The sequence below is a fragment of the Mizuhopecten yessoensis genome, unplaced genomic scaffold (assembly GCF_002113885.1).
Source record: "Mizuhopecten yessoensis strain PY_sf001 unplaced genomic scaffold, ASM211388v2 scaffold8387, whole genome shotgun sequence".
Classification (NCBI taxonomy): Eukaryota; Metazoa; Mollusca; class Bivalvia; order Pectinida; family Pectinidae; genus Mizuhopecten; species Mizuhopecten yessoensis.
The window spans coordinates 694,700-821,265 of record NW_018407522.1 but is presented as its reverse complement, the minus strand read 5'-3'; the positions used below and the strand labels follow the sequence as shown (position 1 = coordinate 821,265).

General features: G+C 36.1%; 8 protein-coding genes across 21 annotated transcripts in view; 4 read left to right on the top strand and 4 right to left on the bottom strand.

The window, feature by feature from the left end:
- The window catches only part of LOC110455857 (tetratricopeptide repeat protein 25-like), a 14,594-nt gene extending 13,346 nt beyond the window's left edge, over nucleotides 1–1,248 (top strand). The window contains exon 12 of the mRNA XM_021506268.1: nucleotides 186–1,248. Coding sequence (XP_021361943.1) covers nucleotides 186–211 — 26 coding nt within the window. The 3' untranslated portion in view covers nucleotides 212–1,248. The remainder of the gene's footprint in view (nucleotides 1–185) is intronic.
- Nucleotides 1,249–5,377: 4,129 nt separating this feature from the next.
- LOC110455853 lies at nucleotides 5,378–33,537 on the top strand. 5 transcript variants are annotated; one of them, XM_021506264.1, is made up of 12 exons: nucleotides 9,730–10,066; nucleotides 13,840–13,943; nucleotides 16,950–17,081; nucleotides 26,405–26,564; nucleotides 26,967–27,022; nucleotides 27,360–27,663; nucleotides 28,398–28,886; nucleotides 29,338–29,545; nucleotides 30,232–30,318; nucleotides 30,786–30,982; nucleotides 31,396–31,464; nucleotides 32,207–33,530. In XM_021506264.1, exons 4-12 carry the CDS (start codon nucleotides 26,453–26,455, stop codon nucleotides 32,362–32,364), a joined length of 1,680 nt encoding a protein of 559 aa, XP_021361939.1. In that variant the 5' UTR covers nucleotides 9,730–10,066; nucleotides 13,840–13,943; nucleotides 16,950–17,081; nucleotides 26,405–26,452; the 3' UTR covers nucleotides 32,365–33,530. The 5 variants fall into 5 exon arrangements, with proteins under 5 accessions (XP_021361936.1, XP_021361939.1, XP_021361940.1 ...); XM_021506261.1 differs by lacking the exons at nucleotides 9,730–10,066; nucleotides 13,840–13,943 and adding an exon at nucleotides 5,378–6,019 and having other exon boundaries at nucleotides 32,207–33,537; XM_021506265.1 differs by lacking the exon at nucleotides 13,840–13,943 and having other exon boundaries at nucleotides 9,730–9,973.
- Nucleotides 33,538–34,620: 1,083 nt separating this feature from the next.
- On the top strand, nucleotides 34,621–39,743 carry LOC110455835 (tetratricopeptide repeat protein 25-like). The gene is made up of 6 exons (XM_021506236.1): nucleotides 34,621–35,110; nucleotides 35,562–35,769; nucleotides 36,456–36,542; nucleotides 37,011–37,207; nucleotides 37,621–37,689; nucleotides 38,432–39,743. Exons 1-6 carry the CDS (start codon nucleotides 34,633–34,635, stop codon nucleotides 38,587–38,589), a joined length of 1,197 nt encoding a protein of 398 aa, XP_021361911.1. The 5' UTR covers nucleotides 34,621–34,632; the 3' UTR covers nucleotides 38,590–39,743.
- A 1,973-nt stretch (nucleotides 39,744–41,716) lies between these two features.
- Nucleotides 41,717–59,728, bottom strand: LOC110455833 (disrupted in renal carcinoma protein 2 homolog). 8 transcript variants are annotated; one of them, XM_021506228.1, is made up of 14 exons: nucleotides 59,248–59,292; nucleotides 56,388–56,901; nucleotides 55,702–55,719; nucleotides 53,763–53,853; nucleotides 50,371–50,534; nucleotides 49,777–49,825; nucleotides 49,323–49,372; nucleotides 48,631–48,684; nucleotides 48,204–48,333; nucleotides 46,922–47,030; nucleotides 45,796–45,863; nucleotides 45,168–45,286; nucleotides 44,297–44,479; nucleotides 41,717–43,036 (listed from the first exon to the last, which is right to left on the bottom strand). In XM_021506228.1, exons 2-14 carry the CDS (start codon nucleotides 56,677–56,679, stop codon nucleotides 42,867–42,869), a joined length of 1,497 nt encoding a protein of 498 aa, XP_021361903.1. In that variant the 5' UTR covers nucleotides 56,680–56,901; nucleotides 59,248–59,292; the 3' UTR covers nucleotides 41,717–42,866. The 8 variants fall into 8 exon arrangements, with proteins under 8 accessions (XP_021361903.1, XP_021361904.1, XP_021361906.1 ...); XM_021506229.1 differs by lacking the exon at nucleotides 56,388–56,901 and having other exon boundaries at nucleotides 59,248–59,728; XM_021506231.1 differs by lacking the exons at nucleotides 55,702–55,719; nucleotides 56,388–56,901 and having other exon boundaries at nucleotides 59,248–59,728.
- A 4,233-nt stretch (nucleotides 59,729–63,961) lies between these two features.
- On the top strand, nucleotides 63,962–93,860 carry LOC110455822. Of its 3 annotated transcripts, none has more exons than XM_021506207.1 (12): nucleotides 63,962–64,246; nucleotides 68,663–68,857; nucleotides 77,715–77,827; nucleotides 79,737–79,890; nucleotides 80,814–81,125; nucleotides 84,423–84,533; nucleotides 85,638–85,838; nucleotides 86,527–86,631; nucleotides 88,207–88,293; nucleotides 88,809–88,937; nucleotides 89,239–89,314; nucleotides 89,454–93,860. In XM_021506207.1, exons 1-12 carry the CDS (start codon nucleotides 64,192–64,194, stop codon nucleotides 90,370–90,372), a joined length of 2,457 nt encoding a protein of 818 aa, XP_021361882.1. In that variant the 5' UTR covers nucleotides 63,962–64,191; the 3' UTR covers nucleotides 90,373–93,860. The 3 variants fall into 3 exon arrangements, with proteins under 3 accessions (XP_021361882.1, XP_021361883.1, XP_021361884.1); XM_021506208.1 differs by lacking the exon at nucleotides 80,814–81,125 and adding an exon at nucleotides 81,182–81,196 and having other exon boundaries at nucleotides 63,965–64,246; XM_021506209.1 differs by lacking the exons at nucleotides 63,962–64,246; nucleotides 77,715–77,827 and having other exon boundaries at nucleotides 68,718–68,857.
- A 44-nt stretch (nucleotides 93,861–93,904) lies between these two features.
- On the bottom strand, nucleotides 93,905–99,380 carry LOC110455823. The gene is made up of 3 exons (XM_021506210.1): nucleotides 99,228–99,380; nucleotides 95,900–96,001; nucleotides 93,905–95,041 (listed from the first exon to the last, which is right to left on the bottom strand). Exons 2-3 carry the CDS (start codon nucleotides 95,985–95,987, stop codon nucleotides 94,260–94,262), a joined length of 870 nt encoding a protein of 289 aa, XP_021361885.1. The 5' UTR covers nucleotides 95,988–96,001; nucleotides 99,228–99,380; the 3' UTR covers nucleotides 93,905–94,259.
- Nucleotides 99,381–110,971: 11,591 nt separating this feature from the next.
- On the bottom strand, nucleotides 110,972–114,529 carry LOC110455837. The gene is made up of 3 exons (XM_021506238.1): nucleotides 114,443–114,529; nucleotides 113,789–113,890; nucleotides 110,972–112,414 (listed from the first exon to the last, which is right to left on the bottom strand). The coding sequence occupies exons 2-3, from the start codon at nucleotides 113,874–113,876 to the stop codon at nucleotides 111,633–111,635; spliced, it is 870 nt and encodes a 289-aa protein (XP_021361913.1). The 5' UTR covers nucleotides 113,877–113,890; nucleotides 114,443–114,529; the 3' UTR covers nucleotides 110,972–111,632.
- Nucleotides 114,530–117,686: 3,157 nt separating this feature from the next.
- Nucleotides 117,687–125,303, bottom strand: LOC110455849. Its single transcript, XM_021506257.1, has 3 exons — nucleotides 125,223–125,303; nucleotides 118,773–118,874; nucleotides 117,687–118,468 (listed from the first exon to the last, which is right to left on the bottom strand). Exons 2-3 carry the CDS (start codon nucleotides 118,858–118,860, stop codon nucleotides 117,687–117,689), a joined length of 870 nt encoding a protein of 289 aa, XP_021361932.1. The 5' UTR covers nucleotides 118,861–118,874; nucleotides 125,223–125,303.
- Nucleotides 125,304–126,566: the final 1,263 nt, after the last annotated feature.

Here is a 126,566-nt window from a genome sequence, read left to right as displayed (position 1 = left end):
TTTTTTATGGCAAGTTTGAAGAGCCATTTTAATGGTCAATGCATACAGTAGTGATAGTGATCTAATTTCGAACATCACTTCTGGTTCATTGTAAAGATATTTTACTGTAAGTATAAATAGACAAGATGAGCTTTTTATCCTTGATAATAATTGAATTTATTTATAAATTCTTTTTTGATTTTCAGATGATGATAAGGGAGAAGGGGACTGATCAAAAAGCAGAACATCTAAAACATAACATCAAGCTGTAATAACAAACAGTTATAAATGACACAGAAAACATCCTGTAAATTAGATATAAGATGGAGAGTGAAAAAAAAATGGACTGGAATTGTAAAATGTTAAGATTTATTAGGCCTTACTGATGTCAATAGGCATGGACGCACTACCCTGCAAATGTTGTCAGACTTTAAAAACTATGTAACATTAACAGGAAACACCAAGTTATTTTGATTTACACATATTGTGTATAATATCAATAGAATGATTAAAACTTTACCATCAAAGTTAGAATTTTTTTGAGTTTTTCATTTGAAGATTATTTTCTGAGCAAGTCTTTCAAACTTGAATCTTCTTTTTAGGATATCAACATCAGTGTGCAAAAATATATAAATTTCAGTTTTTTGAGAAGGGAATTGATTTAAAGTAGAACAACACAATTTCATTTTTTAACATCTGTGCAAGTTAAGTATATCATTAATCAGAAATATCTGATGTGAGCCAAAGGAAAACTAGTCAGTTTGCTAACATGGTTCTCTCTTATTTTTGGAGGGGAGAGAGAGAGAATAATCAAGAAAATTTCATTGTTGATTTTATTTTTTAAACCATATTTTTATGATATAATTTTACCAATGTGCCAAATGGATAAGAATATCATGAAGTTGACTGTATACTGTATTTATACAGTAAAACCTTGTTATAATGACTTCGTGTGTATTATTTGCCATCTTACTTACCAATACCGCCAACATGGTATGTTAATATCCGATTCTTCTTTTTTTTTTTTTTATCAAATAATTAATGTCTTCCTGAATAAAATGCCAAACTCTTTTAAAATACCAATTTTTTAATGGGCAAATAGTGACACTGTATAATTAATGAGGTTTTACTGTACTGTCCTCAGTGATGTCATCTAACTGACATATTTATACAACAAATTTGACGTTTGGATTCATTTTTGTGACTGAATTAATTAAGAAGGACAATATCGAAAATGACATATTATAAATTAAATTTGTTTTAAGTTAAGGAATGGAGTTATTGTTTTTTTTGTCCTATGACCACAGCTGTTGTGGATCCTGACCCTGTTATTATATGATCCTCATAATCTGATGTCCTTGTCATTTGACCTTCAAATCGTATGCATCTTTAAAGAAAATTCACCTCGAAAAAGAGGTGTTTTTCAACATCAATATATTATATAAAGTTTAATAAAAAAAAAAACAAAAAAAAACTGATAACAATTTTGATTACAAAAATCCACTTTGATAAAGCACACATCCAATATCTGATGAAAAGGATCCACCTTTTACTTACATTGATAGATTAATCCATGTTCATGTGAGAATTACCCGACCCTACTAATACTAATCCACTCCTTCGTAATATAAATCGATCTTGACAACGAAGTTTAATAGAATCTTTCACCCCCTTGAGGGTGAGACAGGGTAATCTTACCCCGAGGGTTGAGATCACACTGTCTCACTACCAATTAGGGGGTGAGTTATTATTTTTCTCTTACCCTGTTTTCCCTTGTATTTTATATAGACGTTACACCAATGCAAGACAATGTTGATGTGATGCGACTGAATTGTCGACGTGACGTCATTGTATTGTTGCCGTGACGTCATGGTATTGTTACTATGACGTCATACATTTGTTGAGAACGTGCAAAGAACACGTGTAGCTTGTCTTAACCCTAGGATGAGATAAGAAAATCTCACCGGTAAAATGGTGGATATCCCTTCCAGGGTAAGAGAAAAGAAAATCTCACACCGGTAAAATGGTGGATATCCCTGTCCAGGGTAAGAGAAAAGAAAATCTCACACCGGTAAAATGGTGGATATCCCTGTCCAGGGTAAGAGAAAAGAAAATCTCACACCGGTAAAATGGTGGATATCCCTGTCCAGGGTAAGAGAAAAGAAAATCTCACACCGGTAAAATGGTGGATATCCCTGTCCAGGGTAAGAGAAAAGAAAATCTCACACCGGTAAAATGGTGGATATCCCTGTCCAGGGTAAGAGAAAAGAAAATCTCACACCGGTAAAATGGTGGATATCCCTGTCCAGGGTAAGAGAAAAGAAAATCTCACACCGGTAAAATGGTGGATATCCCTGTCCAGGGTAAGAGAAAAGAAAATCTCACACCGGTAAAATGGTGGATATCCCTGTCCAGGGTAAGAGAAAAGAAAATCTCACACCGGTAAAATGGTGGATATCCCTGTCCAGGGTAAGAGAAAAGAAAATCTCACACAGGTAAAATGGTGGATATCCCTGTCCAGGGTAAGAGAAAAAGTTGTCCCTTCCTAGTCTCACACATATATCTTCTCCTGTAAACATCAACTTAAATGCATGGACGCCCATGTCACATAGCTACCCCCTCCCCGCTTACGTTGCCCAAATCTACATCAATCCATTTCCTGGTTATATAATCAATCTCTTGGCTACAGTGATCCATCTTTCACTTCCAACAATCCATTTCGTGGTTCATCAGCTGCGCTTTCCTGGTTACAACAACCCGGCATCTCTTAGCTACAGACTCCGAACAATGTGCGGATAAATTATGATACAACTTACGCAAAAATCAAAATACCCGTAATAACGAAATGCATTGATAATAATGGAAACGAAGGACTCCGGACTAATCCAACTGTTAGGACGAGGTTCCACTATCTACAGGAGCAAGTGTCCAGACTAAGCAGGTTCTTATCGCCTTAGTGTCAGAACTAGGAATGGTTTCCTCGTGTCGACACTCGATGGTCTTCTTTGTACACAAAGCACACTGTCCGGACTAGCGAGGTTCTGCTGAACACATAAATATAATTGTTAAAACATGTATTGTACATGCTTCTATTTGATACATATTCCGATTTTTTTCAATGACATATACTTTTCCAAACTAATAAATGTTTCCTTGAATCACAAAAATAAAAGTGGACTATTAATGGCCCGAAGTAAATACGAAATGGATTTTTTAACACGAGTTACTTAATGGACTGATCGAAGTGTCCGGACTAACGATGTTCTGTTATACACACAAACCATGCAAAGTGTCCGGACTAAAAAGGTTACGTTATATACACAAACCAAGGTGTCCAGACTAACAAGGTTACGTTATACAAACAAAACAAAGTGTCAGACTAACGAGGTTCTGTTATACACACAAACCAAAGTGTCCTGACTAACAAGGTTGCATTATACACACAAACCAAAGTGTCAGACTAACAAAGTTATGTTATACACACAACACAATGTGTCCGGATTAACCAGGTTCTGTTATACACACAAACCGAAGTGTCTGACTAACAAGGTTATGTTATACACACAAACCAAAGTATCCAGACTAACAAGGTTCTATTATACACACTAACTAGAGTGTCAGACTAATGAGGTTCTCTTACACACAAAGAGTCCGGACTAACAAGGTTATGTTATACACACAAACCCAGGTGTCAGACTAACGAGGTTCTCTTACACACACAAACCAAAGTATCCGGATAATATCGGCTATTTTAAGTTATAGAACGGATGAAAAGTATATTGTAAAGTAAGTAAATATTTGGTTTTAGATTTTGTTTGTTTTGTTTTTTTACATCGATGTATCATGTTTAATAATATGCAATACATATATATACGAAAATGTTTATATCATATTTGATATCATATTTGATTATATTATAAATACCCTCAAGCTCCAATGGTTGAATTTCATTACTTTATTAACGGGATTGACCTTACTCATTGTAATGTATGTAAAGGGTTTCATTAATTCATTCTTTATTAACCAAAAGCCTTTAGGCTTATAGATAATCTTTATTAAGCAATAGGCATACATGCCTTTGTGCAGTATAACCAACATACATGATTGAATGGTAACGGTTACAAATGGTACATTTTCAGCTCATGGACATTGTGACGTAGCCGATTTATCATTTACATATATCTAAATAATATAGGTATCCACATGTACAGCGTCAGGTACAGGGACGCATGTTATTTAAGTTTAGGTCACAATAACAGTGATGTCTAGAGCCACCTGCACTGCATTATATATATATAATGTTTTATCATAAACCTGCATGAGGTCCCCTTAACAAAAGACATAAAGTTCTGTCAATGTCAACATTTTCGATTGAAGAGGGGCCGTAACTCTGCTTAAGAATGGAATCATGACCGACGTAGACTACAACAACCCAACAAGTGAGCCCCAGTCATCTGCCATACCAATTTTCTAAACATTAGAATATTAGAATAGACAGGAGAGTGACGTCACAGTATACATAAAACACTGTTCAATAATGTGTATATAACAATACTTAATTAACACATTACAGTTATGAAACACCATAATACATAAACCTTAAATTAACGCCTCTAAAATGCTAAATATAAATATTTACCTAGATTGGACAGCTCTCTAACATCATTTATACTAAGTAATTGTATTAATTTAAAAATGGAGGGTTTTCTGTGATAGTATTGGTTGATAATATTATCTATGCTACCGAAGTAAAAATGGTAGATAATATTAATTACCGACTTAATCAATCAAAATAATCAAACACGATATAATCTGTATAATTGATACGCGTAATTAAGTGAACTGCAGGGCGTGCGTGTGTAGTGTACATATAACCACAGCTGTTCAATCACGTGATTGTTTTGTTCTCGAAGTTTGCTATCTCGAACAATCAACAGATGATACCATTAAACCATACCTATATACGTATCACGTGTCACTATTAACAGGGATCCGATATCCCCGATACAGGCTAACATTAATCTCTAAACGACATGACGCAAAAACAAACGGACATATGACCCGCTATAAATTCAAGGCGATCATTGTGGGTCTAGATCATCACTTAATATAGACAATTTACTTGTTATTTACTGTCTTAAAACACACATTTTGAAAATTAGTTTATGTTTAATATAGGCTGATATGAAAAATAATTGAAATATAGGAAATTTTGACATTTTTCAATGGTGTTTTTTCAGGGTGTTCGATTGATTTTGGTTGACAATGCTGCGAGTAAGCAGGATTTGAAGAAAATAGGATAAAACTTTACAGGCATATACTGTTAAGCTTATTTGTCTTAGTGTATTCGGTACGGTTCTGTGTCTTACCATATCCTAGGGATTAATCCGTGACCGGACCCGGGGGATAAAAACAGTTAATGCGAGGTCCTAAGTCACGAGATTAAATAATATCTGGATTTGGAATATACTTCATATTTAAACACGAGTGTGGAATGTACACGGGTTTTGAATATTTATCAATTCTCTAGCATGGATTTAGAAGTTTTGTAAATTACATTTGAAAGGGTTAGTCATTGTGTTTAAAATACGAATTGTTGTGATAGTGATTTATGTTGGCGTCTAAGACGGCGTGATATATTTAAAAATGTAGTTTCTTGATTTATTTTTTTAAAACATAATAGGCAACTCTGTTGGGGAATACAAAAGAATTCAGAATGGATGACAATTGGAGACAGTGCTTTGGCTTACAGAGGGAATATCGGACGACGAAAAGATAAAAAAATATAACGATTTTCTTAAACGGCATTGAATTCAGTGAAATCGCGACAATTAGCCGATTTTGAGTGATTAGAAAAGGAAATTCAATTCCTGTGTTGGTTTCTCTAAGGAATTTTATGATGTCTAGATCGACAGAGGCAGCCGGAAGTGGCCAATTCAACCGGAGACGGAAGGAAGTGTTATCTGACTTATACCGACAGGATGGAGATGGTCTCCTGGAAAGGGACAAATACAGGGCGGCCCTGCAGCTGTATAATATGGTTAGTATATATATCCAAACGCCGAGAAAACCTTTATTCAACAAACACTTAAAGGTATATGTTTCCTTATATATACTGTACCAATACGATTTGTAGTTGATTAATCTCACTTTAACAACACTTTTACCTGGCGAAACTACTTCAACATACATGCGCATGATCTGTGTGTAGACAGTTCATATACTCAAATTCNGCCCCGGCCCCGGCCCCGGCCCCGGCCCCGGCCCCGGCCCCGGCCCCTCCCTTTTGGCGGCGGACTGACCTTTTCCCGGCCGGCCCAAAATGGTCTGATCGGCCGGGAATGGGAACATATTAACATTTTAAAATGCATCAAATAATGCACGGAGCTTGTATAAAAAAAAAAAATGGCGCTACGCCCCACACATCCCATACGGCATCCTAGCAAATATTGTGGGTTTCCGTTATCTGATATTTTTACTATATTTTCTTTATTTAAACAATATTTTTTGGCAACGCTACGCTCGTCTACTTTGTATCTTGACCCTAAAGTGTGTTTTTTTTATTTTACCACCTCCGCAAAACCTCAAGTTGCAACTTGGAATGCTCGGCGGAAATATACTAGCATAAGTTGCATAATTATATTATTAACCGCTCGTTATAGATGATCTGAAAATTAATACTTTTTATTGTAACCTTCCTAACCGCCCGGGCGATATTAGTCATATCATTATACAAGAACGATAAAGGTTTTTTTCGGCTGACAATATTATGTATAATCGACGAAACATATCCATTCAATTATTTTGGTATTATCTATACAATTTAAAGGAAACGCTTTTTATCTGATGGAAGCTGTAAACCTAACAATGCATTATTGAACTGATACCGTGTTTCGTGGATATATTTCACAGGCAATGCAACGCGGACATCAAAAGGTGCCGCACCATTGTTTTTAAAACAAATGCATTGTCCGTCGACACTCACAGTGATCAATAGTAATATATTTTTACAAATTCGAAATTATTTACATCTGGTATCAGGGCTTTCTAACTGTTTAGTTCAGCTATGGCTGTAGAAGCAAGTGGAGTGGATATTCTATCCACAAATCTATTTCCTGCCGACATGCTTGATATTGACAAAACCCTATGGAAAGCCCTGAAAGCTACAGGGAATGGCCCAAAAATAATGGTCAGAGCCAATGGCAATATTAAGAATGAAAATTTGTTTTTTAAAACCGAATATTATTTTCATAAATGCGAAACTAGATTATACTACGTGTCGAGTGACTTAACTTTTCTGGTCCCCACTTTTTAAACTGATCAAGAAATATTTTTCAAATTGCATTGACATTTTTGTGTATACACATAATATGTAGCTAGGCAACACACATATTTGACTGACCAGGGATGTTCTTTCCAGTACACAAAAATCCTTTGGGACATATTTAAAAGATGTTTTTTCTTCTTGTTAATTAAACATAATACAATCCTCAGAACACGCTTCTGAGACGTTCTAGAAAACACAATTTTTTGGGGGGAGATCCCCCCAACCCCCCTTGACGGGAGGAGGAAGGCCCCCTCCCGTACCCTCCCCCTCCTCGCGCTCGGGGTGCTGCCTTGGGCAGCACACCGTTGACTATTGAGAAAAATTTCTCGGCACCCCTTTTAGGAAATCCTGGATCCGCCACTGCTTTATGGTACGGTATAATTTTACGTTGCACATACATGTGATTGTGTCAGAGTTATCTCCCTTCCGAAGCCTAACGCGTCTTCATCAACACAATGGCAACTTATATTAACTACTACTAAAGTGTTACATACCCTTTCGAACAACGCTGAATGAGCGTAACTCGAATTGGAATAAATCAAATAATTCTCTCGACTCTCTCAACCAATAAGTCTTAGTTCGGACTATTTTTGGACATTTTTTATCGTACGTACACATGTACAAGTATATTGCAAAATATAACCATGATTTTCCAGCGTACAATATTTTATCGCCTGATATACATGTAAGGATACAATTAAAAACGAACTCATTTTGTTTGAATTTCGATTTATTGATGCCAGTCGATTTCAATAATACTACAGGAAAGCGTTGTTTAAATACAGCGTTAGCTATATTCTGCTACTAAAATTGGGTTCGATTTTTTTCTTTGACCGTAAAATGTCTGTATTACTCTCAGTAAATAAAGCACAATGCTTTGGATTTAAGATGTGTGTGCATGATTGGGTTAAAGGCTTTTGTTCACCAAGCCAAGTTTGAGTGTGATGGAATCAAAGTTGTATTTATCAGCATATGTGATGAAATCTAAGCTTTATTTAAGAGTTATGGTTGTTTTGTGAACGATTAAATCAGATGTTTGTTCAGTTAGCCACGGTTGGTGTGTGTTGTAAAACACACAACGGCTGGTCCGATAACGAAAAGAATACTTTAGATTACATTTAGAGTGCATGGAAAGGTGAAAGAGTGTTACGATATCGACCCTGTTACATACGAACAAACATGGCGACGATCGTCTCGATTTCTGGTTTATAAGTGGATGTCTTAGTCACTATACATGAGAGAATATATTTCCTGTTTATGAAGTTTTTTCGTCAGTATAGCAATTATGTACTCTAGGAACTATCTTGGTGTTTGAACAGGGTTCTTGAATATTAGGGGAATGTATCAGAATAGCTAGGAATTATCCACTTCCGGTAGGAAATGTCTCGGTGTTAGAACAAACTTCCTGTTTATAAGGGGATGTCTAGGAATTTAAATGATCGACTTCCAGCAGTCAGAACCGAGTGTTATCAGTACTGCAGCAATTTTGACGATATACGGAAGTGTTTAAACTAAGTGATGGACTTTTGAATATGTTGGAGATGTCAGGGTTCTCAGATGAAGCGAGGCATATAGAAGAAAAGGTTTCACTACCTAAAACGGAATAGATTAAATAATAAATGTGTCACATTATGACATGTGAATATTTTACCTCAAACTACATAATTGGTAGAAAAGTGATTCTTTTGGTCGAATCACTCGCTTGTTTAGGAGATTGACTGGGTGTTTTATTTTCTTAAGAAGATTGGCACCTGCACTCCATGGAGGATATTTTTTACCAGGAAAATATATACTTAAACATTAAGGATTTACAAGGGTAGTGGTAATTAATATTTCCTATATTAGAGCCGTCAACTATACATTAAACAGGGGTTTACGGTGGACTCTTCACAGGGTGATGCACGTCCCACTGCACGTTCCGTTAGAGACTTTCAGTTACGTAAGAACCGTAATATATTCCGCTACTTGTTTGTATATTAAGCGGCGACTGATGTGCCGGGCCCCTCGCAGAATCGTATTTTCCCTTTTTTGTTTTCTGTTCATCACAACACCTGGCCCCGAGATCATGAAATAATCTTAGACCTAGTTTTTTTAGCTGAGCCAATCACTTATGACCTCACTTTTCTCGACGTTATTTGTGATTGGCTTAGTCAAAGCTTAATATAAATTGAGACTAAAGATTGTTTCAGTATTCTGGGACCTGGGGATATGTTTTCTTTCCTCTCTTTCCTACAATTCCTTTCGGTATTATCTCCAAGAGCACTCGTCTTCGTGTGACCTGCAGCTAGTGGTACTTATAAAGTTTAGTTCAAATAAATATGTACGTTTGTGCAATAAATAAACTCTTGGCTGATATTAAAACTCATGGTGAGCGAAGGAACGAGACTTGAATATCTGTCTAGCGGACTAAGTGTATTTCTTCACACGTTTAGTGACACCTGTATATTAGCCGTACAAACACACCCATATGTATGGGGTTTGATAGAGGTGTGTTGACTCGTATACCTGTACATGTATACCTGTGGGACGGAACATTTGTATACCAATTTGTCAAACCGTGTACATTATGAACGGCTCAGTTCAGTTTAATTAATGTATCAACACTGGACTCTTTATTGTGGATATGATGTATCAATACTCGGCGCCCTACACCAATGTATCTAGGGCGTGAGTTTCATTCTTTATAAGTATATGTATATGTTAGTGACTAAGAAAGTGCTTTAAATCAACCCATGGATATGGCTACCGTCTGTTTATCAGGTATGTATATATCTATATATGAGAAACATATATATTGGGGATATTTGTGCGATATTGCAAGTTGGGTGGAAGATGTTGTGTGTCGGTAAGGTTTGAGTTGCATGGCAGGTGATGATTATATATTATATATGATGGCGAGAAGAAAGGGTATGACGGAGAGTGATGATGGAATGGCGCGAAGTGACCTCAGGGTGTAAAAACAGCTATACATGACGGTATTGACGGGGAGTAATGATCGGATGGCGCGAAGTGGCCTTAGAGTGTAAAAACAGCTATATAATGACGGTATTGACGGGGAGTAATGATCGGATGGCGCGAAGTGGCCGAAGAGTGCGAGAATACACTTAAGGGGTATGGACTGTACCTTGAAGGAGAGTGTAAAAACATGTATATATTGACGGTATGGCGGAAAGTGGCGTTTTAAGTGTAAATTGATGATTTAGGGGTGGGGGCGAGGGTGCGGAATGGGGATGTTGGGAGTCTGGTGAGTGTAGAAGTGGGAATGGTACCCGGGGGGCAGGGAAATGCGGGAACAAGTGTGGTAAGTGATGATGGCAGTACGGAGGGTGGGATTAAGCACTGTAGATGTGTACGGTAATGATCAGATGCCTAGAAGTTAAGTACGAGAGGGAATTGGCGATGGGAGAAAGCAGAGAGGATGTAAGTGGGAATTGAAGATGGGATAAATGGAAGTGGGAGTATTAGTGGGAGTTAACGATGGGGAGACGGGGAGTGGGATTATGAGTGGGTGTTAATGATAGGAAGACGGGGAGTGGGATTATGAGTGGGAGGTAATGATAGGAAGACGGGGAGTGGGAGGATTAGTGGGAGTTAATGATGGGAAGACGGGGCGTGGGATTATGAGTGGGAGGTAATGATAGGAAGACGGGGAGTGGGAGGATTAGTGGGAGTTAATGATGGGAAGACGGGGAGTGGGATTATGAGTTGGAGGTAATGATAAGTAGACGGGGAGTGGGATTATGAGTGGGAGGCAATGATAGGAAGATGGGGAGTGGGATTATGAGTAAGAATTTATGTTGAGATAAAGGGAAATGAAAAAAAGAATGACTGTGCTTGATACATGTACAATGGCGAATATACAATGTATATACAAAATATTCAGAAAAATGGAAAATGACAAAATATGAAATATTAGAGGTACTAACATCCTCGATATCCAGGGGTTACTCTCACTTTCGCTAAGTGAGCGTCACCCCTGGATATTAAGGTTGAGGTACTAAGTGTGGTGGTATATATCAAACTGTTGGCTTTGTTGTATCAGAGACCTTGATAAGAAGACGGGGAGTGGGATTATGAGTTGGAGGTAATGATAAGTAGACGGGGAGTGGGATTATGAGTGGGAGTTAATGATAAGAAGACGGGGAGTGGTATTATGAGTGGGAGTTAATGATAAGAAGACGGGGAGGGGGATTATGAGTGGGAGGTAATGATAGGAAGATGGGGGGTGGGATTATGAGTAAGAATTTATGATGAAATAAAGGGAAATGAAAAAAAGAATGAGTGTTCTTGATACATGTACAATGGCGAATATACAATGTATATACAAAATATTCAGAAAAATGGAAAATGACAAAATATGAAATATTAGAGGTACTAACATCCTCGATATCCAGGGGTTACTCTCACTTTCGCTAAGTGAGCGTCACCCCTGGATATTAAGGTTGAGGTACTAAGTGTGGTGGTATATATCAAACTGTTGGCTTTGTTGTATCAGAGACCTTGATAAGAAGACGGGGAGTGGGATTATGAGTGGGAGGTAATGATAAGATGACGGGGAGTGGGATTATGAGTGGGAGGTAATGATAAGATGACGGGGAGTGGGATTATGAGTGGGAGGTAAGGATGGGAAGACGGGGAGTGGGATTATGAGTGGGTGTTAATGATAGGAAGCCGGGGAGTGGGATTATGAGTGGGAGGTAATGATAGGAAGATGGGGGGTGGGATTATGAGTAAGAATTTATGATGAGATTGTGTACGGTAATGATCAGATGCCTAGAAGTTAAGTACGAGAGGGAATTGGCGATGGGAGAAAGCAGAGAGGATGTAAGTGGGAATTGAAGATGGGATAAATGGAAGTGGGAGTATTAGTGGGAGTTAACGATGGGGAGACGGGGAGTGGGATTATGAGTGGGAGCTAATGATAAGAAGACGGGGAGTGGGATTATGAGTGGGAGTGAAGGATGGGAAGACGGGGAGTGGGATTATGAGTGGGTGTTAATGATAGGAAGCCGGGGAGTGGGATTATGAGTGGGAGGTAATGATAGGAAGATGGGGAGTGGGATTATGAGTAAGAATTTATGATGAGATAAAGGGAAATGAAAAAAAGAATGAGTGTGCTTGATACATGTACAATGGCGAATATACAATGTATATACAAAATATTCAGAAAAATGGAAAATGACAAAATATGAAATATTAGAGGTACTAACATCCTCGATATCCAGGGGTTACTCTCACTTTCGCTAAGTGAGCGTCACCCCTGGATATTAAGGTTGAGGTACTAAGTGTGGTGGTATATAACAAACTGTTGGCTTTGTTGTATCAGAGACCTACGTGGGACAGTCGCCATGAACTGGCCGTAGGTCGGTGGTTTTTCTCCAGGAACTCCAGCTTTCCTCCACCACCAAAACCTGGCACGTCCTTAAATGATCTAGGGACAAAGATACACGTGTACCTGATAGGAATGTATCTCCCTGAGAAACTGATAAGGATATTGATTAGGTACTGTGTTTATATACCAACAACATTACGGATCCGTTTAACCCATATCGCCTGGTCCATCGTTCTGAGTGTTGGGTATAGTTTTAGCGGGGTCATATTTTCAACTAGACTAACAAATGGTGACCTATTTTGATAGGGAATCTGCCCTGCCAGGTACAATTTCAAAGAGAAGAAATTAAATCTTCACGAAATATTTCATATGGTATTTTGCACTTTTGGCAGGGAAAAAATACAAGAATTTTAATAATAAAGTGATTTATTCAATTCACATCACTAACATAAAGAATTCCATTTTTTTAAGCATACCCAATAGTATTTTTGGAGAAAATTTGAACTGTTATTTTGTTTTATGTTTTATGATTTTTTTAATATTTGTTGAAGTTGATGTTTAATTAAAATTAATATTTAAAAGTAGACAACGTAAATATATATCATCAGCTGATAGACTATTACAGGTATTTAATTAGGTTGATCCCCTATCAAAACCGGTCTGTACATTTTTCATGTTGGATGTACTTAATTAAATGATATCATTTTAAATAACCCAAACAAAGATTGGGGAAAATAGTATGATCTGTATGAATTCAGAATATTCTTTAATGTCTAAAGAATCGTTTGTTCTTTTTTCCCTTTTTTAAGTTTTCTTTTAGAAGAAAATAGACGTGGCTGTACGTTTGGTTATATATACAGGTACATTTCCCGTCTACAATTTAGACTAAAGCTGGAATAGTGTATAAGTAATGCAGACGACAAATTGAGTCATGCTGGATCGGACAGATAATCTTTATAAAGTTTTGTTAATTAATTCAACTTCAAAGCATGCTTAACTTAATTCAAGAATGACACCACATTACCGTCAATGCTATGAATTAAATCAAGTTTTGTTTATGATGAAATTCATAAATATTCATTCAAAACAACTGTGGTTAGTGAAAAAGGAGAGAGAAAAGAGATAAACAAAATAAATAACTGGTCGATTCTGCATATCAGGTTTTAGTTGTAAACTAACAATGCTTTGTGGATATTTCCAGTTGAACGATCAGATTTGGTAAATTTTGAATCCTATCAGTAATCCTAACATCCAGATCTGATCTGTGTGAAGCATTGTCACGGGTCACCTGACCAGCTTTGTCAGGTAAGCGCTGCACACGTATATTCACACAGGTAAGTTATAAGTATTTTTATTGAGAAATATTTGAAAAAATGAAAACCAGAAAAATATTGCACGTATGTAAAATTAATATATTTTGGTGATATAGTCATGTTTTAAAATATATAGCGGTACATGAATATATCGGTGCTTGATTGTGACTTTCGTCACCTCTGCATGTCGGGATATAGAAAAGTATATTATACAACTATATAGACTTCAGGTGAGGTCTATCCCTGATTTACAGACCTGGTCTGAATAATATTCACAGAGGCCGAAGGCCGACCAGGTCCATACATCATGAATAGACCTCACCTGAAGTTCACAATTGTTTTATTATATGACATTTTACAATGAGATTAATAATTTTTCAAGTCATAAACACATGGATGGCATGGACCATTTTGGAATCACAGAGTGAAGGACTTCAAATACAAAATAGCATACAAACAAATTTCATTTCAGATTCAATTCATGTGAAATTAAAATATTTAATTTCAAATAAATATTATTTGCACAATCGACATCATCAAAAAACGTCGCTCCGCAAATCAGGACTGGGAATTAGCACCAGTCATATAATAAACATGTATGTATACCTGCTGTTTCATGTACCAACTGCACGCTGTAAGACGCTACTAAAATGTGTGCCCCAATCCCCGGCATCATTGAGGGGTTTTGCTTTTGTGCCCCTACATGGATAGTACATGGTATTAGCGACCACAGTACATTTGCATCCATTCTCTCGACTTCTTTGATTCCTATATACTGTACCTTATATTTTAATTCGTAGTGCCTATCTTGGCAATATCGCACATTTGGCTTCAATTGAGAACTCTTACCCAGCGCCCAGGTGAGGAAGGCAATGGGTTCTGTGCCCAGGCAGGGACATACCGAAATCCTTAATGGTGAATACTATACTGTGTGCCTTTGAAATGGTATTGCAGTGAGGTAGCACTATAAAAGATGGTGTGAGATTCGCGCTAAGGCAAGGAGGCAAATACACCAACATACCGCCCCCAGCACAGACACGTTCAATATCGTAGGTGGCATACTTGAAAGTATGTCAAGGTATTTATCGAAAGAATTTTGGTTCGACCCCTGCAGATGGTTGAGGGTGGTTATATCTTTAAGGGAGGCACCCAACCCCTGTTTTTCATTCCATCTGCCTAGAGTCGAGAATAATAATATACATGGATATAGTTTGGGATATAGGTATAACTGTTTCTGTACTGTAGTATTTAAGTGGTATTGCACTACGGATGAGCCTTTTCGTAATACAGAAGCAGAACAATCAGAGCACCGCGTACACTTACACACTCATCATAACGCGGGTTCTCCGCATAAGTAGGGATTTTCGAAAATAGATCAGGACCGGTATTCATGAAACCGCCATCATGCTCAAACATAGATCCTGTGCTCAAACCAACTTTCTTGTAACTCGCTAAAATCATGTAAAACGATCAAATGTAATCATTAAAAACAGGATTCGGCTTTAACTCTCTTCAGTGTGTTTCTAAATCATTGATATTATAAGATTTTTTAATTAATTTATTACGGTAACAACAAATTCGACCCGAGCACAAAATCTCTGCTTGAGTATGAGACCAGTTTCATGTATACAAGCCCAGAACTTGGTCGTTTTGTACTTCTGTATACTAGCTTTTAATAAAGTGTGAATAGGGATCTTTGTTGAGACACTCTATAATGTTGACTTTAAAACCTCGTACATACATTAACAACGATAGGTTATAAGATCCGATCTGGGTGGATCATATATAAGCTGATAAAGTACCAAATATTCATGTTTAGCACACATCACTTCTATCGTTAATCTACCTGATATTGGTATTATACACAGGTGGATTTACCTTAATCCTGACCGTATTAACATCTCAAACTAGGCCGTATTTAACTCGTCAACCGGAGAATATACAGAAACATATAATCAATGTCCTAAAATAACAAAAGTTGGTCGTAACGTCCTATATAAAAATAACCAAAACATTTCGGTAATTTAAACTTATATTGGTATATCTTCTTGTTATGATTAAATGAAACAAATATAACAAGTAGCATATAGGACATACATTGTTTTATAAACGACCGGTTTATTAGCAAAATCAAGGGTTACCATCTTTCACCTTTCCTCGAGGAGTACACTTGTATATTTATTGGCTATTTATTTCCAAAACCATATAAAACATTTGGCTTTTCGTTAAGATCAGTTTAGTCGTATTCCATGAAAGGTCGAACAGGTTTGACTAAATGCGTTTATGCTGGCCCACAGCACAGGTGTAGGACGGAATCTTTATTGGATTTAGCGATTGCTTTATCTGTCACGGAGTGCCACCATTTCAAATTATAAGTTGCTTTTATTTGCTAAAGATTACTCTTTAAACGTTGATCACGGAGATATTTCTATGTAGCTATGTACAAAGAATATCTCCGTGTACTTATGCATGTACGTTTTAAGTCATGTGGCGTTTGCAGAACTTCTTTGATAGGAAAAATAACCGAAGCACTTTATATTTCTTAGTTACATGTGAATATAGCGGAAAAACAGAAGGGGAGACTATGATTGCATGTTATATATGTATTTTTATTAAAAAACCTGTAGATTCCATCCGCCATCACAGATCATGTATAAGTATTTCTCCAGTATCAATTTACACTTTACTTCCCGCCAAACTAACCAAGTATTACGCTGTGTAATTTTCTGTAGAGTTCTGCTCGACCATTTTCAAGCTAATTATGTCTGTGTGAACAATACACATGGGCGTCGTCTCTGTGTAAGCTTGTTCGATTTAAGGGGGATAACTCCTACGAACTTGCAGTGTTAGTATCATCGGCCACACAGGGACACGAGAATTGTGTTTTTTTTTGGTTTTTGGTGGTAATCAAGCCCAGTCAAGTAAACGAAGCATTTTGAAGCTGACAAGGAATCGTCGTTATGTCCGACAGTTACGAGTATATTTTGTTTGATTTCAGGCGTTACGTTGTGACCCGGCTGATGTGAAATCACTCATCAACAGATCAAAGTGTCATCTGAAACTAAACCAGATCAGGAAGGCTACAGACGACATTGATATAGCCCTCCATCTCGACAATTTGGACAAAGAGGTAAGGTTTCTCTGCCCCGTCATCATTCCGTCCTGCGGTACTTCGGTAAACCAGAGACATATGAAGCCATGCAGTATATACGTCTCTGAGTAAACCCATGTATCGTGTTCGGTTATGGTGTCATGTTACTGTGGCAAGGGTGTGATGTTTTAGTGAAAAGACAGTTATCATTTGTGGACATGATATTTACATATGACATAACTTGTCATCCATCTGCATTCACCAAACATGAAACCACGATTCATGCCGTAGAACACTGTGTATAGCCTCACAAGTGGGGTATTGGTCTTTGTGAGAGGCGTAGTGTTGACACCGAAGCGAGACGGATATCACTAACGCAAAGACATATACTTTCATTTTCTTCCAGAGATATCTTTGGTGGCCAAAGTGTCGTGGACGGGTAGGGGGATGTTTCTGTGTTATATCAATCTGATTTGCTCTGTGCAATTTCCTACTAAAGTTGCAAAGAATCACGGTGATTACGTTGATTTCGCTTCCTAAGCAAACAGTTCCCTTTACATGTTACTCTATTGCTTTGTGTAGAATGTGATTTCTGCATCTTGTAAAGAGGTGAATAGTTGCATCATATATATATACAAGTGTTGGTTTTATGTAAATCGTCCTTTGAAGCAGTAAAAATGTCAATATCATTGCGAAAATATATGTTGGTATTGGGGTTTAGGTTTAACAGAGTAATGCGGTTTCGGCAAATAGTCGATTCTTTAAATTAGGGTATGACAGCACTTCGATTATCATTCCTTATTCGTTTGGAGCAAAATAACAATTTAACCGAAATCTAATGCCTACCAAGGATATCCATGATACAGATGTCATTTTACTGCTTAATTTAAGAGTTGTTTTATGCAAAGGTATAAAATAGCAACAGTTGCATTATATAATGCAACTATTTACTTCTCCTGAAGATACGGGGCCTGTATTCATGAAATCGTTCTCATGCGCAAGCATAGATTCTGTGCTCAAACCAACTTTCTTGCAACTCGCTAAAATCATGTCAAACGATCAAAAATCAAATATAAACATTGAAAACAGTATTCGCCTTCAACTCTCGTTAAGGTTTTCCCAAATCATTGATCAAATAAGATTTTCTTAACAATTTGAAGACCGAACAAGAAATTTTAGCTTGAGCACAAAATCCATGCTTCAGCACGAGAACGGTTTCATGAATACAGGCCCTGGAATCATATTCCTAACCATAATAAAGGAAGACGCGAGGAAAATACTCGTATTTATAGCAAAATGAACGTAAGTACGAACAATATCCACACAGTACAGCACAAGTAAGATCGTTTATCACTAAAACATTCCCACAACCCGCGCTCAGTATTGTAGGTACCAAAGATATGTCTGGAAACATAAACAAGTATGTTTGCTTACCTCTGTCATTATCTGCACGCTTCGAAGTCAGAACCCCTGAACTTTCATCACCTTATCCCCACTTGTGTCACTATACACGGTGTAATCGTTAGTCCTAAATGAGTTGTCGGCATCATCTACTGAGCTAATAGTTTGGTTATTATTGTGACAGTCGTTTTTTTCGGTCCGTCTGAGATCGTACGAAAGAACCGTTCACGCACTATAGATTATATGGAATACACTATCCTATCTGGCTTCATGTTCAATGCATAGAGTTAATTCTTATCGGATGGGGACGTAAAATGGCGGTCCCGATTATGTCAATTAATTTTACGCTGTGAAGTTAGCAAAACAAATGTGAGTCATGTGTTAACATTCTTATCCTCCCTCCCCTCCTGAATTAAGCACAAGGAACTCCATACATCCTAGCTTATTTTGCATGGAATACTACTATAGGCTTTCACATTCAACAACTGGGTGAGGTCGTCTGCTTATGGTAAACACACCGGGAGTCTAAATTATCGATCTATCCACTAAAGATCTATATTTTTTTTCTTTCTCTTTTACCTACTTTCTTTTTCATCTGTGTCTCCTTTGGCAACTGTATTCATATGATAGAAATTTTTGAGAAGATTATCTTACCCTTGACAAAAAGACCCTTCCCCCGGCGCCCTGATTTACATGGGAGAAGACAAAAATATGACTGCAAGAAGATTTTTTAAATTTCATCTATCATTAATATACATAAATTATTTAGTTTTACTCCCCTGCCTGGATATTGGCAGACCGTCGGATCAATAACCATAATAACTCTTTTGAAAACTCATATTAGCATTATAAATCTCAGCAATGTTCTTTCTGTATATGGCTCTGTTAATATTTGCGAACTGAATATACATTATTGAGCTTATTGATTGCTGATTCTGCCGCCTAAACATTGCATTGACATATCGTATTCCTACCCTTTGTGGATAAACAATCTGCCACGAAACCACAAATAAATCTGACGCATTCAAGAGTAAACTCCAGAATAATAGGATATTATGTCGGATATTGAAATCGAAATACGTTTTAGGTCAATTTGATCTACAAAGATAAGTAAACGTCATACCACAATTGAATCGGGAGTATTCAAGTGCAAAATCTATTATGTTCTTTACCGAGATCATATTGGGGTTTAATATTGAAATAGAAAACCACTGGGTTGGGTAAACAAAATGGTCTACCAAAATAATCAAATATTACATGTCAATCAAATCGCAAGTGTTCAAGAGAAAACTCGATGAAAGAAACCATGTTTGATTAAAATTGAAATTGAAATCCTACATGAGTTAGGCTATTAATAATTCCATAATTAAAAGTCAGATTACACTAAAATCAAATTTTGAAGTACATGAACATGTAGAAAGGACATCAGGTTTCATAAAGATAACAATTCTGTCGTATCTCGGGTACATTAAACAGCTAAGATAATGTAACTGCACGCTAATGTTTCAATGCACACAATGGATTTTGTATCGTCGATATCTCTTTAGTTTAAACTTTGTTTTATGCACATAACATTATGTAATGCATAATACAAACATGATTGAACATAAATGAATTTGAGACAGAAACTGTCACCTTTCATCGTAATCAACATTAACAACTACAGCTTAGGGATAGTGACATGGCTAGGGATAAATTACAAGGGAAGTTAGAAGAGAGATGGGGAAATCCAGTGTAAAATATGGTACATGTACAAAATACGTTATATTCAGAAAATCAATACATCAGGTCAAGACAGATGCTTCTATTGCGTCATCGTTAGTACACTTTAAGGTTGATTTACAACGTACATATATTATACAAGTAAGATCGTACATAAACAAGCTGCATTATAATGCTGATATAAAATATAATCTGTGATGGTCCTTTCCTTCGCAGACAGTCGTTGTGATAGACTGTTCACATTCCATACGCTGTTACTGATCAATTGTTTGTCACATCCCGTGCTTTAATATTTCGTTCTCCTGTTCATTCTTTTCCTCCTGGTATATCTGTTTCTTTCCTTAATTAATGACACTTTAACACACCAAGAATGATATTACAAATGTAGATACAATTCATTGTATCCTATTAATAAATAATCGTTTTATTGTAGAATTCTAGTAAAAACTCAATTGAAACATTAACTTGGATTTTACAAATTTCATATACATTGTGTATTTGGAATTTGGATGAATACTCATCCATAAATTTAGTTTCGGACAAAAATGAGGAAAATCTACAACAATATTCCAACAAAGTATATTTGACAAAAACGTTCAAACTTTCTCTTATGCATTAGGAGAGGTATGTGCATTGCAATGGTACATTTGCATCAGATATGAAACTCAGTGGGTTTGATAAAATCGTTATTTTCTAGAATTGTTTTTGTTATTATTATTTATAAAAAGGCGAATGGTATACGTGCATATTGCCAACACCTGAGTATTTCACTTTAATCTCCATTTTGTGAATTTGAAAAAAAAACCTCTCTACAAAAGATACCAAAACTTGTTACAATTAAGGTCATATTGACTTGTTGTTGATACGTTAATAATGAAATAAAAACCAGCAAAATACACCTTCGTGACAACTTTATCTCCATCAAAATACACATATACCATTTGTTCAGACGTTCGATTAACTGCTTATTGCCGTGTTAATAGTCGAACGCCTATATTTCGGTAATTGACCATTAACATTAAATACTCACCTTTTAAAGACCACGACATGTCAGTGAGCCTTGAATTGTTACTTAAATGATTTGTCCTAGCCGTACCAAACAGTGTTTAACGTGTTTCGGAAGACCCCCGTAAACAGTCAAAGAAATGTAATTACCGCTATATTCATAAAACGACATAATAGCGCTACCCATTTTGTGTACTTCCTTAACAAGTTTTAACTATGCATGGAGAAATCCATTCCTATTTGGATCAATAATTGTATATCTGGTCTACGTGTGTACATGTGTGTATCGGAGTGGTAATGACGGGGCATTCTATACTCTTCATTCCTACTTTCCGTCTACGGCTCCCCAGGCTTAAATACTCGACAACAAAAGAACCCATGGTAAATGATCTACCGTAACATACCACGAAGAAGTTTGTGTTGTGTATGCATTATTTAAGAGTCAACTGTCGGAGACGTTGACAGATAACTATGTTACAGTATTTGTGCATTCATTTTACTTACCTCTGTCACAAGTCGGTGCAAAGCACACAGCATGGAAACTTGTGTTTGTGACAGAAATCCAAATCGATTTGTCGCGTTGGGCATAAACATTGGATATTAACCAGACGTTCGAGAAGGATACCTTGGGGGTGAAAGACGGCTTTACATACACATTGAATTTCAGCGGAAAATATCAGACATTTGCAATGAGCTGCGTTATTAAATATTTGTAACTTTTGATTACTTCTGAAATGGATACTTCAAAAACGAAATAAATCAAAGCTGACTATTGAAATGGACATTCTAAGAATGAAATGGACACGCTAGAGTTGTAGCAAACTGCTATTGAAGTGATAAGCGGCCTGACTGGAATACAAATGAACTCTGAACTAGAAATGGACCGGCTGATATGTCTCATGCGAAACACGAAGATAATTTAAAGAGCTAAACTGACAGAAGTATAACAAAAGTACTCTGTTTATATTACGATGTCTGAATTAACAATAGATTGGGTCGAACGCTATGCTACTTATGACTACGTAACACAAGGATTAAGTGAATATGATTATACTGATCCGGACGAAGAGGTGAGCTAATCATTAACCAAATCTTCCTTTTTTCTCTGATTATTTTTTTCTACTTTTATTTACATACAAGTCTTCCTCATCCCTTCATGACAAGATTATATGAAAAACAATTTTAGAATTTCTTTTTGTTTCTTTCTTTTTAAGGACCATACGAAACCTTAAGGTCATGACGTGGTAACATGACCTTGTAGTAGGCGACCATTATAACTATCATAACATGCTTAAAGACCCATTAAACCAGGATAAGTCATTAGAGCCAACCAGTGGTCGACAAAACAAATGCAGGATAAAAATATCAAACAAACGTAAGGGTAAAAGACAAACGTCAGCATGAATATTGAAAATAACTATGGTGACTCAAATTTTAGTGAAAGACCAACAGCTTTCATATAGTTTAAAATTGGAGAGACAGACAATTTCAGGAAAGATAGCAGCATGACAGAAAATAAAAAGATGCATATAACATTTACATGTATATGCCTCTGACGCAGCGCAATGTTTTCGCAGGGCCTATTCTATTCCCCGATCCCAAATGCATGGGATACATTAGAATGACGAAATACAGTTTGGTTTACAGATTCTTCTGGTTGTAAATGTTTGTATTTATTGTGCCATTAAAATACCAGGCCTTTTAAATGGGCTTACTTATTGAACTGAATTGTGTATCGTTGTTTAGTGTCACAATAACTTACCTAGTACGTACGGATACGTTTATAACCTTAATAACAATTTTAACAATATTACTTACATGACATGTACACCGAGTTTGAAATAGTTAAAGGAACGTTTATATTCCGAAACCGGATTCGATGGCAGTAACAACATGACAAGCCTTTATTTGAACTTATTTTTATACATTTACTCCAAGTTGTTAAACCTCTTTTCATGAAGATCTACGTAAAGTGAAGGTTATCTTTGTAAAAGCAATAACAGTTTTAACTTAATTGTACGACTAGGGTAACGAATTTTCCATCGAAGTCAAAGAAAACGTATGTCAATGTTAAACGTCTATAAGATAACTTGTAGATTTCCAGACGACAACTCATTAAGCTAACAAGGCATGCAAAATTATGTCTTTTATTTAACCTATGTAAAAGTATGTCCAGCTTAATTAGTTGAAAACAATCAAAAGTGTTATAAAAAATACAATTTTTGTTCAGGTTTATCTGTTTATGTTTATGAATAAAAAAACTTACAAGTTTAAATGTTAATCATTATAAACAATTCGTTATTGAAAATGTAGCTTATTGTATAATAAAGTTTACATAACCTGTCAGGTCAACCGCCATTAAACTATCTACCGGTAAATAGTTACTATTTACGGTTACATGTATGTATATAATCCAAGTTTATACAAGTATACTATAATCCTATATGTTATCGATTGTTGAGGCCTTTGGGTCACCATCCTACCACATGTAAATGTATTGACGCAACTGTCTTCAGAGGACAAACGAGGTTTTGTCAGGGTAGGGGAGAGACATGCACCAGATTTTACGATAAGTTTATATTTTAAAAATAGCTTGTAGGATGAGCAACATAAAGCGATTAAACAAAAAATCAACTGTATTTGTAAGTCCTGACATAATCGACTGAAGTTTGATAACCTCGTTAAATTACTGGGACAACATGACAAATGCCTCTTGTTGGTCATTGGAATTGGTTATCCTATCGGAGCACTGCATTGTACTTGTATGTGGACATTGTGGTTTATAGAGTCCATGTATATTTATTTCTAATTCTACCACATAACTAAGATATGCGTAGTCTTCGGTACAATGGTTTTATAAATAAAATTCATATTGATTACTTATTAAAATAATCAAATCTTAATTATTGAACCAAAACAGAACAGCGCTGCAAATGTCCCGTCACATTCAGCTATTTCAGAAGTCGAACAGAACTTGTCATGACTTTTTGAAGGATCAAAATTCGAGTCAAACAGATATATGGTCTGTAAATCCAAATAGTCAAAACTCATTTTGGAGAGTTTCAAGGATCTACTGAAAGCTCAGATACAGAAATCAATATATTGATTATTTTAAACATAAACGTCTAATATATTGATCTGGCTTCAATTAACATTCAGCACTTAAACAGTTTATTGTGTTATCAAAGGATTCAAAAGAATAATTATTGGATTAGCGTCGAGTACTAAATAGTATATAATCAATGTTTTCAACTTTGTGTGTAACCTTCATCTTTTCTGTTGAGCGAGGCAAGGCAGTGACAAACATTATTTATTAATCGCGAGAAGCATAACAATTTAGGCATTTTCTAAAGAAAGACACTATCGGGGTTAAGTGTTGTGGTTATTGATTTGTGCTAGACCTATAATACAAAGTGTATAATTCACATGTATGAGTTTTTCTGGAGTTGTATATTAAACGTTTACGATCAAGAGAAACTAAAATGTTACACGGATGTAAAAACCTTGAATCAGATATAGCATTGTAGAAAGAGTATGGAGAACGGTTTTGTTGTTTTATATATTTTCTTGAAATATTACATTACAGATATTCCTTAGCATAAACTTACTCGTTTATGTTAAATGAGAACGACACAGTTGACTGCTGATGAACTACTTTTCTAGCAAGGAATAATGAATATTTCAAAAATTGTATTCGAATCGAAGGTATTTCTATAGAAAATATTAAGTTTAGTTTACAAAATTGTGAGTACCTAATTATGTCTCCTTCGAAGTTAAAATACCACTACACGATAATGTCTCATACAGAGCTCCGGTGTTCAAATTTAATTTCACGCATTCATAAACAAAATCTATTTGATGACCTTCAGGTGGTGTGGCACCTTGGTTTTGGTTCAATTCCAGGAGAGAATGAACAGAAGGCAATGTTTAGACGTATAATGTTGAAATACAGAAATCGATTTCAAAAGTGTTACAAACCAATGTACATACATTTTTCAAGCAGTTTGATATCGTTGGTGATTAAACACTATGCAATTCCCTGGCCCTGTCTTTGATGTTTAGTTTGTTTAATGCAGAAATCAATTCCACACTATGTCATATTATAAAATGAGCATTCATTTTTCTTTTATGTTTAAGTACTTCGCAGTATCCGTACCTTTTAAGAAATAGACAGAATTGTTTGCTGTTTAATTATAGTAAACTATTGTATATTATATAATAAAGAGATTGCATCAAATAGGAATTGGCTTTGATATGTTTTGAAAGCTAATGTGTTGTACACAGTTGTGATGTATGTAGCGCTGTTGTGGATAGAAAGTCGATATGTTGTTTATGTAATGCTGCTACACACAGCCGAGGTGCTTTTTATGATTTACAGACACTTATCCAGAAAACTGAAGTATTGTTTATATATTATAGGCACATCTTGAAGAAAGCTGAAGTGTTGTTTATATGTTATTGGCACTTCTGTAGAAAGCTGAAGTGTTGTTTATATGTTACTGGCACTTCTGTAGAAAGCTGAAGTGTTGTTTATATGTCATTGACACTTCTGTAGAAAGCTGGAGTGTTGTTTATATGTTACTGGCACTTCTGTAGAAAGCTGGAGTGTTGTTTATATGTTATTGGCACTTCTGTAGAAAGCTGAAGTGTTGTTTATATGTTATTGGCACTTCTGTAGACAGCTGAAGTGTTGTTTATATGTTACTGGCAATTCTGTAGAAAGCTGGAGTGTTGTTTATATCATACTGGCACTTCTGTAGAAAGCTGAAGAGTTGTTTATATGTCATTGACACTTCTGTAGAAAGCTGAAGTGTTGTTTACATGTTACTGGCACTTCTGTAGAAAGCTGGAGTGTTGTTTATATAATACTGGCACTTCTGTAGAAAGCTGAAGTGTTGTTTATATGTTACTGGGACTTCTGTAGAAAGCTGGAGTGTTGTTTATATGTTACTGGCAATTCTGTAGAAAGCTGGAGTGTTGTTTATATGTTACTGGCACTTCTGTAGAAAGCTGAAGTGTTGTTTATATGTCATTGACACTTCTGTAGAAAGCTGAAGTGTTGTTTATATGTCATTGGCACTTCTGTAGAAAGCTGGAGTGTTGTTTATATGTTACTGGGACTTATCCAGAAAGCTGAGGTGTTGTTTATATAGTATTGCTAAATACAGCCGATGTGTTGTTTATGTTTCACAGGCACTTCTACAGAAAGCTGAAGTGTTGTTTACATCTTTCAGGCTCTTCTTCAGAAAGCTGAAGTGTTGTTTAAGACCCAGAGTTACGAAATGGCCCTCGTGTACTATAATAGAGGTCTAAAACACTACCCTAGGAGTGCGGCATTCCAGGAGGGCTCCAAGAAAGCCGACCACTTCATCACAAAGGGCAACCGTAAAAAAGGTACATTTGTATATATTGACTGCAGTGACCTGATGTACATGCATAAGGTAGGAAATACGTAACAATGAAATTTACATGGTTCAGTTTTGCTAATGATTTGAAAGTTAAGCATTGTATTAATTCTGAATATTCTCTTATCAATATTTTTATTCTTTGTCAAGATATAATTGCCTAAAGGCGTGAAATTGCTTTATTTGTTGACACGCAGAAGACAAAATCGATTCGATTTAATGTAATACATCCGGCAGGATTGATAACATTTGTGGCCATAGGCAGGTCAAAATTGATGTTATTTGTTGCAACAGATAGATGAGCATTAATTTAACTGGTTGTAATACGTGGGCCAGATGTTCCGGCATTTGTAGGCATTGTAACCAGATATTATGCTCCCTCTGATTACAGCGAAGAGAATGAAGTTGACCCATGCAGGAGATCTGACATATCTTGTCCACAAATCGGTAGGTGTAATTCACCACCTCAGAGATCATCAATGACAATTACGATTTCATTGTTTAACACTCATCAAAGATACACGGATTAGTGTTAGAGACGGGAACCTGCTTTTCTGGAGAGCGGTTAATTATTTCGGAAATCCTGTCCCACATTTTCTTTTAGCCAGAGAAGATCTATAAATTAACATCCTGAATCATATGCACTTTAAAAATAAATACTATTTTGCCATTTGATAAATTTAATATCTAAAATAAGATATATATATATTTTAATATAGGTTATGTATTGATATCATAAAATGGGACATCAGGATATCGTTTAGTTTCGTTTTGGTTGTTTCAGCCTGCAGGTAAACCATTTACATTTGAGAACAAAACGAAGAGTCCTACAAAACATTTACCGAAGCCAAGCGCGTCCTTTCGGGATCGTCCACTTTGTCAGCTTATCAGAATACACAAGACACCTACAGTCATCCTTCCTCGTGTGATGTCACTTCCGAATCTGTCCCACACGCCATCTACTTCCGTTGCCACCCTGAACGAGGAAGAAAAACGTCCGGAAAGTAAGATGGTGAAAACGACTCTGAAAGAACTCTACAAAGACAAAAAGTATCTGGAAAAGCTGTCAAGTAGCTCAGTCTTTCCAGGTAAGAATATACACGTGTCTTTTTGACTTTGCAATTACGGAAACATCCTACATATAGGCCTCTTGATATTAGAGTAGCACTGTTACAATAATGTATTACTCATAAAAATATACTATTATTTTTGAAAATAATTAGCATTGATTGATTAACCATGATCTTTCATAAGGTCTAGGGAAGCTTGCCTGTATGACTATTATATATATATAACTATAAAAAAAAAAAAAATACAGTAGGCTTATTTATAACAATGATAACTGTAAAACTTGATAATTTAATTATATGAAATAACATGTTCCGTCCTTTTCGTGGGGTCTTTCATCGACTTATCATATCTTTTTGCCGATACGCAAAAAGAGTATCACTCGGCCAATGATATTTCCTTTGATTCTAACGTCCCTTTCTCATACTATATCTTCTGTTTAAGTTGTGATGTATTTCATCGTCAACTCATAGGGCCTGCAACTGGTTCGCACTGAACTTAAACTTTCTATTGTAAATATACTTCACATCTATCAATAAATGATTAAGGTACAGAAGATACATATAACAAAATATTTTGGAACAAAAATTGATAAATCGATGTTGCTATTACCTAATAAGAAATGGGAATTGGTACAATTTACACACTCAGAGCCTCTGATATAGAAAAGTGATATCATGAAGGAGGTCGTAATCCGGGATATGAGTTTTGAATGCAAGACTCCAGTTTTAATCCTGTTGGTTGTTGTTTTCAGCTGTGGGGGGTATGGGAAGTCCTATACAAGACAAAGCAGAGGATGCTGTCAGCTTTCTGTACGATCGGTACCATTACTGGAATCGCCTTGGTCCACTTCCGCCTCCACCCCCTCTCCAGAAATCGCGAGCGAGTAGATTTAGTGGAAGTTCCTTGTCGGTAGATACACTCGGAACAGCTCGGACTGGTGATTCAAAGACAACATGGAAATCTGGAGACTCCGGAATGAGCTGGAAAACTAAGACAATCAAATCAAGGCTTGGACTCAACAAGCCTGATAAGGGAACGAAACCGAAGCCAGATCCGACATCACTGGAATTTAAGTTTGAAACTCATAATCCCAGCATGGATCTTGGTACACGACGAATGACAGAAATCGCAGAAGAAAATGAAGACTTGACCGATTCAAAGCAAACGGAGGAAGAAACCAAATCTATCAGCCATGCTGTGACGGATTATCTCAGAAAAGAATTAGATGTAATTCTATCACGTAAGTGTTGATGAAAGTAACATTAAGAAGATTTCGCGGATTAGGCGAAACCATGACAGCTCGGAGCACACGCCCAAGCGTTTTACAAAATCCTCAGCAATTTGTTATTAATATGTTATTAGAAAGCGTTTTGAAAAAGTATGGGCTTCCTTTCATATTTGCTGGTTCAATTAATTTCTAATGGATATGCAACAGGATAATAGATAAGTTTTTTTGTAGTGAAAATAGCTTCAGTAAACATTTGAGCGAGAAGTTGAATTTGTCATGTTAAGGAACATCATAACCAGAGTACAGCTTATAAGCTAACGAGATAGGACTTTGAAGCGCTCTGATGCTTATCAACATCGCAAATCAAATGAGACAATTATAAACACGAACAAGCTCATTTGCTTGTACAATAATGCACTTTGTTTATAAACTACCTGATAATATTATATTCTACTACATACAGTGTATGCACAAAGAAAATTTGCGGACACCGTCAAGAAATGCGAGTCTGGACTGGACCTTTTGGCGAAATATTCCGAGGCTAACGTTCCAGAGAAATCTGAACTGACTGGCTTGTTTAACAGTTACCTTGGAAACGTGGCGGTACAAGCTGGTGATTTCACACGGGCACTGAAACACCACACGATAGACCTGAAAATCGGCGAGAAATGGTAACGGTCATGCTATTGTGTTTGTTTATGTAGGTAAATAAATTATACTATAACATGAACTTAATTATTCATTAAATATGTTCAAGAAAAACAAACTATTATTTACCTCAGTATGAAAAAGAATTTAATTGGCGCCACTTTTAATTAAAACATTTATTCGTTCAGTTGCATAGTACGTATGTTACTGTAGCATTTCAAATTTCAACATTAAGAAAAGGTAATCAAGGTTTTCTTTTTAATTTATGTGTTATTTACACACACGATCAACTTTATGTTCTGCTGGTGGATTTTCTATCATGTTTCTATAAAGAATATGTAATTCTCTGCTTGTTTGTGGGAACAATGATAGCAAGGTTCAATTTAATGTAAACTGTAAACTGTATTTCGCGCTAAAATTTGATTGCGTTGATCGAAGTTTCTGTTAACTGTTTTTGAATACATACACTGTAAGTTGGCCAAATTTGTAATGTGCTCATCTGTTAATATGTACTCCGTAACGGATGTCAATTCATTTTATCTTGTAATACGTTTTTTCTAGAATCGAATCATAATTCGATATGTAAACTTGAAATCTGACCTTAATGCTATCATATGTCTTACGGTTGTGTAATTGTCCAATAATCGTTCATCTGAGTTAACCCGCATTGCCCAAATTCAACAAAAGGAAAAATACATTACATTTCCAGCGATGTGATGGCGTGCCGTTACAGGGCCCTCGGGAACCTTGGTCGAACACACATGCTACAGGGGAAATATAACCGGGCACTGGAAATGTAAGTTATCTACTAGAACTTGTTATATCGTTGCAACCAAAATCTAATAAGGTTCCGAACGGTCCATTTGATTCACCAACTTATGCTTGATGCTACCAGATACTATAACTATAATGAGACATCACTTTTTTTTTTTTTGTACCAGAAAAAAAAGATAAACACCTATTTAGAAAATCAGTTGCTCAATGCAGAAATTCAAGTAAAGTAAATTGATTTATTTGCAACATATGATTATTTGTCCGTAGACGACTCATGAGAACAATGATATTTGAGAATATGGTAAATGATTGTTTTTATCATATTCTCAAATATAAACAAACCTTCAACTACGTCTTAAAGTGTGTTTTTTGGGAACTTTTGACAAATGCATTTTGACAAGTCTTATTTACGATCCACATGATACATGATAATAGCAAAACCATACTAAGAACGCCTCTCTATGCATGACTACTGTATGTATATTTAAGGTACACTATGAAAGCCCCGTTATGTAAGACTGCAGGCGAATCGTCTGCTTTGTTCCATGACATAGGAAATTGCTTCCTCTTGCTAAATAACTTCTCATATGCCCGTGACGCTGGCCGGAAGTCACTGGAAACTGGACAGGAATCAGACGACAAGCGACTACAGCTTCAGGCATGCGTCCTGATTGGTCTGTCTGAAGGTGAGTCCAGCAGTAACGTATACTATGATCAGTATTTATGTGAAGCCGAGTCCGATAAATTCACAAATACTCTTTGTCCTTTGAGAAGTAGGACCAAGATTTGGTGTGAGTTTATTATGGACAACAATCAGATTGATCATGCTGTCAATCATTTATTTACTAAAAACCTTGTAATTGTTTGGAAGATTTTTTACAAAAAATCATCAGTAATTCGGTTTAGTTTGTAATTTTTTTAAGATATTCGTATTGATATTTAAGCATTTTCTCGTATCAATTTATACTATAATAAATACATGACATTGCTTAATAAGATGTTAAAATAGGGTCAATGAAGACTTTGATCAGAGCAATGTGACAGTCCTTTGTATAATGTACTATATCATATAATTTCTAATAACATCTCCTCTATTCAGTAAATATGAAGAAGTACAAGGATGCCTACAACTCATTTGAAACCGGCCTGACGCATGCGCAGGCATTGGGTGAGTTTATTTATGATAAGTTTAATTGATCTTCAGTAATGAATCGGATGAATTCATAAACTGACGAAGGACTGAAGTCTTAGTTTTATCTTGTAGTTTACCCGTAGTTCTTCTTTACTGTATTTCAATTATTCATCTGTCTCGTTTATTGCATGTCTGCTTTTGGTTTCCTTCTTATCGTAAAGGTTTATCTGCAACCCAGATAGGCTTCATTGAGATCTGTCTCGATATAAATTCTTAAAAAATAGAAAATGCTATTTTGTGTTTAATTTGTATTATACATGTATTCATTTCGAAAGCAAGTGCTGAAAATTATATTTTCTTGTACCTGGATACATGCACTATTTAGGTCCTATAAACATGTCCATGTCATTTAATAGCGAAAGGTGCTTAGCATACATGAAGAAATGTACATATTTCATATCTTATTTTGCCAAAATAAAATGCATTTTTTTAATTCGTGTCCTTACTAGTTAAACAAAAGTCTTATAAAAAAAAGAATGCAGCTGTAAGCTGTAATATTGTGACAAGTTCAGAAAAATTAATGCGAAACATAACTCAATGTTTCACGTTGTATGTTAATTCTAATATGCAAACAGATTTGCGTTTTACAGTCAGTCGTTAGGACAAGTTAAATTGTTTGGTTCGTTTGCCACGGAGGTAAACAATGATGCAATGAAGTAAGTTACAGCTATCTAATATCATATTTAAATTAAACGTCAACATTTTCTTCTTCTTGCAGGTGACAAGCAGGCGGAGGAAGCCATGAACCATGCTCTTATAGACATCAACAAGAAGCTGGCGAACAAGTCAAAGAAATCTCAGGCGGAGTCACGTGACACGTATCCGCCATCTTCCCACGCGTCCGACTCTGCCCGATCAGTAATGGTGGAAGGTTAAGATCAGAGACATCACAAATGTCCCAGGTATCTGGCGACGTCACGTGCACTGTTTACTGCTGGCTGAAAGATGACGTCGCAATATCATATGACATAACAGGGAGAAGCTGACGTCATATATATATGTATCAAACAACGCTGGAAGAGAGTTCAATACTGTTAGTGCTGTAGAATGTGCGACAACACTGGAAAGGTCGAACGCTGTTTACAACATATTTGTTTCTTTACAGTTTAATCGTTCCCGAACATTAGGAAAAAGAAACGTATTCAAATTGCTTTTTTTGTACTTGCAAAACAAGTTCTTTCTTAAGGACCAGAATCGGATTTTTTTATCTGCAAAAGCAATTATTATGCCAAGTCTTTGTATTATGAATTTCCCCCTTTTATTTTTGAAGTATATGTTCAGTATACATGTATTTGCCATTTAAAGCATATTGTCCCTGACAACAAGTCGGTCCGTATGGCACTAGGATACTTCCTATAGTTAATGAAATGTGATCACATCCGCTAAAGTGATATGAGGATTTTTCATGTAACACTTTTCCAGCCAACCGAATCCCGTTTTTAACTCAGATTAGTCGTGCGTTGATATAAGTATAGCACGATGTCGAACAGCAATACTACAATAATTCGAGAAACAATACAGGATTAAATCATATTAAACAATGATTAAGGCAAGTAAAAATCCACATTACTTTGCTTTCTGGTCTGAATATTTCATTATCACGTAAATATTGTTAATATAAAATGTACAAACTGTTTCCTTGTAATGTGCCGTCGGTTATCCAGTGAAATGTGAGCTTCAGCTTTAAAACAGAAATCTGCTTAAAAGTTCAAGGGACGACCTTATATGGAAGCTACACGCATTGTGTGTACTTCCAAATGACGTCACGTGATTTTCTGCTCTATTTTATGAATGAATGCAGACCTGACATATGCCGTATTGTGGTAAACAATCCCCGGAGTTCGTTTATACAAGATAGCACTTATTAAATACACTCCCGTTTCTTTACACGTTTTGCAATTAATTTATACCCCGCAAGCTAATTGTTATATTGCTTCTTTGTGAAACTTCGTTTTTTAGAAATAAACATTTCAAAAAGGTAACGACATTGTCTTGTTCTATAGATAGGAATGTCATGATATGACTTTTTAAGCAATGACTGTTTTAGCACGGGCTTTATTAAGTTTGTCATCAATAGCAATGTGTGAAATTTGCTAAAATACTCATTATTTATATTTATATTTTGATAGATTAAGCTATTTCGAACAGTTCTTACAACAACAAATTGAGTCAACAATAAAACTAATGACGTCACAAAAGGTATTGATGTGGTAACAATGGCAACTCTCTCACTATCACAAACACTGTTGTTTCCTTCGATAAATACACTGGGTGGCCACGGTCGGTCTAGTTACATGATCTGCCATCCTCTCATCCGATTACCAGGATGATATCGTCAAGTAACTGATAACGGGATATGTGTTATTTAGTCTACTTGGACTTGATATTTTGACTAGATAACTAAATCCAGGATAGAAAGACTCTCTGTTGGTTTTCAGAATTTTTGCTTGGACTGTTTTTTTTCTTCGTTAAAATATAATTTCAGAATTTGGAAATTCCTTGCTTTTTATTAGAATCCTATGGAAATATACCTAGTCACGGGACTTTACACACCTAGTCACGGGACACTACACACCTAGTCACGGGACACTACACACCTAGTCGCGGAANAAAAAAAAAAAAAATACAGTAGGCTTATTTATAACAATGATAACTGTAAAACTTGATAATTTAATTATATGAAATAACATGTTCCGTCCTTTTCGTGGGGTCTTTCATCGACTTATCATATCTTTTTGCCGATACGCAAAAAGAGTATCACTCGGCCAATGATATTTCCTTTGATTCTAACGTCCCTTTCTCATACTATATCTTCTGTTTAAGTTGTGATGTATTTCATCGTCAACTCATAGGGCCTGCAACTGGTTCGCACTGAACTTAAACTTTCTATTGTAAATATACTTCACATCTATCAATAAATGATTAAGGTACAGAAGATACATATAACAAAATATTTTGGAACAAAAATTGATAAATCGATGTTGCTATTACCTAATAAGAAATGGGAATTGGTACAATTTACACACTCAGAGCCTCTGATATAGAAAAGTGATATCATGAAGGAGGTCGTAATCCGGGATATGAGTTTTGAATGCAAGACTCCAGTTTTAATCCTGTTGGTTGTTGTTTTCAGCTGTGGGGGGTATGGGAAGTCCTATACAAGACAAAGCAGAGGATGCTGTCAGCTTTCTGTACGATCGGTACCATTACTGGAATCGCCTTGGTCCACTTCCGCCTCCACCCCCTCTCCAGAAATCGCGAGCGAGTAGATTTAGTGGAAGTTCCTTGTCGGTAGATACACTCGGAACAGCTCGGACTGGTGATTCAAAGACAACATGGAAATCTGGAGACTCCGGAATGAGCTGGAAAACTAAGACAATCAAATCAAGGCTTGGACTCAACAAGCCTGATAAGGGAACGAAACCGAAGCCAGATCCGACATCACTGGAATTTAAGTTTGAAACTCATAATCCCAGCATGGATCTTGGTACACGACGAATGACAGAAATCGCAGAAGAAAATGAAGACTTGACCGATTCAAAGCAAACGGAGGAAGAAACCAAATCTATCAGCCATGCTGTGACGGATTATCTCAGAAAAGAATTAGATGTAATTCTATCACGTAAGTGTTGATGAAAGTAACATTAAGAAGATTTCGCGGATTAGGCGAAACCATGACAGCTCGGAGCACACGCCCAAGCGTTTTACAAAATCCTCAGCAATTTGTTATTAATATGTTATTAGAAAGCGTTTTGAAAAAGTATGGGCTTCCTTTCATATTTGCTGGTTCAATTAATTTCTAATGGATATGCAACAGGATAATAGATAAGTTTTTTTGTAGTGAAAATAGCTTCAGTAAACATTTGAGCGAGAAGTTGAATTTGTCATGTTAAGGAACATCATAACCAGAGTACAGCTTATAAGCTAACGAGATAGGACTTTGAAGCGCTCTGATGCTTATCAACATCGCAAATCAAATGAGACAATTATAAACACGAACAAGCTCATTTGCTTGTACAATAATGCACTTTGTTTATAAACTACCTGATAATATTATATTCTACTACATACAGTGTATGCACAAAGAAAATTTGCGGACACCGTCAAGAAATGCGAGTCTGGACTGGACCTTTTGGCGAAATATTCCGAGGCTAACGTTCCAGAGAAATCTGAACTGACTGGCTTGTTTAACAGTTACCTTGGAAACGTGGCGGTACAAGCTGGTGATTTCACACGGGCACTGAAACACCACACGATAGACCTGAAAATCGGCGAGAAATGGTAACGGTCATGCTATTGTGTTTGTTTATGTAGGTAAATAAATTATACTATAACATGAACTTAATTATTCATTAAATATGTTCAAGAAAAACAAACTATTATTTACCTCAGTATGAAAAAGAATTTAATTGGCGCCACTTTTAATTAAAACATTTATTCGTTCAGTTGCATAGTACGTATGTTACTGTAGCATTTCAAATTTCAACATTAAGAAAAGGTAATCAAGGTTTTCTTTTTAATTTATGTGTTATTTACACACACGATCAACTTTATGTTCTGCTGGTGGATTTTCTATCATGTTTCTATAAAGAATATGTAATTCTCTGCTTGTTTGTGGGAACAATGATAGCAAGGTTCAATTTAATGTAAACTGTAAACTGTATTTCGCGCTAAAATTTGATTGCGTTGATCGAAGTTTCTGTTAACTGTTTTTGAATACATACACTGTAAGTTGGCCAAATTTGTAATGTGCTCATCTGTTAATATGTACTCCGTAACGGATGTCAATTCATTTTATCTTGTAATACGTTTTTTCTAGAATCGAATCATAATTCGATATGTAAACTTGAAATCTGACCTTAATGCTATCATATGTCTTACGGTTGTGTAATTGTCCAATAATCGTTCATCTGAGTTAACCCGCATTGCCCAAATTCAACAAAAGGAAAAATACATTACATTTCCAGCGATGTGATGGCGTGCCGTTACAGGGCCCTCGGGAACCTTGGTCGAACACACATGCTACAGGGGAAATATAACCGGGCACTGGAAATGTAAGTTATCTACTAGAACTTGTTATATCGTTGCAACCAAAATCTAATAAGGTTCCGAACGGTCCATTTGATTCACCAACTTATGCTTGATGCTACCAGATACTATAACTATAATGAGACATCACTTTTTTTTTTTTTTGTACCAGAAAAAAAAGATAAACACCTATTTAGAAAATCAGTTGCTCAATGCAGAAATTCAAGTAAAGTAAATTGATTTATTTGCAACATATGATTATTTGTCCGTAGACGACTCATGAGAACAATGATATTTGAGAATATGGTAAATGATTGTTTTTATCATATTCTCAAATATAAACAAACCTTCAACTACGTCTTAAAGTGTGTTTTTTGGGAACTTTTGACAAATGCATTTTGACAAGTCTTATTTACGATCCACATGATACATGATAATAGCAAAACCATACTAAGAACGCCTCTCTATGCATGACTACTGTATGTATATTTAAGGTACACTATGAAAGCCCCGTTATGTAAGACTGCAGGCGAATCGTCTGCTTTGTTCCATGACATAGGAAATTGCTTCCTCTTGCTAAATAACTTCTCATATGCCCGTGACGCTGGCCGGAAGTCACTGGAAACTGGACAGGAATCAGACGACAAGCGACTACAGCTTCAGGCATGCGTCCTGATTGGTCTGTCTGAAGGTGAGTCCAGCAGTAACGTATACTATGATCAGTATTTATGTGAAGCCGAGTCCGATAAATTCACAAATACTCTTTGTCCTTTGAGAAGTAGGACCAAGATTTGGTGTGAGTTTATTATGGACAACAATCAGATTGATCATGCTGTCAATCATTTATTTACTAAAAACCTTGTAATTGTTTGGAAGATTTTTTACAAAAAATCATCAGTAATTCGGTTTAGTTTGTAATTTTTTTAAGATATTCGTATTGATATTTAAGCATTTTCTCGTATCAATTTATACTATAATAAATACATGACATTGCTTAATAAGATGTTAAAATAGGGTCAATGAAGACTTTGATCAGAGCAATGTGACAGTCCTTTGTATAATGTACTATATCATATAATTTCTAATAACATCTCCTCTATTCAGTAAATATGAAGAAGTACAAGGATGCCTACAACTCATTTGAAACCGGCCTGACGCATGCGCAGGCATTGGGTGAGTTTATTTATGATAAGTTTAATTGATCTTCAGTAATGAATCGGATGAATTCATAAACTGACGAAGGACTGAAGTCTTAGTTTTATCTTGTAGTTTACCCGTAGTTCTTCTTTACTGTATTTCAATTATTCATCTGTCTCGTTTATTGCATGTCTGCTTTTGGTTTCCTTCTTATCGTAAAGGTTTATCTGCAACCCAGATAGGCTTCATTGAGATCTGTCTCGATATAAATTCTTAAAAAATAGAAAATGCTATTTTGTGTTTAATTTGTATTATACATGTATTCATTTCGAAAGCAAGTGCTGAAAATTATATTTTCTTGTACCTGGATACATGCACTATTTAGGTCCTATAAACATGTCCATGTCATTTAATAGCGAAAGGTGCTTAGCATACATGAAGAAATGTACATATTTCATATCTTATTTTGCCAAAATAAAATGCATTTTTTTAATTCGTGTCCTTACTAGTTAAACAAAAGTCTTATAAAAAAAAGAATGCAGCTGTAAGCTGTAATATTGTGACAAGTTCAGAAAAATTAATGCGAAACATAACTCAATGTTTCACGTTGTATGTTAATTCTAATATGCAAACAGATTTGCGTTTTACAGTCAGTCGTTAGGACAAGTTAAATTGTTTGGTTCGTTTGCCACGGAGGTAAACAATGATGCAATGAAGTAAGTTACAGCTATCTAATATCATATTTAAATTAAACGTCAACATTTTCTTCTTCTTGCAGGTGACAAGCAGGCGGAGGAAGCCATGAACCATGCTCTTATAGACATCAACAAGAAGCTGGCGAACAAGTCAAAGAAATCTCAGGCGGAGTCACGTGACACGTATCCGCCATCTTCCCACGCGTCCGACTCTGCCCGATCAGTAATGGTGGAAGGTTAAGATCAGAGACATCACAAATGTCCCAGGTATCTGGCGACGTCACGTGCACTGTTTACTGCTGGCTGAAAGATGACGTCGCAATATCATATGACATAACAGGGAGAAGCTGACGTCATATATATATGTATCAAACAACGCTGGAAGAGAGTTCAATACTGTTAGTGCTGTAGAATGTGCGACAACACTGGAAAGGTCGAACGCTGTTTACAACATATTTGTTTCTTTACAGTTTAATCGTTCCCGAACATTAGGAAAAAGAAACGTATTCAAATTGCTTTTTTTGTACTTGCAAAACAAGTTCTTTCTTAAGGACCAGAATCGGATTTTTTTATCTGCAAAAGCAATTATTATGCCAAGTCTTTGTATTATGAATTTCCCCCTTTTATTTTTGAAGTATATGTTCAGTATACATGTATTTGCCATTTAAAGCATATTGTCCCTGACAACAAGTCGGTCCGTATGGCACTAGGATACTTCCTATAGTTAATGAAATGTGATCACATCCGCTAAAGTGATATGAGGATTTTTCATGTAACACTTTTCCAGCCAACCGAATCCCGTTTTTAACTCAGATTAGTCGTGCGTTGATATAAGTATAGCACGATGTCGAACAGCAATACTACAATAATTCGAGAAACAATACAGGATTAAATCATATTAAACAATGATTAAGGCAAGTAAAAATCCACATTACTTTGCTTTCTGGTCTGAATATTTCATTATCACGTAAATATTGTTAATATAAAATGTACAAACTGTTTCCTTGTAATGTGCCGTCGGTTATCCAGTGAAATGTGAGCTTCAGCTTTAAAACAGAAATCTGCTTAAAAGTTCAAGGGACGACCTTATATGGAAGCTACACGCATTGTGTGTACTTCCAAATGACGTCACGTGATTTTCTGCTCTATTTTATGAATGAATGCAGACCTGACATATGCCGTATTGTGGTAAACAATCCCCGGAGTTCGTTTATACAAGATAGCACTTATTAAATACACTCCCGTTTCTTTACACGTTTTGCAATTAATTTATACCCCGCAAGCTAATTGTTATATTGCTTCTTTGTGAAACTTCGTTTTTTAGAAATAAACATTTCAAAAAGGTAACGACATTGTCTTGTTCTATAGATAGGAATGTCATGATATGACTTTTTAAGCAATGACTGTTTTAGCACGGGCTTTATTAAGTTTGTCATCAATAGCAATGTGTGAAATTTGCTAAAATACTCATTATTTATATTTATATTTTGATAGATTAAGCTATTTCGAACAGTTCTTACAACAACAAATTGAGTCAACAATAAAACTAATGACGTCACAAAAGGTATTGATGTGGTAACAATGGCAACTCTCTCACTATCACAAACACTGTTGTTTCCTTCGATAAATACACTGGGTGGCCACGGTCGGTCTAGTTACATGATCTGCCATCCTCTCATCCGATTACCAGGATGATATCGTCAAGTAACTGATAACGGGATATGTGTTATTTAGTCTACTTGGACTTGATATTTTGACTAGATAACTAAATCCAGGATAGAAAGACTCTCTGTTGGTTTTCAGAATTTTTGCTTGGACTGTTTTTTTTCTTCGTTAAAATATAATTTCAGAATTTGGAAATTCCTTGCTTTTTATTAGAATCCTATGGAAATATACCTAGTCACGGGACTTTACACACCTAGTCACGGGACACTACACACCTAGTCACGGGACACTACACATGTTCTGTCTTATCCCTTAATCTGGTTATTTAACCGTCTAATATCACTGTGGAAAACAGTCTGTTGTTTCTGATACAAACACATTTTTTCCGCACAAACATCACTTAAACAATTACACACGAACCAAATGTCACCAAAGTTTACATATGTATACGTTGGATGTCAACATCGCTCTTACTCGCTTATCATTCCTAAACTAATTCGAAATCATAATCCCTATATTTACTCATCATTTTTAGCACAGACTCGCTTGTTCAAAACTATGAGTATATGTAAGAGTATTATTTACGTTAGCATGTATCACAAAGACAACCATTTTGTAATACAAATATATATTTACAGTCTACGCCGACATTCACTTAATAACGAGTGTTTCCGTAAACTAGAGTTATAATCTCGAAGCCTGACTATAGAACGTGACAAGTTTCCAAAACGTTGATAACAGTTCAAGTGGTAGGAGCTATGCAAATTATCAGCGAATGACACACTTTCATTAGACGTCATCAACAGTAGATGTGGGCGGTGTGAACCTTAGCATATGCAAATTTCAGGCAGTTAGTTTGTATGAATCAATTAATCGTGATTACTTTTTGATAATGATTTTTTGTCAGTTGATCTGAATCAATAAAATAGTAATGAATATACATTCATTGAAAACAGCTGTGAATATAAAAACTGTCTATTTTGGTCGGGTCATGAGGTGATAACTCCTGCTGAGCAATCATAGATACAATGTAGTTCCACCCTCTAGTCAGTGTACACGCGCTCAACTGGATATCTACTGTACATTAAAAAAGAGAAAACTCGAGAATTTAACACATTCAATAGCACGGTTTGCATAGTTCATCTCATAATATAATTTTGCTCAATATCGTTGATTATTTATACAGGTTTTCACACTTTAATACCATACCAATGACTTTATAACAATGAATCTGGTACACAGAATAGAGAGAAGAATTGGTATTTAAGCTTCATCTTAGGAGAGAGTGGTTGAGATTTTCATTTTTACATTACCGAAAAATACGTTTAGCATACAGACTTGATTCTCACCAATTCACTGACAATAAACATCTTCTGATAAGTATGTAAATGCTAAAGAGAAAATATATGAAATACGGGAAATATCACTGTTTTCACTGTATCGATTTTTACAACATAGATCACGCGACATGTGAACTGTATTCATTATAAGAACTAATTGCTAAGTGAACCAAGTGCGAAACTGTATTTATATCAAATGTGCACATATCATTTGTGTTTAATCAAGTTTTATCAAATTCTTAATTTCTTTTACTCTTAACACTTTAGCCGTAGCACCGTGATATTTTCATCATTGGAGAAACCAACACAATTTAAAACATAAGTAAATATCATACATGTACAAAAACAACTATCCCTCAGTAGTATATGCTCAGTCTCGACATTTTTATTACAACAACCTATATCTTTACAGTCGTAGTTATCATATCACAGTGTTGTCAACAAATATTACAAACATTAACTACGGATTTCCTAGTATTTCTACAACTAAGATTCAGGTTTATATGTAGTTATACTACCAACGTTCAATGTACTTCTTCTCTCATACAGATTATACATATAATTGACAGGTATCATAATGATCACATGCAGTCACTGGTCAAGATCAACAATATCTACGACAATAGACTAAATAACTGCTTAACATCAAGATATATCACATGATAAACACTTCACAAAAATACTGAGATAATCTCAAGCAGGTATTGCACTATTTCTCTTCGATTTTAGACAACCAGTTGCAACACTACTAACGGAAGGAAAATTCGCAGGGTCTAGTACAACATTTTTTATTGTAATATCACAGACGTCAGCCCTAGGAACGGGTAATCTCCCTGTCATACTCACATTGTGGACATGTTAACTTCATCATAACCTCCCCTATTCCTGTCTCCTGTCATATATAATTCTAAACAATCGTTCCTTATTACAAATTATCTAATTGAATCGTTTCCATGTTATTCAATTAATATCACTCTGATTAGAAAATTAATAACTAATGATCTTTTATGATATTAGGGAGAAAATAGGCGAATTCGGACCACTGTTGTCTTTAATATATTAATTAAATATACCGGTACATGGAGATCTTGAAAGAAAATCAAAACATAGTTCGTCGAATTGAATTTTTTCTGCTTATCGGAATTACCTATTTTTGCTCGGGGTAAAACTGTGTAGTGTACAAATAGTACAAGTATAGTATTGCAATCATCATAAGCATTTTCAAACTAATGTAATATTTCGATATGAAATTCCCTTGGAGACTATTTGCACATCAATCGTCATACTATATTCAGTAAATAATCACTGCATAAAGATGTGTGTCTGAATCCCTAATGATAGCAAATAAATATTTGTTTCGCACAGAGAAAAAGGTTTTCCTTACGCAATGCAAGCATTCCACGGTAATCAGAATTACATAAATAACATTTACACACCTTATAATGAATACTACATGAGTGGAGAGTTTAAGGTCAATGTTAACTGGTCATGACCTGCCAAGGTGACCTTGACCTCAGGTGTATGTAGTGGTCACTTGGTGTACAGACGTTTGGACATCCATAGTCCCATCCGCAGTGACCGTAATATCAATGTCTGTCCGCGTGTACTTCTCCGGAAATACGAATAACACTAAAAGACCCAGACCCACACTTCCGACCAGGCAGAAATTCATCCAAGCCGTACCTGAAATAAACAAGATTGTAAATTAAAAAACAAAACCATTATCAATGCCTTATACTATGATATATAATACTAACTTGTCATACAAGCAAACTCGAAAAAGCTTGTTTTAATGAATAAAACAATATTAAATATATACTATGATGCTATGGATCTGATGTCGACTTTAAAGTGCTATTTCATTGAAGTACCATGCCGAAGGCACCCAACACAGTATTCCGCCAGGCTGCATTATACTGACAACGGGTGAACCAGTTGTTGTCATTTCTCTAAATGCTGAGAGTTAAGCAGGGAATAACAACTACCATTTTTAAAGGACTTTGGTATGTCCCGGCCGGCGTTCAACACTAAAGCCAAGAGTGGAGTATTGCCAAGCACATCTTTGATATCCAGGGGTTACGCTCACTTTCATTCTCTGCACCCCTGGAAACAAGAAGACTAGTTCGATCCTTTGATGTACATCAAAAGACTCTCGCAGTTGCGTAACGGAATAATTGACTGACTTTGAAGTCGAGTGTCTCCCATTCGTCATCTTCAAAGGACAGGCATCAGCCTAGCGATTGGTCAGGTTTTCTATCCCTAAACCAATCAAACAGCTGTCTTTGTGCCTTCAATTTTACTATAACAGGGGGTGCAGAGAGCGGAATTGAGCGTAACCCCTGGAGTATCGAGGATGTGCCAAGCAAGGAAGTCAGAGATCCCAAACATTGCAATAAGTGCAGCAGATTTATTATGGTCAGTTTCATGNGGGGGGGGTTCTGAGATTAGTCATCTTTTAAGATATATATGTACCCGCAGTGGGTACAAACAGGTGTATTCTTTTCTCGATCTCCGACTTGCAGAAACAAGCACATCCTTAACTATACTGCGGATGAGATCGACCAGGAGAATTACGCGTCTGTGTCACTCACTTGTAAAGCTTAAAAGGGGTTCGATGAAAGTTAAGAATCAAATACGTCTTCACTCTCCTATATAGGAAACGAATGGGACCATGAGAAATATACATATGTTTACTAACCTATAGCGGATATTGCTCAAACTTGAAAAAACAAACTTGTTTTTATTCACTTTTACTAGTGAATGAGTTTTACCGGGAGAAATAAACGTTTGTTTACTCAACTATAGAGGATATTCACTGGAACATGATAATCAAATATCTTTACCTTTATCAGAGGAATGAGTGTGGACAGGAAAAATGCACGTCTGCTAACTTGCCTATAGCTGCAATGGCTTGAACAGAGCATCAAATCTCTTTTCACTTACCTATACCAGGAATAAGCAGGGCCAGGAGGAACAGTATTCCAAACAGATTGTTCAGCCAGGTCATGAACCCTCCGGCAAGTCCCTCCGACACTGGGTAGGACGCTTCGCACGCTAGCTCGTAGAACAGTGGTATACAGCCATTTAGGAACATCCCACCCATGATGCTTGACGCGTACAGCTGGACTGATAAAGAATGTAGAATATTACTGAGAATCTCGAGTGCTTGACGCATAAAGCTAGACTGATAAAGAATATAGAATATTACCGAGAATCTCGAGTGCTTGACGCATAAAGCTAGACTGATAAAAAATATAGAATATTACTGAGAATTTCGACCGATGACGCATAAAGCTAGACTGATAAAGAATATAAGATACCAGTGAGTATCTCGACTTGATGACGAGGATGCATATCACCAAGTGAATGTTTTCAAAAATAAGATAGCTGATTCATGTTAAAAATTCCTACAGGGAGAGTAAATGTATCAACGTTTGCACTACACTCAACTTATCAAATCCAAACAAACCATTTCATTTGAGAGAAAATGCTTTTAACATATGACGTCACTGAAATATCATGGCGTCAAACTTTGCACCCATATTTAAGTTTTCTTCAAAAATATTGCATTTTAAAGATATAAGAAAGCAATAAAAGAAAATCTAATGGCTCTTAATTGAAGACAAATATTTTTCACTTTATCCGACATTTTCACCTCTACTTTTGACATTCTTGAAACATTTATAATATTTAACAAGCAACCATGTCGCTTATCATATGAGTGTTTTCTTTTCCTTTTTTTTAAATTCTGTGAGGACTTTTGATTTTATTACAAATATTAATCACGCCTAATTGCCGTAAAAAAATCACTCACCGATACTGAATGGGATGGTTTGGTTACAGAGAAGAGTTAGCCATACGAACGATCCTGTCGCCAGTATGAACAGACCTATAAGGAACACTTTCATGTGCTTCATAAACATATCTGCAAACCTGGAACAAAAAATAGTTTATATTATACAAATCTTGCCCTTTTTTTTGGGAAACATGATCCTTTGTTTCCAAGACAACAAACAAATTGTTTTACATCCACGTCATGTGATCAATATAAGCGAGGCATGATATTATTTCAAACTGGGTACATATCGATTTAACCTTGTGCTTCCTGACAAAAACATTTTTTTAATAAACGGTTTCTTATACCAATATTTCTTCGAAAATTGCGTAAGTGAAATAAAGTTAAAATATATGTAATTCACCACTACATGAGTGTAATTAAGTGTTAGATACGAGACAAGAGCATGTGTCCAATCATACTGAACATCGTTTTAATTGCAATAAACAAAGTTTATGATAAATATATTCATGGCTAACGAAACACCTGATATCAACATCATGTTACAATGTCCTTTTCACTGTGACATCGCATGGTTACCGATCATTGTTAAATAGCAATGTCCATGAGTAAAGACAGTGTTTAATAGATAAAACACAAAGCTTACCTAGCTATAACGAGACCAGACGCACATCCTGCAATGGTGGAGTAGAAGCCAATCCAGCCAGCTTCCGACTGGAACAAAAGAAAACACGTTAGATTAAAGCTGTTGTAAATAGAGATAAATGTAACACACACAGGTGACTGCATCGCTAACATTTGGTAATAGAAACAGTAAGCTAAACATGAATAACACTGCATCATACAGCTGTTTCGTCCTTCTAGGACTCATCGGTGATGTTAGGGGCCAAAAGGTTGGACATCCAAATTGTCTAAACTACTGTTGAGACAGAGGGACAGGTGAATTTGAGGCTTTAGAAGAGCACTGGTTAATATCAAATGACATATTTGTAAAGAGTTATATTATGAACCGTTCTACTACTCCAAAGAGATAGCTGCCCCGGGGCTATCATGGTCACAGCAAACATCCAGGACTGAAAATCCACCAACAACAGAGTCTACCACTTTGTATCTGGAAAGATGCACCTAGCACACACCAGAGTTTTGTCTTCTTTCCTCGATCTGAGTTTTTAAGATCATACGTTATTTGTTTTCTTTCTAGACAGAAAATTGAAAGGGAAACAATTATACCTAAGGATCACTACACAAATACATAATACACCATATCAGCGTCAACAGACCAAATCGGAACTCCAGGTGTCTGATAAGATAAGAACGGGTGTTTGGTTGGCTTGATATTTTTTTCAGTTTACGTCTGTCCTTGCCGCAGCCGTTGTCATATGGATCCTGTTCTGCTTCAAGCTGAACGTCAAGCAAAGAACTGTTGGTACCATTTTATGGACTTTGGTTTGTCTCGGTCAGGGGACAAACCCGTAACTTTCCTCTTAGGGGCCCCAACAACAAAATGCAGATAAATCCACATGCTCTCGAAGAGTAGGTGTTCTAACATGACAGGCCACACCCGTAATTAAGTCCAAAATTAACCATTACATCCGTAAATATGTCTTAAATATTAACCATTACATCCGTAAATATGTCTTAAATATTAACCATTACATCCGTTAATATGTCTAAAATATTAACCATTACATGCGACACCCGTAATTATGTCTAGAATTAACCGATCAATTTTACAGAGTGGTAAGAAATAAATACAGGTACAAATGTCTCACCTGGGCGACTCCAACAGGGTTCAGGATGACGTCAAACACAGACCCGTACACGCCGTAAACCCCGGCCGGTACTGCGTACGCTAATGCGATCAACCACAAGTTACCGTTCCTGAAACACCATCATAACAATTAGTTATAAAACATATAGATATGGTCCTCTCTGTAGACTAGTTTCATTGATACATATGTAATTGGCTAACTTTGGGTGACTAACAAATTGCTACTGCGTCTATTCTTCAATATATCACCTGATCAAGAGTAAAGAGTGATATAATCTATCATATGTATGTATGTGTCATAGGGAAACGATACCGGATGGTGTAGAATTAGGTGGAGAACCGAGGCCATGGGCCAAAATTCTACAGCCGAAGGTAGACTTTTTATCCTACAAGTGCAAACCTAATTTAAACATTTTGTAACATGCACAGACAAATGGATTAGAAACATGTTGTTACAACGCAGTGCATTTTCTCGGTAGAAGTACATGTACTTATAAGTATCTATGTCTCCCACCTCTTATCCGGGGAGGTAGTAAAAAACGCCAATTACTTTGCAAATGCAACAGTAACTACGGAATAATCTGAACTACGTACACATTAGGCAAGAACATGTTTGTAGAGAGCAGGAAAAAGTATAAGATGCCAGGGGTTACGCTCACTTTCGCTCTCTGCACCCCTGGAATATGTCATAGCAAAATCGAAGGCACACGGCTAGCTTTTTGATTGGTGTCATGTAAACAAAACCAGCTAGGCTGATACTTGTCCTTTGAAGATTACACAGGAGCGACGCCCCATTTCAGAGCCAGTAAGTTTTACCGTTACGCGACTGCAAGATTCTTTTGATGTACATTAAAGGTTTAAACTAGTCTTCTCGTCTCGTCCATAAGGTGGTTCACACTGGACTTTTGATTTTGCTATGGCATATTCCAGGGGTGCAGAAAGCCAGAGTGAGGTAACCCCTGCATATCAAGGATGACCAAGGGTATACTTTCAAATTAAAGCAGTTTACAAAAAAAGTTTGATATATAATGGTTTATTTCTGTAAGGCGATTTCATATACTGATTACCGACTGTAATGGACGGACCAAAATGTCAATTTTATGACGTCATGTACCATGTCAAAATGACATCTGGTCTCAGAACGTCAGTTGATATAGAACTCAACATTTTCTGTGGATTTTTTTTATGTAAAAGTTGGAGAACGTTTGATGTCAATGGTGATGATACAGGAAAAGGATTTATCAATCAATGTCGACAACTACATGTTTTGTCTGTTGACTCACTTGCTCATCTTCAATAGGGCTTTCTTGTACTCAATCCTCTCCATGGAGGCGGTGGTACTGGGGGGTAGGGCGGGCTTGTCGGGGAAGTAGATCAGCACCAGAAGTAACAGTAGGCCCGCATATCCACACTCTATTACAACACAGGAAATACCAAACATGTAATACGCACATGGAAAGCTCGGTACATGCATTAACGTGAAGGACGATATAGGCACTCAATCACAGCACCGAAAACCGCAAAAGAAAAAGAAAAAAAAGCGTTCCAATTAGCAATCTGTTGCAGCGTGGAAAATGAGAAATATCAATCAACAACTAGCACTCAGTCACTATATTGAATCTATATGGACTTTGCCAATAAACGAAACACGTTGAATATAGATTCACGTAACATTTTTTTTTTCATATTCTAAATATAATTAGTACTTACCTATGTACATCAATCGCATAATCTCGCTCTCCAGGGTGTCGAAGTTTGTGAGAACTGCAGAGGAGAGAACGAATTTTGACAATAATTCACAGAAATCATTTTCTAAATAACTAGCAGTATTTTAAGGTGTTCAACATATACAAGTATTTAAAGAAGGGTGATGATATGCATGAAGCGTATTCAACAAAACTTAAGTCAGAAAGTAATTACAAACACTACAAAGATATGGCTAGCACTGTTTAGTCCCTGTATTCTAGTCTCTAAGTCTGGTATGAGGTGGATTTTATCCCAGCAGTTTCCATCTATGTAATATACTATAGCAGCGATACATCAGATCGTGGAGCGTCCATATAAAAATATAGAAAATATAGCAAAAAAGCACCGCTTGGAACTCCGATAGATAGGTTACCCTATATTAGATTTCGACTGTCTCATTTAAGCTGTGTTAAGAAAGATATAAAGGTGATGCAAAGTAAGGGGGCATGCAGCTCCGGCTACTCTGGTTTCCTCCCACATTAAGACCTCCCCGCGCTGACATCCGGGCTAACAAGAGTGGTTAACATAAGTTGCATTAAGTTGTTTCACAATTATTATAAAATAAAAAAAAAAAAATATATCAAACATTTGGCACCGAATGAGGGACATGTGAGCCAAGTTGATTGTGTATATAGAACTAACACTATGATACTTACCAGTTCTATTAATGGTGGCCTCTGTTGTAAGCGTCAGACTGAGTTCAGTTCTGTTAAAAGTCAAACAAAATCATAATCAGCACTTTAGCATTGTGCTAAAGACATTTTGAATATTGAAAATCTTCAAATGATTTAGTCGCAGAAATATCATTCAACAATAACAAAATTATAGTGTTTTTTCTACCTTAATTTTACACCAGCCTGTTCCTACATCAACTGGGAAAATATAGCATTTTTTTTATTGAAATTCGGAAGATATTCCTCTTTTATTTCATCAGTTTGGGAAAATAAACCACTCTTTTGAAACTGAAGCAGTTGCATTTTGCTGTAAAACTAGCCAAACAATTACTTGTTCTGTATTTAACACACATAATATACAAATATTTGAACGAAATTTGAGAACTAAGGCAGTCTTTGAACGAGCTTAATGTACGATTTACGTGGACGAGTTTACCTGTTGTCTGTTTCGTATCTGTAGTGTGGGGATGACACCAGCTGTGGCCCTGTTAGACAGAAAATATTAAATTCGATAATAATTTACCGTGACGATAACAACACCAACAATAGCTATATAGCAATCCTTCCAAGTTTTTTTTGTTAGACCTGCATTATATATTTGAATTACATAAATTTATATTTGAGGTTAAATAAACAAGGTCTAAGCAAGTACCCTTGTCGTAGTTCCAGAAATACATGTAATCGCACGAGTAATTCCATCCTCGATACTCTAGGGGTTCCGCTCACTTTCGCTGCTCACTTTCGCTCACGTTCGCTCACTTTCGCTCACTGAAGACAGCGAAAGTGAGCGGAACCTGTCGAGTATTAGGATGGTGTAGTTCCGTCATTTTTAATTCAAGTTTTATGACAGGTGCAAAAACATACTGAATATTTTGACCAAATTAAAATACACATCTGCTACATATTACATAATAACGAACCTATCACAGTATTTTGTGTCAAAACAAAAATCAATTTATTTCGACATTCACAGACATGACACTGACCGATAGGACGTCAGACATAGACGCATATGACGTCATTCACTGACCAAAGATGAAGGCGACTGCTACCCCGCCATAGTTAAACACACTCGATGTGGCGGTGGCGGTGGCTCGCTGATCAGGCGGGAACCACAAAGCGGCTAGAAGAGGTGGACCCGCAAACGGTACCGTCCCTGCTACACCGTTAAGAACTGCGCCCGCGTTCATTGTCCTACCAACAAGCAAGGGAGATTTGATAACCGATGGAAAGGGGTATTTCAGTTTATGTGTTATAGCTGATTTACTTACGAATGACCTCATCAGATCACAGGAATAAGATCCAAGCGAGAATTATACAGAAACATGCGTAACTCAATCAGTTCAGACATATCATCAATTTCAATAAAAAAACCTTTGCAAACGAAATAACGAATAGTCAAAAAATAATGTCATTTTACCAAGTAATCATTTCAAGTTCTGACTTGTGTTACTCAAACATGTCAAAACAGATTCAAATGCCCGATATTTGTCTCTTTATAGTGTTAAATCCCAATTTTAACACATGTTTGACATTTTTGTAATGAATTTAATATACATGTACAAATGTTCGCATATAATCGTACTAGCGTTTTATAGAGAGAACAAAATAATGTATGTCCCATAAACCTGATCAAATGATTGTGAAAAATAAAAAAAAAAATCATTTTCCTCTGCATCGGTTAGAGTTGTCTCCCTTAGTCATAATATGATGACATTAATACACGTGTTAATTAATAAAAAAGTATGTATACCCTTCACCCGGACACGCCCCCGACAATAAACACAATACTTACCACAGCGTGTAGTCGGGGTAACTAGTGATACAGCGGATACCCCCGTCAATAAACACAATACTTACCACAGCGTGTAGTCGGGGTTACTAGCGATACAGCGGATACCCCCGACAATAAACACAATACTTACCACAGCGTGTAGTCGGGGTAACTAGTGATACAGCGGATACCCCCGTCAATAAACACAATACTTACCACAGCGTGTAGTCGGGGTTACTAGTGATACAGCGGATACCCCCGACAATAAACACAATACTTACCACAGCGTGTAGTCGGGGTTACTAGTGATACAGCGGTAACCCCGACAATAAACACAATACTTACCACAGCGTGTAGTCGGGGTTACTAGTGATACAGCGGTAACCCCGACAATAAACACAATACTTACCACAGCGTGTAGTCGGGGTTACTAGTGATACAGCGGTAACCCCGACAATAAACACAATACTTACCACAGCGTGTAGTCGGGGTTACTAGTGATACAGCGGTAACCCCGACAATAAACACAATACTTACCACAGCGTGTAGTCGGGGTTACTAGTGATACAGCGGTAACCCCGACAATAAACACAATACTTACCACAGCGTGTAGTCGGGGTTACTAGTGATACAGCGGTAACCCCGACAATAAACACAATACTTACCACAGCGTGTAGTCGGGGTTACTAGTGATACAGCGGTAACCCCGACAATAAACACAATACTTACCACAGCGTGTAGTCGGGGTTACTAGTGATACAGCGGTAACCCCGACAATAAACACAATACTTACCACAGCGTGTAGTCGGGGTTACTAGTGATACAGCGGTAACCCCGACAATAAACACAATACTTACCACAGCGTGTAGTCGGGGTTACTAGTGATACAGCGGTAACCCCGACAATAAACACAATACTTACCACAGCGTGTAGTCGGGGTTACTAGTGATACAGCGGTAACCCCGACAATAAACACAATACTTACCACAGCGTGTAGTCGGGGTTACTAGTGATACAGCGGTAACCCCGACAATAAACACAATACTTACCACAGCGTGTAGTCGGGGTTACTAGTGATACAGCGGTAACCCCGACAATAAACACAATACTTACCACAGCGTGTAGTCGGGGTTACTAGTGATACAGCGGTAACCCCGACAATAAACACAATACTTACCACAGCGTGTAGTCGGGGTTACTAGTGATACAGCGGTAACCCCGACAATAAACACAATACTTACCACAGCGTGTAGTCGGGGTTACTAGTGATACAGCGGTAACCCCGACAATAAACACAATACTTACCACAGCGTGTAGTCGGGGTTACTAGTGATACAGCGGTAACCCCGACAATAAACACAATACTTACCACAGCGTGTAGTCGGGGTTACTAGTGATACAGCGGTAACCCCGACAATAAACACAATACTTACCACAGCGTGTAGTCGGGGTTACTAGTGATACAGCGGTAACCCCGACAATAAACACAATACTTACCACAGCGTGTAGTCGGGGTTACTAGTGATACAGCGGTAACCCCGACAATAAACACAATACTTACCACAGCGTGTAGTCGGGGTTACTAGTGATACAGCGGTAACCCCGACAATAAACACAATACTTACCACAGCGTGTAGTCGGGGTTACTAGTGATACAGCGGTAACCCCGACAATAAACACAATACTTACCACAGCGTGTAGTCGGGGTTACTAGTGATACAGCGGTAACCCCGACAATAAACACAATACTTACCACAGCGTGTAGTCGGGGTTACTAGTGATACAGCGGTAACCCCGACAATAAACACAATACTTACCACAGCGTGTAGTCGGGGTTACTAGTGATACAGCGGTAACCCCGACAATAAACACAATACTTACCACAGCGTGTAGTCGGGGTTACTAGTGATACAGCGGTAACCCCGACAATAAACACAATACTTACCACAGCGTGTAGTCGGGGTTACTAGTGATACAGCGGTAACCCCGACAATAAACACAATACTTACCACAGCGTGTAGTCGGGGTTACTAGTGATACAGCGGTAACCCCGACAATAAACACAATACTTACCACAGCGTGTAGTCGGGGTTACTAGTGATACAGCGGTAACCCCGACAATAAACACAATACTTACCACAGCGTGTAGTCGGGGTTACTAGTGATACAGCGGTAACCCCGACAATAAACACAATACTTACCACAGCGTGTAGTCGGGGTTACTAGTGATACAGCGGTAACCCCGACAATAAACACAATACTTACCACAGCGTGTAGTCGGGGTTACTAGTGATACAGCGGTAACCCCGACAATAAACACAATACTTACCACAGCGTGTAGTCGGGGTTACTAGTGATACAGCGGTAACCCCGACAATAAACACAATACTTACCACAGCGTGTAGTCGGGGTTACTAGTGATACAGCGGTAACCCCGACAATAAACACAATACTTACCACAGCGTGTAGTCGGGGTTACTAGTGATACAGCGGTAACCCCGACAATAAACACAATACTTACCACAGCGTGTAGTCGGGGTTACTAGTGATACACCGGATTCCGGTACCCAAACACAATACTTACCACAGCGTGTAGTCGGGGTGACTAGTGATACAGCGGATTCCGGTACAATAAACACAATACTTACCACAGCGTGTAGTCGGGGTGACTAGTGATACAGCGGATTCCGGTTCCCAAAAACATCAACAAGCAGCAACCTAACAAGGACCGCCGTAGACCTAAAATAAAAATAAAGGAAGTTGTTTTCAGTTTTCTTTCAAACATTGATACTGTAAGAAATAGGTAATACAGTGCATTCAATGTAGACACACCCACGTGTGACACCACGCTCCGGAACACGGCTGTTTTTTTTTTTTTACCGCATACTAATTCTTATATTACCCGGCCTAGTTATTAATTTCCATATGTACATTGTATGGGGTGATTTGTTATTGACGAGCAAATAAGCAAGCTTGCTACTTGTTCATATATATATTATAACGTTTTAACCAAATGCTTAGCTAATGACATACTTTCATTTACAGTAATGTTTTAGCATGGATGCGCTGAACATGTATACTGTGATATTTTCCAAGTTTAATATTTTTAAAATATGAATGTTGTTCATACATAAATAATTGATGGATGTCCTGTTTTAAGTGAAATAAAAGTGAAAGATTTTCTTCAAGTGCACTTGATGTTTATAATGGGAATGTACATTCTTGTTGCGCAAGCATAACCTAAGTAAAAACCGGAAAGCTGAAAATGATAATTGCTCATAAAGTGACACATCGTACTCTTCTGTCCCACTAAGTGGATGTGATGACTCAAATGTGCCTGTTTCATCACCAGCTATCTAAGTAATCTGTAAATATTCTTTTAATGGATATTGACGTATCTGATACCATCGTGTATTACTGTAAGTGGCCTAGGGAGTCTGTTTAATGTATATGCACTAACATGCACTGTGGATCAGAAAACAGGTAAAAACCTCACATTTCCTCGCTACTTCATCAACACAACACATGTGACATGAATCGATATGTGGAAGTCTCGTCAAGCTCACGCGAGAACTCGAGTCAATCGACAGGGGACAAACCACAGTCCTTCGCCTTGTCATCAGCATTTACAGCGGAGCACGTGCATTTTTAAACATAAATCTTGACCAAATTACGTGAGAATATGATATTAGATTGAAACATGCATTAGTCGTTTGTTTTATGTTTTACGGCTAATTCTACATTACTTATTTTTGACAGAGACATAGAGGGGTTGGGATTTGCTTTTGGACGCTCTGTTTAAAATGGGAACGGAAGACTTCAAGCATGAAATATTAGTCAAGGAAAATATATCATGCAGAGGTGTATTGATGAAGGATTTGCAGATAATTAATATTCAATATCGATGAAGGATCTCAAGTTACCCGTAACTAAGACTATACAAATAGAATTGGGAGAGGGCATAGAAAGTTGTAAGAACTTGTGCCCAATTCCTTTAACAATCCAGTGTCAATAAATTATGTTTGAACGAAACACACAAATTAAACAACAGGTATTTAACTTTGATTTTAGTCAAGAACAGATAACTGAAACCGTATATATATATTAAACCTTAAATTATCTGCATTCTTATAGCATTAAAATATTATAGGCATATTTCAAATATTGAAATATATAAGGAATTCTTATTGGAACTAAGACAGGGGGTGGGGGCTACTTTTTGTACGAACATTTTGTATGAGCTATAAAATACTCGTCCGCGATTCACCTTTACTCCATAAGCGCCAAGTTACCGCCAACCATCTTATATACATGTAGTCTAATGTACAGTAATTTTACATGGACACTGTTTCGGTTGTGGTAGTTTCGTGTGAGGACATTCTGGGTTCATCCCAGCGACACTGCACATGCATTCCAGCATTTACATTATACTGTACTGTAACACTGTGCCTGCTGCTGCGGGGAAAATTTACTGGCTACTTCAGGATCTGGGTACTATATTATGCCATCCGGAACATCTCGTGCCCTTCTTACAGAATAAAGAAAGATCTGAGGTATTCCTGAAGATATCATGCAATACATACATACCTGCATATTTAAAAGTACCTATAAAGCAATACAGATCCAAAATGATTACGAAAATGGGAATTGGATTCTACATTTATTCTATTACCAGTAAACAATATCTTATGCACGATTTCAGGGTTCAATTTTGAAAAAAAAATCACGAATGATGACGAAATGTTGCACATGTAACTTCATTTGATACATAACGTCACAAAGTATCATGACGTAATTTTTCATCCAATTAAAAAAAAAACACGTTTGCTTCCTTTAATCTGAAGTAAACTTGTCTATCAAACCCACTGAGAAACTTACGAGCAGAAAAAAACACGGAAGAGGTCAAGTTTAATGGACATGTTCCCAAAATAATGTAAATCTTCACTGAAACCAAAATGATAGGATGGATTTGTTGGTTGATTTATAATTTTGACGAAGTGGCCCTCTTCTCGTTCGCTAAAACTGACCACATGAACAGGCTTCAACATTCTGATCGGTCGCCTGTTTTTGCCCAGAATTTTGAAGCCTGCGATTTTGATCAGTTTAAGCAAACTAGCCCTCTTCTATAAGTAATATCCTTCGTATATCCCACCCTTTTCTGTCTGCCACTTGTTTAAACATGTAGTAAAATCAAAGCTCAGAATATGACTACACAGACAACATATATAGATGAAGTAGACCTGTTCATGGAATTATATTCAATCATACATTACCTTTGACCGTTGTTAAGTAACACACAGGGAAACACGCTATTATATAAGCGATATTTCCCCAGTTCGCCAGCATCGCTATAGTACTGTCCTCCCACTTAAACACAACCTTGGCCGACTGAGTGATTGGCCCCCACGTGTTCCAAATTAAAGCTTGACCTAAACACACCCCACAAAACACGCTCAACATATACCATCTACGGGTGTATACTGCTGTCCCGGGGGTGTCACCGTTGGCACCTGAACCACTGTTCCCTAAAAGCGGCGTGCGAGCATTGTCCTCGCTCCTTTCCATCGTGACGTCTGAAGTCTTATTAAGTCTAAATTGATTTTTATTTCACGGAGCACTTGCGTATGCAGGCCACAAGTCTATTTATAGAACGGGGATTCCCCCCTGCACACACACACACACACATCGTCGTTTGCACATTCGATGTCCCGTGGCATTGTGTCACTTGAATATAGACACTTCTGTCAACTAGTACATTTAAAGGGTTTCCTGGTCGTCTGTCAGTGCCTGTAAAAGCAACAGGAAGACGATGATTGAACATGCTGTTTTCGTCTACCTGACTCAGAGGACACGAGCGAACACCCTGACTGGTTGTCCACATAGACTATCTGTATTATACGCACACATTCCAATCGATTCATCCACTAGAGAAATGAACAATGTGTCCGTACCTACTACCTACGGTCCGATATCTCATAGCGACCAGAAGACTAGACACAAAACCACTTCAATCATCTGACATCAGTGTGCTTGCAGAAGCATAACAACATCTTTGTGTACCTCCGGAACAGAAGAGCGACGATCGACAGTTCCGAGTCTTAAAAAAGCGGCAAAATTTGATTCTATCATCGTATGAAATAAACACAATAAATTGTGATACTGATGTATTTGCTGTATTATTTACGACGGCAACGACGATGGCATGTCTCTACTTGGCCGTATGTTGTATACAAAACTCAGAGCCGTAGCTGTAAACAAAGTGACCTCAGCATTTGTTAAATGTACATAAAATAAGGTATTCAGACTAGTAACAATACTCGTTTAAGGGGTCTAGATCAATTATCTTGTGGAGTGGAATTGTTTTTGCAAAAATTTGATCTAAACCCAAAAAACTTGGAAACTCAGTTTAGGTCTAAATATAACTGTGTACAAGGTATCAGGTCCCTGTGTTTGTAAAGTGTACTTTTGTCTGTGATATAATCGCATGTAGAAACATCGTCAGGGACTGGTTTTACTGACTTCACTGTTCTCTATACCGTCCTTATCCACGGTTCTGGGTAAAGATAACACTAACGTAAATAACATTTACCGTATAGGGTTAACAAAAACATCGGGCTATACCAAGAGTTATCGCTCAATCGCTCAATCAATCGATCAATCACAGTATCAATCAATCAATTAATCACAGTATCACTCACTGTATTAATTAATCAGTCAACCAATCAATTACAGTATCAATCAATCACATTACCCATTCAATCGCAATATCAATCAATCAATCAATTAATCAAGCACAATATCAATCAATCCCAGTATCAATCAATCACAGTAACCAATATATATATTAATCAATCAAGCAATACCAGTATTAATCAATTACAGTATCAATCGATCACTGTATCAATCAATCAATCAATCAATCAATCAATCAATCAATCAATCAATCAATCAATCAATCAATCAATCAATCACAGTATCAATCAATATGTCAATCAATCAAAGTATCGATCAATGTATTGATTTACCAATCAATCAATCAATCACAGAATCAATCAACCACAGTATCAATCAATCAATCCCAGTATTAATCAATGAATGAATGAATCAATCAATCAATCAATCAAGCATAGTATTAATCAATCACAGTTTAAATCAATAAATCAATCAATCAATCAATAAATAGATAAATAAATAAATAAATAAATAAATAAATAAATAAATAAATAAATCACAGTATTATTTAATCACAGTATCGCCTAATCAATCAATCACAGTTTCATTCAATCACAGTTTCAATCAATCACAGTATCACTAATACACAGTATCAATCACAGTATCAATCACAGTTTCATTCAATCACAGTTTCAATCAATCACAGTATCAAACAATCACAATCAATCAATCAATCACAGTATCAATCACAGTATCAATCACAATCAATCAATCACAGTATCACTCACAGTATCACTCACATTATCAATCACAATCAATCACTCACAGTATCACTCACATTATCAATCACAATCAATCAATCACAGTATCACTCACTGTATTAATCAAGCACAATCATTCAATCAATCACAGTATCACTCACAGTATCAATCACATTATCAAGCACAATCGATCAATCAATCAATCAATCACAGTATCACTCACATTATCAATCACAATCAATCACAGTATCACTAATACACAGTATCAATCAAGCACAATCATTCAATCAATCACAGTATCACTCACTGTATTAATCAATCAATCACTCACTGTATTAATCACAGTATCAATCACAGTATCACTCACAATCAATCAATCACAGTATCACTCACTGTATTAATCAATCACAATCAAACAATCAATCAATCACTGTATCAATCACAGTATCAATCACAATCAATCAATCACAGTATCACTCACAATCAATCAATCACAGTATCACTCACTGTATTAATCAATCACAATCAATCAATCAATCAATCACTGTATCAATCACAGTATCAATCACTGTTTTAATAATTAAATAAATAAATAATCAATCAATCACAATCAAGAAAGGAAACAGTAAAGGAAAAAAGGAAAGAAATGAAGGACGAAATGAAGGCAAGAAGTAGATGTTTTTTCCAAAGTTAAGATTACCTTTGACGTCCATGAGATAACAGGCAGGGAAGACTGTGAAAATGTAGGCGATGTTCCCCCAGTTAGCTAACATCCCTATATTACTGTCCTCCCATTTGAACACAACTTTGGCGGACTGTGTGATCGGACCCCACGTGTTCCAGACCAACGCCTGACAGAAACATACGAAGCTGTATAAGGCTAACATGTACCATCGCCGGGTATAAACAGCTGTTTTTACAGACTGCTTGACCTCCGGCTTGACCACCTCTAACAGCGGAGTACGTACACCGTCCTTCCTGTCATCCATGGTTCCCGGGTACAAGGCAGCTAAAAATAGATTTACCAAGCGCGACTCACATGACAGCACACGCCGTCGGTACACTTAGCGCGGATATTCCATGGCAGGCGATTGCATTTTTCAGTCTTTGATTGTTATTGATCATGTACCCTGTTCCAGTTGTTCCTTTCCCAATGTCCTTCATCTGTAGGTGATAATACCGGTATCGTACGTGTGATTTATATGATGTTATCTGCTATGATTGTGTTCTATTAAGTATGTATACACAGACCTGAACTTTTGACCCGAATCATCATCTATATAATGTATATATAACAACTCAAAGTAATTCTGATAACACTGATAGCACTTGTTTAAAGTTCGTAAATTCAACAACTGGGATAGTATACTCTCGCGACAAGTCGACGAGAACAGGATATGTTGGGGTCTGTCCGTTCTCTCTCTCTCTCTCTCTCTCTCTCTCTCTCTCTCTCTCTCTCTCTCTCTCTTTGTGAACGGATGAGTTGAAGTTGACTAAATTTGGTCTCCGGCATTGTAAGACTCCGCGTGGTATAATCGGCAAACGGAGAGTATATTGTTTAAAATCTGATTATTTGTTGACACTTTTGTAAATATGAACAGTGTAAACAAGTGCTTCTGTTGTCTTGTTTCCCCAAATTACATGTAACAATCAGGTAAATCTGTCAGAGAGCCGCCATTGTTATTTTCTGTGTCGTAAACATTCAACGGAAACTCTCGTCAGGTCTACATGTGCGACGTCACCCAACCACGCCGATCAGTGAAGCTGATGTGCTTACATATACGTTAAAAATGTTAAACAATCGTATCATTTATTTATCGGCTGTTTTTCTGAAACCAGCTAGGGCTCTTAAGTTTCGTATTCTGTTTGTCCTTCCTAAGCAAAACGAAACTGGAAACACGCGGTTTCAATACGCAGTTTGAAATTATACATGATGTTCCTCTTTCAAAAGTATGAAATGTATGTCCAGACTGAAAATATTGATAACGGAATAAATCAATAAAATCGATTCCATTGTGTAAATATCTAGGTTACAACAAACGATATCGGAGTGTTTCGCTGGTATCAGTTTCCGGTTACATATATGCTAAGGCGGCCAATGTAAACACAGATACCAGCACGCGGTGATCAGTATTAAGATATCAACAGAGAATATATACTTGTAAAAACTAGTAACTATAAGTCCATACAACAACAGTCTTGGCTTACATCAGATTCAAGAAGAGTAATAAGAAAGAAAAAAAATGCCTATCATCTTGAAAATTAAATAACGCACACAGTGAAATCGTGTAAACAATATTGTATTGGGTGGATTGCTGGGAGCTTGTTTATGATGTTTTGATACAAAAATGAATTTGAATCTACTTTAAAGTATATCAACGATAGCGTTCACAAAGGTTCTGTCCTTCGAACCCTCATCTTGTAAAGATATATTAATCACTTTTTGGATAACCTAGAAAGTCTTTCCAATTTCTTTTCAGTTGAAACATCAAAGTACTCTTATTCTTAACCTCGACAAAATATATTTTTACTGGACCAATGCCTCTATATGCTTGTAGACACTCACACAATACACAAACGGGATAGGTGGGCCGTTATCTGCTTTTGAAACTCTTAAAGGTAGTCTTCCATAAACTACGTTCTTTAACTTTCCCTTTTTATAATTACTTCAAAGTGTGGGCTAAATATCGAATGTACTGTTGACAAGACTCAGACATAGATATAACAGACGCTGATAGATTCAACATCATGTACAGGCATCAGGAACAAAATAACTCATTAAGCTTTTCACAAATGCAAAGCAATGTCTTAATGAGTACAACTTCACAAATTTCTCCTCTCCTCGCGTATGCAGGAGTTTATGCAACAGAAGTCGATTGTCCATGCCCAGTGCAGCTATGGACCTTAGCTACATTGTAATATTCAAAATTCTAGATTCGCTTACCTCCCTTTAAACACTTACTTTTCAGTTTTAATGCATGTTGTGTAAGTAATTTCCGGCTATACTGTGTAAATATTTACATATAATTTGCACCTTGTTATACATGAGAATTAACGCTCGTATGATAAACATCAGCTTTTGATAATAAACTTAAAGCAGGGAAGTAAAAGCGACAGTGCGAGTTATCTTGTTTACTTTTGTGGTAATTTCCTCATTACCACGTGCCATTCATCTTAGTATTTGGATTTTTTTCGCTATACAAATGCAGTGGTATTTGTGAACACCTGGTTCTAAATCGTCTCTTTGATTTCCAAGAACATACAATCGTATATAAGGCTAAAAGTCGTACCAGTATATAACACTATGGCAAGCCAACTTCATTCATTTTGATATATCTTTTTTTTAAACGTACATAAGCTATCTTTAAATGTAATAAGAAATGCTATTACAAAGTAATCGTTATGTTTTTATAGATATATAATTAATTGATACAAAGGTTCATGTATCTCGTTCAAACACTGTTTTAAAGATATCCTTGATTTTTATAAATACAACTATATTGCATCAAAAATATCTGTATTTCAATAAGATTTATCTCTTTATGCTATTGACAGATGTCTCTAATATTTTTTGGGCCAGTCTTTTGGCATCAGTTGGCTTGACATATAACATCACAATACGTGTGTAGTGCTATCAACGTCTTCAGTACAATAAAAAGTCTTGTTAAATATATACACCATCAAGCAAGTCGTCTCCCGAACAGATATGAATTAAACCGTTTTTGTTTGTTTTTATTTTGCTTCTTTAGGCAAACCTTTTTTATCCTTTGAGATATTGACTATGGCTATTTTGCGACGTACGAGATGACATTTAGATCAAGTATGTCTCAATCTTGATATATTCTCACAGAACTTTCGGTGTACATTGTAAAATAAGAAGGAAATATACTAATTTACCTGTTTCCGGAACTAAAATATTTGCTGACCGACCGTAGTATGATCATCAAGTTATATTAGCCATTAGTCATATTCGCTACCTGAATATATGCACCTTGTAAGCAGGGGGCAGACTTATGAAACATTAGCCATGTGTCTGGTCCCTGTGTCTATTGCATATATAATTGACACAGGGACTAGACACATGGTTTAATGGCCGAACATAGTCAGTATTACATTCACGACCAGTGACCTTTAAGTGGGTGATCACGAGTCTGGCTATGTGTATATTAGTATATTCTAGGGACTGCGGGTTTAATTCTTTGTATCGTGCTAAAAATAAACTTTCTATTGGCTGACAAAAGATGAGATAACCGACCACATAATACATGTATAACGTACCGGATTCGTGAACAATTAAATATGTAGTCGGCCAGCTTTTAAAACCCCGTTCCCGTCATTTAAATGTAATCTGTATCTTTTGGGGATCATAAATCAAAGTTTTGTCAACTTAATTACACGTATAGACAAACTTTATATTTACGACAGATCTTAAAATAATCGAAATGGGAGCACAATAAATATGTGCTTGGTAGGTTTAGTAGCATCGCCAAACGATGTCATATGAAGAAGTACACAAATTACGATTGATAAGTGTTACAAAATTAGAATTTGATAATTCGCCCTCATGTGGCTTCAGGATGACAAAATTTGGCACAGTTGTGGTACATAATTGACACTATGTATATGTGTACGAAACAAAAGACAAAAAGAAACCTATCGTTGACTGTATCTACAATCGGTTCGTGGTTGACAAAACACGCTTCTTAGTGTCGGAATGGCGACGTGCATATTTACGTCATGCGACAGAATTGTGTTTTTGAATTTATAACCATCATGGCAATATCATACTCCGAATAACTTGTTACATGTATTGGTTTTATCAATGATTTCTTAAAGATAACGGAGGAAATATAAAAATCCCTGTCAATTTTCGCAAAAACGAGGAAATGTCACGCGTATAAATTACTAAGCTCGGCGATAGTAGCATCATTTTTTTCTCGTTTAACTTAACTGCAAATTATGACAATCATAACGGTGACGTCCGGGATATGATAATCTGAAATATACTTTATAAATGACTGTTTACAAATCAAACGTTAGAAACCCGACACTCCGACAAATACTAACTAGATGTAGAGACAATACACAAAAATACGCAACACTATGTCAATTAAAATATTGTCTTTGTGGAAATATTTTTTATGATAGAAAAATAAACAGAAATACATTTTAAAAATACACTTCAAGATAAGTGCTTACAATAAATAAATATAACAAAGAAATAAAAAAGACAAATTTGAAAAATAAATTTGAAAAAGACTGGACAACTACAGAGTGTAGCAAAGTAAAATCTCCATTTAACGATTGAAACTAATTCGCGTGGTGATCATGACGTGGTATTTTGTTTACACTTGTATATATAGGGAGTTCCGTGAAATCGACAACCCTTACTAATTCGATTTTGTAGTTTATGTTGATGTCAGGTTGTTGTGACGCAACCGGATGGAAATATGTGTCCCCCATGTACATGAATGTACCATTTTCAGTTGTTGCCAGACAACCGGGGATATGTTGTGTTGCCGGAAGGGCGGTGAAGTGTCAAATCCCGTTCAAATTGAGATCCCTTTCAAGCAGAGATTTACTTCCTGGTGTGAGAAAATAATAAAACACAATCTGTTAGGATTGTACATGTGCGTCGGTGAAGATGGCGTCGTGCTATGATCTGATGGTTACACTCTGTACCGTGATGTCACTAACAGGTAATATAACTATTTATATCGTATACATGTCATGTCATTCAGAATTTTGAGTACTACAAGTGTGAATGGCTTTGGCGGTCGATTTTTCGTCATCTTGTAACTTCGGGATCATATATACACGATATAGTCCATACCGAAATATTTTAGGTGTGTCTCGTTTAAGTTGAACTAAATCTCACGACCTCGCTTTGTTATGTAGATTATGATATGTCGTGCCTCTTACTTAAACGTAAGTTAATAACATCAAAACAAATACCTAAGCATGGTCAGCTTACGTAGTTTATCAAAACTGATTTGAATCGAGCGTAAACTGTTAATTGAGAGAATCGCTGAATATATAACTAATAATAAATCCAGTTACTACAGATACGTTAGCTGACATGTGTAATGAGAGTATAATTATCATATTGGTCAGCTAACTAATTTACGATCTCGTTGAGTTGACACCATGATCTTATTGCATATAAAGCTGCAGATATGTAGAAAGTGAGAAAAGGAGGGAGAGAAGATACGAGACGGGAAGAGAACGAGAAAAGAAAGTAGAGAAAGACAGAAGAAGAGAGGGAAAACACTGCAGGGGATGGGGGTGGGGGTGGGGGTGGGGGTATACAAACATAGTACACTAACCTCAATGTAATGCCCCATTTGTTACCGCCGATACATTCCTAAGTCCAAAATTTTATTTTTTTCCCCAATAGCTTCGTATTTGCAAAAGTTTTATATTCCTAATTAATTATGAATTTTGTAAAAGGTCCTTCCTTATAATATGGTTCAACTGGGTATCGGATGCGCGCAACTAAATAATTCCCTATTTACACTACTACTTAACAATCAATAAGCTCAACATTACTAAAACCTGTAACTACGACATGTGTAAATACACCCCTTCTACGTGTAACTTAGATAGGTGTAAAGTCTACCTCTACCTATAACTCTGATAGTTGTAATCACACACCTAACACACCCCTCTACCTGTGACTTCGATAGGTGTAAACACCCCCCTTCTACCTGTGACTTTGATAGGTGTAAACACACCCCTCTACCTGTGACCTCGATAGGTGTAAACACCCCCCTTCTACCTGTGACTTTGATAGGTGTAAACACACTCTTCTACCTGTGACTATGATAGGTGTAAGCACACCTCTTCTGCTTGTAATTTCGATAGGTGTTAGCACACCCCTTCTACTTGTAACTTCGATAGGTGTAAACACCCCCCTTCTACCTGTGACTTTGATAGGCGTAAGCACCCCCTTCTACTTGCAACTTCGATAGGTGTAAGCACCCCTCTTTTACCTGTAATATCGATAGGTGTAAACACCCCTCTACTACCTGTAACTTCGATAGGTGTAAACACCCCTCTTTTACCTGTAACTTCGATAGGTGTAAACACACCCCTTCTACCTGTACCTTCGACAGGTTTTAATACAACCCTTCTACCTATAAATGCGAAAGGTGTAAATACACCCCTTCTACCTGTAATTTCGACATGTGTAATTACACCCCTCAACATGTAATTTTAAGAGGTGTAAGAAAACCCATTCTTCTTGTAACTTTGCTGTCCATCCATTCGTTTTACCTGTTACTTAGCTGTTTACACCTACATTGTACCCGTTACTAAGATTGTGGTATACAGGACTCGCGTAGATTCATGTAAATCAGCTGATTAGACAAATGTTTCATTCGTTTTTTTGTTCCTATCTAGTATTTCATCGTTTACATAACGTGCCGCTTGATAATTTAAATGTGGAAATAGTGACAAATCATTCAACTGTAGAAAATAGTATGGTTGTAAGATTTTTAAAGGTTTTTTCGACCGACATGGGTTAGCGGTACCACTTGTAAACTCCCGGATGTAAATGTCTAAAGCCTGGTTCGCTGTAACATATCATTAAATTGTTTTACTAGACCATTTGTAGTCTTTTTACAGATACGTATATGTTTCCATGAATCTATATATTTTCTATAGATCTAGTGTTGAACTTGTTAGGTAGAAGCATAAAAAGGGAATTATTTGGTTGCGCGAGTCCCATACCTAGTTGAACCGCGTTATAAGGAAGGACCTTAATAAAACTTCGACAGGTGTAAATACACCCCTTCTAGCTGTAACTTCGATAGGTGTAAACACACTACTACTACCTGTAACTACGATATATGTAGATACACCCCTTCTACCTGTAACATCGATGGGTGTTAACACACCCCTTCTACCTGTAACTTCGATAGGTGTAAACACAACCCTTTTACTTGTAACTTTGATAGGTGTAAGCACCCCCTTCTACCTGTGACTTTGATAGGTGTAAACACACCCCTTCTACCTGTACCTTTGACAGGTTTAAATACACCCCTTCTACTTGTAACTTCTATAGGTGTAAACAAACCCCTTCTACTTGTAACTTCGATAGGTGTAAGCACACCCCTTCTACTTGTAACTTCGATAGGTGTAAGCACACCTCTTCTACCTGTGACTTTGATAGGTGTAAACACCCCCCTTCTACCTGTGACTTTGATAGGGGTAAACACACCCCTTCTACTTGTAACTTCGATAGGTGTAAACTTGTAAACTCCCGGATGTAAATGTCTAAAGCCTGGTTCGCTGTAACATATCATTAAATTGTTTTACTAGACCATTTGTAGTCTTTTTTCAGATACGTATATGTTTCCATGAATCTATATATTTTCTATAGATCTAGTGTTGAACTTGTTAAGTAGAAGTATAAATAGGGAATTATTTGGTTGCGCGAGTCCCATACCTAGTTGAACCGCGTTATAAGGAAAGACCTTAACAAAACTTCGACAGGTGTAAATACACCCCTTCTAGCTGTAACTTCGATAGGTGTAAACCCACTTCTACTACCTGTAACTACGATATATGTAGATACACCCCTTCTACCTGTAGCACCGATGGGTGTAAACACACTCTTCTACCTGTAACTTCGATAGGTGTAAACACCCCCCTTCTACCTGTGACTTCGATAGGTGTAAACACCCCCCTTCTACCTGTGACTTCGATAGGTGTAAACACCCCCTTCTACCTGTAACTTCGATAGGTGAAACACCCCCCTTCTACCTGTGACTTCGAAAGGTGTAAACACAACCCTTCTACCTGTGACTTTGATAGGTGTAAGCACCCCCTTCTACCTGTGACTTCGATAGGTGTAAACAACTTCCTTCTACCTGTGACTTTGATAGGTGTAAGCACCCCCTTCTACTTGTAACTTCGATAGGTGTAAGCACACCCCTTTTACTTGTAACTTCGATAGGTGTAAACACCCCCCTTCTACCTGTGACTTTGATAGGTGTAAACACACCCCTTCTACCTGTACCTTCGACAGGTTTAAATACACCCCTTCTACCTGTAAATGCGAAAGGTGTAAATACACCCCTTCTACCTGTAAATGCGAAAGGTGTTAATACACCCCTTCTACTGTAATTTTAACTATTGTGAATACACCCCTCAACATGTAACTTTGAAAGGTGTAAGAACACCCATTCTACTTGTAACTTTGCTGTCCATCCATTCATTTTACCTGTTACTTAGCTGTTTACACCTACAGTGTACCCGTTACTAAGATCGTGGTATACAGGACTCGCGTAGATTCATGTAAATCAGCTGATTAGACAAATGTTTCATTCGTTTTTTTGTTCCTATCTAGTATTTCATCGTTAACATAACGTGCCGCTTGAGAATTTAAATGTGGAAATAGTGACAAATCATTCAACTTCAGAAAATAGTATGGTTGTAAGATTGTTAAAGGTTTTTTCGACTGACATGGGTTAGCGGTACCACTTGTAAACTCCCGGATGTAAATATCTAAAGCCTGGTTCGCTGTAACATATCATTAAATTGTTTTACTAGACCATTTGTAGTCTTTTTACAGATACGTATATGTTTCCATGAATCTATATATTTTCTATAGATCTAGTGTTGAACTTGTTAAGTAGAAGTATAAATAGGGAATTATTTGGTTGCGCGAGTCCCATACCTAGTTGAACCGCGTTATAAGGAAGGACCTTGAAAAAACTTCGATAGGTGTAAATACACCCCTTCTAGCTGTAACTTCGATAGGTGTAAACACACTACTACTACCTGTAACTTCGATAGGTGTAAACACACGACTACTACCTGTAACTTCGATAGGTGTAAACACACTACTACTACTACCTGTAACTGCGATAGGTGTAAACACCCCCCGCTACCTGTAACTTCGATAGGTGTAAACACACCCTTCTACCTGTAACTTCGATAGGTGTAAACACCCCCCGCTACCTGTAACTTCGATAGGTGTAAACACCCCCCGCTAACTGTAACTTCGATAGAAGGGTTGTGTTCACACCTATTGCAGGTACGCACGACTGACTTTAAATAACATAATCTGAGTTTTCTAATAAAGATACAAATATGCGTCGTTATTGCAGGAACCCTACAGTTAACTCCATCTAAGGAGGGGAAATCTTGGTATGAAGCCAAAGATGCATGCGCCAAAAACGGAAGTAACCTTGCCACCACTAACGAGAGTAACACAAATGGAGACGAACTGTCAACTAATGCCAGTGTCAGCAGTGTGTGGACCCGCAAACGAACTTTCTTGTCTGGTTGGGTGGCTAATCAAGGTAAGTTATTCTGTAGTACGTACATTTTTCGTTTACAATTGAAATAGGAACTTAAATGGTACTGATGTAGAAATAAAATTGAGATTTTTAGTGCTTACTATAGATCATGATCTATAACGATCGTCAAAAAGACAGATTAAGTGAGGTAGACAGGTAAACCGCCACCTGAGCAGTGATATTTTTTATTCCGTAAACCGATATGACATATCGTAGCTGCTTTCAATATTTTCCTTTACTTATTTTGAATAAAAATAATCGATTGTTTCTGGTATCCACTACGACATTTAGAAACCAACATGTCTTCCGGAAATGATGGGGAAGTTTTAAGAATAGACACGAGTGGGAACGGTAGTCCAATGCACATCCTCGGTATCCAGGTGTTACGCTCACTTTCGCTCTCTGCATCCCTGGAATATGTCATAGCAAAATTGAAGCCATGGTAGTCTATATATAGCTAGTGGTAGGACGCCGGGCTCGTGACCGAAGTGTTGCGTGTTCGAGTCACGGCACGGTACTGTGTTGTATCTTTGAGCAAAATACTTTACTCCGCTTGTTCCAGTCTACTCAGCTGTAAATGAGTACGTGGTTGGGCAGCGCTAGAATTGTTGAATGCTAGCTGTTAGCGCCGAAATGGCAGCTCCGGCTGCATGCTCCCCAGGGAGTTGGGAAAGATATTGACTGGTTACAAAGGTCCTATAACCACGGATAATAATTTGTGAACCGCTTTGAGACCTTCTACGAACTGGGTTGTAATAAAGCGGTATACATGTATAAGAACCTCGAATTAATATTATTATTATTCTTACTAAATACAGCTGTTTGATTGGTTTAAGGATAGAAAACCTGACCAATCGCTAGGCTGATGCCTGTCCTTCGAAGATGACACAGGAGCGACTTCCGACTTCAAAGTCAGTCAATTTCTTCCGTTACGCGACCGCGACAGTCTTTTTTTTATCGAAGGATCGAGCTAGTTAGTCTTCTTGTCTCATCAATAAGGTAGTACACACTAAGCCTTCAATTATACCCGTATGATATCATTCCTCTGTAAACAGTTAATCGAATTTCAGGAAGTGTACTTGGTTACATTGAATCAATCGTCGTCTGTGTTATGCATCGTGTGATTTATCTTAAAACTTCTGTATAACAATGAAGTGTATCGTACAATTCCTGTACAATGTATCATACAACTTAAGTGATGTTGTAGCGTGCAGGTGATACATGTTACCCATCTGTTGAACACGCTCGTCGTCTCTATACAGGTGAGCGAATCCCTGGTATGTACCACATCACTGGAAATGTTACCCTTTCAATTCCTTAGTTATTACAATAAAGTGTGTGTATCATACAGTATATATCCTGAGTTATATATATCATACATTACCTGTATTATGTATCATACAATACCTGTGTTATATATCATACAATACCTGTGTTATGTATCATACAATACCTGTATTATGTATCATACAATACCTGTGTTATGTATCATACAATACCTGTGTTATGTATCATACAATACCTGTGTTATGTATCATACAATACCTGTGTTATGTATCATACAATACCTGTGTTATGTATCATACAATACCTGTGTTATGTATCATACAATACCTGTGTTATGTATCATACAATACCTGTGTTATGTATCATACAATACCTGTGTTATGTATCATACAATACCTGTGTTATGTATCATACAATACCTGTGTTATGTATCATACAATACCTGTGTTATGTATCATACAATACCTGTGTTATGTATCATACAATACCTGTGTTATGTATCATACAATACCTGTGTTATGTATCATACAATACCTGTGTTATGTATCATACAATACCTGTGTTATGTATCATACAATACCTGTGTTATGTATCATACAATACCTGTGTTATGTATCATACAATACCTGTGTTATGTATCATACAATACCTGTGTTATGTATCATACAATACCTGTGTTATGTATCATACAATACCTGTGTTATGTATCATACAATACCTGTGTTATGTATCATACAATACCTGTGTTATGTATCATACAATACCTGTGTTATGTATCATACAATACCTGTGTTATGTATCATACAATACCTGTGTTATGTATCATACAATACCTGTGTTATGTATCATACAATACCTGTGTTATGTATCATACAATACCTGTGTTATGTATCATACAATACCTGTGTTATGTATCATACAATACCTGTGTTATGTATCATACAATACCTGTGTTATGTATCATACAATACCTGTGTTATGTATCATACAATACCTGTGTTATGTATCATACAATACCTGTGTTATGTATCATACAATACCTGTGTTATGTATCATACAATACCTGTGTTATGTATCATACAATACCTGTGTTATGTATCATACAATACCTGTGTTATGTATCATACAATACCTGTGTTATGTATCATACAATACCTGTGTTATGTATCATACAATACCTGTGTTATGTATCATACAATACCTGTGTTATGTATCATACAATACCTGTGTTATGTATCATACAATACCTGTGTTATGTATCATACAATACCTGTGTTATGTATCATACAATACCTGTGTTATGTATCATACAATACCTGTGTTATGTATCATACAATACCTGTGTTATGTATCATACAATACCTGTGTTATGTATCATACAATACCTGTGTTATGTATCATACAATACCTGTGTTATGTATCATACAATACCTGTGTTATGTATCATACAATACCTGTGTTATGTATCATACAATACCTGTGTTATGTATCATACAATACCTGTGTTATGTATCATACAATACCTGTGTTATGTATCATACAATACCTGTGTTATGTATCATACAATACCTGTGTTATGTATCATACAATACCTGTGTTATGTATCATACAATACCTGTGTTATGTATCATACAATACCTGTGTTATGTATCATACAATACCTGTGTTATGTATCATACAATACCTGTGTTATGTATCATACAATACCTGTGTTATGTATCATACAATACCTGTGTTATGTATCATACAATACCTGTGTTATGTATCATACAATACCTGTGTTATGTATCATACAATACCTGTGTTATGTATCATACAATACCTGTGTTATGTATCATACAATACCTGTGTTATGTATCATACAATACCTGTGTTATGTATCATACAATACCTGTGTTATGTATCATACAATACCTGTGTTATGTATCATACAATACCTGTGTTATGTATCATACAATACCTGTGTTATGTATCATACAATACCTGTGTTATGTATCATACAATACCTGTGTTATGTATCATACAATACCTGTGTTATGTATCATACAATACCTGTGTTATGTATCATACAATACCTGTGTTATGTATCATACAATACCTGTGTTATGTATCATACAATACCTGTGTTATGTATCATACAATACCTGTGTTATGTATCATACAATACCTGTGTTATGTATCATACAATACCTGTGTTATGTATCATACAATACCTGTGTTATGTATCATACAATACCTGTGTTATGTATCATACAATACCTGTGTTATGTATCATACAATACCTGTGTTATGTATCATACAATACCTGTGTTATGTATCATACAATACCTGTGTTATGTATCATACAATACCTGTGTTATGTATCATACAATACCTGTGTTATGTATCATACAATACCTGTGTTATGTATCATACAATACCTGTGTTATGTATCATACAATACCTGTGTTATGTATCATACAATACCTGTGTTATGTATCATACAATACCTGTGTTATGTATCATACAATACCTGTGTTATGTATCATACAATACCTGTGTTATGTATCATACAATACCTGTGTTATGTATCATACAATACCTGTGTTATGTATCATACAATACCTGTGTTATGTATCATACAATACCTGTGTTATGTATCATACAATACCTGTGTTATGTATCATACAATACCTGTGTTATGTATCATACAATACCTGTGTTATGTATCATACAATACCTGTGTTATGTATCATACAATACCTGTGTTATGTATCATACAATACCTGTGTTATGTATCATACAATACCTGTGTTATGTATCATACAATACCTGTGTTATGTATCATACAATACCTGTGTTATGTATCATACAATACCTGTGTTATGTATCATACAATACCTGTGTTATGTATCATACAATACCTGTGTTATGTATCATACAATACCTGTGTTATGTATCATACAATACCTGTGTTATGTATCATACAATACCTGTGTTATGTATCATACAATACCTGTGTTATGTATCATACAATACCTGTGTTATGTATCATACAATACCTGTGTTATGTATCATACAATACCTGTGTTATGTATCATACAATACCTGTGTTATGTATCATACAATACCTGTGTTATGTATCATACAATACCTGTGTTATGTATCATACAATACCTGTGTTATGTATCATACAATACCTGTGTTATGTATCATACAATACCTGTGTTATGTATCATACAATACCTGTGTTATGTATCATACAATACCTGTGTTATGTATCATACAATACCTGTGTTATGTATCATACAATACCTGTGTTATGTATCATACAATACCTGTGTTATGTATCATACAATACCTGTGTTATGTATCATACAATACCTGTGTTATGTATCATACAATACCTGTGTTATGTATCATACAATACCTGTGTTATGTATCATACAATACCTGTGTTATGTATCATACAATACCTGTGTTATGTATCATACAATACCTGTGTTATGTATCATACAATACCTGTGTTATGTATCATACAATACCTGTGTTATGTATCATACAATACCTGTGTTATGTATCATACAATACCTGTGTTATGTATCATACAATACCTGTGTTATGTATCATACAATACCTGTGTTATGTATCATACAATACCTGTGTTATGTATCATACAATACCTGTGTTATGTATCATACAATACCTGTGTTATGTATCATACAATACCTGTGTTATGTATCATACAATACCTGTGTTATGTATCATACAATACCTGTGTTATGTATCATACAATACCTGTGTTATGTATCATACAATACCTGTGTTATGTATCATACAATACCTGTGTTATGTATCATACAATACCTGTGTTATGTATCATACAATACCTGTGTTATGTATCATACAATACCTGTGTTATGTATCATACAATACCTGTGTTATGTATCATACAATACCTGTGTTATGTATCATACAATACCTGTGTTATGTATCATACAATACCTGTGTTATGTATCATACAATACCTGTGTTATGTATCATACAATACCTGTGTTATGTATCATACAATACCTGTGTTATGTATCATACAATACCTGTGTTATGTATCATACAATACCTGTGTTATGTATCATACAATACCTGTGTTATGTATCATACAATACCTGTGTTATGTATCATACAATACCTGTGTTATGTATCATACAATACCTGTGTTATGTATCATACAATACCTGTGTTATGTATCATACAATACCTGTGTTATGTATCATACAATACCTGTGTTATGTATCATACAATACCTGTGTTATGTATCATACAATACCTGTGTTATGTATCATACAATACCTGTGTTATGTATCATACAATACCTGTGTTATGTATCATACAATACCTGTGTTATGTATCATACAATACCTGTGTTATGTATCATACAATACCTGTGTTATGTATCATACAATACCTGTGTTATGTATCATACAATACCTGTGTTATGTATCATACAATACCTGTGTTATGTATCATACAATACCTGTGTTATGTATCATACAATACCTGTGTTATGTATCATACAATACCTGTGTTATGTATCATACAATACCTGTGTTATGTATCATACAATACCTGTGTTATGTATCATACAATACCTGTGTTATGTATCATACAATACCTGTGTTATGTATCATACAATACCTGTGTTATGTATCATACAATACCTGTGTTATGTATCATACAATACCTGTGTTATGTATCATACAATACCTGTGTTATGTATCATACAATACCTGTGTTATGTATCATACAATACCTGTGTTATGTATCATACAATACCTGTGTTATGTATCATACAATACCTGTGTTATGTATCATACAATACCTGTGTTATGTATCATACAATACCTGTGTTATGTATCATACAATACCTGTGTTATGTATCATACAATACCTGTGTTATGTATCATACAATACCTGTGTTATGTATCATACAATACCTGTGTTATGTATCATACAATACCTGTGTTATGTATCATACAATACCTGTGTTATGTATCATACAATACCTGTGTTATGTATCATACAATACCTGTGTTATGTATCATACAATACCTGTGTTATGTATCATACAATACCTGTGTTATGTATCATACAATACCTGTGTTATGTATCATACAATACCTGTGTTATGTATCATACAATACCTGTGTTATGTATCATACAATACCTGTGTTATGTATCATACAATACCTGTGTTATGTATCATACAATACCTGTGTTATGTATCATACAATACCTGTGTTATGTATCATACAATACCTGTGTTATGTATCATACAATACCTGTGTTATGTATCATACAATACCTGTGTTATGTATCATACAATACCTGTGTTATGTATCATACAATACCTGTGTTATGTATCATACAATACCTGTGTTATGTATCATACAATACCTGTGTTATGTATCATACAATACCTGTGTTATGTATCATACAATACCTGTGTTATGTATCATACAATACCTGTGTTATGTATCATACAATACCTGTGTTATGTATCATACAATACCTGTGTTATGTATCATACAATACCTGTGTTATGTATCATACAATACCTGTGTTATGTATCATACAATACCTGTGTTATGTATCATACAATACCTGTGTTATGTATCATACAATACCTGTGTTATGTATCATACAATACCTGTGTTATGTATCATACAATACCTGTGTTATGTATCATACAATACCTGTGTTATGTATCATACAATACCTGTGTTATGTATCATACAATACCTGTGTTATGTATCATACAATACCTGTGTTATGTATCATACAATACCTGTGTTATGTATCATACAATACCTGTGTTATGTATCATACAATACCTGTGTTATGTATCATACAATACCTGTGTTATGTATCATACAATACCTGTGTTATGTATCATACAATACCTGTGTTATGTATCATACAATACCTGTGTTATGTATCATACAATACCTGTGTTATGTATCATACAATACCTGTGTTATGTATCATACAATACCTGTGTTATGTATCATACAATACCTGTGTTATGTATCATACAATACCTGTGTTATGTATCATACAATACCTGTGTTATGTATCATACAATACCTGTGTTATGTATCATACAATACCTGTGTTATGTATCATACAATACCTGTGTTATGTATCATACAATACCTGTGTTATGTATCATACAATACCTGTGTTATGTATCATACAATACCTGTGTTATGTATCATACAATACCTGTGTTATGTATCATACAATACCTGTGTTATGTATCATACAATACCTGTGTTATGTATCATACAATACCTGTGTTATGTATCATACAATACCTGTGTTATGTATCATACAATACCTGTGTTATGTATCATACAATACCTGTGTTATGTATCATACAATACCTGTGTTATGTATCATACAATACCTGTGTTATGTATCATACAATACCTGTGTTATGTATCATACAATACCTGTGTTATGTATCATACAATACCTGTGTTATGTATCATACAATACCTGTGTTATGTATCATACAATACCTGTGTTATGTATCATACAATACCTGTGTTATGTATCATACAATACCTGTGTTATGTATCATACAATACCTGTGTTATGTATCATACAATACCTGTGTTATGTATCATACAATACCTGTGTTATGTATCATACAATACCTGTGTTATGTATCATACAATACCTGTGTTATGTATCATACAATACCTGTGTTATGTATCATACAATACCTGTGTTATGTATCATACAATACCTGTGTTATGTATCATACAATACCTGTGTTATGTATCATACAATACCTGTGTTATGTATCATACAATACCTGTGTTATGTATCATACAATACCTGTGTTATGTATCATACAATACCTGTGTTATGTATCATACAATACCTGTGTTATGTATCATACAATACCTGTGTTATGTATCATACAATACCTGTGTTATGTATCATACAATACCTGTGTTATGTATCATACAATACCTGTGTTATGTATCATACAATACCTGTGTTATGTATCATACAATACCTGTGTTATGTATCATACAATACCTGTGTTATGTATCATACAATACCTGTGTTATGTATCATACAATACCTGTGTTATGTATCATACAATACCTGTGTTATGTATCATACAATACCTGTGTTATGTATCATACAATACCTGTGTTATGTATCATACAATACCTGTGTTATGTATCATACAATACCTGTGTTATGTATCATACAATACCTGTGTTATGTATCATACAATACCTGTGTTATGTATCATACAATACCTGTGTTATGTATCATACAATACCTTTGTTATGTATCATACAATACCTGTGTTATGTATCATACAATACCTGTATTATGTATCATACAATACCTGTGTTATATAGCATACAATACCTGTGTTATGTATCATACATTACCTGTGTTATAATTCTTGATTATATTACATTGTATATGCAACTCCGGTATTTTACAAGACATGATGATAATGCTATCGATAAAAGTTAGAACATTCTTCTCTTTTTTATTCTTTAAGGATGTCATACAGGTAATCTTACAGACATTCAAGGGAAGAACGTCACTTCACCAAAAGTAGGACGATGTCAACTGCACTGTCAAGCAAAGGGGATCGAGTTCTTTACTTTACAGGTAGTTAACCATACATTTGTCATAGGTACCGATAAAACGTTGGCCGAATCTTAATGCGTTTTACATCTGATTTTTTTTTACACTCTTTACAAATTCAAGATTTCGTTCATAAATTCTCTGTGATTTTTTTATGTGAAGTCATGAGAAATCTGCGTGTCTATGATCAATGTTCATCACTGGCATGGTCACGGTTTGTCAAACCTGATGGGCAACATATATTTATATATATATGATGTGAGGGCTTCCTCTCGGTTTGGTTGAATATGATAATGACCCGAGCTAACATAATTATACATACAGTACAATGCACATTCATGTTGGAAACATTATCGTCAACCTATCGGCTCCATTTCCTGATCATGAGTAGCCATTGATGGTGTAGAACATCTCAATGTTCTCGTGTTTAGACGAATCGTACTGGGGATGTTTATATTCTACACTGACATTCACTCGATACTCATTGTTCCCGAAAACAGAGCTAACCTCATTTCATATCCTGCCCATAGACCGTGACAAGTGTTTATGACGTTGACAGCAATACAAGTGGCCGGATATATGCAAATTTCCGCGAACAAAACACAATTTTGTGACGTAATCAACAGGAGATGTGGCGGGGTAAACCACATCCCCGATATCCAGGGTCTACGCTCACTTTCGCTCTCTGAACCCCTGGAATATGTCATAGCAAAGTGGAAGGCATAGTGTGCGCCACCTTGTTGATGAGACAAGAAGACTAGTTCGATCCTTTGATGTACATCAAAAGACTCTTGCGGTCGCGTAACGGTAAAATTGACAGGCTTTGTTGTCGGGTGTCGCTCCTTTGTCATCTTCAAAGGACAGGTATCAGCCTAGCGATTGGTCAGGTTCTCTTACCTTAAACCAATCAAACAGCTGTCTTTGTGCCTTCAATTTTTCTATGACATATTCCAGGAATGGCGAGTGCGAAAGTGAGCGTAACCCCTTGAGTATAAAGGATAGGTTAACCAAGACTTATGCAGGATTCAGGCTGTTAATTTTCTAGAACCGACTTCAAGTTATTAAGTTTGAAAGTGAACTGTGTCCTTTAAACTGACTTTTGAATAAGAAATTTAGGATACATTAACAGAAATGTACTGTAAATAAAAGGACTAGTTTTCTATTTTGGTCAGGTTATGAGGGGATAAATTCAGTTGAGCTCTTGTGAATTGAAATATGGCTTTATATTCATTCAATCATTCAATGCAAAGAAACACGTAAACAATTTATATATATATCTTATACAGTATCACAAAATGTCGTAATGATAACCGTAAAATATCAAAAAATAGTTATTGAAAAATGAGTAGTATACACACAATTAAAATGATAAAACTGTTTATCAAATAATGTTGCTAGTTCCGCCTTTTGAGGTAGTTAACGCCACCTACCGTAGAATATTGGGGATAATGCGTTCATTGATTAACTTAACAACGACATATTAAGGAAATGGTTTATTTATTATATAGTCATAAATAATAATTAATTAGGCTAAATAATAGGAACTCCCAACTATCATTTATACGAAAACAACACTAAAATATCTATAATTTTATTTTATTTTCTTACCATATCGTTTCGAAAATTAAAGATAATTCAACAACCGTATCTACAGGAAAGAAGATAAGTTGTCGAAGGGAAAATAACAATCTCATACGATATAGATTATGGATATAAATATTCAGGATAGTGAGTCCACTAAAAGTCCCACTGGGATCCGGTGTGCATGTGTCTTAACATCTCTGCTTACTCCCACAAGGATCCGATGTGCAGGTGTCTTAACATCTCTGCTTACTCCCGCTAGAATCCGATGTGCAGGTGTCTAAACATCTCTGCTTACTCCCGCTAGAATCCGATGTGCATGTGTCTCAACATCTCTGCTTACTCCCACTAGGATCCGGTGTGCAGGTGTCTAGACATCTCTGCAGTTACACTACTGAATAGGACGCTCGACTCCAAGTGTAACGTAACGTGTGGGGAGGGGCAGGAGAGCGGGACCAAGTGCGGAGGAAAACAAGAACACGTGGTGTCGCTCTATAGAATCTTAGGTAAGTACATCACACTTTTAAATGGTAGGAAAGATAATATCAACGTATGTTTAAATAAATTATTATGGTAGAATCAATAACTCAGGATTCGAAGATGTTGCAGAATAGGTCATTCCCCTCCCCCCCCCCCCCCCCCCCCTTCGTATTTACTTGTTCGCACCGTAATAATGTGGACAGCATTCCTAATTAATGTTTTCTTGAATATATGTTTTGTGTATCGCTTAACTCACTCTAGCATAATGATTTCTTTAGTCAATATTCATTTTTAGCATTATAAAGATAATGTACAATAATATGATGATCTTTGGTAAAGGTCATACATCTATCAAATATTCCGACACACGCCAAATTGGATGATATTCTTTTTAAAAAAAAATGATGTTAGTACCCCCATTACGTGGTAAGTAGTAAATGGTGCTGTTTTTGCACCATATTTAGTAACTATCGCAAACGCGTATTAGTATACCTCATCTTTATATTGTAACGGCGTGTCTGATTTTATATTGATCACGGGGAAATAAGTCTTCGTGTTCTCCTCACGAGCTCGAGTTTCCCCTGACATAATTGTCATTATGTAAAGCGTATCTAGGAAAAACGAGCAAGATGTTACAAACTGGAGTTCCGAGGGGCTAAAGAAGACGACAGTATTCCGTCTTTGCGTATTGCAGAGTTATCTTCTCTTGGCAGCAGGTATTGATTGTTACGTCATTGGTTTGTGTGAAAAAATTATGTCGTTTTCTCAAAAAATGATGACGTTACTCTCACAAACAAGTGACGTAATAGCGGAAGTCTGACCATGTTCACGACTGTGTAAACTTGTTTACGGTATAATAAAATATGTATTGTAATTGCGGTAGGGAAACACGATTCTTTGTTTCCCAACTCTGTGGGTAAAATGTGTAATGTTTTGTTTTTATCTATAGGTTTTGAACGACACGACAAACAACAAATCATATGTGAAAACAAGCCCGGAAACGTCACTTGTCCCACTCATACCGTTATCCGCATTAAAGATGCAAATTATGGTTTCACAAAAGAGACAGAAAATTGTGATACAAATAAGATTTTTCCTCCGAAAAAAAACTGCAGGCACGCTAACTCCACTGCAATAATGCGGCAGCTCTGTAACAGGAAACAAACTTGCACAGTTACGCCATCAAACCGTTTTTTTGGAAGCGATCCCTGTTCTTGGACAACCAAACTCCTAAACATATCTTACACATGTGTACCAAAAGGTAGGTGTATATCGGTATTTTTGAACAATTAATTACACGTTGTAATTTTTTTTCAGATAGTGCAGAAAATTGTGAGTATTAAATCTTTCCTGTTGCTTAGCTTTCAGTAAGTGTGTTGTTTTTCTAGATAAGGCGGTGGTAGAGTTGCTGAGGGAGCTAATGTTAGGTAATATTCATGATATTTGCAAGACGCCTAGCTTATAATACCTTATGTAAGGGAACCCAAAATTGAACAACACTAACCCTTTTCATATGTATGATGTAGATTTGTTTCCCAATACAAATGAAGGATATTTAATCTCTATCAAACTTTAAATAGTTTTAGCAACTGGGGCAAGTTTGGCTGCATTCCTCTTGTATTTTGCTAACCAATTTAATTGAAAAATTCAGGAGATGAAAACAATTTCCGGGAAATGGACTACAATTACCTATTAAATTTCTCAATACAGAACATTTCTTTTCAAATAAATATTTGAACGAACAACTTGCTGAATTTTATCATAAAATGTCAAAACGTTCTTGAAATGAAGAAAATTAAAAAAACCGTTGTCAATTATTTTCAAAAACTGAATGATATGATGAGGTGTTTCAGTTAAGGTATCTGGTAATACAAATATAAGCTATATGCATATATTGTTAAACGTACGGCCTGAGATACCCATATCTGATATAATAATTGTCTATCAGCACTGTAAAAAAGTCTTCTTAAAATCAGTAAAAGCTGAACCTGAACGTTTATAACATTTTCGATAATTGACGTCAATGACGATACGTAATCGATATAGGTGATCTCCCTTTACGTCATCACATAAATAATGTGACATGTACATGAATATCGTTGTCCTCAACAGTAACCAATGCCGTAAGGAAGTTGTTTCAAGCAGTGAAAAATACTTTATACACTGATGATGCTAGTGTTATATACCCCTGTACCCTAAGGGGTCACGAAGATCAGCTGTCGATGGTTTTTTTGCGCATGAGAGATATACTTTTCTTTCAATTATCTGGAATTACGGTCGTTTTAAAACACCAATTGAGTAAATTACACGTGATGTAAAACGACTCCTCATTTTTGAGATCTTCCATATATTTCCAACCTTTTTAGCCTTTGTGGCTATGGATACTTCCGCATGTAGAATTTAACAATTACATAGATCATTATATGTTTCAGCGACTGAGCTTGGCATATGATCGGTAACTAGATTAAGAATATTTTCTCCATCACTGCATAACACTGGACTTAGTTAATGATGTATTGTTTTAATTGGTGCCAATGAATGACCAGTTCACGATTCATGTCTCACATAAAGTCATATTTATCTCTGCCTACCCCTGGGCTGATCACGATCACCTGACATAGTCGATGGGGCTGTGTCGACTCGGTTCACTGCAAACGCTTCACTCGTGTACATGGAGCTGATGAGTAAGAATGGAGATCCGGTATGCGTGCTGTGCTATCAATAGATGTCATCATCCAACAATGCGTTTACAACTTCACTTGCTCGCGTGATAGTAAATCCGTATTTTTTTTATATAAATTAGTCATTTAACAGTAGACCACCAAAGAGTGTCCCAAAGGAGAAACAAACGCCATTCTTTACATAGCTACGACCATTCAGTATACGATAGTCTGATTCAATCAAAAATATATTTGAAAATCCACAGGGTTGCGTTTAAAAATAGTATCAATAGCTGAGGCAATATTGCCAAGATCGCCACATCGACCACTAAATATTTCACATATAAAAAAGGTGAAGTGTCCGGTAACAATACGGTTGACGGATGAGATTATTGACAATAGCTACCAGCATCTATATCCGTGGTGGAGTTTTCTGGTGGTAGTTAATATACACAAAAGCTTCATCCCTTCCGACGGGCCATCCAAACTGTGATATTTCGCTGACAGAGTACGAAGCCATGCACACGAAAACCGACTCCCCCTGACCCCGTTCCTGCTCACTGATGAGCAGTGCTATAATTCCTGAACCATTAGAAGCTGAAGAGTGCAGTAGAAGAGAATAAAAATCTAATTTAAGCTGTTCTCTCTAAGAGTTGTGTTGTCGGAGAAAGTATCAGTGCTCCAATCCCTTACATTTCAAAATCCGCAACTTTATAAAACTCTGTTTCTTTGTTGATCTTTGCCTTTGGTACATGTACCATGTGTTTTGAACGACTGTCACTCGAGTGTCGTCTCTGTTACGGTAATCAAATGAATATAATTTAGTCAGGTCTGCAGCCTTGTTAATATTGTCGATTATGTGTGCATGGGTGTCGATTTCACCCATGCACACACGCACCTCCGCCACCTTAACAAGTGGCATAGGTACAGATAAAGAAAGTTACCCTTAAACGAAATTATTTATACACAGGAATATTTATCCGACGTTCAGGTTCGACTTCTGATGGAGGAACAAGGCAAAAATGACTTCAGTTAAATCGATGCCTACCTAGAGAACTTATGGGGTGGGACGTGTATGGGGTGGGACGAGCTCCTAGCTCTGCTTTCGGAAAACGATGTTTCTAAATGGGATATTATATCATCTAATCGCTTAGGTCAAAACAAATATGTGTGTTTCATGTTTCCCAACCTACCCTAGGTTCCACTACTGCTAGATATTTCATCACCTATTTGTATCTAGGGTTAATTTATAAGCCAGGCCGAGTTCACAGCCAATCATAAACATGTGCATGCTGCCTGAAACAAACACTTTTTGCCTTATTACTGACTTGGCAACTGCAATATTCCTTTTACAATATGCAGAAAATTGTAATCGTTGGACATGTATTGTTAATGTATACAATGTATTAACTTATATATATATATATATATATATATATATATATAATATATAGTCAGCACTCAGTTCACTAAATTGTACCATACCTATACTAACCCCACTAACATGTGATTCAGTATACTTGTGTTGTTTTTTACAAAAACATGAAATAAATGGCGCGGTTACGAAATGTGATTAAGATAAATTGATTTTGCTTTTAATACTCCTGACTATTAAACCTGATATAAATGTGTTTATTTGATAAACTGATAAACTGAATACTGGGAAATTTTCGCCCCACCAAACTTTCGGCTTTCCTCAGAATAATCCACATACGCCCTGTGTTAATTTCGTCTTCACAATAAATTACTATGCACACTACGTTGTTTATAATTGCTTGCTGTAATGATACATTCGCCCATATTACCGCGTGCGAAATAAGCAAAAATTAATCAGCAGCGACAAGTTCCCGGTATACAGTATTAAGATACATTGTTGAATTCTTTGCTTCGTTTGCCAGGTTCTGAAGAAGACCTGTGTCGGGTTTTCAAAGTCGATTCAAGTTCACAGACGGTGAATCTGCAGTCAGTACCTTGTGATTCCAAAGTCAATTTAACAGCTTGCACAACTTGTGAGTACAAACAACACGTCTAAAAACTGTACATCACCTATGGACATGTACTATATCACATTTATCAATTATGAACTTTTGTCGAGGTCGATACGTTCTTATATGGACCTGGCACTATCTCACAAAAGTTCCTGATTTTTTTTTATATTACATATGACAACTTCCGATAAAATGAGATATCAGATATTGAAATGATGAGAACCAAGGTAAGGGTTTCTGAACGAAATATCTAAAAAAGAAGTCGATACGGTCACGTGCTAGAAAAAATAGAAAAATGAGGTCGATATACTATAATATCGGCGAACCTGAGACCAGATATTAGCAAATTATAACCAAGGAAAACCAGACCATTCGTAATGTTAACTATTGCAAATAAGAATGTTATTGAAGGAATTAATGTTAAAGGTTGCTTACATATTTGTATATATTGATTTGTATTGTTAGAGAAATCACTCCCCCATCTTCAAGATCTATTGTAGAAAGTAATGGTCTGTCGCTCGGGTGCACTGTTCTTATCTTATCAGTGTGAATCCTTTTGTTCTTTTTTTTATCCGATCATCTTGTTGACGCTAGTGTATATTTATTTCTACGTCACTCGATGTGACATAAGTGAAATACTTTAATTAATTACAGAGAGTAATACCGTTCTCTAAAATTGATATTGCTGTGCTCAAAGAGAAGAAATATTGACCAATTATGGACTTTTGTCGAGGTGAATATGTGGTTATATAGACCTGAGAAAGTGATATATATTAGGACGAAGTTGAGGTTGATTTGAATTTTTCAGGACCGTATAACCTCATATTCACCTAAATAAAAGTATTCAATGGTGATATTTGAAACTAAACAATGTTTAAAACATTAAGCAACACGGAACGTATGAAAATTATCAGGATTAATGTGCTACATTTGGCACAGAGCATTCTTACGTCGCAATGAAATAACGTCATAATGCGAATAGCGAATATTGACCTGTTGTTTCTAAAAATAGTAACACCGAGTTAATAACACATATCACCGACCTCCACGTGACTGTGACCCAACCAATTAGGATGTAGGGAAAACGTATGTAATCTCACATGATTGGATATTTTTTATCTACAGATAACGAAACCGAACAGAAAGACAGTATTGAGGTATTCACACACACAGGAGCATGGAGTTACGCCGTCAATACACTGTGCAGTGAGGGATATATACCACCGACTGACAACATAACCAAAATGAAATTGCTGCAGACTAATCAAACGAACGCTTCGATATGGAGTGGCTACATCAGACAAAGAGTTGACGTTGATGATATAGGTAAAACAACGTTTTTTAAGGAAAATAAAATACTTTGTTTTAACTTTTATATTTTAACGTGTTAACCTGTTGAGCTTATGAAGTCAACCATCCATACTAGTTCCATTTTAACACCATTTAAATGGGAAAACAAGACATAGCCTGAAAATAGAAAAATCCGCCAACTTCGTTTAATGCACCTCCCAAAAACGTCAGTTCGCAGAGTTCATTTATTTTTTTTGTCACTAAAGTCAAATAGTTAAGATAGTGATTTATGTTTGAACAAATAAAATACCGAAGGTTTCTTTTCCCTCATCACCCCTGATATGCTTATCAGATTATATAAGGCATGTTGACCCAACATTTTATAGCCTAAATACTTATATAAACACAAAAGAAAACACACAAAAAACAGAATATTTTGTCAGCCAGAGTTATAAAGGAGACATTGTGAATAATTGTTCTTTCGAAAGCTCGCTAATACATTTGGTCTTTTGTCTATTAATTCAATATTCTAATACACCATTTGCAGCACATTCTTGAAAAAAATGTTCAGAAAAAATAAGGGGTTTACAGTGTTTTAATGTTTGTGTCTGGTTCATAATTCACACGAACAGATGCATACCGCAGTGCGCGGTGGCGATTTAGGGAAGTTTTTAGACTGGTACTTGACAGCATGCCTGTTTGCATACGTGTATTTCCTTCCTAGATCGTAATTTGAATGGAAGTAAGTTTGTACAGTGCTATGCATTGGAGCGTGACACACTTGTCAGGTCGGACTGTACTGAACAGCGACAGTATATCTGCCAGAAAGGTAAGCATGTTTACATCACGTTTTGATAGAAGCATCACTATATCCTTATTACCTTAAAAAGGGAGGGAAAGTAGATTTTTGCGTCACAGTAGATGGGAAAGATATATCCACATCAAGAATCACGATATGATATCAAGAATATTTTAAGTCAAAAAGATGAAAGTTAAGAAGGTGGGGGAAATTAAAATAAGAATCCTGATTGGCAGAAATCTTAAAGAACAACACTCCTTAATTGCAAGTATATTATTTTGCAATAAATTGACACTCTAAAAATCTATACTGCTGTTCGGCTAATAGAAAATTAAAATAGATATGCAAAAACGAAGATGTCAAAGATAGTTTTCAGATAGTCTACAAAAAGGCTAAACTGATAATATTGCAAATAATTTCCCTATTCTGATCGCTTTCCGTCCGTCGTCGTGCGTCGTTCGTCGTGCAACGTCCGTCGTACGTCGTGCGTAAACATTTTACATTTTCGACTTCTTTTCAAGAACCATGAGATGGAATGTTTTCAAACTTAATCAGAATCGTCCTTGGTAAATGAGGCTACAAAATTGTAAAATTGGGATTCCTGCCCAATCCCCAGGGTCCAAGGCGGGGCCCAAAAGGGAAAAATAACCGATATTTAAAAAAATCTTCTTCAACAGACTCAGAGGAATTACAGTCAATCTCTGTACATGGAGGGAAGGATCATCGAGGGCTTTTTTAATTGTAAATTTCAGTACCCCCGGGCCATTCGCTCTCCCTTGGGGAGGGGGTAAAGTTTACTATAGTTTAAATAGGGAAATAACACATTTGGGTATATTTTGTCAATTTTGGGTAGGAAATTATTCCTAATTGGTGATAATCATCCCTGGAAGAAGATGGTGTTGAACTGTAAAATTGGGAGTCCTTCCCCATCCCCAGGGGCCAGGGCGGGGCCCCAAAGTGAAAATTAATTAAAATTTCAAAAATCGTTTTCTCCAGACTCAGAGGTACTACAGTCAATTTATCTGCATGGATGGAAAGATCATCAGGGACTTTAATCAAATTGGAAATTTTAGTACCCCTAGGTCATCCGTTCTCCCTTGGGGAGGGGGTAAATTTGGCTATAATTTATATAGGGAAATAACACTTTTTGTTCATTTTCAACAGGAAATTATTCAAACTTGTTTGAAATAGTTATAATGAAATTAAAATCAAAAAGTATTTAGAAAGTAAGATCCTGACCTATCCCAGGGGTCGACCAAAGAGGAAAATTGGCTAAATAACAATAGATATTATATTTCTCAATAGCAAAATAATTTATTTGAATAGTTTTTTGCAAGTTCTTATCCTTTGGTCACACGGCAAGTGTTGTATTTCACTATGTTTACATTTTGATTTCCACATTACATCTCAACAATGCAATTGAGCTACAAGTACCTTTAATATAACTCAAGTGACCGCTAAGGCCATTGGGCCTCTTGTTTATAAATAGGATTATTCCTGAATGTTTGAACTAAATACATGCATATTACTAATCATTTAATCAGTATATTGCATTCAGCCGTGCTATCATACGTTAGGTATGTACAACCCTTGATCTTTGTACAGAAATGGTCGCTGACGAAACTACAACAGGACCAATCCTCACCACGGACAATACTCCGAGTGGAAACGGAATTCCATCACCAAGTGACGGTTGGTTATCAGTTGTTGCTATGCTTCTAGGTGCAATTCACACTTAATATGGGTGTTAAGTGCAATTACATCCGGGTTCTATTAACGTCAAAGATCTCTTTTGTTTAGCAAATGGATGCTGTTGGTGTAACTAAATCTGCAGTAGAAATGTTTAAGAACGTAGATATATATATGCTATTGAGTTTTCACAAGTTGAGATAACTTAGAGAATTATAAGGTTCAAAGTGTTAAACACTTTTTTTTTAATTGGAAATATAAATATTAAATCATAACATTATTTGGGTTATATAAACCCACTAGGTGGGAGTATAAATATCAAGAAAATAAATTACATACCGAACATGTTATTTCATCTCACTTAAAAGAGGTTAATTAACAATCGAGCAATTTTTTTTAGTTGAAATTCTCATAAAAAAATTATTTATGTTTGTAACTTTGAAAATCAAACGATCTCTTCCTATTTTCCTGTCATCTTGAGTTGTTTTAGTAAACCAACCATTTTACCTTATGTTTAGCTGTAATGACAGTGGGTAATACAGTGCCGACCACGACCCCAACAACTGCCACTACTTCCAGTGGAAAAGAACGTGTCACACTTCCTAGACCGCGTTCCAGCTCACGAGAGGACTCAAAAGTTATTGGACGTGAGTTGGCAATGATTTCCGATCACATTTGAATTATTTTCATATTTGAATTTCCCGTTTTCATCGCATAACTCTATCCTCTTATTTGTTTTCAAAATATACTTTCTGAAATAAATCTTAAAGGACCCATCCAAAATTGCAAGAAAATAGACAATGTGTGATATAAAAGGATTTCGTATAATAGTATCATCACCATATATTTACTGCACATTGTAAGAGCTCAGTAAAATATTGTCAAAGGGTCGAGTATACTTACATCGAAAAATTCGATCTCTGACTAGTAATATGTATTTTGTTTTAGTTGCCGCAGGAATCACCGTTGGGTGTATCGCACTGGTAGCGGTCACGGCTGTCGTTGTAGACAGACTATCTAAACGGTATGGTATTTAAGTCTTATCTCTCTGAAGTGTTTTGGTCTTTAACCCACTTGAAACATGTAGCAGGGTTATATTTTCATTAGCCTTATCCCAGTGTGGTTATTATCAATATCAACTGCATATTTTGTTTTCTTTTCAGATCTGCTAAGAAGAAAAAACAAAGAAAGAAGAAGACGAAAGAGAAACCCGTGCAATTTAAAGGAAGTGTTATAAACGCTCAAAATGCTATGAATAGTATCAAATCCGACACTTCATCGGACGAATCGGAAAGCGAATCCAAAATGGCTGCTAGAACATCGTCACCTGGAGAAGCGGGAGCCAAACAATTGCCGTCTGTCTCATACAACTACGACATTGTTAACGAAATAGGAACTGAAAAAGGACACGTAAATGATGCTTACGCGTACGCGGCAACCGATCCAGCTGGTTCCGAGGAAGGAGATTATGATGCCATGGAGTTATGTATTATGGAGGATGACGAGGATCATATTTATGCTCATACCATGCTACCACTGCCCGACACGGAAACTGATGCAACAGACGTTGTTCCTAAGCAACCAGACGACGAAGCTTATGATGTCATGCAATCCAAAGTCAAGGTCCCAGGAAATGACTCCGCATATGACTATACGGCTAGTTTTAGCCAAAAAAACGGCACAAAAGCCGACGGTGGCTATGACGTGTTTAATAGGAAGGTCAAGGACGGTGTAGAAGATACATATGATCATACACAGAGTGTTCTCGACAAAAATGGAGACGTAAACAATACAATGTACGATGCCTTTACTGGAAAGGTCGAAAGTAATGAGGAAATCAGCAATGACATGTATGATCACACCAAACACATGCACAAAGGTCAGGAGGCACATACAGGCGATGTGTCTACCAATAACATTTACGATACATGTAATGACAAGGCCAAAGTAGTCGATGACGTTGATGATATGTACGACCACACAACACATGTCCGAGAAAACCAGGACGAAAATTTGTATGATCTCGCATCTAAACGCAAAATCAACCCATCAGTCGACAAAAATCACTACGATCAGATGTGACGCTCACACATGCGCATTGAATAAAACACGCATTTGTGAGTGCCGAAGAGTCGTAATTGTTCTACGTTATATATATGTTTAAAATTTATTCCCGATGATTTTAAAAAAAGAAAATTTCAAAGACATCAAATGTTATATGTTTTCATAAGTATCAAAGAAGGTTTGAATTTTGTTCATTACAATCAAGGTAATCCTATTTACAAAACAATGTTAAGAATAATAATTATTTAAAAAATAGTCTTGCACTTTAAATGGACTCAGGAAATCATTTAATCCAACAAGTTAAATCTTTTCTGCTAATTATACAGTTAGTTTGATTAACTTATTAATTTAGTAACAAGTGTAATAACCGTTCGTGTGGATTTTGTTTACAAAAAACCCATTTTTATGGACATGTAACCCAATGTACTTTGTACATATAATATATATACACGTATATGCACGTAGCCTACTTACGTACTGTGTTGTACAGTCAACATTGTCATGTATTGTTATGTTATGTAAATATCTGACACTGACCTGGACTTTGGACAGTACGCAATCCGACAAATTACATAAATAGCTTGATTGACCGGAAACACATATTGCACGCTTCAATTTCCCGCCTGTCCTTCCTTACTAACGTTCTGTTAAGCTGAAAACCCCGATATGTGATTCAGTATGTGTCTGGCTCGCGAGGGCGACACATCCCCTATTGAGCTATTATAACTCTAGATGAGATTCTTACACCTCCTTACAGAGATCAGAGAGTAATAGAAGGGAACACCGGATAGTCTGGTAAGCAGAGTGTGCGAGTGCGTGTTCTACTTTCGGTTTCCATGTATATTGTCCGCGTTATAGTCTGTTTTATTGTTCAGGGTATAGGAGTGTGGTTGTATGTTTACAGGTTTTTCTTACAAGTGCGGAATAAAGAACCAAACATGACACGTTTTATCGTTAATTGATAACGACCATGTGTGACACATACATTAACAGTATGTTGCTCTCGCACAGTCAATACGTAAATGCGATTACAGCAATAACGTTGTTTGCATATAACATGTATTTAATAATTTTATATTCAAAATATCAAGAACGTACGCTATTGCTTGAAAGTCAAAAATTTGTCTGGAAACTATTTTACTGTAAAATTAATATTCCTTAATTTTAATTGACGAATTGGAAATCCGATTGCCAATGTGGTCTCTACTTGCATAACCCGTATGAGTGAATACGGCTCAATTATAAATTTGCGTGATACCTGAAAACATTGTAGTGGATTTAGGCTTTAACGCAATTGTTTTGATAGTTCAAAATATGTTAAGTTAATGAATGCCATCTGAGAACTGTTTCATGGTAACAATAAAAAAAAACCATTTGTTATAGATAGGCAAACAATTCCACTTGTTACATATTTAGTCAATTATTTTATAGCAGTTTTGTTTTCGTATAACTATGCCAAGGTGTTCATAGTCCTATGGCTGCTCAATACGTTTGTTATTGTTCCATAGTTGCACTGCCATGCTCTTGTAAATAGTGTTATAAATTGATAAAGAGGTGAAGCTTTATTTAACATCAACAAGTATGAAAATAATATTAGCAAACATCCACACACATATATATTACAGATATAAGTTGTGCTATGATAAAGGCAGTGTTGGCCGAGTCATAGTTGACTCGAGTAAACATTATAACTTTTCGTGTATAAAGCCAGGTCAGCCTTGCTCTGTGACAACAACGTATTATCAGAAAATATAAACAGGTAAGCTGTAGGTAATTAAAATGCCGTTGTCAATATTAGATGATGTTATGCATAATAATATTTCAACATCTGTTGTAATTATATGTGAAATATGATACTGTGTTCTACTTGCTAATATATAGCACTGATAAACCTCTATTTAAGAGGACAGACAGTTCCAGCTAAAATGCAGCTGCTTGTCATTTGAACTGTAGTGTCTTCTTTTACATGTAGGAGTAGAAGTGTTTTCGTTTTTGTTTTACTTGTTTGTATTTTATTCACTACTCATATTTGAAATATTTCAGTTTTACTTTTCCGTTATCGCCATCAAAGGACACTTTTGAACATTGGCATAATGGAAGTTAAATCATATAGTTAGAAAGATAATCTGTATTTCGCAGAGAGAGATTATGGTATTTTTTGATATTTCAGATATATATTATTTTCATTTTTATATATGTATATTTTTTTGAAACTTGTCTGAATCAAACACTGTAGGATCCAATGGTTCCGTCTTGAATGTGCAATCAGAATTGTTTACTCTGCTTTCAAAATTATACAATGCCCAGTAAGACTTGTCTAATCTTGAATGTTCAAACTCCTATCGGAAAATGGTTGGAATCTAAATATTTTAATGTTATGTTCTCAAAGGTTCATGCAAACACAGTGATGTTTGTATTTATTTGCATATGTATGTAATTTTATATACCCTGGAATGTAATACTGATGTCATAAATGATATTATTAAATATATATACTATTTGTATTACAAGTGTATTTATTATAGTTTTTCTAATGTTTACGATTACAACGATTGACAATTATTGTTTCTTTTATTTTCTGTATAAAGAAGATTGCACACACGTGATAGGTATATATAAAAAACAATCAACGTTTATAAATGACATTTGAAAAGTACACATCTATCGAAAAATTAATGTACATAAATATTTTATATGAATAAGAAGAGCTATATTGTAATTGACATCGAGTGCTATATAGCACTATCATTTGTCTCTTACTTTTGCATATTTGTCACAGTGTAAAATATTAAGCTTAACGAATCAATGTGTAAATTTCCACAGAAATGACACCATTCCATTAGTTTCGACATACGAAACATTACACCTACTCTTTAAATTCAGTGTATAGATTTGGATACTGCGGATACTTAACAATTAATTCCCATAAGTAATGCGACTCGAGCTTATGTAACTAATAAAATGGACTGTAAAATTGAAAGAATAACTATCATAAACTTAATTCATTTAACAAAAAATATGAAACAAGTTATATTGACTTTAACTTATCACTCTTGTAAGCCAGAATGTTAGCGTGAATGAAATCTTTATGTGAGAGGAAACCGGAGTGCCAGAAGAAAACACACATTTTCACGTCCGATCGGGGAATCGAACCCCGGCCGCTTTGGTGAAAGGCGAAGGCGTTATCCACTACAGCGCCCAAACACCCTTTACAGAAACCATATGAAAAAAAAATGTTTTGCTCATTATCATAGCTTCTAAAGGAGAAAAACTCAAACGTACATGAAAAATTATCCGTCTGTTGAAATATCATTTCAGATTTTAACAGCCTATACACATTAACGTTAAATACGTACTTGGTAGATCAGTTTTATATATTGACGTAGGGATTCCTACTGTTGGCCGTCAGACACGTGCATGGTAAGTCAAGCAATGGGAGCGTCATGTACAAACACGTCTCTATGTGAGTCAGTTCTTTACGGAATCAAATAAAATGTCATTACGAAGTAAATTTGTTTGTTCACTTTTTATTATGATTTTACAAAATACATGTTTAATACATATACCATGCTACTATAAGCTTATTTTCATTTTAAAAAATCCTATTTGTTCATTACTATATTTGCACTCTGAAAATATTACTTTTCAATTATTAGCCTAATGCAAAATTGAAAAAAGCTTTAATTTCATGAATACTGGTTGCAAAATATTTACATTCATCTTGTTGGAACTTTCTGTCTTTCAGCAGACAGAGCCAGTATGGCATATGTTTCAGCCTACGTGCAGTCACACGCATCAAGGTTTAATCACCAGAAATACAAAGCATCGGAACAAAACTGAGCATTTTATTCTACATGTAACATGCTGTAAGAAACTGATTGAAATTTAAATATCTGGACCAGTTTTCATAGACTTGCCATGACTCTATTCTTTGACAAATTACGATCGAAAATAAAACAAGCCTGGAATATTCTGACCTCCTTCAAATAAATTGCAAAGTACAACTTGGTAACGTCGTTTTCGTCCTGCCAAGTATAGACGGTGAGTTTTTCTCCTGGTCCACACTCGCCCAGGAACGTCACTTCAGTCTGCATCAGTGGGTATTTGACGATGTCGGACGTAAAATGCCGGTAGTATCCGGAGAGAGAAGCTTCGGATGCAGCATCGGAACAGAACCGGTAGTACTCCGCGGCGTTCAGGTGGTAGTTAAAATCTAGGTCACTGTAACGCGTTTGGGTAGTTGTTCTGAAAGATGTAACAGGAGGGATGAGAGCATCTTGTTTTCTGGTCATCATTGACGCTTGTTCATGGTCAACAAGCTTACTTGAACTCTCATAATACGATTTCGGTAACTTTACAGACCGCCGAGTCTCCCAATTTACAGCAACAAGTTTGTTTTCTGATTTCAAATACCAGCTTCCCGTGTCTGGGTCAGACAATACCTGTCTGTTACCTAGGGTGGCAGGTGTTACAGACGACACGGTGTAAGTCACGTGATATTTTTGTAGTTTCTCAGCCCATGAGAACTTAGTATGAAATGTTGGAGACATCACACATTTTTCGCTGATGAGAAAGAGCCGAATATTGTCTCTGACCAAATTCTGTGATAACGGTATAAAATCATGAAGGCCGCATATTGTGCCTGCGTCCTGAAGGATTTTACTGACTCCCCAAATTGACAGGTGACCTGCAGGGACAACAAAATGTACTTTTAACATACCAGCAAATTTTAATTACTACTATAATAAGTAGGATATTTTCTATAATCAATATAGCCAAATGGTATAAGTATTTTCAGGATGAACACATTTAACGAGCCATCGCCTATATATATAGGATTTTAAGTGAGTTTCCATTTCATATGAGATTTATGAAACGAGTCTAAGAATTTTTCAAATTGAGGCTCGCTAAAATGAAAAAGTTCGTGACAAGGTTCCAAAATTTCATATAAAATGAAAACGAGTGTAAGATCCTTTTTTTCACAAAATCAAGATTTGTGACATTTATTTGTAAAAAACGACAATTTTCGTCCAACCATGAAATGTAAAAAGCAGCTATTTTGACTCCACTACGTAAGTCTGTGACGTCATGTACTTGTCTATGGCGTGTCGTCACAATTGAAAAAAATGAAACTTACAACCAATCAAAGGGCTGATAGATCATATTACATATGTTAATACGCAAAACTAAATGGCATGGGTATTTTAACTGGATAGCACAGTACATTATGTGATAAATGGTAATTATCATCTACAACGATGAGGTTAAACTTTTGTTTTGACATAGTGTTTACGAAACGTCACTTTGTTTTTCCTTTCGCGTAACAAAAGCATTTGCTCACTCTACCCTATTGCTTACATGATATGTCCTATGTCTGTAGTCTGTCCTATCTCTTAAATGACACCAAATTCTTCCATGTCCTTTTGTTTACTTGACACAAATGATTCACTAATCTTCTTATTGTATTATGCCTCTTTAGTTGAAAATGTGGTATTATTTTGTCCTCATCGGTTTAATTTGTATACATAAGCCCAAAGGTACGTACCCGTACGATCGCGGTAAGCAGACGCTGGGCTGGCGATATCAAACTCACATCTCCCTGGTGACGCGTGTGTCAAGGTGTAATGAACCATTGTTACGCTAACGCCTGAAACAGGTCATAGCATATACTCAAGATTGATCGTTAAACACAACTCTATCACATAATTTATCACATTTCTGGCATACACTGATAAATTCTGCTTCAGCCTAAAATATATTATGCACCATATTAACCCACAAGAACAAAACATACCACTTACTCAATGAACATGAATATAAATCCAACAGAAAGTCGAAAACATACGGCCATATAAAAGAAATAATAGAGAAGACATTTCCGGATCACCTCCCTTTCATAAATAATAAATGAATAAAAGAACAAGCCTTCCAAATACCCCATATGACATTTATAAGTATTTCATATAGATAACAACGATCATCGAAACGGTGAATGAATCATGGTTAATAGCAGTATTTCAACCTGTTTAATTCCTGCTTAATCTTCCTTAGTCGTCAGTAACGTGGGTACAGACTATTTAACTCATTCGCTGTAAGTTGTAATACATACCGTGATTCAACCATAAATAAAATGTTTTTATACAAGAGCATGCTAACACTTACAATAGAGCGACTATTTTCATGACCTCCTGGTCGATGTGGGTTATCTTACATTTAGCTGTATTGTGTTATTACACATGCTTTCCTGGGGGTTTAAACCTACCTTACATATTACCATGGTGATAGTTAAGCCTTTGTACCAATGTGTGATCTGTGACCTACTGACCGATGTAAGTTACCTTACACCTGGTTTCCTTGTGACTTTCTGTATGCTGGGTTCATTGTGACTTTCTGTATATGCTTTCCTAAGATTTACAACTACGTTAAACATTACTCGTGTGATGTTACGGCCTGTTGTACTGTTGTATCACTCACCTTGGTTTGTGCAATGTTTACATGATTAACCTACATGTTTTTCTAGGTTATATAAGTACACCTTTGTAAAATCTTCAATTTTTACTATTTTCATGCTTCCATGAGATTGTAATCTCTTGAGATTTTACATCAACTTTTAATTCTAAGTTTTACATTCAACATAAAATTCCAGAAATAAAATTAATACATTTTCTCTAAATAATCTAACAATTTTCTATTTTAGTCTTCTTGGTTGTTGACATGATTCATACAGTTAACAGTTAAAATATGTTTAACAATCAAATAAACACATAAATAAGAAAATAGTAATCGCCAATGCTTAAATGAATGATGTTTAAGAGTTTACTTCTTCCCACTCCTTTCTAATCAATGTTAAAATAATGTTGTATTCTATTATATTTGTGTTTATGATAATTAAATACATAAAATAATCTAATCGATCTTTTTATTTTATTATTAAAAGGAACTTAACTACCATGTCATATTTTAGCTCGCATTATTATTATTAATTCAAACACAGGAACTTTTCTTCTGGTTATGAGAAAAGAAATTTCCAATTATTTTTAGATCATTTTGCCCTGCACTAGGTCGGAGATGGAGAAAAGAATACACCTTCCGTTACCAACTACATGCGACTAATGAGGAAAACCCCTACATTATTTGGGATTTGCGTTTGTGACCTCTTTTGCGGACACAAAAGCGATCAAAATAAATCTGCTGCACCAAATGCAATATTTAGGATCTTTAATTTTTTCTAAACCTCTAGCTTCTCTTTATTTCCTAGCGCCTTGCTTGGCAATACCTCACTTTTGGCTTTAACGTTGAACATTCATCCATGAGAGGACGACAATGGGTTCAGTCCCCAGGCCGAGACATAAACAAGTCCTTAAAATTGTAGTTGTCATTTCCTGCTTATCTTTCAGCATTTAGGGAAATGGCAATAACTGGTTCACCCGTTGTCAGTATAATATGACCGGGTGGAATGCTGTGCTGGGTGCCGTCGACATAATATTTTAGTTAGAAAGCACTATAAAGTCGGCATCAGATCCGCGCTATCACAAGCAGGCAAGTCCACCAATATACACTGCCTCCGGTACACATACACGCATGCACACATACACAAAACACATGTAGGGACGTCCCTAAATCACCTTAATTGACTGCTAATTGGACGTTAGCAGCTGAAGGATATCGAGGCCAACTAATATTTCGTACGTAGCATAGCTTTACTTGTAATATCTTTTCACTAGGAACCATAGCAAAATCCAAAGATTACTGATACCTTATCAGAATTACTGGAACTACAAATTCCACCGGCGATTTAAATCAATTTATATCAAAATAAAATCACGAGACTGAATGCAAGTATTGTTCATCGATGTGACGAAACGCTGCGACACGTGTATACAGTAAAACGTTAAAATAACATATTTCCAAACTGATGAATCTTATTGAAGCCAACGGGCACATCAAAGATGTACAGAATCTTTTAAGAGAATAAAATATGATGTTTAATGCATTTATGTCATCATGGGACAGTGCGTCGTTTTAAAAAACAACTCTTTAAGGTGATTTAAATATGTAAGGATATACCATAGGTCTTAGGTAAACGGGACAAACATACTGCACTGAGAGTAACACTGAAGGTAATGGAGTACACCAATAAAAACCGACCGAAGAGGCAAGTAAAAGTTATTTTTAAGACATGAAAACCTAATACTAAAATGTAAGGCTACGTCAGAAATAAAGAAATATATTAAAAATGATTTATGATAAAAAAGATCTTGTTTATACATATTTTAACAATTTATTCCTAAACACAAGTATATTTTATAGTGTAATGATTACTAATTAAAGGTCTCGGTGTATCTAGAAAAATAGAATGACCCCATAAATGTGCAGCCCTATTCGATCATAAAATATGTGTAGCCTTAATGATACCATCGAGATCACAGAAAGCATTCGTGCATGCCTCTGATGTGTAAAGGGCGTAACTGTAATACACATAAACACACAAGAATGTAGGTCACCGTATAAACTATAGGCAATGCCTAAAGTGTTACTGGTAATGTAGTTGTTCAAAGTTTGCTAGTGCAGCCGAGTTTCTCATTACTTGATTAACATGGTTTGTACATGTACATGTACATTTGTAACTATGTTTACAACACAGGGCTTGCAAACTTGCAGGTGGATGAATTCTATAGACAAGATTTGTGGTGATATCTCTACAGTTTACATTGCGGTTGTCGACGATGAAGCAGACGACACTTACAGTTCCGGAACACGTAGTCTTATTCTCCATGAACGTTCCTTTGTTCATATTTTGCACTAGCTGAATCGATACTGAGAAATCTGACTCAAAGAACGGTTACAAAGTAAATCAAAAAGGATAAACTCACAATATCTTCGGCATTTTAAAACGTCGGTATTTCACACAATGGATCCTGTAAGGGTTCTCGCTCCGGAGGACAAGAACTGGTGAAATATCATACCGGATATGTAATCGAATCGTCGTACGTTTATAAGAATGTTATAAACGGGAGCTGTGCACGGTAAAGCATTAATTCGGAAGGGTCAGTTTCGTATTACTTAACCGGAAATGAAGTATGTGAAAGTGAAAGTAGGAGTTTATAGCGGTATTAACATTATTTTTAAAGGTTTAGCATTATAAAGTAGATAGTGGTAAGTGGTAGAGAAAAGGATGTTCCTATGCATTTCATAACTGAAGGAAAACGACCCTACTGCATGTAATACTTACAATTTAGTCATTAAAATGTTTTATCTAGATTTTCTTCACAGATTTCCTAGTCTAAATGTTTTAAAGTAATTTGATAAAATTGCATTATTAGTATTACCCTTACAAATTCAAAGACAGGTTATGGAATTTATTGATTGTTTCAGACTGTTTATAAACTTGTATTAACTATAACAAACATATTAGGAACATTTATTAATTGTTTCAGGCTGCTTATCACAGACATAGGAACATATTTTTTTTATTTACTGTTTCAGACTTGTCATACACCTGTATTTATTATCACAGACAGGCTATAGATCTTTAATTATATTGCTTCAGATAAAATTGTTTTAACTATCACAGACATTAAGGAACATACTTATGTATTTGTAATTCTATGTTCTATCAATAATTATTGTCATGTAAAGGAACATTGATTCATTGTTTCAAACTGGTTATAAACTTGTATTTACTTATACTATCACAGACAAGAAATAATATTTCATTCGTTAATACATATATACAAATAAGTGATATTTCATCATCAGGTGCATGTTCTTTAAAGTCTATGAGATATTTATCACTAGATATATTTTGTAGAGATACAATTGTATTTTGTGACCTAAAAAGACATTTCACACATGCTAGATACACACTTTATTGCCATTCAAATATAAGATATCATGTGGTAAAACAGATGTTTATATAATGAGAAAATAAATAAATAAAGCTATTTTCCATTCAACCCCCTCCCCACAAAAACAACAATAGCAGTATATTATATAGGAACCTCTCTGTATTAAGTAATTGCATGTGTTATATCAGCTGTCTGTGATAGTAAATACATGTGTAATACCTGTCTGTGATAGTAAATACATGTTATAACTGTCTGTAGTAGTAATTACATGTGTAATACCCGTCTGTGATAGTAAATACATATGTTATACCTGTCTGTAGTAGTAATTACATGTGTAATACCTGTCTGTGATAGTATATACATGTGTAATACCTATCTGTGATAATATATACATGTGAAATACCTGGCTGTAGTAGTATATATATTGCTGAGCATCAAAATTTGGATACACTTTTGTTAGGATTTTCCCAGGAGACTGGTCCTATCACAGTGCCTCTTGTAACCAGTAACCAACATGTCTTTACAAAGATAAAGATTTGTATACAGATTATAAAAAAAACTAGTAAACAGGGTATTTAAGAAGTGGTTTACAGAAAATATAAAGAGTGATCTGCATAGTATACAGAGAGTGGTATACAGAGTATATAAAGAATGGTATATAGAGAGTGGTATACAGTGTACATAAAAAAGTGGTTTACAGAGTACACAGGGTGGTATACAGAGTATATAAAGAGTGATGTGCATGGTATACATAGAGTGGTTTACAGGGTATGTTATAATTTGTCTAGATAGTACATAAAGAGTGGTATACAGTATATGTAAGAAGTGATAAAAACAGCATAGAGTGGTATACACAGAATATTTGTTTGTTTGTTTGATTTTGTTTAACATCCTATTAACAGCTAAGGTCATTTAAGGACGGCCTCCCCTGTGTGCAAGATGCATGCGTGTAGTGTATGTGTGTGTATTTTGGGAGGCTGCNTTGCTGAGCGTTAAGCAGGAGTAGAAACTGCCATTTTTAAAGACTTTGGTATGTCTCGGCCAGGGGACAGAACCCAAAGCCTTCCTCACAGGGGCGAACGCTCAACAAATGGCCAAAAGTGAGGCATTGTCAAGGGAGACATTAGGAAAAAGAAAGATATTAAGAAAGGAGAGAAGAGATAAGGTCCCAAATTTAGTCGCCTCTTACGATCATGCAATTGGGGGCAGCAGGTACAATTCTTACGCCTATATGAGAAGAGTTGTATAGAGAGTATGTAAGGAGTGATAAACACAGCATATAGAGTGGTATACACAGAATATAAGGAGTTGTATACACAGTATATAATGAGTGGCATACACAGTATATTAGAAGAATGGTATACAGCTTATAAAGAGTGATATACAGGGTATATAAGGATTGGTCTTGTAACATAGTATATAAAGAGCGGTATACAGGATTATATGTTTGCACTCTGTAATTCTATACTATTTCACCTGGAGTAACCAGATTTGGTGTACAAGGACATCTTGGGATGGAGTAGTGCAAGTATGTATCAGGATACTTTCCTAACAGTAGATACAATCTGACATAATAGGTACTGTTTGTTAAATATAGAAATCATTACCTTTGGGGGACTATGGATTGCCTTACACGTAATACTTTGCCTTGTTTTATGTATATATATATATATGATATATACTATTTACAAATGATGCTATCTTTACATATTTCGAATACTGTTTCTATAATTAGTTATGTATATGAAATATATCCCGAGACAGTTTTCAAATATACATGTATATCATCTACATGCTGAAATTTGTTTATAGATTTACCTCATATAGAGTCATTATTTATTGAGTAAGGGAAAGCCTCATTGCAAAAGGTACCTGTATTTATCATCTCTATTATATATAGTGTACTGACTCATTTTTCAGAAGATACAATGTACATGATACAAAATATATACATGGTATGTTTTCCGGTAAAGAGGAAAACAAGACATTACATCTTCGAAAACCTACCCTTCCTGAATGACTGCCAAAATTGTAGCATATCTCTGGTCTGAAAAATACTGAGGCAAAGCAGAACACTGGGCCAGAGCATTTGGGTGCCAATAGAGGAAGTTTGGGTGTAGAGATAATTAGGATCCCCCACCATGTAACCATCTGAATACATCCATGCTTACATGATTGGCGCCAGGGTCCGCCCCTGCCACAAGGGACTTATAGTCCCCAAATTTTACATGAAAGCAGTAAAGATCCCATCCATATGATGCTGCTGGACAGGCAGAGGAAAAACACTCATGATACCAATATAGTCCTTAATGGAGCTGAGCCCACCCCTGAGGACTGACTCCTTCAGTCATAACATGGAAATTGTTGAGATCCCCAAGCTGATATTTCTTGTATGGTAAGAGGTAATCAACAACTTTTAATGAAAACGAAAATTCCAGGTTAGCTATTGATAATTAATGCACCTATGCTTCTTGTTCTAGAGGGGCCACAATAAGGGAACATAATTGGGAAACTCCAGCACAAGCAAACAACATGATGTTATATTTCCTGTGCATGCAATCAATAGGAACCAATCAGAGAAATATTATAAAGATGAGGTACCTTACCTGCAGGGAATATGGACCTGACATATACCTCATGTATATGTGCATGCATACTTAATAGATGTATAGGTGTAATCTGATGTATAGTAGGTGTATACCTGATGCATGGAAGGTGTATACCTGATCTATAGGAGGTGTATACCTGATGTATGGAAGGTGTATACCTGATGTATCATATGGGAGGTGTGTATACCTGATCTATAGGTGGTGTATATCTGATCTACATGATCTATAGGATATGTATACCTGATATATAGGTGTATACCTGATGTATCATATGGGAGGTGTGTATACCTGATATATAGGAGGTGTATACCTGATCTATAGGAGGTATATATCTGATCCATAGGAGGTATATACCTGATGTATGGGAGGCGTATACCTGTTCTGTAGTAGGTGTATACCAAATCTATAGAAGGTGTATACCTGATCCATATGAGGTGTATACCTGATGTAAAGAAGGTATATACCTGATGTATGGGAGGCGCATACCTGTTCTGTAGTAGGTGTATACCAAATCTATAGAAGGTGTATACCTGATCTATAGGTGTATACCTGATGTAAAGAAGGTATATACCTGATGTTTAGGTGTATGCCTGGTGAATAGTTGATATCTGACTTATTGAGGCTGATGCTGGATGTATAGGTAATGTATGGGAGGTTTAGAGCAGGTGTTTATATTTGATTTATAGAAGGTGTATACCTGATGTATATGAGGTGTATATCCCTCAAATGTCACCCATTTACTCCTGGGGAGGGGATACACTTTGCTATAGTTTATGGAAATAAGACTTTTCAAGATATATTTTATCCATTTACAGTAGTAACACATTCATACTTGTTTGGAGTTGTCATCATGTGCATGCTAAGGGCGTGAGGGGCGGAGCCAAAAGGGGTCAAAATAGCTAAAACAGTAATTGTCTACTTCAGAACCAGATATGATGAAATGGATTGAAATATCCTGATGTGCTTAATCAAAATGTGATTTTCACAACCCCTGGGGTACCAAATCCTCTCTGGGGAGGGACAAAATTCCCTGCTATACATATGTAATTTTTGTTTTTGTCATATCACAACAACAAATAACAATTGTATTATAACTCAGGTGACCTGTTAGGCTCATGGGGGTCTTGTTTTAAAGTACTTTATTAGTTGGATGTGTTGATATTGGCTTCCAATAAAAATCCCACTACTTACCTATAATTAGATGTGGGTTACAGGGACATGTCACATGCTTATTAAGTGTGCAGCAAAATATATATATGCTGTGATGCTCATTTATTATATATAATATCTTCCATTATATATATAAATGTGTACCTGGTAGTATTTGACATGTCCCTATAGGTTGAAGGTTATGGAATTATGTACTATAGAAATATTCAAATTTCAAATATTTAATATCAATATGGATCAAGTGTCGGTGCTATATATATGAGAGAAAAAAACTGTTCAAAACAGATGATTCTTAAACAGAATTTTTTCTGTATCAAAAAAAAGAAGGTTTTTGGGCTGAAATATCTATCCTAGATATTATTATTAAAAAGAGTTATACAATTACTTATCCATTAGTTTTTGAGTCTTCAGCCCAAATTTTAAGTACATGTGTCATTAAACTGAATATTTCTCTTGGAATCTGCTTCAAACTTTGGGGCAGAAGTCCAGTTACCATATGCTCCCCTGTGTGATAAAACTCATTTGGAAAAGGAACTGAAGACATTCTTCATTTCTGAAATTATATATCTAAGTTCCCTTAGTTTATGATCTAGTGCCAGTCACTTTTCAAAAATAAAGATGATGGGATTAATTTAATCTAATAAAATAACCATGCTATAGTGATTTGTACACGTTCATAGTATATTCCTGATAAAAAAAATCATGTAAAAATATATTTTATTGTGTATTTTTTTCTTGGACTTAAAAATAACCTAGAGAAGTCAAGTTAGATAAAATGTCAAAATAAGCAGTTAATGTTCTGGGTATAATAAATTGTATTTCATTATAAATATTCTTCATGTATTTTAGATTTTATTATATCTGGTAGATTGCAAGATTCTTTACCACCAGGTCTAAATTAACATATAGGACAGTCTTTGAAAAATAGGACACAATCTAAACAAACTACTTGGGGTGGGTGAGGGGAGGTTAACTAATTTGATTGGTTTGGAGTAACACTGAACAGCTGTACATGTCCTGTACCTGCACACTAAATACATGAGCACACACTTTAAACCGTGAATTTATAACACAGGATAATCAGCAGAAATCAATACCACAAACAAGACAAGTGATTTGAATGATAAATGCTGAATCAACTAACTCAACTTTCTGACATGTACATCACCTATCTGTATATTTTTACCTCAAAATTGCTGTAAAAACGGCATACCTCAGGTACACACATGTCAAAGAAACCAAGACCTCCTCATTATAAATATAAAACAAATAACACCCCCCTCCCAAAATCAAACCAAACTAGAATTCTTCAACGTGGCCGTGTACTAAAAATAACATAAATCAAGATGAATTTTAAAATCTCACTTTATATTTGAGTATGTGGCGACTGATTATGACAATAATTCTGCGCTCTTACCGAGTTTGGCATCATTACAGCTGCACTTAACTGGACCGTCACTATAATAAATCCTCAGAAAACTACTTTCGTTTGCCTCATTCCGGTTGAAAATGACGTGCAACAGATTAATAAATTACAGTGATTCTCACCAATTAGAACTATTTCTAACCTTTAAATTTTAGGCCAACAAAATCAAATTGTCATTTGAATAATCACGGAATTAGATTGGGAAATTGGAGTTGCCAATCATTAAACATGTAGCAATTCGCAGACATTTTACTAAGTTCCCAATGGCTCTTCGGAACACTCGAATTTCTTTCGGAAAAGTTTATAACTCGGGATTATTCCAGCCATTTTAGTATATATTAATGTGTGCTTCCTAACACCAATCTTTTAAAATTTATGCGTAAATATAATAATTAATATTTAAATATATCAATTAAACTTATTGATGATATTTTATATTGGTGTAAGTTGTACTTCCTGTTCAAAAATACGGAACTATACGAGCGCAAAGCTAGTTTTACACAGCTCCCGTTTATCGGACTTCGTTTATAAGCACCACTGGTGTATGTGCGTTAAGGGCGTGAATCGTTTTGGAATGTAATGAATGTATAACTATCTATTCGTTACTTATTGTAATCACAGCTAGTCTTCTTTACACCTAGTGTTTTGTACCTTTAATTTAGTTTGCTTGTGTGTTTGTATAAGCGTATATAAAAACAGAATGCATCTTTTGTATTTTGTTTAAAATTACAATGGTGCAAATATGCAAGAAGATCAGTGATCCGGAAAAGGTCGTTCCGTTTTATCTTTACCTATACACACTTCACATGGCAGGAGATATGAATAACTTCGTATAATTTATAAATCATCGGCGAAATGGGATCTTGTTGTGATTTAAAAAAAACTCGATTAGAAGACACTAATTTTGTTACAAGAGTAATGATCAGAGAATGTGTCTAATAACAAAGAACCCGGAAGTATACAGCTTCCGAAGCGTTTACATGGTCTTATATATTATAAATTTATAACCATATTTTTTTGCATGATAAATCAAATAACAAGTCGTAATACATTTTTATATTTTAGATTGATATGTGTCAGGTAAAATGTTGAAGTGTGTTGTCTATTATTAAAGTACCTGGTCCAGTATTACAGTGTCTGGTCCAGTATTACAATGTCTGGGCCAGTATTACAATGTCTGGTCCAGTATTATATTGTATGGCCCAGTATTACAGTGTATGGTCCAGTATTACAGTGGATGGTCCAGTATTACAGTGTATGGTCCAGTATTACAATGTATGGTCCAGTTTTACAGTGTCTGGTACAGTATTTCAGTGTATGGTCCATTATTACAATGTCTGGTCCAGTATTACAAAGTCTGGTCCAGTATTACTGTGTCTGGTACAGTATTTCAGTGTATGGTCCATTATTACAATGTCTGGTCCAGTATTACAATGTCAGGTCCAGCATTACAATGTCAGGTCCAGTATTACAATGTCAGGTCCAGTATTACAGTGTATGGTCCAGTATTACAGTGTATGGTCCAGTATTACAATATCAGTTCCAGTATTACAGCGTCTGGTTCAGTATTACAATGTATGGTCCAGTATTAGAGTGTATGGTCCAGTATTACAATATCAGTTCCAGTATTACAGCGTTTGGTCCAGTATTACAGTGTATGGTCCAGTATTACAGTGTATGGTCCAGTATTACAGTGTATGGCCCAGTATTACAGTGTATGGTCCAGTATAACAATGTCTGGTCCAGTATTACATTGTATGGTTCAGTATTACAATGTCTGGTCCAGTATTGCAAAATCCGGTCCAGTATTACAGTGTGTGGTCCAGTATTACAATGTCTGGGACAGTATTACAATGTCTGGTCCAGTATTACAATGTATGGTCCAGTATTAGAGTGTATGGGCCAGTATTACAATATCAGTTCCAGTACTACAGCGTCTGGTCCAGTATTACAATGTATGGTCCAGGATTAGAGTGTATGGGCCAGTATTACAATGTCTGGGACAGTATTACAATGTCTGGTCCAGTATTACAACGTCCGCTCCAGTATTACAGTATATGGTCCAATATTACAATTTATTATACATCAGTTCCAGTATTACAGCGTCTTGTTCAGTATTACAATGTATGGTCCAGTATTAGAGTGGATGGTCCAGGATTACAATATCAGGTCCAGTATTACAGCGTTTGGTCCATTATTACAGTGTATGGTCCAGTATAACAATGTCTGGTCCAGTATTACAATGTATGGTCCAGTATTAGAGGGTATGGTCCAGTATTACAATATCAGGTCCAGTATTACAGCGTTTGGTCCATTATTACAGTGTATGGTCCAGTATTAAACCCTCAGTTCCAGTATTACAGCGTCTGGTTCAGTATTACAATGTATGGTCCAGTATTAGAGTGTATGGGCCAGTATTACAATATCAGTTCCAGTATAACAGCGTTTGGTCCAGTATTACAGTGTATGGCCCAGTATTACAGTGTATGGTCCAGTTTTACAAAATCAGTTCCAGTATTACAGCGTCTTGTTCAGTATTACAATGTATGGTCCAGTATTACAATGCCTGGTCTAGTATTACAGGGTATGGTCCAGGATTACAGTGTATGGTCCAGTATTAAACCCTCAGTTCCAGTATTACAGCGTCTTGTTCAGTATTACAATGTATGGTCCAGTATTAGAGTGGATGGTCCAGGATTACAATATCAGGTCCAGTATTACAGCGTTTGGTCCATTATTACAGTGTATGGTCCAGTATTACAGGGTATGGTCCAGGATTACAGTGTATGGTCCAGTATTGCAATGTCTGGTCCAGTATTACAGTGTATACAATGCCTGGTCTAGTATTACAGGGTATGGTCCAGGATTACAGTGTATGGTCCAGGATTACAGTGTATGGTCCAGTATTACAATATCTGTTCCAGTATTACAGCGTCTGGTTCAGTATTACAATGTATGGTCCAGTATTACATTGTATGGGCCAGTATTACAATGTCTGGTCCAGTATTACAATGTATGGTCCAGTATTAGAGGGTATGGTCCAGTATTACAATATCAGGTCCAGTATTACAGCGTCTGGTCCAGTATTTCAATGTATTGTCCAGTATTACAATGCCTGGTCTAGTATTCCAGTGTATGGTCCAGTATTACAATGTCTGGTCCAGTATTACATTGTATGGTCCAGTATTACAATGTCTGGTACAGTATTACAATGTCTGGTCCAGTATTGCAATATCCGGTCCAGTATTACAGTGTGTGGTCCAGTCTTACAGTGTCTGGTCCAGTATTACAATATCTGGTCCAGTATTACAACGTCCGCTCCAGTATTACAGTATATGGTCCAATATTACAATGTATGATCCAGTATTACAGTGTCTGGTGTAGTATTACAATGTATGATCCAGTATTACAATTTCTGGTCCAGTATTACAACGTCTGCTCCAGTATTACAGTATATGGTCCAATATTACAATGTATGATCCTGTATTACAGTGTCTGGTCCAGTATGTCTGGTACAGTATTACAATGTCTGGTCCAGTATTACAATATCTGGTCCAGTATTACAGTCTGTGGTCCAGTTTTACATTGTCTGGTCCAGTATTACAATGTCTGGTCCAGTATTACAATATCTGGTCCAGTATTACAACGTTCACTCCAGTATTACAGTATATGGTCCAATATTACAATTTATTATACAATATAAGACTTCTGCAGTGCAATAAAGGGGTGCAATAAAATTGATATTGAACGTGTGCAATAAAGATGCAAATGAGCGCGCGACACCGTGGGAACTAGGTCGTATTCCTACGCACTACTACTATGTGATATGTGCTGGGGGGACGTTACACTACAAAACCACACTGACGGACATGAACAAAAACCAGGACAGGGGAGAACACCCGTGATGTACGCAAAGTAAAACCAAAATTGTGGGCAAACACTGAAAATCCCGAAAGGTGTCCTGTTCATGTTTACAAATGCTATGCAGATATGAGACCTACGACTTACTGTAAAGGATCAGATCCATTTTATATAGCTACTACAACAAAAAGCTCACCTGGAAGTCATGAGACTTGGTTCAAGCGCCAACCCGTTGGTATCAACAAGCTAAAATCCATGATGCAACGTGCCATAAAGGGAGCAGGAATCCAAACTGACAAACACTTGTCAAATCACAGTGCGAGGAAATATCTTGTCCAGAAATTGAACGATAATAACATCCCCGCTAACCATATAATGCAAATTTCTGGTCACCGAAACATTTCTTCTATTAATAATTATTCACACATCAACACGAATCAACACAAAGAAATCTCCAAAATACTGCACGGAAATCCAACAGCACCTGAGACCGGATGCAACACAACATCACTGACACAACAATCAATGGCGTGTAACCAGTCAACTTCCTCTGTTGTCAGGGTCCAGGGCGGTTTCCAAAGTATCTTTTCAGGTGCTGTCACAGGAGGAAACATACAAGTTCATGTTTACCAAGGACNAGAAGTCATATTTTGTAAACTTTTATTATTTCAATTGTTATCACAATTAAAATGATCGTTAAAAGTAAAACTGTTGGCCATTTATTATTCTGATAAAATTCTGCGGACTACTTTTGTTAGCGGAACATGCTCTCAAATTAGTATATGTGATGCGTCCTTTCTCGTCGTCATTGCATATAGAGACGTTAGTATTGAAACCACTTATGTAGGTAGGTTTCTCGAATTATATAATAAATAGAATCTAACACTCGTGTTCATGTTATATTGAATTTATTGAACTCGTATATTAATTTCATATGAAACTCGCCAAAGGCTCGTTTCATATGAAATTAATATACTCGTTCAATAAATTCAATATAACATGAACACTCGTGCTAGATCCTCTATGTATGATCCAGTATTACAGTGTCTGGTCCAGTATTACAGTGTATGGTCCAATATTACAATGTCTGGTCCAGTATTACAGTGTATGGTCCAGTATTACAATGTCTGGTACAGTATTACAATGTCTGGTCCAATATTACAATATCTGGTCCAGTATTACAGTGTGTGGTCCAGTTTTACAGTGTCTGGTCCAGTATTACAATGTCTGGTCCAGTATTACAACGTCCGCTCCAGTATTACAACGTCCGCTCCAGTATTACAGTATATGGTCCAATATTACAATGTATGATCCAGTATTACAGTGTCTGGTCCAGTATTACAATGTATGGTCCAGTATTACATTGTATGGTCCAGTATTACATTGTCTGATCTTATATTACAATGTCCTGTCTAGTATTACAGTGTATGTTAAGTATCAAAATGTCTGTTCCCTTATTACAATGTCTGGTCCAGTAATACAATGTCTGATCCAGTATTACAGAATCTGGTCTGATATATTATTGTCTGGTCCAGTATTACACTGGCTGGTCCAGTATTACAATGTCTGGTCCAGGGTTACAGTGTCACGTCCGATCGGGGAATCGAAACCCGGCCACTCTGATGAAAGGCGAGGGCGTGAACCACTTCAGCACCCAACCACCCTTAACAGAAACCATATTTGGGTTCCCATGATCATTATCAAAGCTTATAAAGGAGAACAACTAAAAAACAACTAAAACTTACATGAAAATAATCCGTCTGTTGACATATCGTTACAGATTTTAACAACCTGTACACATTAACGTTAAATACGTACTTGGTAAGATAAGTCTTATACGTTGACGTAGGGATTCCTACTGTTGGCCGTCAGTCACGTGCTTGGCAAGTCAGGCAATGGGAGCGTCACGTACAAACACGTCTCTGTGTGAGTCAGTACTTTACGTAATCAAATAAAATGTCATTGCAAAGAAACTTTGTTGTTCAATTTTTATTATGATTTTAAAAAATAAATGTACAATACATATACCATGCTATTGTAAGCTTATATCCATTTAAAAGAATCCTATTTATTCATTACTATATTTGCACTCTGAAAATAGTACTTTTCCATTATTAGCCTAATGCAAAATTGTAAAAGCTTTAAATTCATGAATACTGGTTGTAAAATATTTACATTCATCTTGTTGGAACTTTCTGTCTTTCAGCAGACAGAGCCAGTATGGCATATATTTCACCCTACGTGCAGTCACACGCATCAAGGTTTAATCACCGGAAATACAAAGCATCGGTACAAAACTGCATTTTTTTCTACATGTAACATGCTGTAAGAAACTGATTGAAATTTAAATATCTGGACCAGTTTTCATAGACTTGCCATGACTCTATTCTTTGACAAATTACAATCGAAAATAAAACAAGCCTGGAATATTCTGACCTCCTTCAAATAAATTGCAAAGTACAACTTGGTAACGTCGTTTTCGTCCTGCCAGGTATAGACGGTGAGTTGTTTACCCGGTCCACACTCGCCCAGGAACGTCACTTCAGTCTGCATCAGTGGGTATTTGACGATGTCGGACGTAAAATGCCGGTAGTATCCGGAGAGAGAAGCTTCGGATGCAGCATCGGAACAGAACCGGTAGTACTCCGCGGCGTTCAGGTGGTAGTTAAAATCTAGGTCACTGTAACGCGTTTGGGTAGTTGTTCTGAAAGATGTAACAGGAGGGATGAGAGCATCTTGTTTTCTGGTCATCATTGACGCTTGTTCATGGTCAACAAGCTTACTTGAACTCTCATAATACGTTTTCGGTAATTTTACAGACCGCCGAGTCTCCCAATTTACAGCGACAAGTTTGTTTTCTGATTTCAAATACCAGCTTCCCGTGTCTGGGTCGGAAAATTCCCGTCTGACACCTACGGTGCCTGGTGTTACAGACGACACGGTGAAAGTCACGTGATATTGTTGTAGTTTCTCAGCCCATGAGAACTTAGTATGAAATGTTGGAGACATCACACATTTTTCGCTGATGAGGAAGAGCCGAATATTGTCTCTGACCAAATTCTGCGATAACGGTATAAAATCATGAAGGCCGCATATTGTGCCTGCGTCCTGAAGGATTTTACTGACTCCCCAAATTGACAGGTGACCTGCAGCGAAAAAAATGTAATTATTTTAAATACAGCTATAATAAGTAGGATATTTTCAATAATTAATATTTTTTACTCGAATACAGTGAATATAGTAAAATGGTATAAGCATTTTCAGGATTAACGCATCTAACGAGACATCGCCTATTTATATAGGATCTCACATGATTTTCAAATTCATTAAAGATTAATGAAACGAGTTTAAGAGTCTTTTCAATTTTCATAATTTTGATATGAAATGAAAACGAGTGTAAGATCCTTTTTATCACATCATCAAGATTTTTATTTGTATAAAATGACAATTTTCATGCAACTTTGATATGTAAAAAGCCGCCATTTCAACTCCAGTGCGTAAGTCTGTAACGTCTTGTACTTGTCCTTAGCGTGACGTCTCAATTGAAACAATTGAAACTTACAACCAATCACAGGGCTGATAGGTCATATAACATGGGTTAATACGCAAAAAAGTATGACATGGTTATATTAATTGGATAACACAGTACATTATATGATAAATGTTAAATATCATGTACAACGATGAGGTTAAACTTCTTCCTTAACATATCGTTAACGAAACGTCACTTTGCTCGTCCTGTCGCGTAAATAAAACCATTCGCTCACTCTTCCCTATTGGTAACATGACATATTCTATGCCCGTAGTCTGTCTCTTAAATCAAACAATTTCTTCCTGTCTGTCCTTTTGTTTATAACACAAATGCTTCATTTAGTCTTTCCTAGCTTTTTAAACAACACATACTTGGTTTTGTCTGTACAACTGCTTACATGAAACACAATTCACTTAGTTTGTCACATCGCCTAAATGACTGAAAAATTCGTTAGTCATATTGTTTTTCAATAAATCTATCCTATTTGTAACATGGCCTACATAATTTGCTTAGTTTGGTCTTTATTTTTAATCGTTCAATAGTCCTTCTGTCCAGTAGTACACACTTTTTAAACGGAATGCTAAAAATATTTTATTGTACTTTTCCTATTAAAGGTTGGGCAAGCAAAGTAGTAAAACAGCTTCAGACAAGTGGACGTCTGTTGAATATTCACTACTTAGTTTAAAATATGTTGATTGCTGACAACAGCTTTGCCAAAGAGAACTTACACACATACCAAACGCTAACGACCAACACCTTCTGTTTTCTGTACATATCTACTATCTTATTTGTATCCTCGTTTCGATCAATACGCATTTACACACGAGAAAACATTTTAATCAAGATATTTGTCATGACAGTTGTTAAATTTATGGAAGGTTAAAAACCACAAAAAACATTCTTCTTGTATAATTCCTCTTGAGGTGACTATCATTTTGTCCTCGTCGGTTCATTTTGTATACATAAGCCCAAAGTACGCCGTACGCACCTGTACGATCGCGGTAAGCGGACGCTGGGCTGGCGATATCAAACTCAAATCTCCCTGGTGACGCGTGTGTCAAGGTGTAGTGCACCATTGTTACACCAATGCCTGAAACAGGTCATAGCATGTACTCACAAATTCAAATGTTTAGTAGATGTTCATTAAAATGGTTCAAAAGACATCATCAGACATCTAGGACAGAATATCACACATCCAAGAGCATCAAATACACCACAAAATCAACAAACGCAGAAAGCATGTATCCCATTTCTGGCATACACTGACAAATTCTGCTTCAACTTAAAATATATTATACATCATATTAACCCATAAGAACAAAGCACACCACTTTTAAAATTAATGGACATGAATATAAATTGAATAGAAAGGACATTTCTGGATTACCTACTAAACTCAACAAAAAAAAACAGCGTCCCAAATACCGCATATGACATCAATACGTATTTCATATAGATAACAACGATCATCGAAACGGTGAATAAATCATGGTTTAAAGAGGTTTATAACCTGTTTAATTCCTGCTTCTAGTCGTCAGTTACGTGGGTACAGACAATATAACTCATCGACTGGAAGTTGTTATTTATAACGTGTTTCAACCATGAATACAAAGTTTATATACTTAAACATGTTAACACTTACAACAGAGCGAAAATCCTCCTGATAAAGCTTACACTGGGAAACCGTTAACAACTCCACTTACTTAGGGTACATGTGTATATATCTAGAAATGTTAACGAACTATTTGGTTGGTCGTCTGATATAAGTATCTGTTATATATCATGACCTCCGGACCGATGTGGGTTATCTTAAATCTAACTTGTTTGTGATATTGCATATGTGTTCTTGGGTTTTAAACCTACCTTACATATTAATATGGTGATAGTTAGGCCTTTGTACGAATGTGTTATCTGTGACCTACTGACCGATTTAAGTTATCTTACACCTGGTTTCATTGTGACTTTCTGTATGCTGGTTTCATTGTGACTTTCTGTATGCTTTCCTAAGGTTTGCAACTACCTTAAACATTACTTGTGTGATGTTACGGCCTGTTGTATGGTTGTATTTATCACCACGATTTGTGCAATGTTTACATGATATACTTACATGTATATGATAAAAAGAGAATAATAATTCGAGGTTCGTATATACCGCTTTAACACAACCTAGTTCGTAGGTCGTCTCAAAGCGGTTCACAAATTATTATCCGTGGCTATAGGGCCTTTGCAACTGGGGAGCATACAGCCGGAGCTGCCATTTCGGCGCTAACAGCTAGCATTCAACAATTCTAGCACTTCCCAACCACGTACATGTACTCATTTACAGCTGAGTAGACTGGAAAAAGCGGAGTAACGTATCTTGCTCAAAGATACAACACATTGCCGTGCCGTGGCGCGAACCCGCAACCCTTCGGTCACGAGCCCGGCGTCCTACCACTGGACTACCGTGCTGTCCTACATTGGTTATATATGTACACCTTTGTAACAAGTTATTCACTTTTAACTATTTTCATCTTTACATGACCTCGTAATTTTTTAAAGTGTTATTCAACTATTGAAACGCAAGTTCTTGACATTTTGCATCAAACGTATTCCAATTTTAATGTTTACTTTTAAGATAAAATGCTTCGAACATAAGTATTTTATTTTCTCTAAATAAATAAATCAATATACTATTTTATCCTTCTTGGTGGTAAACATGATTCATACAGTTCGCAGATAAGATATGTTTCACTGTCAACTGAAAAGTAATTATAATAGAACAAAAATTCTCAATATTCGTAAAATAATGTTGTATTCTATCATAATTATGTTTATGATAATAAGGACATTTGTACATAAAATAATCTAATCGATCTTTTATTTTTAACATAATACATGTAAGATGCAAACACAGGAAGTTATTTTATAACTTTTCATCCGGTTATATGAGATTTGTTTTTTTAGAATCCATCTTTTCATGCAGTCTACACACATATCGTTTTCCTGTGTCGAAATCATTTAAGAGCATTAAATTTCCTCTTTCCATGTGACAAACCGCCATAACATTAGAAACAGTGTTTAACAGTTGTACGTGTATTGTACCAAATGCCTGCCAACTGAATACCGTTCTCCATACAATGTTAAGAAAATATCCCTGAATCCCAAACCAGAATCGCGTATAAGACCTACAGATCTCAGCAGTAATGTTAAAGAACAATAGATATGAATTAAACCTCGAAACACGTATTGAATCAATCCCCCGATTTATATTTAGGTCAAACTAAGCTAGTATTTGATAAAAACAGAAATCAGATACTTTGGTACCTTATAGTATGAAATTAATATGAAGAATCATATCAGAATAATCAGCACGATGCAAAATCTAAAATCAAAATTGTGTTATATTCTAAGTCTAATGTCATCCACCCCCCCCCCCCCCCCCCCCCCAACAAACAAACAAACAACAACAACCAATACAATAAATGCTGTTTAACATATATCAGGATATATTATGAATACTAGTTAAACGCGATACTTAGCTATACTCAAACACATAACACTGATACTCATACTGAAGGTAATAGAGTACACCAATATAAACCACACAAACGTTATGGTGGCTTCATGCTCAAAGGGAGTGAACTGCAGTATAAATCGAAGTCACAATATGTAGGTCAGCGTGCATCGCTATTAACATGTAAACAATGTCAGGAGTGCTTTCAAACATAAATTGGCGATGATTTGAATTGCCTATATTGTTAAATTGTGTTTATTGTGTCTCATATTCAGTCATTCATGTACCATGAATACCGGAACAATGAAATGGATAGCTTTTCATTATGAGTCTGACCCTGGACAGAGGGTTAGGCTTCTCACGCGGCGGCCATCTTGAATCTAAAACGAGGCTGAGAGCGCAGATAAAAAGACAGACAGAATGGATCCTTCTGACAAATTTCCATCGGAAAACCAAAAAGCGTTGAATACATTGTCACAATTAACTAGAAATATTGAATTTGATAAGATCACAATGCAAACTACATCTGTACAGTGTGTTCATAAATATGGTATTTCTATTTCTGTAAATGTGTTTACATCTAAAATGAAATTTCTTTGCTTGTGTTTCGTCACATCAGATCACATTCCGTCTTACTATAATGTACATGTATCGGAGTCCCGATGTTTCGAATTTTCCCCGATTGTCCTTAAAAGTTCGAAACATCGAAGTTTGACTGTAGTTAAATGTACAGAATATCATATGTCATTGTTATCGTAGAATTTGGCTGAGACAAAACATCATGTTCCGTTCTTATAAGTCAGTGCTTAACATTGTACATTCTTGTATTTACAAAAGAATAAAACAAATTCGCCAAATAGTTAAGTACAATATGATATTGATAAGAATTATAGATGACCTCTCCCTACACAGACAATTGTTCTATTTGTCACATCCCGTGCCACTGTGTCCTCTTTAATCATTATTCCTTTTAATATAGGCCCGTTCCATGTTTATTTTCCTGTTTCATAACAGGGAACACTGTTGTTGATCGTTTTGGCTGTTTTCGTCCGCGGGAAATGCCACAAGCTATTGATTTCTAAGATGTAAAAGATAGCCTTACTGCAAAGACGTTTCTAGTTGATACATCCTGCTTTTGGCAGTGGTATGGGGATCCCTAAAACTGTTACTAACTGCTACGAAGAAAATGATGACAAGTACAGTATATCCACATTAACATGTATATAGCTAAATTCCAAAGAACTAACGTTTTTGTAGTGTTCCCTGACAGGTTTTCCTTGGATAACAAAGGTTCGACATTAAAGTTCAGTATCTGTATCCAATCTCTTCTGTTCAGATATGCTACACATGTAGGTAACCCTCTTTAAAGCTTTGAACACCTGTCGGAGTTTCACAGACTTGACATGACCTTGTCCTGTGTTAGACTACTATTGTAAATAAAACAGGACTGAAATATTCTGACCTTCTTTAGATAAATTGCAAAGTATAACTTCGTAAAGTTGTCTTCATCCTGCCAAGTATAGACGACGATTTGTTCACGCGGTCCACATTCGCTCAGGAATGTTGCATCTGTTTGCATTATTGTGTATTTCACGATGTCGGACGTAAAATGCCGATAGTATCCGGAGAGAGAAGCTTCGGATGTAGCATCGGAACAAAACCGATAGTACTCCGCAACGTTGACATGGAGGTTAAAATCTAGGTCACTGTAGCGCGTTTGGAAAGTTGTTTTGAATGCGGTATCAGGAGGAATGAGGGTGTCTTGTTTTCTTGTCATTATTGAGGCATGTTCATGGTCAACAAGTTTACTCAGGCTCTCATAATACGAATCCGGAAATTTGGCAGATCGGCGGGTCTCCCAATTCACGGCAACCAGTTTAATCTCCGATTTCAAAAACCAACTTCCGGTGTCTGTGTCGGAAAAAACCCGTCTGTTACTTACACTTCCTGGTGTCACAGCCGACACAGTATAGGTTACATGGTATTTCTGTAGTTTTCCAGCCCGAGAGAACTTAGTACGAAAGGTTGGAGACATTACATATTTTTCGCTGATGAGAAATAAGCGAATATTGTCTTTACCCAAATCTCGTGATGACGGCATAAACCCGTGGTCTATAGCTATAGTAGCAGCGTCATGGTATATTTTACTTATACTCCACATGGACAGGTGGCCTGCAAGAAAATAACTGAAGATAAAGGTTCTCTACCGTTAACACACCAGTTGGCTTAATATTTAACCGAATGTTTAAGATGAATTTGCAGTAAGAAAAAGGTGAATATTCATTATGTAAAAAGATAGCCAAAGGAATAAGTAGCAAAGATACTGACTGATGTTAGAGGTGGTACCTAAATATAGCATGTATCTGTTAGCATAAAAATTGATAAATCTTTAATATCATGATTATTTTTGGTTATATAGTCTGGAATCAAATGAAATATCTCCTTGAATTTTTTACCCTGAGTAATCCTCACGTACCAGTTCGATCGCGAAAAGCAGACGTCGGACTGGCCATGTCAAACTCACATCTCCCTGGTGATGCGTGTGTCAAGGTGTAATGCGCCATTAGTACAGTAACGTCTGCAACAAGTCAAAGCACTGATTTCAGTTTGATCCTTAAGTCTACATTTACCGGAACATCAACTAACGAGACAACATATACCACAACATCAACCAACGAGACAACATATACCAGAACATCAAACAACTATACAACATATACCACAACATCAAACAACTATCCCACATATACCACAACATCAACCAACGAAACAACATATACCACAACATCAACCAACGAAACAACATATACCACAACATCAACCAACGAAACAACATATACCAAAACATCAACCAACAACACAACATATACCAGAACATCAAACAACTATACAACATATACCACAACATCAACCAACGAGGCAACATATACCAAAACATCAACCAACGAGACAACATATACCAGACCACCAACCAACGAGACAACATATACCACAACATTAACCAACGAGACAACATATACCAGAACATCAACTAACGAGACAACATATACCAGAACATCAACAAACGAGACAACATATACCAGAACATCAACAAACGAGACAACATATACCAGAACATCAACCACCGAGACAACATATACCAGACCATCAACCAACGAGACAACATATACCACAACATCAAACAACTATACCACATATACCACAACATCAACCAACGAGACAACATATACCACAACATCAACTAACAAGGCAACATATACCCCAACATCAACTAACTATACAACATATACCAGAATATCAACTAACTATACAACATATACCACAACAGCAACCAACGAGACAACATATACCACAAAATCAACCAACGAGACAACATATACCAAAACATCAAACAACTATACCACATATACCACAACATCAACCAACGAGACAAAATATACCACAACATCAAACAACTATACCACATATACCACAAAATCAACCAACGAGACAACATATACCACACCATCAAACAACGAGACAACATATACCAGAACATCAAACAACTATACAACATATACCACAACATCAAACAACTATACCACATATTCCACAACATCAACCAACGAGACAACATTTACCGGAACATCAACCAACGAGACAACATATAACAGACCATCAACCAACGAGACAACATATAGCACAACATCAACTAACAAGGCAACATATACCACAACATCAACCAACTATACCACATATACCACAACATCAACCAACGAGACAACATTTACCGGAACATCAACCATCGAGACAACGTATACCATACCATCAACCAACGAGACAACATATACCACACCATCAAACAACGAGACAACATATACCAGAACATCAAACAACTATACAACATATACCACAACATCAAACAACGAGACAACATATACCACAACATCAACTAACAAGGCAACACATACCACAACATCAACTAACTATACAACATATACCAGAACATCAACTAACTATACAACATATACCAGAACATCAACTAACTATACAACATATACCACAACATCAAACAACTATACCACATATTCCACAACATCAACCAACGAGACAACATTTACCGGAACATCAACCATCGAGACAACGTATACCATACCATCAACCAACGAGACAACATATACCGGAACATCAACCAACGAGACAACAAATACCACAACCACAACCAACGAGACAACATATACCAGACCATCAACTAACGAGACAACATATACCAGAACATCAACCAACGAGACAACATATAACAGACCATCAACCAACGAGACAACATATACCACAACATCAACTAACAAGGCAACATATACCACAACATCAACTAACTATACAACATATACCAGAACATCAACTAACTATACAACATATACCAGAACATCAACCAACGAGACAACATATCCCATAACATCAACCAACGAGACAACATATTCCAGACCATCAACCAACGAGACAACATATAGCACAACATCAACTAACAAGGCAACATATACCACAACATCAACCAACAAGGCAACATATACCACAACATCAACCAACAAGACAACATATCCCACAACATCAACCAACAAGACAACATATCCCACAACATCAACCAACGAGACAACATATCCCATAACATCAACCAACGAGACAACATATCCCATAACATCAACCAACGAGACAACATATTCCAGACCATCAACCAACGAGACAACATATACAAAAACATCAACCAACGAGACAACATATACCGGAAGATCAACCAACGAGACAACATATACCAGACCAACAACCAACGAGACAACATATACCACAACATCAATCAACAAGACAACATATACCACAACATCAACCAACAAGCCAACATATACCACAACATCAACCAACGAGACAAGTATAACTATACAACATATACCGGAACATCAACCAACGAGACAAAATATACCAGACCATCAACCAACGAGACAAAATATACCACAACATCAACCAACAAGACAACATATCCCACAACATCAACCAACGAGACAACATATGCCATAACATCAACCAACGCGACAACATATACCAGCCCATCACCCAACAAGACAACATATACCACAACATCAACCAACAATACAACATATACCACAACATCAACCAACGAGACAAGTATAACTATACAACATATACCGGAACATCAACCAACGAGACAACATAAACCAGACCATCAACCAACGAGACAACATATACCACAACATCAACTGACTATACAACATATACCACAACATCAACTAACGAGACAACATATACCAGAGCATCAACCAACAAGACAACATATACCACAACACCAACCAACGAGACAACATATACCAGACCATTAACCAACGAGACAACATATACCAGAACATTAACCAACGAGACAACATATACCAGAACATCAGAACATCAACCAACGAGACAACATATACCGGACCATCAACCAGCGATCCCACCTATACCAGACCATCAACCAACGAGACAACATCTACCACAACATCAACTAACTATACAACATATGCCAGAACATCAACTAACTATACAACATATACCAAAACATCAACTAACTATACAACATATACCAAAACATCAACTAACTATACAACATATACCAGAATATCAACTAACTATACAACATATACCACAACAGCAACTAACTATACAACATATACCAGAACATCAACCAACGAGACAACATATACCGGAACATCAACCAACAAGACAACATATACCACAACACCAACCAACGAGACAACATATACCAGACCATAAACCAACGAGACAACATATACCAGAACATCAACTAACGAGACAACATATACCAAAACATCAACCAACGAGGCAACATATACCAAAACATCAACCAACGAGGCAACATATACCAAAACATCAACCAACGAGGCAACATATACCAAAACATCAACCAACGAGACAACATATACAAGACCATCAACCAACGAGACAACATATACAAAAACATCAACCAACGAGACAACATATACCACAACAGCAACCAACGAGACAACATATACCACAACATCGACTAACTATACAACATATACCACAACATCAACTAACGAGACAACATATACCAGAACATCAACTAACGAGACAACATATACCAAAACATCAACCAACGAGACAACATATACAAGACCATCAACCAACGAGACAACATATACAAAAACATCAACCAACGAGACAACATATACCAGGCCATCAACCAACGAGACAACATATACCACAACATCGACTAACTATACAACATATACCACAACATCAACTAACGAGACAACATATACCAGAGCATCAACCAACAAGACAACATATACCACAACATCAACCGACGAGACAACATATACCACAACTTCAACCAACGAGATAACATATGCCAGAACATCAACCAACGAGACAACATATACAAGACCATCAACCAACGAGACAACATATACAAAAACATCAACCAACGAGACAACATATACAAGACCATCAACCAACGAGACAACATATACAAAAACATCAACCAACGAGACAACATATACCGGAACTAACAAGGCAACATATACCACAACATCAACCAACAAGGCAACATATACCACAACATCAACCAACAAGACAACATAGACCACAACATCAACCAACGAGACAACATATGCCATAACATCAACCAACGAGACAACATATCCCATAACATCAACCAACGAGACAACATATTCCAGACCATCAACCAACGAGACAACATATACCAGAACATCAACCGACGAAATTAATGTACAAAAACATCAACCAACGAAAGTAGTTTACGACAGGCCAACATATAAAAATATATAAAGTACCGGGGTATCAACTCATACATATACCATTGGGTTTACCCGTAAACGAAAAGGTATATAAATTGTACACTTACAATAGAGCGAATATCTCCCAGGCACTGCTATAATAATGTGAATGTCTCCACTGAGCTATACACATATAATTTATCTCATGTGTTGTCACGATGTTCAAGGTTATATATGACCTATCGACAAATGTGGGATATCTTACACCCAGGCTCATATTTACAATGTTCACGGGACATACTAGGAAGCTTCGCTACGATGATTATAAACTACATGGCTCGTTGCATTTGTAATTTTTGTGAAAAGTTCCTCCCTAATAGTTTTCATCTTATCATTAGGACCTATTTTCACTGGTGTAAACATGGGTTTCAATTTGTATTTGTATATTTATAGTAAAGATATCTATATTAACATTCTTCGTAGTTCATCGGATCCATTCACCATGGGAATTAAGTTGTTTTGATTCCACATGAAAACAAAATAAATAATCTTAATGAATACTTAAATGAATTATGTTTATTATTTTCATTAACACTACGTTCACCGTGGTTATGACCTATTCATATGTACGTACATCATGTAATCATACAATCTAAGCGACTTTTTTGCACTATAACGTACTATTAATAAAACCATCTTTATCTGAACAAATTTCCATTCTCACGAACAAAATTATAATGATAATTTAAAACATCGATAGCTATTCTGAATAAAACATATGTGTATGAAAAAGAAATAATAGTTCCTTACTGCACCGCAAATTTGAAAATATTCATGATTACTAAATATAATCAAAAGAAAAAAACCCGCAGGGGTATACAATTTAAGAACTTTTTTTTTCACACCGTGTGATACCTACCGTAAAACCTTGGACATGGTGTTGTATTTTAACGTACACAGTTACAACGTTTAATCGCCCTTAACATGATTCCTCTTGACAATGCTTTGATGAAACGGAAGCTTTTCAAATTAGTTCATCAATCTCATGAAATGATAATAAAAAGAAACCTTCAAGATACTACAACATCTGTCGGTACAAAATGTTAGTATTTAACCATACCAGAAAGTAATCGTCCTTAATGTTTTGAAGGGCACTTTGATATGCAAACTAGTCACCAGAAATGTGACAAAATCAAACATCTATTGAAAGATTTTATTCGTAGATGGAGGCATGCAACCGCATTATAAGATCATATCGGGACTTCTCGAGTGGCTAAACTGGAAGGAAATTACACAGTAGTTTAAAGAAATCAATTCTGTTCAACCAATATGTTATGATGATTATAACAAGTTTTAAAGACGATTTCATGAAACATCTCATGGCATCAATAACACAGTAACGTTGGATAATGTTATGTGTACGTACAACATTAAGAGAAGACGGTAGTTTGTTAATGTGTTAAACACAAAATCGGAAAATGCTCTCCGTATCATTGTATGGATTAAACTACGAGTGCTAAGGTGGGCCGAATATCCTCACTGCTTTTTAAATATGTATATATGGAGCAATCTGATTTTATAAAATTTACCCAATATGATCGTGATATTTGAGAATGCCCTTTCACCTATGTCCCATGGTTCTGGTTTTATGTAATTGTCAAATTAACAAATCGAATCGGCTTTGCTTGGTTGACCGTTTACCTCGACTGACCTTCATAGTAACTTACCTTAACCTCAACTTACGTTCACCTAAACTGATATTGACATTTACTTCAACAGCACATTACTTTTACATAGACATCTATAAACACAGGTGTGCGTCTCATGCGTAAAGGGAGAGAACTGCAATATAAATAAAAGTCACAATATGTAGGTCAACGTGCATGTGTACCGATATCAACATACTGTAGTAAACGTTTATAAATGTAGACAATGCCAGGAGTGTTTAAATAGCAAATATGTATGGCGATGATATGCATTGCCTATATTATTAAATTGTGTTTATTATGTTTCCTATTCAGTCATGCATGTACCATGAATAACGGAACAATGACTCAAACGGATAGCTTTTCACTATGAGTCTGACTCTCGACAGAAGATTACATACGATATATATACAATACCTGAGGTATGCTATGCTGTCCTGGTGTATCGGATATACTCGATTTAGTTTCAAATGACGAACATCTTCGAAGACCTTTTCCTACTGACATGTTAGAAATACTTCTTCCGGTGCCTCGTTTTTTTAAAACGAATGTAGCATGATCTTTAAGGAAGTAAACCCCGTAGGAGTACGTCCTGGTATAGTATATCATTACACACTACCTCGCCATAGGAATGGACTTGTGGGGATTCTGATCAATAGTCAGATTTCCATCGGTAATAAAGCGTTGAATACATTAACAATGATCAGACATGCATTTTATATGACAACTAACTGGAAATGTTGAATTTGATAAGATAACAACGCAAACTACACCTGTACAGTGTGTTCATAAATATGCTAAACCTATTTCTGTAAATATGTATACATCTAAAATTAAATGTCTTTACTTGTGTTTCGTCACATACGAATCACATTCCGTCTTAATATACACGTGCATGATCTTGATGTTCGGTGTTTAATAGTTATCGAAGTCCCGATGTTTCGAATTTCCCCGATTGTCCCTAAAAGTTCGAAATATCGAAGTTTGATTGTACGCAAATGCACAAGATATCATATTTCATTTTTATAGTAGAATTTGGCTGAGACTTCGCTGCATAGGTAAGTTCAATATGATAAACAGGAAATCCACATTGAGAAAAATGAAAATCATTTTGTTCATGATTCTTTCCTGATTGAGTTTCCACATTGACATGTATATAGCTAAATCCCAAAGAGCTAACGTTTTACATTGTTCTCTTACAGAGTTGTCTTGGATAACAAGAGTTTACAATAAATGTTCAGTATCTATGATTATTCTGTTCATGTATGTTGCACATGTAGGTAACCCTTTTGAAAGCTTTGAACACATGTCGGAGATTCACAGACTTGACGTGACCCTGTCCTGTGTTAGAATACTATTGTAAATAATACAGGACTGAAATATTATGATCTTATTTAGATAAATTGCAAAGTATAACTTTGTAAAGTTGTCTTCATCCTGCCAAGTATAGACGGCGATTTGTTCACGCGGTCCACATTCGCTCAGGAATGTTGCATCTGTTTGCATTATTGGGTATTTCACGATGTCGGACGTAAAATGCCGATAGTATCCGGAGAGAGAAGCTTCAGATGCAGCATTGGAACAAAACTGGTAGTATTCCGAGTAGCTGGCATGGAGGTTGCAATCTAGATCACTGTAGCGCGTTTGGAAGGTTGTTTTGAAGGACTTGTCAGGAGGAATGAGAGTGTCCTGTTTTCTGGTCATCATTGACGAATGTTCAGGGTCAATAAGTTTACCTTTGCTTTCATAATACGATTTTGG

Bases quoted from the DNA above. Each gene is read 5' to 3' on its own strand.
- LOC110455853 (XM_021506261.1), top strand. From the start codon at position 5,876: ATGATGTCTAGATCGACAGAGGCAGCCGGAAGTGGCCAATTCAACCGG. The intron at 17,082-26,404 runs GTAAGGTTTCTC...TACATCTTTCAG, and splicing joins TCGACAATTTGGACAAAGAG to GCTCTTCTTCAGAAAGCTGA. The intron at 30,983-31,395 runs GTGAGTCCAGCA...TCCTCTATTCAG, and splicing joins CCTGATTGGTCTGTCTGAAG to TAAATATGAAGAAGTACAAG.
- LOC110455835 (XM_021506236.1), top strand. From the start codon at position 34,633: ATGGGAAGTCCTATACAAGACAAAGCAGAGGATGCTGTCAGCTTTCTG. The intron at 36,543-37,010 runs GTAAGTTATCTA...TGTATATTTAAG, and splicing joins TATAACCGGGCACTGGAAAT to GTACACTATGAAAGCCCCGT. The intron at 37,690-38,431 runs GTGAGTTTATTT...TTCTTCTTGCAG, and splicing joins GACGCATGCGCAGGCATTGG to GTGACAAGCAGGCGGAGGAA.
- LOC110455833 (XM_021506228.1), bottom strand. From the start codon at position 56,679: ATGGAAAGGAGCGAGGACAATGCTCGCACGCCGCTTTTAGGGAACAGT. The intron at 49,826-50,370 runs GTCAGTGAATGA...TCTGTCTAACAG, and splicing joins AGCAGTCGCCTTCATCTTTG to GGCCACAGCTGGTGTCATCC. The intron at 45,287-45,795 runs GTAAGCTTTGTG...TTTTTGTTCCAG, and splicing joins TCTGGTCTCGTTATAGCTAG to GTTTGCAGATATGTTTATGA.
- LOC110455822 (XM_021506207.1), top strand. From the start codon at position 64,192: ATGGCGTCGTGCTATGATCTGATGGTTACACTCTGTACCGTGATGTCA. The intron at 85,839-86,526 runs GTAAAACAACGT...TTTCCTTCCTAG, and splicing joins AGTTGACGTTGATGATATAG to ATCGTAATTTGAATGGAAGT. The intron at 89,315-89,453 runs GTATGGTATTTA...TTTTCTTTTCAG, and splicing joins GTAGACAGACTATCTAAACG to ATCTGCTAAGAAGAAAAAAC.
- LOC110455823 (XM_021506210.1), bottom strand. From the start codon at position 95,987: ATGGTTCATTACACCTTGACACACGCGTCACCAGGGAGATGTGAGTTT. The intron at 95,042-95,899 runs GTACGTACCTTT...TTGTCCCTGCAG, and splicing joins TGCTTACCGCGATCGTACGG to GTCACCTGTCAATTTGGGGA.
- LOC110455837 (XM_021506238.1), bottom strand. From the start codon at position 113,876: ATGGTGCACTACACCTTGACACACGCGTCACCAGGGAGATTTGAGTTT. The intron at 112,415-113,788 runs GTGCGTACGGCG...TTTTCGCTGCAG, and splicing joins CGCTTACCGCGATCGTACAG to GTCACCTGTCAATTTGGGGA.
- LOC110455849 (XM_021506257.1), bottom strand. From the start codon at position 118,860: ATGGCGCATTACACCTTGACACACGCATCACCAGGGAGATGTGAGTTT. The intron at 118,469-118,772 runs GTACGTGAGGAT...ATTTTCTTGCAG, and splicing joins TGCTTTTCGCGATCGAACTG to GCCACCTGTCCATGTGGAGT.